This window comes from Aristolochia californica, unplaced genomic scaffold (genome assembly GCF_029961685.1).
Source record: "Aristolochia californica isolate CCGP_79_NKW_82.1479 unplaced genomic scaffold, dmAriCali1.0.hap1 SCAF_1, whole genome shotgun sequence".
Classification (NCBI taxonomy): domain Eukaryota; kingdom Viridiplantae; phylum Streptophyta; class Magnoliopsida; order Piperales; family Aristolochiaceae; genus Aristolochia; species Aristolochia californica.
In genome coordinates, this window is record NW_027181770.1 from 54,397,107 (window position 1) to 54,541,285 (window position 144,179).

General features: G+C 39.6%; 7 protein-coding genes and 1 pseudogene across 7 annotated transcripts in view; 4 read left to right on the forward strand and 4 right to left on the reverse strand.

The window, feature by feature from the left end:
• Window positions 1–3,607: 3,607 nt before the first annotated feature.
• Window positions 3,608–56,896, forward strand: LOC137951327 (probable serine/threonine-protein kinase SIS8; annotated as a pseudogene).
• On the reverse strand, window positions 56,739–59,210 carry LOC137951307 (F-box/LRR-repeat MAX2 homolog A). Its single transcript, XM_068797893.1, has one exon. It carries the CDS (start codon window positions 59,056–59,058, stop codon window positions 56,953–56,955), a length of 2,106 nt encoding a protein of 701 aa, XP_068653994.1. The 5' UTR covers window positions 59,059–59,210; the 3' UTR covers window positions 56,739–56,952.
• A 3,774-nt stretch (window positions 59,211–62,984) lies between these two features.
• Window positions 62,985–68,863, reverse strand: LOC137960932 (tRNA dimethylallyltransferase 9). Its single transcript, XM_068808323.1, has 11 exons — window positions 68,541–68,863; window positions 68,369–68,422; window positions 68,192–68,234; window positions 66,689–66,797; window positions 66,261–66,459; window positions 65,402–65,735; window positions 65,153–65,247; window positions 64,886–64,980; window positions 64,358–64,433; window positions 63,745–63,884; window positions 62,985–63,649 (listed from the first exon to the last, which is right to left on the reverse strand). Exons 1-11 carry the CDS (start codon window positions 68,802–68,804, stop codon window positions 63,586–63,588), a joined length of 1,473 nt encoding a protein of 490 aa, XP_068664424.1. The 5' UTR covers window positions 68,805–68,863; the 3' UTR covers window positions 62,985–63,585.
• A 1,843-nt stretch (window positions 68,864–70,706) lies between these two features.
• On the forward strand, window positions 70,707–72,111 carry LOC137948902 (late embryogenesis abundant protein ECP63-like). Its single transcript, XM_068795118.1, has 2 exons — window positions 70,707–71,672; window positions 71,842–72,111. Exons 1-2 carry the CDS (start codon window positions 70,707–70,709, stop codon window positions 72,109–72,111), a joined length of 1,236 nt encoding a protein of 411 aa, XP_068651219.1.
• LOC137951333 (protein INCREASED PETAL GROWTH ANISOTROPY 1-like) lies at window positions 72,109–75,468 on the reverse strand. The gene is made up of 6 exons (XM_068797926.1): window positions 73,980–75,468; window positions 73,359–73,490; window positions 73,053–73,234; window positions 72,852–72,963; window positions 72,524–72,658; window positions 72,109–72,436 (listed from the first exon to the last, which is right to left on the reverse strand). The coding sequence occupies exons 1-6, from the start codon at window positions 75,291–75,293 to the stop codon at window positions 72,305–72,307; spliced, it is 2,007 nt and encodes a 668-aa protein (XP_068654027.1). The 5' UTR covers window positions 75,294–75,468; the 3' UTR covers window positions 72,109–72,304.
• A 7,494-nt stretch (window positions 75,469–82,962) lies between these two features.
• LOC137951343 (malate dehydrogenase, mitochondrial) lies at window positions 82,963–90,631 on the reverse strand. The gene is made up of 7 exons (XM_068797938.1): window positions 90,256–90,631; window positions 89,980–90,153; window positions 89,706–89,874; window positions 89,549–89,610; window positions 89,222–89,343; window positions 87,652–87,769; window positions 82,963–83,251 (listed from the first exon to the last, which is right to left on the reverse strand). Exons 1-7 carry the CDS (start codon window positions 90,511–90,513, stop codon window positions 83,111–83,113), a joined length of 1,044 nt encoding a protein of 347 aa, XP_068654039.1. The 5' UTR covers window positions 90,514–90,631; the 3' UTR covers window positions 82,963–83,110.
• Window positions 90,632–91,092: 461 nt separating this feature from the next.
• LOC137951350 (SCY1-like protein 2 A) lies at window positions 91,093–131,311 on the forward strand. Its single transcript, XM_068797951.1, has 14 exons — window positions 91,093–91,804; window positions 92,231–92,335; window positions 103,589–103,699; window positions 103,826–104,008; window positions 104,942–105,068; window positions 116,071–116,132; window positions 116,836–116,922; window positions 121,819–121,905; window positions 122,489–122,602; window positions 122,763–122,891; window positions 128,059–128,121; window positions 128,243–128,404; window positions 129,699–129,817; window positions 129,917–131,311. Exons 1-14 carry the CDS (start codon window positions 91,313–91,315, stop codon window positions 130,836–130,838), a joined length of 2,763 nt encoding a protein of 920 aa, XP_068654052.1. The 5' UTR covers window positions 91,093–91,312; the 3' UTR covers window positions 130,839–131,311.
• A 12,261-nt stretch (window positions 131,312–143,572) lies between these two features.
• Window positions 143,573–144,179, forward strand: part of LOC137951356 (TPR repeat-containing thioredoxin TTL1-like) — a 4,554-nt gene continuing 3,947 nt past the window's right edge. Inside the window, exon 1 of the mRNA XM_068797964.1 lies at window positions 143,573–144,179. This exon is cut by the window's right edge and continues 688 nt beyond it. Within this exon, the coding sequence (XP_068654065.1) occupies window positions 144,002–144,179 (178 nt within the window). The 5' untranslated portion in view covers window positions 143,573–144,001.

The following is a 144,179-nucleotide window of genomic DNA, read 5'->3' on the forward strand; positions in this document are numbered from 1 at the left end:
GCTCAACTCGGTTCCTGCTTGATTCGATTCGATTTAACTGGATCTTGAACTAAGTTCGAAATCTAGATAAGGCTCATTTGTGTTAACGAGCCGAGCTCGATCGAACCATGGTTCAGTTCGAAAAGCTTGTGAGCTGGCTCGTTAACGGGCTGAGTCGGGACCACCTTTGTTGTCGTCAATTCGATTTCTTCCTCCCCTCTTCTGCCTTTGCCTCTGTTTCTGTCGCCGCCGTCATCCCCGACAACAGGTCCTCGCCGACGCCGCTAACCCCCACCCCCCGCTCGAAGATGATTTCGCGCGCGTGACTTTTGCTTGTGTGAGATCATAAAGTGAAAAAAAAAATTCTTTATTAAACTCCAATTGTCCCTTCCTCATGGCTAGGGGTGGCTTAGAATCGAGCCGACTCGCAAACAGCTCAAGCTCAGCTTGGTTAGATTCGATATCCTTGGATTTCGATCCGAGTTTGAGATCCAGGATCTGCTCGTTTAAATTAATGAGCTGAGCACGACCGAATCCAAGTTAAGCTCGATGGCTCACTAGCTAGCTCGTTAACGGGCCGAATCAGAATCGGGAGCGGGAGCGAGAGCGAGGGGGGGGGGGGGGGGGGATTCTTCCTCCCCTCGTTACCGTTGAGCCCCTCCCGTTTGTTGTTGTCGTCGACCGCCTCTGTAGCCATCCGTTCGATTTCTTCCTCCCCTCACCTTCACCTCTGTTTCCGTTGTCGCAGTCATCATCCTTGACGACAAGTCCTGGCCGACACCGTATCCCCCTTCCCTCCGCGTCGTCTCAGCGGAAAACCAGAACTAAGGGAGAACTATCCTTCTCCCCCCCCCCCCCCCCCCCCCTGGCGAAGATAATTTCACACGTGCAAGATCATAAAGTGAAAAAAAAATTCCTTAAACTCTCCTTCCTCATGGCTCTTGAAGAAATTGAAAATACATTTTAGTAGAAATAAGTTTATAGGGACTATTAGAAACTCATGTTTTTTTGTAAATATTTTTCTAATTGAAAATTCTTATTAAAAAATCATATTATTTTCTAAGTAAGATTTTTCTGACAAAATGAGCTAGAAAACCATATAGAAATATTTTGAATAAGTATTTGACAATTGATGCTGTAATACTTTTAGCATGAGGCAATTTTTATTGCAATTTGGTGTTTGACATTTTATTTGATTAAAAATTTATCGATAAGTATAGTAATATATTAGATTGATTATTAATTTTTATTTATTTCCCTAGAGGTTCATTTAACTTTCCTAAGAAAATAAGTGGTCTATTTAACTTTCCTAAGAAGAGGCAATAAGAGGTCCATTTAACTTTCCTAAGAAAATTTTAAAATATTTCTTGTAATTTTCTAATAAGTCACTAATAGTAATAGGATTTTATTTAAAGATTTTTTTTTAAATATGTATCATAAGAAAAACATTTCTTGTTTTTCCTAGAATTTATGGCCAGATTCAAAAATTACAAAACAAGCTAGGCAACATTTGGAGTAAAAAAGATTAATATTGATGCGTTTTAATCCATTATTGAAATTCAATCCTGAACCTCCCCTATCATTCTTTTTTTTTAAAATGTATGCATAATTTTATATATAATTTATTTGACATATGTTTTATATAGAGTATTAAATGTAGGTTAAGCTTGAACTTAGCTAGAGCTTGAACTTGAACTCAGTGAAAATTATTAGGCTCACGTTCGATTACAATTTTAAGTTCGAGGTTAGGGTCGGCTCGAGCTCGAGTTCGAAATATTTAAATCAAGTTTGGCTTGAACAAGGTTCAGACTCAGCTGGATTCGATGCCACCCTTATGCCTAATTTAAGTAGAGGTCATTCCTAATTTTATGTAAAATGTATGTATAATTTTATATACAATTTAATTGACATGTATTTTTAAAAAAATTTAAATGTATGTTGGAGCACAAACTCGAGACATGTATTTTTTGAAAAGTTTTAAATGAATGTTGAAGCTCGAGCTTGGTTAAAATTATTAGGCTTGAGCTCGATACCAATTTTAGGCTCTAGCCTAGGCACGACTCGAGCTAGAGTTCGAAATATTTAAATCAAGCTCGGCTCGAACATAGGCAGGTTCGGGCTCGGCTCGGCTCAATGCCACCCCTACTCATGGCTCTTGAAGAAATTGAAAATACATTTTAGTAGAAATACGATTCTAGGGACTATTAGTGCCTCATGTTTTTTTTAAACATTTTTTCTAATTGAAAATTCTTATTAAAAAACCATATAAATTTCTAAGTAAGATTTTTCTGCCAAGATGAGCTAGAAAACCGTATAGAAAATTTTTGAATAAGTATTTGACAGTTGGTGCTTTAATACTTTTAGAATGAGGCAATTTTCATAGAAATTTTGTGTTTGACATTTTATTTGATTAAAAATTTATCGATAAGTATAGTAATATATTAGATTTATTATTAATTTTTTTTCCCTAGAAGAGGCAATAAGAGGTCCATTTAACTTTCCTAAGAATATTTGAAAATATTTCTTGTAATTTTCTAATAAGTCACTAATAGTAATAGGATTTTATTTAAAGGTTTTTTTTTTGGAAATATGTGACATAGGGAAAACATTTCTAGTTTTTCCTAGAATATAAATTTTCAACTAGGGGCACCAAGGAGGCCATAGTAAATTTATGGCCATTTTCAAAAATTAAAAAATAAGCTAGACAACATTTGGGGTAAAAAAGATTAATATTAGTGCATTCTAATCCATTTTCGAAATTCAGTCCCGAACCTCCCCTATCATTCTTTTTTTTTAAATGTATGCGTAATTTATATATAATTTATTTGACATATATTTTATGTAGAGTATTAAATGTACGTTAAACTCAAATTCGGCTAGAGCTCGAACTCGGTTAAAATTATTAGGTTCGAGCTCGATTATAATTTTAGGCTCGAGGCTAGGATCGGCTCGAGTTTGAGTTCGAAATATTTAAATCAAGCTCGACATGAACAAGGGTCGGACTCAGCTGGATTTGATTCCACCCTTTTGCCCAATTTTAAATAGAGGTCATTCCCAATTTTATGTAAAATGTATGCATAATTTTATATATAATTTATTTGATATGTATTTTTTGAAAAGTTTTAAATATATGTTGGAGCTCGAACTCGAGATATGTATTTTTTGAAAAGTTTTAAATGAATATTGAAGCTCGAGTTTAGCTCGAATTTAAGCTAGCTTGCCTCAAACTCGAGTTCATAATATTTAAATCAAGTTCAGCTCAAATATAGGCAGGTTTGGGCTCGGTTGTGCTCGATGTTACCCTTAATGGTAGGAACAGAGGGGAGTGGGGGAAAAGATAGGGATGGGTTTAGGGTTTTTTATGTTTTTAGGTGCTTTCTCCGTATTTTTCCAAACAATCGTGACACTTATAAGGCCCATAATTGAAAATTCAACATTCAAGATTTTAAAGTTGCTTCAGCATTCTCTCCTATTTTAACTTATCTTGGTAATTGGTACGTTAAGGCGCTGCAATCTCTTGAGCGCGTGTTTTTTTCACCCTCGGTAAAGAAACGAGGAACTCAGCTGGCTTATTAGCTTCTCATTTTGGACAACTCTCAAGAGTATTTTATGCGGATTACTTGTTGAATTTCACGACATTTCTTTTTCAGGGATCTAAAATGGAAAATTGAGATCAAGAATGATGAAATAGAGAAATGCAGGAAAATAGAGGAAAGATCGTCTTCTCCAGTTCTTCTATAAACAATACCTGAAATTGCCACCGTCTTTTCTCTTCTCACTGTTTCATTTTATCAGTTCTCGTACTCTCTCTTCTCCGTTCCTGGGCGCCCCACTTTTACTCCTGCCCGCTAATTTGATCTCGGTTGAGTTCTTCGGATTCCAAACGGGAGACCCAAATGCTCGGATCTAGAGGTGACTATTTGGCTTCTGTTTTTGGTCATCTTTCGGATGATTTTATCGTATGTCATTGCAGATTTTCAGTTTTTTTTTTAATTTTTATTTATGACTTTGTTTCACAAGTTAGCGAGTTCCGGTAACTTATCGTTACTTGAATGCTGCACTGAAGGATTGGATACGCAGTGGTTTTATTTGTTCCTCTGTTAATTAAATCTTACGAAGTGGGAATTTATTCTTCCTCGCGTCTTAGAGAGCAGTTGTTTATGTTCGGTTGAAAGTTAGGCTCTAAGACTTTGAGCTTTACAGGATTAGGGAGTCGTGGTTGTATGGATTTTTGTCAAAAAAGATTCTTAACTTGTGACCAATTCCAAAGATCTTCAAATAGGAGATTGCCTCTTATGGAGATTACATTTGAATCTCAATTTTGACTCCTGCTTTTTAAAAACTTGGGAAATAGATGGTCAGATGGTGCTAAGGAGGGGACAGTCTTTCTTGTCCTATTCTTTTTCGATTTTCTTGTTTTTTTTTGTTTTTTGTAATTCTGTTTGTTGAAAAATCAAAATTAGTATAATGCTCTCTTGTAAGTGTTATTCTTGAAATGGGGGGTTGAGCTTCTATTTACCACAATCTCTTTCTGTACTTTTTCTAATCTAATTGAACGTGGCAGTCTTTTGGATCCTTTAAATTGTTGCAGAACAACTACTGTTTATAACTGCACTTGTGTGCATGTTCTAATTTAATGGAACACGAGAACCTTGGACTTTACATTTCCTTGTACTTAAATGAGAGTATTGGCTTTCTAGTGACTAATTGTTGGTGGTTAAAATAAAATTGTGCTACTTGGGACTAAACAGGTCATTGTTGAATATGAAGATGTTTTTAGCTTCAAGGCCTTGTTAGAAGTTTGATTCTATGTTATTGCTGTTTCTTGTTGGCAACAACTCCTTGGGGGATCCTTTTGTGCCATATTGGTAGTGGCAGGAATCCTATGTGATAAAACTTTGATGAAAGGATTCAAAAGACTGTGTGTTTATTTCTTTGACATAGCAAAGGACTTGAAGGATGGGGACAAAAAATCAAGTGACACATATTTGGATATCGGATGAGAAGTACAAAATCGTTTACCTTTTCGTAGACTAATAGGCAGGTCAAAATCAGAGACAACAGAATCTGCAGGCAATGAGGAAGTTGGTTGATCATGAGAAGAGAGCTCTGTAGAGGTAACTGCTAGAGGCATTGCAAGAGTATGAGAGCGACGACTGTAAACACGAAGAGGCAATGAAGAACTCGATGACGCTGGTACATCCAAAACTACAACAGGAGCAGGACTATCTAAAGGAGATTCAGGTGATATAGGAAGTTCAGTAGATGATGAAAAATATGGAGTATGTTCAAAGAAGGTCACATTGGTTGACACATATGTTTTCTGTCGAATAGGATCATAACATTTGTACCCTTTTTGTCAAAGAGAATATCCCAAAAAAACATACTTGACAGACCGAGGTGACAACTTATCGACCGAAGTTCCAAGCATATGAACAAAACAGATACATCAAAAAATACGAGGAACCACACCAAACAATTTACAATTGGGTTTTAGAACCTGAAGAGGAACTTGACCACTCAAAATAGATGAGGGCATACGATTAACCAAGTAGCATGAAGTTAAAACTGCATCTCCCTAAAAAGATTTAGGAACATCCATATGCAGTAATAGTGTCCTTGTATCCTCAAGGAGATGCAGTAATAGTGTGCTGGAATCAGCCATTAAATATCACCAAACACGACAATTCAGTACACTAGAGCATCAATTAACCAAAGGGAAACACTTTTCCCAAATTTCAATATTTGCGTAGTCATGTGGGCCCCACACCGAATTCAATTAGGGCAATGTAGCACCCAATTCATTCAATTTAGAACCAATAGTGATCAATTCCTGCAATTGAGACCATAAATCAATGAAAGAATGACCTAATTGCAATAAATCAAGATGGCATAGGCTATATGGATGATGACGCAGGTAGATTTGAGAAATTTCTTCAATTTGGATCATCAGACACTTCTAAATCCCAATATTCAGTCAAATAGAAGCAGTAATCATTAGTCAATAGGCTAAGATATGTTGAAAAAGGAAAAAAATGAAACTTTTACCCTACACTCCAGAAATTTGGGAAAAAATTTCAAGGAGATTGCTGAAAATGGATAGAAGAACTACAAAATCCAAAGAAACTTGTCCAAGACTTGCGTTACTGCTTTGGTACCATGAAAAATAGGTGATTTGGGGAGAAAACAGAAGAGAAAAAGGATTTATGGAAGATGGGCAGCTTTGCTGCCTTGGAATCCGAGCCAGAAAGATCCTTCCTGCTTCTTTATAATCAGGGTTTAAGTAAAAATTGACGAAAGAACAAAAATGCCCCTCAATACTCAAAATTACATATCTCTTAAAATACATGTCTAAATTGAATGAAAATTTAACTAGAGATAAAATAAAACATTTTTTATCTAAAAGCCATCCCAAAAGAGAAAAATGTAATATTGAAAATATAAGAAATGATCAAAATACCCCTAAACTTGTATTTTAACAAATACCATGGATCGACATCTCGAATACTGAACTAGTTTTACAGTGTTGATGAGTGAGAGGTCAGAACAGTTTTTAATTTTTATTTTATTTTTAATGAAATTGGGTCTGCAGATGTTTAGAGCTATTTCTGTTTGACACTACTTGTTTGTGACTTCTTTCTTTTCTATTCTAGTTTTTAACAAATTCTACTTATTTAATTTTTGTGTTCCTATATACTGGTTTTATTTTGGAAGGCATGTTATGCAATCAAAACTTAATACACAACCTTGTCAAGTACCGCTGCCGTGCTTGATACTTCTCAGTCCTTCATACCATTACATAAACATATTAGTGATGTACCCACCGGTGTACATGTCTTCAATTTCATCGATGGGAGTGAAATATGTACTTTTTGGCATTGAACTTTGTTAAGAAATAGTCCCACATGGATTAGTGAATACAAAGATCTTGAATTTATTAGTTGGGAAAGAGGTTTCCTAAGTTGGTTAGTCATTTAGGGATAGGGCCTCGAACCCAATTTAATATGGTATCAGAGCAGGTACTCATATGTGGGCCTGCACCTAAAAACTATCTACTTGTAGAGCCACAAAATAGGGCCTACATCTAAACTACCTACTCCTAAATTATCCACTTGTAGAGCCACAAAAGAGGGTCTACACATGAGGGGGAGTATTAAGAAATAGTCCCACATGGATTAGTGAATACAAAGATATTGAGTTTATTAGTTGGGAAAGAGGTTTCCTAAGTTGGCTAGTCATTTTAGGATAGGGCCTTGGACCCAATTTAGCAAACTTGATACCTGGTAATCATATTTTTAAAATGAAAAAAAGACTAGGATTTCTGAAAGGAGCAATGATCTCCAAAAATGTAACCATACAAAATTACAATAGCATGGGAAAGACAGAAGCAGAAGATATCAATAGGAAGTCATACTCTACTTGGTTGACTTGTAAAATAACAAATATTAAAGAAAACAAAAGATTTTGGCCCAACACTTAGCTTAGCAATGTGATTCCTGCTGATGCCTTTTTCTTGCATTCTGCCTTGCCAAGAATTCCCTTGTAACTACGAGAGATTCCTTCCCCTTTATGGATGGAGGATTTATTAGAACCTCAATCTCTCTGGTTTCTTTGCATTATTGGTATCTTGGACTTTTGTTGGTTATTGGTTGTTGGTGAGGGTCTCCACCATTCGTGGGTGTGGTGAAAAAGAGCTTGCATAAACTAGATGTCTCTATTGATTACTTGATATCTCCGTGCTATGTCTCTATTGTATTACTTGACGTTGCTTCTTCACATGGAGGGTAAAACCAATGCAAGTTTGGCTTAGCTGCTACTTCCTTGGATTTTTCATAAATTGTCTTACCACTCCTACAACAAAAGCTATATCTGGTTTGGTCACTTTGACATACAAAGCTCTCCAAATAACTTTCTATGCTCTTTTTTCTTTTCTTGAAAGAGTGATGATTTTATTGCAAGAAACAAGAAATTACATCAAGGGAGACCTTCCCTTTCAACAAGAGACTGTAGGGTGGGACCCAATGTAGCACAAGAGTCAGTAACTGAATTTGCTAATATGGGGATGTGAGACTAAGTACAAGGAATAGTAGATATAAGATCCAAAATGTCCAAGAATATAGGTTAATGTCGCCAGGGGGGAATGTAGAAGATGACCACCAAACCAATAACCACCTTGGAGTCACCTTCCACAATGAGTGGGCCATTGAAATGCTCATGAAAGATGTGGAGGCCATGGAGAAGACTAGAGAGCTCAGCAGTAGTAGAGTTTACAATACCAAGTGGCTTGGAGTAGGAGAGGAGGGGGTTGCCCTTAGAGTCATAGAGCACACCACCGAATCCCGCGACCCCAGGATTTCCAAAGGCGCTTTCATCAAAGTTGAGTTTGAGATGGCCAGCCTCCAGGAGGGGGGAGTGCATGAGCGGACATTTGGGCGATTATTCTCTAGTTGGTGTGAAGGGAAACATTCATCAAGCAGTCGAATTCCTTCCTGGTGTGCATCCAACCCGAGATGAGGCTAGTGGCATAGTAAGAAACTTCATTAGCCATCTAGAAACACAATTAAACCTCCGAGAATTCCTTTCCTTCCAAAAGCACCAAGGGATGTGGGCCATACAAGTAGAGAGGAGAAGCTTGCCCAATTTGGGGAGACGAGCCCCAAAGGGGAAGCGACTCATATCGCCAAGATCATAAGGAAGACAAAATTGAATGCCCAAATTACTGAGGAGAGAAGTCCAGACCCGCCAAGCGAAAGAGCTGAAGAGGGAGATGATTAACAGTTTCTTCTTCCAAACCATAAAAGGGGCAAATAGGATCCAAAGATGAGTTGCCACGTCGAAGGAGGTTATCAGCAGTGAGAATTATGTTGAGGCAAGCACTCTAGAGGAAGAATTTCACCTTATGAGGTGCCATGAGACGCCATGCGGTAGCAGCGAGGTGAGTGTGAGAGGCCTGAGTCCAGTCCATGAGAAACTGGTACGCCGAGGAGACTGTGAACTGCCCGCTGTCTTTGGGGAGCCAAATCATTCAGTCAGTCACATGACCCTGAATCTTAATAGAACTGAGACCATCAACCAAGTTACAAACAGTGAGAGCTTACTCATCAGTGAAGCCACGTCTCAAATGAAGATCCCAAGAGCCGTTAACCCAAGCGTCAGCGATAGATAGATCACGGCGGGTAGTGAGCTGCAAAAGCAGTTGGAAGGAGTTGATGAGGGGGCCATCTCCACTCCACTAGTCTATAAAAAAATTCAGGCTGGAGGCATCACCCGCAAAATAGTGAATAGCAAAGTGGAAAACCGGGAATAAGTGGAACATAGATCTCTAGATGGGAGAGACGTGGCACTGGCTGCCATCAGTAATCCATCTAGCACCATGTTGATGAAGTTTTGCATCACCATCGGCTTCCAAAAAGCAACTGAAACGGAATTGAGCTTCCAAAGCCACTTGAGAAGAAGAGCCAACTCCATTTCCTTAGTGTGTCTAACCCCCAATCCTCTCAATAGTTTTGGTTTACAAACATCATCCCAATTGACCAAATGGTATTTAAACTCATTGTTGGCGCCATGCCATAAGAACCGCCTTTTGTTCGAGTCAATGTGCCGGCAAATGGAGACAGGACAAGGCAAAAACAAGAGGAAGTAATTTGGGATCTCAACAATGCAAGAAAGAACCCTACCCATCCAAGTGGAGAGATGCCACTCAAGTCTCTCGATGACAGGGGCCCAGAGGCCCTTCCTTGGGCTGCAATATGTGAGGGGGAGGCCAAGATAGGTGACGGGGAGAGACATGATCGGGCACCCAAAATGTTTGCCATGCACTGGAGAAGGTCCAGATGTAGATGAAGTCCTAGTATAGCGGTTTTCCTCCAGTTAATCTTTTGGCCCGATGTAATCTCAAATATGCCAAGGAGAGCCTTGGGCTTGTGAATCTGATCAAGTGTATTGACCCCAAAGCAAATAGTATCATTAGCAAACTGGAGCAAAGGAATATCAAATTCATTCTGGTCAGACACCACACCAAGCCACTCAAGTCCTCTAGCAGAGTAGAACATAGAAGACAAAGTACTCAGAAACGAGGTTGAAGAGCAGTAGGGAGAGGGGGTCCCCTTTTTCGAGTGCCCTTGAAAAAGCCACAGACTATGCCGTTGAGGAGGAGAGAGTAGGAGGTTGATGAGATGCAATTACGAATCCAAAATCTCTATCAGTCCCTGAAGCCCATGTGCTTTATAATGTCCTCAAGGAGTGCCCAGTTAACATGACCAAAGGCTTTTTCGAGGTCTAGCTTGAGGACAAATTGGGGAAGACCAGATCTGGAAAGGTGATCAATTACTTCATGAGCTGCCATAGCGGAGTCTAGAATGTCCCCTCCACGAATAAACCACGAATAAAAGTGCTTTGTTCTCTATGGATGACAGCAAGGAGGGTAGCCTTGAGTCTGCGGGCCAGAATGCGAGCAATGATTTTGTAAGAGCTAGAGGCAAGACTAATCGGTCTGAAGTCACCTGAGTGCTACACACTGACTTTCTTTGGAATTAGCGAAATGAGAGCCCTGACAATTTTGAAGGTAATGCCATGATAAAAAAAAATGTGAACAATAGAGAGAATGTTCATCTTCAAGGTAGGCTGACAATGCTTGTAGAAATCTCCATTATATTCATCGGGATTGGGGGTCCTATCACAAGGGAGGCCCAGAACGACATCTTCAATCTCAAGGTTGGAAAAAGGAAGCTCAATAAAAGTGGTCAGAGCGGGCGAGATTGAGGAGAACTGGAGATGAGAGAGTCGTGGTCAGACGTAACATTCTTCTCTATAGAGATCTGTGAAAAAACTAATTAAAGCGTTAGTAATAGAGGTCCTATTTGAGGTGACTTCATTATCAATAGACAAAGAATGAAAGAATTTTGTGTTGGCATCCCTCTTGGCCAGCCACTTGAAGCGGGCCTGTTGCTTCCACTACACACGCTCAATGTATACAAGAGACTGAAATTTATTTTGAAGAGGAATGCGATGAGAGGATTCAGCAGAAGAAAGACACCTTTGCTCTTCAATCAAATCAAGGTCGGCAATGGGATTGGAGAGAGGACTTTTCGGCAATGGCGGAGGGGTGACATTTCGAGAGCCCGGATTTAAGCTTGCCTTTTAAGTGTTTCAGCATACGTGGAAAATTCCATCCATCATAGTTTGTGTGCCCGAGTTCCGACCACCAGGTATCAATCCGGTTGACAAATTGCTTATCAAGCCACCAAACATTATCAAATCGAATAGGAGCGGGGCCCCATTTATTGAACTTAGTATTAATCTAGATAGGCCAGTGGTTAGAACCCGCTTGGTTCAAAACCGTCCCACTAGCATTAGGATACAACCTCAGCCAATCGGCAGTAGCAAAAAAATGGTCAAGTTTGGATAGGATGGGTGGCCGCTGTCTATTTGACCAGGAATAGGTCTTGCCAGAGAGGCAAATTTCCTCCAACTCAAAGCTCCCAATGAATTCAGCAAAGCATCGCATAGTGGAATTGATTCTGGTGGTGGAAGGAGATTTATCACTACAGTATCGGGTAGCGTTGAAGTCACCAACAATGAGCCACAGGATATGCAAGTGAGGAAGGAGATCAAAAAGTTTGCACCAGAAGGAGCTATGCTTGCGATAGTGAGTGGGTCCATAGACAACCGCAAGACCCTAGATGAAACCAGTGTGCTTATCATGCAATTTTTTATTAAGTACCAATGACATAATCTAGCAGTCAACAATAGTAGTGTTCCAAAGGAGGAGAATTCCCCCTGAATGAACCTTTGGTTCGTAGATGACACCATTTGTTTCTGTGTGGGCACTATGGATCAGATAAGTAAGATGACACCTTCAAATATTATCTTGTCAGTTGGAAGGAGGTTTGTCTCCCTTGGTTTAGGGGTGGTTTGGGCATTCAGCCTACTAAAGACATGAAGTATGCCCTCCTCCTTAAATGAAGATGGAATCTCAATTCCGAGCATAGCGGTTTGTGGAAGAATATGGTGAGATTCTCTCTTCAGCTCATTGGTCATTGGTGGAGAGAGGGAGGTGCTCCTCGCTTTCTGTCCCCGATATGGAAATCTGTATACAAGCTCCTCCCTACATTCAAGGCCGTGAAATCCTTCTATCCTGGGCATGGGATGACTCTCCTCTTCTAGACTGATGAGTGGTATGGCCCTCACCCCCTCATTGAGGATTACCTTGGGCTATCTAGGATTGCTATGGATTTGTCTTGCTCGGTGGCTGAAAGGTGGAACAACCAGTTGGAGCCATATCTTTCATTGGGGTTTGAATAATGAGGAAGCCATTGCCTTCTGCTCTTATCCAGCCTCAACAGTGTCATCATTCGGGATCGAATACACGATAAGTTGATTTGGAAGCCAAGTGTTAAAGGTATTTTCTTGGTTGCCTCAGCTATTCCCACATCAAGGAAGATGACCCCAACGTGCCAGAAGACAAGGCCAATTTTGCCTGGAGACTCTCAACCCCAAACAAGATAAAGTTCTTTTTATGGACTACCATTAGAGAGCAAATCCTTTTTTCTGAAATGTTGATAATTTTATTTCAAAGAAAGAGAAGATACATCAAGGGAGACTTCCCCTAACAACAAGAGATTGAAGAGGGGGGGGGGGCGCTAATTTAGCGCACAAATCAGTAGCCGAATTGGCTGATCTAAGTACATGAGACCAAGTACAAGAAATGGTGGATACAATGTCCAAAATATCAAGAAAAATCTGCCAATGTCGCTATGGGGGGAAGGATGAGGTGGAGCACCATCCGATGACAATCTTGGAGTCTCCCTCAATCTTGGAGCAACCTGGAAAGCACTGTCTTTTGCACTATGGGTATGATCACTAGTTGGCTGTACACCAGGAAGAGTTTGCCCCCTAGGCGGGTATTTCTCTTCGTTGGAATTGGAGTCTTGTGGCTCATATGGTGGGTCCCCAAAGGGTGCCTACCATGGCTGAATGGGTACATCCTAGTGATTGCATCAAGCTGAATTTTGAGGAGAGTGCTTTGGGGTGCTCGGGGTCGGCAGGTGTGGGGGGAGTTTTTAGAAATCACAGAGGAGAGATCATTCTATTTTATGCGGGGTCAGTTGGTATTGCAGACTCCAACACCGCTGAAGTGACTGCCCTTCTCCATGGAGTAAAAATTTTCAATGACCTTATGCGTGGAAAATTGCTCATTGAAGGGGATCCCAAAGTTGTTATCAATTGGTGCTCTAGCTCGGCTTCTCCCCCTTGGCATCATTGGCCCACCCTTTCTTCTATTTTTGACATTGTATCTACCATTTTTTGTACTTGGAATCATATTCCTAGATCAGCCAATTCCTCGGCTGATAGATTAGCTAAATTTGGAACCTCTCTGCAATCTCTCATTGTATGGTACGGTCCCCCTACCTAGTAATTATGCTCTTTGAAGCTTTTTAATATAACTCAGCACCCATATGGCTGGCCTCTGCAGAACTCCGAGTATGGCCATCTGGGATCCTTCCCCTTGCGACTGCATTAAACTCAATTTTGATGGAAATGCTATTGGCTGTTTTGGGTCGGCTGGAGCAGGCGGTGTCTTCAGAGGTCACAATGGAGGCCCTATTCTTTCTTATGCTGGTCCGGTGGTCATTGTTGATGCTAATACTATTGAAGTTAGTGCTCTTCTGTTCGGCCTCCAAATCATCAGGGATCGTCTCCATGGCAAGTTAATCATTGAAGGCGACTCGAAGACTGTCATTAGTTGGTGTTCCAAAGACAACTCCCCCCCTTGGCGCCACTGGCACATCACTGATTGTATTGTTGTCATTGTATCTTCTATTCATTGTAATTGGAATCTCATTCCTAGATCAGCCAACTCTTTGGCTAATAAATTGTCAAAATTTGGAACTTCCCAACAATCTCTCATTGTTTGGGAAGGCTTCCCTCCTTTGTAATTTGCTCTTGTGAGTTTTTGTCTTAATAAAAATCAGCATCATTTAAAAAAAAAAAAAAAAAAAAAGATTACAACAACCCCAAAGGTCATGGAGAATAGAGTCAGTCAAGCATTGACACTTGGTCTCTTGTAAAATTACAACCGAGGATTGGCATTTGGCATGAAATTGAAAATTGTAGCTCTCTTTCGGGCATATCCAATTCCGCACACGTTCCATGACGTGACGATCATTTTCAACCATTTTTGTTGACTTTGGAGTTGGGCAAGTCTCTCGGTAAACAGCCTTGATAGGTCACGCCCATTTTTTTAGCAAGATCCATCATGCGACTCCTTGTATCTTCATCATATTTGCTTCGCTCCATCTGCAAAGCCTTGATCAATTCATGCGCACTGTCATTCGACTGGGGGAAGGAGATCCCTCTAGTCATAGGGTCAGTTGGAAGAGGAAGTTGATTATTGGATTCTCCCAGGTGGATGGTCCTGGGTGGGTTTCGTCGGTGACGTTGGTAAGTGGTCAGCAGCGGTGGAGAGGAGAAGTTGCGGGGTCATGTTGAGGTTCATCTGGTGGGAGGTACCTAGGATGGCTGGTAACAGACGATGAAGACTTGTCATCCGAGTGCTCAATTGGAGGGGAGGTGGGGCGGGATAGAGGTTGAGTAATAGAAGAAAGTGGGGGATCCATTGGAGCCAGGTGAGATGTGTTGTCGATGGTGCGTGTGGTTGCTGCTGTGGGGTGAAGTAGGCAAACTTCTGGTCAAGGAGAGATGGATGCGGGTCTAGGGCTTGAAGTGGTGAATGCTAGTTGTAGAAAGAGAATTCATCCGCTTCTGAGTGCTGCTGGGATGAGTCCAGGTGCGGGTTATGTAAGGGTGGGGGGGATGGTGGAGACGGTTGGGAGGCATTATGAGTGGAGTTAAAGTGGGGCAGTAGGGGGAAGGTGGGTGGTGAGGTGGCGGGGTTTTCAGTTGAGAGGGGCTCCACATGTGAGAAATAGGAGCCAGGTGCTAGGGGGAGGGTCTTGGTATTATTTCGAGGTCTCTCTGCTAGCCAGGCCTGGCAGGAGACAAATGGTCTCAGGGTGGCAGGTCTGAAGTTGGGGGCTTTCCAAATGTGGGGGATTAAAGTTTGAATTTGAAATGAGGGGGGCTTGTTGCAGGATCAAATGGGATGGTAGAAAGGTGTTGAAACAATCTTCAACATCATTGAAGTGTGGGCAATTTAGTGGGTTGGGCGGGAATCGGGCCTGGTTGGCTGGGTCTGTTATGGTCCTGGGTTAAGTACCTATGTGCTGGGTCACCCCGGGTTGACTGAGTGGGCTGAGTTTCCTCCCTGGCTAGTTCGCCCGCGGTCATCCAGGAGTCACAGAAGAAGTCGTCGAAGACGATGCTGATCCAGTAGGCAGAGCTTTCCACTGTGAGTTTCATGACGGTAAGCCCAGAGAGGAGGCTGTTGGGATTGACTAAAATTCGGGCCGAATCGTGCCTTCTCCTGCTTGCTGTGTGGTCATCCAGTCTGACCAGAGAGCTGAAGGAGTTGGCGATGAGTTGGAAAACACTTTCGTCCCATAGCTCAGGTGGAAGACCAGAAATTTGGAGCCATTGGCCGAGAAATCGGCAGTGGGAGGCAGGACTTCAATCACGAACACAAGTCACAAAGGCGGTAACGGGAAGCCTGGTAGCCAGCCATCGGTCACCAATGGACCGAAAGATGACGGGCCATTCGCTGGGTCGTAGGTAAGAGCATTGCAGTTAGTAATCCAGTTGCAGTTGGTGGCCGAACAAGACTGACCCCTCCTCCCCATCAATTAACATGCATAAAAAATGGCAATGGCTGCAAAAGCCAACTTTTCCAATCTGCTGCGAAGCAGGTGAGGGGGTAGTTTAACAGTTGGTTGTATCAGGGGGTATTTGTGGTTGGCTAATAGGGGGGCGGTTGTTTGAGATAGGCGAGGTGGTAGGAGTGGCACTGGGTGCTGTAGGCAGCTTCGCAGGCATTGAAGAAAACGAATACAACCAAAGGAGATGCTGGTGGCTTCGAGGATGGCAATATGCCGTCTGAGCAAAACTAACTAATGGAGATTCCTTAATGTCATTTTCTTGCTGTTTCCGTACCTTGCTGTGATTTTACATTTCTACCCATTGGCCCTGCAATGTATCTGGGCCATAGGACTCTAGAGGATATCTTCTTTTCTTGTATGCATGTCTTTGCTGGATTTGATGATAGTATCGTCTTCGTCCATGGGCGTCAAGACCATTAAGGCTACAATTATCATCATGCTTGCAAATAGTCGTGTTTCAATTGTTAAGTGTACATTCTACCTTTTTTTATTGGTGCTATATGTTGAACATGGAAATGTTACTTGTGGTATATACATCGGTTGGTAGGCTGCTTTTCTAAGGTTAGTCTTGTAATGATCTTGTTTTCCTCCTGCCATGTGCGTGCGGACGTCATTTTTTGGCTTAGTGATTGATTCATAAGACATTGCGATTATTATCATATTTTAACCTCCACAATTATTTCAGAAATAAAAAGAAAGACTACTGTATATTTTCTTGACTCCCTGAAAGCTAAAATATACAAATCATAAACTCTGTACCTTTTTTGTCTTGAACCCTTGGATTATTGTTGTAGACTTCTGTACGTTTGATTTTATGTTACTTGGTAGCAATGTTTTGATTGTAGGCTACTGGTGTCTTCCAAGTGTTTCGTAGTTGGTTGACATTTTACTCTCTTGTACAGATCATATGATCTTTGGGATCCTATCACCATAGGACATGCGCTTCATACTGCTGCTGCCATTTCTTGGGATCAAATTGTTCATTTTAAATCCAAAGTGTTCTTGATGGGGTAAGCACTGGGACGAAATGGTTTTATATTTCAAAGCTTTGAGGAGATGGACATACAAGGAGATGCAGTGCCATCAGAACCTGGGCCTTCAAATGTCAGTTGGTGTCCTTCAGGATTCATGGAGAAATTGCAATCTGTTTCTCTGAGTTCCCAAGAGGAATCCTTAAACATCAAACAGCCTGTGAGTGTCTTTGAACAGGATGAATTGTCATTTCAAAGTCCCTCACAGATTTTGTGGGTCACAGGAAATTTTTCTGGAGTGGTACCAAATGGTTTTTATTCTGTTGTGCCGGTGAGTTACCATTTCTGCCAATATCTCCAAGTGTGCACTGTTTTTATTTTGTTTGGAAATTTTTTATTACACCATGTTCTTATCAATCTCTGGCAGCTGAACTCATAAGAACTCAGTGCTGGAGGTTTAGCAAGATTGATTCTTCTCAGGAACACATGCTCTGACACACACTTAAGAACATGAAAGTGCTAAGAAGTTACTGGAACTATTTAAAAAAAAAAAAAGTTACTGGAACATCAAATTTTTGCCAAAGGAATTGAAAGTGCCCGTGAGTGCCTGTGAGTGAGCTTGCAATTGAGAATTTGATCTTAAAGATCATATAATGACATTGTAAGTTGATAGGAACAGTTATTTAGTAAGATTTGAATGCTCACTGTACTTTTTTTTTTTGTTTTTCAAAAATATGTATTTATATTAACAAGAGAATATTTACAAAGGATAAGGGAGCAGATCCCTTACAACAAGAGATTGCAGAGAAGCTCCCTGCTTGGCAAGTACATTAGCTGCCGAATTTGCAGATCTCGGAATGTGAGAGCAAATACAAGAAAATGATGATGCAATATCTAAAATCTCCTAAAATATGTCCCAATGCCTCCATGGCGGAGGGGAATTACGTTGGCACCAACCAATCACTACCTTGGAGTCCCCTTCAATGTGAATAGGCCCACAGCAGTTGTCTTTGAACACACGGAGCCCATTAAGAAGGCCATGTAACTCCACCGACGTAGAGTCTGAGATGCCTAACGGACCAGCAAAAGAGAAACACTGATTTCCAAATGAATCTGAAATCACACCCCCAAAACCAGCGATCCCCGAATTGCCAAGAGAAGAGCCATCAAAATTCAATTTTAAGTAACCAACCTCCGGGGGAGTCCACTCCTTCATTACTTGAACCTTGGTCCCAATGTGCATCCTTGCCAGATTGCTCTAGTTATCTCGAATGGAGGTGTCCTTAAAAGAGCAAAAAAACTTTTTAGTCAGAAGCCAGGTGGATATTTGCCCTGTCACTCTTTCAGCTACTCTTGCCTCAAATTCACTTTTAGCATCAAACCTCCTTCTATTCCGTTCATTCCAAAGCCCCCATTGAACGAAACTAGCGCAGGCTGAAATTATCAATTTACCGAGACCAGGAAGGGGATAGCCAAGATCCACTTGCAACAACCGATCAGATCAGTAGATATACAGAGTTGCATCCCCAACTTGCATAAAACAGAGGTCCACACATTCCATGAGAATTGACATAGGAGTAGAGTATGGCTGGCGGATTCGGCTTCATTGTTGCAAAAATGACATAGTGGGTCTATAGATGGGTGACCTCTTCTTCAGAGCACATCAGCCGTAAGAATTTTACTTTGGCAAGCGCCCCACATGAAGAATTTTATCTTTGGAGGGGCACATAGATGCCAAATGAAGTAAATATCATGCTCACTTTGCGTCGGATCCCAACCATTAATGTATCTGTATGCCGATGAAACTGAGAATTTTCCGCTTTTGTTAGGCCACCAAATGAGCTTGTCTGCATTGGAAGGCCTTATTCTAACATGATTCAAAGAATCCAATAAACTGCTTGCTTCCATAACCCCCGTATCAGATAGACCCCTTCGGGGATGTAGGTTCATACCAATGCTCTCTGTACTGTTAACCTGATTGTGCCTTGGGCTTTATATTTTAGAGAAAGAAAGAGAAACCATGAGAGAAAAGTTTGTGCAGAAGATGGAGAAGAGAAATGAGGGTAATTAAATGTGCTTCCATAACCCCCGTATCAGATAGACCCCTTCGGGGATGTAGGTTCATACCAATGCTCTCTGTACTATTAACCTGATTGTGCCTTGGGCTTTATATTTTAGAGAAAGAAAGAGAAACCATGAGAGAAAAGTTTGTGCAGAAGAGGGAGAAGAGAAATGAGGGTAATCAAATGTAAGGAGAAAAGGCTGAGAAGAGTAAGAAAGAGATTGAGTGACTGAAAGAGAGAAGGTCGGCTGTTAAGTTTCTTTTACTTAAGTCCTGTTTTCTATCTTTAAAATAATGCCCCCGACACTATACATAATGAACTGGGGAAAGCTGGAAATATGAAAACTTGGACCTCTTTATCTATTCTCAAACAAAGATTTATTACAGTTACAAAAGAAGGGAGGAAAATCTTTACAAAAGAATTGTATGATTAGTTGTATTGATTGGACAAGATATACATTTACATTTCAAGAAAAAAGATGTACATTTGGCTTTTATACAAGTGTTTGCATACTTATAGGTTTTAAATACTGAGCATCTCTTTTCTACTTCCTATGTGGCAGTAAGAGTTCCCACGCCTATTAACATGTGCATCCAACAAACTCCAAGATACATTGTATGCAGATCACTTCTTGACTGTTTTTTCCTACAATTAAAACACTGCTTACATGAAAAGATACTTGTTAAAAATAAAACTCACGTAGGAGTAGACCTGCCTTATTCTTCCTCCACAATTAGCTTTCTGCCGCTAAGTCAGTGGTTCATAACAACTCCCCCAGCACTTGACTTGAATCTTGTCCTCATGGTTCAACTGAATGGTTGCCTTTGTCTTCTTCTGTTATCTTGTGTTGGCCTTCCAAAATCTCTTGATTGGCAGGTCTTGATCTCTTTCGCCTTCATTACACTTGTCAGAATCATCTTTGAATTCTTTCAAGTCTTCTTTGCACAGTAGTTCATCATCTGAAATCTCGTGTCTTGCATTCTGCTCAAGTACCGGTCACCTTCAGACATCTTCACTTTATTTACACACGGCCATTATCATTCAGGAGCATACTACCTCATGTGAAGTTCCAGATAATGCAGCCAAATTGCTCAAGCAATTGGACACGCAGTATTGTCTCATGATCCAAGCTTAGCACTAGTTAGAAATTGTCTTAAAAAATAGTTTATGAATGCTGGCCATGGTTTGGTGGAACCAAAGAGGACGTGACATGTGTCATCTGCTGGGAGTCCATCATACTCCCATCAGCAATTTGTACTCCCTAGTTGAGGCACCTTTTGGACTGGCAATTATGCATGTGGTGAGACTGCACTCATGAAGTTGCAGTTACTGCAAGTATCTATAAGGAAGGTGTGTGGCTGGTGTTTGATCAGGCCATTGACCCAAAAAGGTATGAGGCGAGCTAAACTTGGTGGGTCCATTACTTCCATGTGAAAGAGATCAGCCTGTGGCTGAACTTTCGCTTCTTCTATTACCTCTGGATTCTCCATGTTTATGATTCATCTTTTCCTAGTTTCAGCATGAATAATTTCTGCCTCTTGCTCGTGTCCCAAAATCATTACAGTTGTAGCACAACCTTTTCTCACTTCATATTAACATCTCTGGCTCTGTCAGATTTTTGTTGGGCACTTTCAGTGGAGCACCTTGGTTGGCTTTCCTTCTGACTCATGTGATTGGTGTTGTGCTAACATGACTTGAATTTCTTAGTGAGAAAGGTCTTCCACTTTTTCTAGCCTTCTTCTGGTTTTCCTTTTGCTTTCTGGTTAGGTCGATGGCTTGCAAAAAATTTGTACTGGAAACATTTGAATCTCTAATGCAATCTCCTCCTATAGGTTGCTCATGGAATAACCAAGGCATTCTCTAGCCACTGCTGCACTCGGGTGGCTACCTTTCAAATTCTACCTAATGTTGTGTCATTGATCTAATCTGCTTCAAATTGCTAAGAGCCACATCAAAGTTTTCATATTCAATTGGATCAAACTAAACATGAAGAGCTTTATTCAGTCCTTCCCATAAGAGGTTGCTATGCAAACCCTTCCAATACTTGAACCAATGTCCAACATCACCATCAAAGTGAAACGAATACAAGAGTTACACTATGGTCTTCCTCTTTATTCTGGTAGTGGAAGAGCTTCTCTTTTCTGTAGATCCAACTATTTGGGTCTTCATCTACCATGCTTTTGACCTGTGGAAAATCAACCTCAAGTGGTTTGAGCTTGAACTCTCGGTACGATGCTCTCGCTCGTCTTTGAGGTGACAGGTGAAAAAACTGATGCCCCGGAAGCCTCTGTGTCACTACTTTGGTTGTTGACATGGCACTTGACCCTAAAGCCTCTTGTGTCATTGGTAGTGCCTTTTGTGAGGCAGGTGGAGGAACCTCTAGCACCTTACAGTAACTCCTAGAGGGGTTTGTTGGGCTCGTACCTTTGCCAATTTTGGCTGAACTAATTTTTTATCATCTCTGTGAGTTGGTGGTGGTTCCGTTAACTGTCTTTGTTAAGGAATAGTCCTCATGGATTAGTGAGTACAAAGATCTCGAGTTTATTAGTTGGGAAAGAGGTTTCCTAAGTTGGCTAGTCATTTTGGGATGGGCCTTGGACCCAATACCATTGGACCCAATATCAAATGGTATCAAAGCAGGTACTCATATGTGGGCTTACACCTAAAAATTATCCACTTGTAGAACCACAAAAGAGGGCCTACACCTAAACTATCCACTTGTAGAGCCAAAAAAGAGGGTCTACACCTAAAATTATCCACTTGTAGAGCCACAAAAGAGTGCCTATACCTAAATTATCCATTTGTAGAGCCACAAAATAGGGCCTATACCTAAATCATCCACTTGTAGAGCCACAAAAGAGGGCCTACACGTGAGAGGGAGTGTTAAGGAATAGTCCCACATGGATTGGTGAGTACAAAGATCTTGTGTTTATTAGTTGGGAAAGAGACTTCCTAAGTTGGCTAGTTATTTTGGGATGAGCCTTGGACCCAACTTCACAGTCTTCATGCATCTTCCTTACAATCTTTAGTTGGCCTTTGAACTCACTGCCATGCTCGTCTATGTTTTGGTTGAATGGACCCAAATCCTCCTCAAAATTGGCCTTAAGCTCATTAAGAGCATTTGCTTTGGTTGGGTTGAAGAAGCCACCTTAGTGTCATTGGGCTTGTTATTTTGAAACCTCGGATCTTGCCAGATCTAAGGTTGCACTTGGAGTCATGTTCCTTGTTAAGGAATAGTCCTACATGGATTAGTGAGTACAAAGATCTTGAGTTTATTAGTTGGGAAAGATGTTTCCTAAGTTGACTAGTCATTTTGGGATGGGCCTTGGACCTAACTTTACATGGTATCAGAGCAAGTACTCATATGTGGGCCTACACCTAAACTATCCACTTGTAGAGCCACAAAAGAGGGCTTACACCTAAACTGCCTACTCCTAAATTATCCACTTGTAGAGCCACAAAAAAAAGGTCTACACGTGAGGGGGAGTGTTAAGGAATAATCCCACATGGATTAGTGAGTACAAAGATTTTGAGTTTATTAGTTGGGAAAGAGGTTTCCTAAGTTAGCTAGTCATTTTGGGATGGGCCTTGGACCCAACTTTACATTCCTAAAGTGGCTAATGGTTTTACTGACCCTCTGGTTTTTTTGTTTTTTGAAAGGCGTTAGCTTATTGAGAGGTGTTAAGCCACAATTTGTTGGAGTTTGAAGACAATTGTTGGCTAATTCTTCTTTACAAACATTTGAACATACATGCTAGTCTCCAGAGAGTAGAATCTTCAAGGTCACCTCCCATTGATTCTTTAGTAAAGAATGATAGTCTGGCTGCCTTAAATGTCTACAATAATCAAATTAGGCAAAGGGTGTGGTGAAGGCCAACGAGGTTGAGGTGAAAGAGTACCTAACATCCACAGTAGGACGAATCACATGTCTGAGAAGTGTAGAGACAAATTTGGCAAAGCAGAGAGGGCAAACCAAGTGACACATGATAGTGGAAGCTCCAATCAAGAGTCAGATTGATCACAATAAGTAAAGATGACTTGAATTTTGACGGGAGTGCTTTCGGCTGCCTGGGGCCGGTGGGTGCGGATGGAGTCTTCAGACCAGAGAGGAGAGACCGTTCTTTCCTATGTGGGGCCGGTTGGTATTGCTGACTCCAACTCCGCTGAAGTGACTACCTTTCTCCATGGGTTAAAATTTTTTAAGGACCGTCTTCATGGAAAGCTCCTTATTGAAAGGGCTTCCAGAGTTGTTATTAGTTGGGTGCTCTAGCATAGCCTCCCCCCCTTGGCGTCACTGGGACACCATTTCTTCCATTTCGGACATTGATTTTTTTTTCAACAAGAGATTGAAGGGTTGCTCCATGTTTGGCAAACACATTTGTTGCCGAATTTGCAGATCTCGGAATGTGAGACCAAATACAAGAGAAGAGTGAAGTAATTTTTAGAATCTCCCGAAAAATGTCCCAATGGCACCACAGAGGAGAGGATGCACACTCGCACCAACCAATAACCACCTTCGAGTCCCCTTTAATGTGGAACGGGCCACTACAGTTGTCTCTAAAAACATGAAGTCTATTAAGGAGGCCATGGAGCTCAGCCGACATTGAGTTAGAAATGCCTAATGGGCCAACATATGAGAAATACTAATTACCGGATGGATTCGAAATAATTCCCCCGAAGCTAGCAGTCTCGGGATTACCGAGAGAAGAACCATCAAAATTCAACTTTAGGAAACCAGATTGTGGAGGAGTCCATTCTTGCATAACTTGGACCTTGGTTCCAATCCACATCTTAGCCATGATGCTCCAATTATCCTAGATGGAGGAGCCCACAAAGGAGAAAAAAGGGCTTATTAGTAAGGAGCCAAGCAGAAATTTGTTCCGGCACACGGTCAACGACTCTTACTGCTGATTCACATTTAGCATCAAAACACCTGTGGTTGCGTTCATTCCAAAGCCCCCTTGGAATAAAACCAACACAGGCCGAGATCATCAGCTTCCCAAGACCAGGAAGGGGAATACCAATGAGCGACTTGCTGAAGGAGATCAGATCGCCGACATACAAAATTGCGAATGGAAGTCCACACATTCCACGAAAAAGAACACTGTAGCAGGATGTGACTGGTGGTTTCGGCTTCTGCGTTACAAAGAGAGCAGAAGGGGTCGATTGATGGGTGACCTCTTCGTCTAAGCACATCTGCCGTGAGAATCTTACTGACTCTCTTGCTAGAGGGGGTTTCCCTTCAATCTTTCTTTGTTAGGAGTCCCCTTCATTTGTTGTAATATGACCTTGGGACTTTCGAATAAAAAATTGCCTTTCTCCAAAAAAATAAATAAATAAATAAATTGAAGAAGAAAAATATTGGCTGTTTCTGTCGGCAGGTGTTGCTTCCCGGAGGTAACAATGGTAATCTCAAGATGTTTGGGGGGCACACCTACTAATTGGCGTGGGGTGTTTGGGATATGGTGGTGGTGAAGGGGTAGAGAGTAATAGGGTAGATAGGGAGGAAATAATGTTTTGGGTAGGTATCTGGTAGTTGGTGAAACAACGTTTTTGCCGCCTTCCATGCTCACCACACCAAAATTGTTACTTTCCTATTTGAATGCTAAAGTTCATGAGGTTAGATTAGTATCTTGGCTACCTATTGGACATATTGCATATGGTGGAATTTTTATTTGAAACTATGGTTGGGAAGAGAGACAAGGTGCATAGGGACAAAATTAGTGTTTCTGAAGTTTCATGGTTATAGGACAGATTTGGGAGTTAGGTCAGGGAAAAGGAGAGTGCAGTTTGGTAGTTTAGGTTGTTAGATCCTAATTTATGGTGTTAGGGATCTACACCCTATATCAAGTGTTTTTGGGATAAGGACTTGGGATGGTTTGCGATTGAAAAGAAATTAGGTTTTGGATTTTATAGGTTTAAGGGATGCGGAGTGAGGGTTTAAATTGACTGGTGAGACTCTTAGGATGTGGGAGGACACTTCTAGAGAGATAGGGAATTCTCTAGGAATACTATTTTTTTTTTTTTTTTGAAAAGGTGTGTGTAGACTATTAAAAGAAAGAGAGAAGTAAAAATCAAACCTAGGAGAGAGGGCCTTCCTCCACAACAAGGTGTTGGAATGTAATGCCCGCCTTAGCCTGAAAGTCTGCCAAATGATTGGCAGAACAAGGAATGTGCTTCCAAGTACAATTCAAAAGGGAAAGTAAATTACAAATTTCTGAGTACATGTCCTAGTGACACCACGAAGGTCTGATGGAGTTTGCACACTAGTTAATGACGACCTTTGAGTCTCCTTCGATGCAGAGTGGGCCAGTGAGCCGGCTAGAAAAAAATTGAATTCCGTTAAGCAATCCCAAAAGTTCTGCTGTTGTGGAGTCAGAGATACCAAGAGGGCCCGTGAAAGAGAAGAGGAGATCACCGTTAGCATCATGGATAACTCCTCCATATCCCCAGGGCCAGGGCAACCAAGAGCGCTCCCATTGAATTTAAGCTTGAAGTGGCTCCCAACAACCAGCTGCTAATTTCCTCTAAAGTTTGAGCTGCTGAAGTTTCTGAATTCTTTTTGATTTAGAAGCTAGATAGATACTTGGCCCGTAATGTAATCAGTCAGAATTTCAGTGGGGGGAAGATTTGAATTTGAATTTCCTCCTATTTCTTTCTTTCCATAGTCCCCGTAGGATATGCCCAATGCAACACGAGAGAATCATCTTTCCTAGCTTTGGGAGTCTAGTGTCAATGAGTGAGAGGATAGTGGATGACAAATTTGATGCAACGTAGTACTGGAGCCCGATTTTGTTTAAAAGAGAGATCCAAATAGAGTGGGCATAATGGCAAGATAGGAGAATGTGATTTGGTTGTTTCTAGGGGGTCCGGGATTGAGGTATCTCGTCGGATTAAAGAGTCAGAGGTGATGATTTTATTCCTGCAGGCAGTCTAGATGAATTTTTTTGCACGTGGTGGGGCAAGGAGGTTCCAAGGAGTGGCCGGAGAGTGATTTGATTGGGCTGAGCATGTGTTACAGAGGAAGTTGTATGTTGAAGCAGTGGAGAAAGACCCTTTTGTACAAGATGCCCAGATCAAAGTATCTTGTTTGTCAGTGGGTTTGACTTAGGGTAGGCTTGATAGGAGATTGAAAGCCAGAATGGCTTTAGAATCCGAAAGATGTCTTCTGAGGTTTAAATTCTATTCCCGGATTTCATACCACATCTTTGAGATAGAGGCATCAGTATTTCTGGCAAGGATAGAGATAGATTCATGGCTGATTTTGAGGTTGGAATGGCCAGTCCACCAATCGGACCAAAATTTTGTTGAGGTTCCATTGTCGACATAGCATTTGACTGCTTTCTTGAAATCAGGGAGAAGTAGGATGATATTTTTCCAAGCAGGGGAGAGACAAGAATACCTTCCCTCTTCCGTCCACCAACCCGATTGCTTGTTAGCTTTTGCAACTACTAAAACTCTCTAGATTAGGTCAGGGTAGAGGTTGAATTTCTAAATCCATTTAAGGACAAGAGCAGAATTAGTAGTGACAGTATCAGGAATACCCAATCCTCCAAGGAATTTTGGTTTGCAGACCTCTTCCCATTTTACTAAGTGATATTTTTTTTTCACTATTTGGCCCTCCCCACAGAAATTATCTTTTAAGTAGCTCGATTTTGTCTTTGATAGAAGCAGGACATCGAAACATGGGCAGATAGTAGTTGGGTATTCCATGGAGGCAGGATTTAATTAAAACCAGTTTTCCAGCTTTGGAAAGGAATTTCCCTCTCCAGGAAGCCAAGCGCCCTTCCAATCTCTCAATGACTGGGTGTCAAGAAGATTTGAATGGAAATCCAGGGGTTAGGGGGAGCCCCAGATAGGTGCATGCAGACATCTCAATTTTGCATCCAAGATAGCTTGCCATGGAGCTTTACAGATTTGGTTCAATGTTAAATCCAGTAATAGATGATTTTGCCAACTCACTTTCTGGCTGGATGAGATTTCAAATAGGTTAAGCAGGGCTTTAATGTTGTGAATTTGTTTTAAAGAGCCTTCACATAAGAAGATGGTGTCGTCCGCATATTGAAGGAGGGCAATGTCTTGTGCAGGATCAGGGGTGATGGGGCTGAGCCATCCTAACCTTTTAGTCAGTCGAACCATGGCAGACAAGTGCTCCCCAATAAGGGTGAAGATGAAAGGAGAGAGCGGGTCTCCTTGCCTGATACCCCTTGTACCTTTGAAGTACCCACATGGCTTACCATTGACAAGAACAAAATATGAAGCATTAGAAATGCAACTTCTCATCCAGAATCTCTAGTGGGTGGTGAAGCCCATTTCACCGAAGAGGTGGTCAATCAGCTTCCAGTTGATCCGGTCAAAGGCTTTCTCGAAATCTAGTTTGATGACAACTCTTGCTTGATTGGATTTTTTGAAAAGAGTGAAGTAGTTCATGAGCTGCCATTACTGAGTCCAGAATATTGCGGCCTCGGATAAAGGCACTTTGACAGGGCTAATAACACGGGTGGGAATGGCCCATAGACGGTTGGAAAGAATTCAGCCTAAAATTTTGTATGAGTTGGTGGTTAGGCTGATAGGTCTGAAGTCTTGAGGGAGGGTTGAGTTGGTTTTTTTTTTTTTTTTTGGATTAGGGCAATGAAAAAGGCTCCAATGAATTTGTGAGTGATGCTTACTTGATGTAAGTTGTTTACAAAGGCATGGACATCATTTCTGATTACTCCCCAAAATTTTTGGTAAAATTCTTCTTTGAATCCATCTAGGCCAGGGGCTCGATCCTTTGGCAGACCATGTGCAGCCGCATCAATTTCCTTTGGAGAGAAAGGGCGCTCCAGAAGAGTAGCTTCTGAGGCAGAGATACGTTTGAACTCGATCTGATCAAGAGTAGGACGGTTGAAACACTCTGTATAGAGATCTGAAAAAAACTTTACAAGGACATTAGCAATGGAGATGTTATCTATAATCTCCTCATCTTCATGTTGAATAGAGGATATACGGTTAGCTCTCCGACGAGCTAAGGCAACGGCATGGAAGAACTTTGTATTTCCATCCTCGTCGGTCAGCCAGTGGAATCTGGCCCGTTGCTTCCAGTGAGTGGTTTCATTCTTAAGAAGATTTGAAGAATTTAAATGGTTTCAAAGAATGAGTTCAGAGGAAGAGAGTGACCTTTGCTCTTTGAGGAGATCAAGCTAAGAGAGACGGTGCAGGATAGAATCTTTCCCAGATGCAGCAGCAGCAGAGAGGCATCGAACCCAGGGCCGGATTTTTAGCTTTTGAGCTTTGATCTTCAGGGGGAATGACCATCCAGGGTTTGGATGGTGACTGAACTTCTGTTGGAGGACTCTCCATTGGTATCCACTAGAGGTTTGCTAGAGTTGGTGATCCATTGAAGCCAAGGGTGTTGGGCAAAGGATGATGGACTGTTTGTGTGTGTGTGTGTGTGTGTGGGGGGGGGGGGGGGGGGGGGGGGGGGGGGCGAGATTATAAGATTTGGAAGCTCTAGGGGAGGGGTTGAGGATCCTCGGGAACTAACAGATAGACCATCATTTTGGGGTGGTGGGCTCGAGGTGGAGGGGTTGAAAGGACAGATGATTTGTTGAAGGTTTTCCGGAGATCTCAGTCTCAGTGGGGACTAGGTCTAGATTGAGAGGGACAGGTGAGGGAGTTGAAGGTTTGAGATCTATCAGAGGGGTTGGGGTAAAGATGATTGTTTTCGGTGATTTGGGAGTGTGTGTTTGGGGTTCAAAGGGGATAGAGGAATCATGGGGATTGGAGTCGGAGTATTTGAGGAGAGAGATTAGTTCAGATGGATCCCTTTTCGAGGAAACAAAAGATTGAGTCCTTGGGATTGGTTCGTTGATGGTTTGGTGGGGGGTTGGATTTAGGGGAGGGGTGGATAAAGAGGCGATTGGTGTCAGAGAGGAGACGTGTGGAGTGGGGCTGGGTTGTTGAGTGCTGAGAGGGGCAGAGAGAGTCTCGAGGTGGATATTTTTCGGGGTTTGGGTATCGATCAGCGAAAGGCCTAGGGTCCGTCAAGGAGAGATGAGTGGGTCCGTGTCAGTCGGGGAGACAGTCATGTTAGGGTTGGTTTCTGGCGGCGAAAGGACAGGTGCGGGGAGATTTTGGCTGATGCGTGTTAGGGGAAATGAATGGGAGGAAGGAATGTTTTGACATAGAGATGGGATGGGCGGAAAAGGGGCGCGTGGCATGAAGATGGCCGAGGTGACTTGTCAGGTGCGGGGCTCCAGGTATGAAGGGCTTGAAAAGATATCGGGGAGGGAGGTATCATGATGAGCAATGTTTGAAATTTGGGCAGAAATCAATGAAAAGCCAGGTGTCGGGCAAAAGGAAGGTATTCTGCGCGAGGCAAGACGAAGCATTTCAGTAAAGGGATTTGGAGATAGGCGGTGAGGGGGTTTGGGGGAAGATTTTTCTGAAGTTCAGGTTTTTCAAATTTCGAATTTATTTTCGGGAAGGTACCCTGTGGGGGTTCCGAGGAGACCGTGTGCTGTTGAGTTGGGTTGACTCTCTCCTTCCTTAAGTCAGAGTTGGCTCGGTCCCTATTTGCCTCAACACTCTTTGGGTCTGAGCTAAGTTGAGTTAGACTCAGTATAGGATCTTGCGAGTTGAGAGCCATGGAGGGGAGAACGATCATCTCCTTGAACTCCAAGATGATCTAGGCAGAAAAGTCTCTGAAAATAAGCTCAATGAGATGAGAACCACTTACCGGGGATTTAGGCTTGAGGAAGAATCTTTGCCAGAGCAGGTCCGTCGGTTTCTCTTCAGCCCAGGTGAGCTCGCCAGGCTTTCCAAGGTATGGTGACATTGGAGCTCAGCAGGGATGCCACGAGCATTCACCCAGTGGCGAGTAATTGTGAGGCTAGGGACCCAATTTTCCATGCACAAAATTGGGGAGTCAGCTTCATTTCTAAGACATTGCAGAGCATCTCGACCATATTGTCATTTGAAGATAATGAGCCATTGTCTATCCTGGATGTGAGTGATGTCCATTGGCCAGAGGGCTTTGGCGTTTTTCCAGATCCAGTCTCAGATCTGCTTAGCTGAGTTATAATCGGGGTGGACTAAAATGATTGCGGCCATCGATAAGCGCTTGGTTCCTTCACTTAGGGCTTGGTCTAGGAGAATCAATAAGATGTAGCTCATGTGATGGTTAATTTTTTATGTGGGCAAGGGCGGGAGTTTGAAGTTTGGCTCTGGGTTCTGTGGTGAGGTAGGGAGCAGAAGTTGAGGCACGGCTTTTTCCTAGGGGGAAATGGTAGGAGGTGGGGCGCGGTGTTTTCCTGGGGGAGATGTTGGGTGGTGGAGGCTAGGTCTTTTTTTGGTACGGGGCAGTGATGTTGGCTTCTAGGGGGGGCTTTCTGAATCACTTGTGAGAGCGAGAGGTGGAATTTCTTCCATCCCAGACCAGAGGTGGGCGTAGAGGGAGAAATAACATACCCATGATTTTTTTTCCCGCCGCTGCATGATGGAACACTCGAGTTTCCCTCCATGGTACTGCATGTGTATTTGTAATTCCAGGTCTCCAATGAAGTGCAACCTTCCAGAGCTTCTTCCCGTCTTGCCGACCAAGACCTTGTCAAGGATGACGCCGAATGCTTCTGCTGCTATGATAGGGATTGAGATGAAATATTTTTTGCTCCAGATCGGGAGAGGATTCGGACGGTTTCTCCATTTTTGTCCTTTGCTCGCCGAAAGGAGATGGAGGCGCTTCCATTTTGGAAATGAAGCGTTATGAGATCCTCTACCCTAATTCTTCGTCTCGATGTGCGGCCGATGATAGTTTGCCATCCTGGGTCATCTTTTGGTAGCTTTGTACTGGATTCCTCTACTAGTGATCCATGTCACTTCGGCAGTTGCTGCTGCTGCGTGGTTCCCGTTTCTTTTTCTGAGACTTGAAAGAGTTTGAAAAGGAAATAAGCTCTCCTAGAAGCCGTGCCAATTAAGCGACCAGATTTGGTAAGTGAAGACTTGCGTGGACAAGGGGAGATTTGGGGAGGAAGAATAGGACTCTTTTGCATATGTGGGACTCTTGTTTGGGTAAGGGAGGATGTGAGGGACTCTAGACAAAATTAGGAAGGAGAGTCATAGTTGGAAAGTACTAGAGAGAGTAGGTTGCCAATCTCCTCACCAGAGTAACTTACCTAATTTATACTAAACTCGTTGCTTAGACTTAGAGTTGGGCTAGGATACTTTAGGGTGGACTTGTGATTGATCTCTAGAGTAGAGAAGATTCGTGGGGACTGACTTGGATAGGTGGGATCTGACAAAACTAAGATACACTCAATAAGCGATGACTCCCAAGGTATCTTGTGGACTTGTGTGGATAACCAAAGGAAGAATAGACTCTATATAATACTAGGGGACTTGTGTGATTTAATGTATGTAGGCTAAGCTTGTCAAACTACTAGACACAAAGACTAAAGGAGTAAGATACTGACTCTGACATTGGCAATGGACTCGAGACATTGGTTGGGGCTATAGATGCCTACTAGACTTCGGGCTATAGTAACAGGAAAGGGATGATTTGGATTAAATGGGGAACTAAGTTAACAAGGGAATGGAATAGATGGAATAGGAGTCAAAAACTCTTATCTTTGCCTGGGACAATTCTCTTTGTGGGAATGGCTGAGCTGATGAGAATCCTTACACTGATAGACACCCTATTGATTAGGGGCTAGCCGCCTAGAGACCTTTAAATTGTCGGTCAAGATGTCTTGCGTTTGCCAAAGTTAGATAAATGAGAAGTTGTATTCGATTGAATTCTTAAAGACTCCACAAGCTTACATATTTATAGTGTTCGACTATTGAGTATCTCTCTTCGACTTCCTATGTGGGATTAAGAGTTCCCATGCCTAACTTGTGCATCAAGCAAACTCCTAAAAATATTGTATATAATCTAGTTGTATGCTTATCTACTCGCGCGACTTTACTGATAGGAGAACTCCTCTTTGAGCATTACAATTGCTTTTTTCCTGCTGCAATTACAGCGCTGCATACATTAAAAGATACTTGTTTAAATAGAAATTTTCTACTTGATTTACTCTGCTCATAACAGTGTGAACTTGTCTTATTCTACCAGTCATCCTCCACAGTTAGCTTAAGCTCTCTAGGACCGAGTCAGTGGTTTCTGAACATGTTCCGAATTGGAGTTTGGATCCTTTGAGATTTTTTACTGAGGTTACAAGTATGTGTTGGCCTCTTCTATCCCTACTATTAGTTTTCAGTGCTCTTGTGTTTGGAAGTGGAAAAACATCCATAAGGTAAATTCATTTTCTCTGGACAGATTTTCATGGCAAGATTTTAACTGCAATGAATTGGCTAGAAGGGGTCAATTGATTGTGGACGATTTATGTAAATTTTGTTGGCGTGTGGAGGAACCTCTTCTCAACTTTTTCTTCACTGCCCATTTATTAAGAAGGTGTGAAGCTTCGTTTTTCATAAACTATGCATAGTGTTTTGCTTCCCTTCCTATGTTGCAGATTTTGCTGTCCAATACAGCACGTCCTTCTTCTAAAAATGCTAGAAGTTTTGGCAATTTTTTTTATTTTTTTATTTTTGGTGGTTTTCTAGAATCTTTGTACAGAACACCATGTAGGACCTTCAAGGGTACCAGCTATTTGGTGGAAGGTGCGATAGAGAAGGTTATTCATTCTATTATGTTCTGAGTCCATACATTTAACTTTTCTCTTCCTACCTAGTGCTGCAGTGCAAGGAAATTGGTCAGAGAGTATTCATTTTTATGTCCGTCCTCCATTTCACTGGTTTGCTGGAATCCTCCTCCATACTGCCCCCCTAAGCTTAATTTTAATGGGAGTTGATTTGGTGAACCTTGTCAGATGGGTATTGCAGGTGTTATTCGTGATCATGATGGTGTTGTTAAGTTTGCTTTCTCGGGACCTATTGGCCTGGCAGATGGAATGGAGGCTGAAATTCATGCACTTTTGAAGGGAGTTCAGATTTATTTTGTATTTTAATACCCCTTTGATTGCTAAAGGTGGTTCTTCGACCGTCATATCGTGGTGCAACGGCTCCTGTATACCATTCATAGCTCCAATAAAAGTGAAGGTTTTTCTGTGTGAATTTCTCAAGGGTAGGCTCCCAACTTGTGGCCTGCTTAATAGAAGAGGTTTCCATCCCCAGTCCCTCATCTATGTGTTATATCAAAGCGCTCAAGAATCCATAGACAATGTATTGCATGATTGTCCTTTCTTGGAGGTAATTCTGGCTCTCATACATCAGATGATTTGGAATTTTGATTTGTCTGCCTTCTTACTTAAATGACTTACTAACTGAAATTGTTTCCTTCCCCCTCCCTGTCGTTGGAAATTGTGTACAGAAGATCGTGGGAGCTGTGGGCAAATGGAGTATATGGCCTGAGGGGAATAGCAGAGTTCTCAAATCAGATCTCCTCTTTAGGCACAGTAATTGAGAGATATATACACCTTGTTTTCGCTTGGAGGAAACTCACTCCGTTCTTCTCTGATTACTCTGGTGTTGCTTTGAGATTAAACTGGGGAAGCATTGCTATTTCCAGCTTCCAAAAGAAGGCAAAAAACATGGCTTGGTTTGGGCTTTCTGAAGTTAAAACTTTGATGGGAGTTCCAGGGTAATCCTGGTTTGGGGGGATTGGAGTGATATGAAATCATGAGGGTCGCACCCTCCTTAATTATTCTTGTCCTCTTGGGGCAGGTGACTCTACTGAGGCAGAGGTGCAAGCAACTCTGCAGTGGTTCATCCTCTACTTCCAATTATTTTCCCAGCCTCTTATAATTGAAGGAGATTCAGTGGTGGTTACTACATGGGGGTTGGTAAGGAAGGCACCCTTAGTTCTTTGATAGACTCTTCCTTCAGATCGTTGATATTTCTTCCTTGCATCTGTTTGTTTGAAGCATACTCTCCATTCAGAAAATGCTGTAGCTGACTCCCTAGCCAAAAAGGGACCTCTTTTCCAACACCTTGTTATTAATATGGACCATTTTTGTTAATCTTGTAGTTTTTATTTTATTTTTTATCTGTTTCTCTTTTCTTTTGTTGTTGATCATGGGATTTTTGCCCTTTAATAAAGTTTTTCGTCTTTTGTTTTCTCTCTTTTTTTTTTTAATTGATTCCTCTGTAGCACTCTTGGCGTCTTTGATATTATTTTGAGGAGATCATTCATCCTTGTAAAGCTTTGGCTATTAACTGGGTTTATGTTGTAAGAAGATCAACAAATTCTATTGCTGAGGAATTGCTCAAAGATGGAGTTTCCAGATCTGATTTTATAGGGGACTCTCTTCTCCTTGGTGTTTGAGCTATTTATTTAAGAAATTACCATTTTTCAAAAAGAAAAAAATGTACAAAATGTCAGAGCGGTAAGAGTTAGATATTGGAGTGCACCAACTAAACTTCTATTGTGGGTTGGATCAGAAAAGGGCTGACTAATAACATTGGATTTGGTATTGGAAGTGAGAGGAGTAGAGAAAGAAATATACTTGCTCATGGCAGCTCTTTCCAAATTGTGAAGGAGGTGTTTCTTTTGGTTTTATAACAGGCTAGTGGAAGCATAGGACACTTGAACTCCAAGAAAGCATTCTAGGGGACCTAAAGTTTTGACTAAATATTCTTGATCAAGTATGTGAGCAAAATGTCCAAGCAAGGAAGATATGAGATATAGTTGTCCTTGAGAAGAACTGAAGCAAAATAAAGAGGCATCGATGTTGCTTGAAGTAAATTTTAAGTGCAAAGGAACTAAATTGCTTGTTTAAGTTGAGGAGGGGGACTTTTTTAAGCAGCACAAAAAGTTGGGTTTAGATGGATCCTCAAAACCAGGGTGTTGTTGCATATATACCTGTTCTTTGGGATATCCCTGAAGAAAAGCATTGTTAATATCAAATTGATGCAGCAGCCAGTTGTGATATAAAGCTAGGGTAAGAACAATTCGAATAGTCTGAGAACAAACAATGGGATTAACATTTTTGTCAAAATCTATGTCAGGAAGCTCCCGATGTTCTTGAGCTATTAACTTAGTCTTAAATTAATCAAGGGTCCCATCAGAATGGTACTTTGTTCGGAAGACCCACCTTGAGCTCACATTATGCATTCTTTCTTGGGGTACTAATTCCCTTCTGTGTTGTTAAGAAGAGCATGAAACTGATGATTCATAGCAGAATGGAGAGAATATTTTAAGCTTGTTTATAGGACTTGGGTACAGAATATAGGGATGTGTTAAGGGCAAGTTCCACAGCTCTACCGTTGGACATAGCGATCATAGGGTGATGGTTAGTTTGTTGAATTGAAGAGGGAAGGAGCTGATGGCTAGGAGGAAATGGTAGAGGCAACATCATTATTTACATAATGGTTGGTGAGGATGTTTGGGTGGGCATATTTGAAGGGCCAGCATTTAGAGGAGAAGAGGGGGGCATACGAAGAATTCATTTAGATGGGGATAAAAGAGAATTGGGAACAAGGAGAGATAGTATGGTAGAGGTGATGAGGTGAGTGATTAGGAGTAGTCATCATCAGATGTTATGGTGAGAAATTTACCTATTTGAACAGCATCAAACTGAGGACAAGAGGTATAGAAAAAAATTTCAGTGACATATGGGAACTTAGTTTCATCAAACACCACGTATCTCGAAATAAAGCACTTTTCTAAACCTGGGTTAAAGCATTAAAAACTTTTTTATGTGTCAGTTAATCCTAAAAATATGCAAGGCAAAGATATGGAAAAAAGGAGAACCAAATAATCTGATGTGATCATAAACAATTTAACACAGCATTCATATCATGTAACAGAAAATATGGGAATTTACCTGGTGTATTATCAGAGGATAGGTGATTGATTAAGTACACAGCTGTTTCAAATGCATCAATCCAAAAAACATTGGGTACCTTACTATGAAAAAGTAACGACACCATGTGCTTATGCTTCCTATCTGCTACCCTGTTTCATTCTGGGGTATAGGGGCAGGAATCATGACGTGTAATACCATGAGCATTCAAAAATTCAGAAAATGTGGATGATAAAAATTCAACACCTCCATCGGTCTGTAAAGTTCTTGTGTTAGAGTCATATTGATTTTCAACCATGAATTTAAATCTGATAAAGGTAGTAAGAACATCTTTCTTAAAAAAAAAAGGTAATAAGAACATCAACCTTAGACTTTAGAGCAAATAACCAAATGACTAAATCCATCTACAAACAAAACATACTAGCAAAAAACTGAAGTGGACATGATAAAATCAGGCTGTCAAACATCAGTATGAACAAATTCTAGTGGTCTAGTAGCCTCATTTTTTATTTTTTATTTTTTTTGTGAAAGTGACAATTTCATTAAAACAAAATGTTAAGGAATAGTCCCACATGGATTAGTGAGTACAAAGATCTTGAGTTTATTAGTTGGGAAAGAGGCTTCATAAGGTGGCTAGTCATTTTGGGATGGGCCTTGGACCCAACTTAACACAAAACAAAACAAGATTAGGCAAGCCTCCTCCTTACAAGAGGAGCATGGAGGGAGGTCCCCCTGCTTAGCATAACTGTGTTAAGCACCTAGCCAATATTACCCAAAAGACCGGCATGGTAGGTAGTGGAAAGCCAAGCACTTAACCCAGGTGCATAACATCACACACCCCTTGGAGAAAGAGTTTGCCCTCAAACTCTTACGAGCTGACGTCTACGGTGGCCCACTCTATCGACATCACTAGGTCGCCCCCTCCGGGATTCGAACTCACAACGTAAGTAGTGGCTTCTGATACCAATTGTTAATCACCTAGCCAATACTATCCAAAAGCTCAGCCTGGTGGGTAGCTGAAAGCCAAGCACTTAACCCAGAACTATAACAAACCGTCTGCAACAAAATTTGAAAAACGGAGAACATGGGACCAAATACAGGTAATAAAGGGGAGAACGTCCAAAATGGAATAGCAAACATCCCAGTGATGCCATGGCGGGGGAGAGGGAGAGAAGAACCATGCGATGATCACCGTTGAGTCTCCCTCAATGTGAAGCGGCCTAGAGAAATGCTCACGAAAGATGAAGAGGCCTCTGAGGAGGGCCTGAAGTTCAGCAACTATAGAGTCCGCTATGCCCATAGGATCAAAATAGGACAAAAGCTGGGTACCAGCCGAGTCATGGAAGGCCCCACCATAGCCAACCAAACCAGGGTTGCCGAGGGAGCTACCATCAAAATTCATCTTGATGTAGCCCAGATCAGGGGGACGCCATTCCTGCAATTTTGGAAGCTTTGACGGAACTCTTAATTAGGCAAGGGTGCTCCAATTTTCCTTGAGCGAGAGCCCAGAGAGAGCCGAGAACTCCTTCCCGGAGTGGAGTCAAGCAGAGATGTGGCCTGTAAAGGAGATAACTTGGTCACAAGGGAGATGCTTGGCATTAAAACGCTTGTTGTTGCGCTCAATCCAGATGCCCCAAGGGATGAAAGCAACGCATGTAGAGATGATCAGTCTCCCCAATTCAGGGAGGGGAATCCCAAGGAGCAACCACCCAATCGCAAGAATGTCCTCTGGCAGGCAAAGCTGGACACAGAACCGGCTAAGGATGCTCATCCAAATAGACCAAGAATACGGGCAGGTGGCAAACAAGTGCCGAGAGGTCTCCTCCTCCAAGCCACAAAGGGGGCAAGAGGTGCAAATAGTGAGATTGCCATGGCGATGAAGGTTGAAATCTGGTCTACGAACAAAAGGAAATCTTGTCTGCTTTGCCTTGCTGCAACTAACAGTTCATAAGAGAGAGAAAATGTAGGAATTAACTAGGATCTAGTCAGATATCAGAGTACTATATTGTTTTTTTTTTTTTTTTTTGAAATGATGCTGAGTTATATTAATAGGCTCGGAAGAGCAAGATTACAGGAAGGGGAAACTGTCCCAAACAATGAAAGATTGCTGGGAGGTTCCAAATTTAGCTAACCTATCAGCCAAGGAGTTGGTTGATCTAGAATGTACCCCATTGTTTGATGCCATTAAGTCCCAATGGCAGAAGAGATTTTCTGTAGCCAAAGCTATTGTGATGGGGGAAGTGATATGGACCATTAAGTATGGTCCCTTTGGCTTGAATGCTTCCACACTGCATGTCCTTCACTGTAAAAGAGTTAGGGGCAAATTCTAGTACACAGTTGTTATCTTTTGGGAAATGGGAAACAAAAAGTTCTTTTTAATGTGAGGGACTAATAAGGCTCTTTTAATATTAAAACTACTACTTTATTAGACAAAGTAACATTACCTTTAGCTGATAGGGAGGAGCATATCATCCTTACCCACACCTTGTTAATTGAGAGAGATGAGAACATACCTGGTTCGCTGGTCATTTGCAGTGTGGCTCCCATGTCAGCGTACCATTTATCATCCTTCAATTCAGACATGGCGAGGGCAGCAAAGGCAGCAAGGGCAGTGGGCACATTATCAGCTTGACAGCTGTGATTAAATCTACGCTAGCAAACCTTAGCAATGTGAGTTGGCTTTGTGACTGATTTCTCACTGAAGCTGAGGATCATGGTGCTTTGTGTGGATTCATTGGATTGAGATTGCTGAGTATTTGGAGCAGATCTTCTCTAAGGACGTACCGGGTGATTGAGAAGAGTCAGAGCGGCGATCAGGAGAAGATTTGTTGTTCTTATTGTGCTTGAACTGACTTTTATCTTGAGCAACCATTGCATGAACAAAGTTAGAAATGAGTCCATACACATATCATGGCTATGAAGGATCGTGATGACATTCCTGTTGGAAGGGAGAGGTGACTTTGCAAGAATTGCTAACAAGATACTCGGTACATATATCGAAGTCCATGAAGGAGCCAAAGAACTTTATTGGCATCCTCATCCGATGATTGTATGGCTGCTAATGAGTCACAAATCCCCATGGATTTGGTAATTTACTCAGGGAGATTGAGGCCGTCACCTTTAAGAAGGCTTTGAAGTTGTCTCCTAAAGTGCATCTCATGGATTCTGGATTGGCTGGCAAAAATGGCTTGGAATTTTTGCCAAACTTCTCTAGCTGTTTGGAGTCTGAATACATAACACAAGGCTTCCTTGGCCATGGTGGTCTTCAGCCAACTGATGAGGAGCTGATTTTCTGCTCCCAATCTTCATTATCTGGGTTAGGAAGAGATTCTTTGTCCGAGTTGGTAGAATTATACCTGGCTGGAGCTGTGAGAGCTCCATCCATGAAACCTGATCAATTTTTGTGAGTTAAGGACTGGTAGCCATTGATTTCTCCATATAACATAGGTAATGGGATTGAGTTTAACCGATACTAACATTTAAAAAAAAAAAGAAAAAAAAGAAGAAGAGCTTAATCGATACTAAAGTGGTAATGGAAGCAACAGACATAGAGGACGAGTTAAAAGAGTAGTTTTGGGTGTCCATGGTTGAAACTTATGGGATCTACTTGCTGCAAAAATGGTCACATTGAGAAGGAGAAAGAATAAATATGTTTTCTCACAAGGTCATACCATGGGCTATCTGATACTATCAGAGAAGGGAAGAGGATACAAACTCTTTCCAGAAGAATTGTGTCAGTGTTATATTGGTTGAACTAGACTTATGGCTTTTATCCAACTCTTTGGTGCCAATGTTCATTTTTGTGATTTTTGGCTCTTTCCTTACTGCAACATTATGTTTCCTACATTATATCCTTGATTCTTGTTGGCAAAATCTTCATCAGCTGAGACTATCTCCACGACCACCTCATTGCTGAAGGAGATTCTAGTGTTATTATTCATTGGTGCTCCGCTGCTTCCACACCCCCCCACCCCCCTTGGAGACACTGGCCTATTTATCATCATGTTTTGGATATTTTTGCCAACCTTTCTTGTACTTGGTCTCAGATTCCCCGTTCCGCTAATTCCTTGGCCGACGGGCTTGCTAAACATGGGACCTCCCTTCCTGCAATGGTTGTAAGGGGAGGCCCCCTTAGTTTGTAATTTGTTTTTCTCTGTTAATATGTTATAACTTTTATCAAAAAATAAATAAATAAATTCATGAGCTGCAATATTGTAGGACGCAGTATTTCAATATCTTGAGCTTGCCCCAACGCGAGAGATTCTTGTGTTCAGCATATTCATGTGTTGATTCCAAATTTGATTTAGTGACTTCTTTTTGAGGTGAGTTACTTCATTGCTTGGCTTTGAACTTTGTCTGGGCTGTGTGGCAACTTTTTCTTGTGGGAAGCATTGGTTGGCTTGCATTGCTTTTTGAGTGCTCAAAGGTTATGTGCATGCACATGTGATGTTCTATCTGGTAATATCTATGAACAAGAACAAGGTAAGAGTTTGCATATTTGCTTAATTATTGTCGTGAATGCTTAGTCTAGACTAGTGAATAGTATCTGGCTGCTAATTCATTTTTTTTAATTTCTTGAGTAGATAAATAGGTGACAAGAGTACAATCAAGAAACAATAAGAGAGGAGATTCCAACCATGAGAGAGATAGAGAAAGAGAGAGAGTCTGGTAACTCTATTAGCTGGAACATAATATACATTGTTTGCAGCCCTATTGTGTTCCAAGGATTCAATTAAAGAATCACAAGTGTCTTTGATGTCCTCATAGATGAAGCCAAAACACCAGGGAGGGGAGCTTCTTTTCATCACAACTGATTTTTGTGGCAGTGTCTCCTTCTATTATCACCAGGAGAAAGAAATTCTGTTTATATGGTTTTAGCACATGAAGCAAAGCCTTAATGTCAGCTTTGCAGATTCTTGCCTTCCCTAGGGTTTCAAAAGGTAGAAGAATTGAACCCTCATAATCCCTTCCCACTTATCTGTTTACACGAGTTGTCACATTTTGGTGCTATTACTGATAATTATATCATACATTAGTGTTATTACTGATAATTATTTCAAATTGTGTGATTATCATTTCTTACATGAACACAAAGTTCGACAAATTATATATACTTTTCATATCCATATTATAAAAATACTTTTGTTATGTATGTCATTAATCAATTGAAGTGTCCTTGAACATTCTTCAGTGGCTGAGGTGTGAACATTAGACATTCTCTTATGAAGTTACAAGGGCAAAATTTTCCATGGATGCAACTATTTTATTGCATGTTTCTGTTCTAGAAAATCTTCATTCTATTCTACCCAAAAAGAGAGAAAAAATGTTCACACTCTAGGCCCTCTTCTAAAACAAGTAATAGGACCACTGCTGATATGCATGGAACTGACTGCATGCAGGAAAGGAGACTTAAGAAACTTTTTAGTCATGTTCCATCTCTGGATGAGCTTTGCTCGTTGGGCATGGAGGGACTTAAAGCAGATGTAATTCTTGTAGATGCTGAGAAGGATAAGAAGCTGTCTATGCTAAAGCAGCTTGCTGTAGCTTTGGTGAAAGGATTGAACTCAAATCCAGCTTCAATCATTAAAAAGATAGCAGGATTGGTTAGTGCCTCTGCGGATAACCTGATAAGCAATTATTTTGCAATGACACTCAACCATGACATATATGCTGCTTCAGAAATGGGTTTTTTGGTTTTGGGTGCTGCATCCTTGTTTGCATTGTGTTCGTAAGTATGTCACATGTTCTTAGGATTGTATTCCACTGTGTAATTTAATGAGGGAAGACTGCTTTAGTGATTTTTGCTGATGCATGGTTTTTGTTGTTATGTTCCCATTGATTACTCTTGTCAGAGAGGTGGGCCTTCAAAATTTGCCACTTTCTTAACTGCCATGGATACTTAGTTCATAGTCTCAGTGAGTACCATGTATCAATGCAACAAAGCTGGCATAGGTGTAGGAGATTGAAGTATTGTTGGTTTTTTGTTTGTCTACATATTGACGTAGACAGTTGGAATATTATTGGTTAGTTTTCAAAGAAACATATTGAAATAGGTAACTCGAAATCAGGTTTTTGATTTCTATCGTTGCCCAAATTCTGACCTAAGTCCAGCAAAAGCTTCACTGGAGGATATAAATCACTTATCAGACAGTCGAAGTGTGCAACTTTTGGGTCAAATACGACATGCTTCATGCCGGCCTCGAGCAATTCTCTTCAAGGTTCTTGCTGATACCATTGGTATTGAGAGCAAGCTTTTGGCGGTAAGATAATTCTTGTTTCCTCAAGAACTAATTGCTCAGATTCTTTCCTGTTAGTCTTCTCTTATCTTGATTTGAGTCAAGATTTTCTTTTATTGTTGACTTCTCTTTTTGGATTTTCTTTTGTTTTTTTACCACATCAGGGTATACCAAGTGACAGGTCAATTGAATGCACAGACTCTGATAAGCACATGTCTGTGGTAGCTGTCTTAAATTCCGTGGAACTGCTTGTTGATCTTATGCGGTTTCCAGGCCAGTTAATTCCTTTTTCAACCAAAGCTGTCTACCTCTCCCATATCTCTGCTGCTGGAGAAAGTGATTCTGCGGAGAATGACTCTTGTGATTCACCTCTTGAACCAAACAGTCCTTTATATGGACTTTCAGAGAAACCAGATGGGGAAGGGTAAGCAGACAAGATTGTGTCCCTTGAGATTATAGATTTTTGGTGGGAATTGGTGTATTGGTTTTTCATGCATTTCTTCTATATATGTTCTAATCCTACCAAGTCCTCTATATTTAACAGCCCAGAGCATGATGATAACGTCCTCTCATTATGCCAACGGAGAATTGAAACATCAGGAAATGTGTCAGGTCCATCAATGAGAAATGTAATGTTGCAGCCTAAAGCTTCTCTGGAAGGGAGGTTAAGGTAGTTCTCTTTGTTATTTTAATGAGTTCGTTTCATTCTTGCAATGATTTCTAGATGTTTTTTTTTCTGTTTTTCCTCTTTGCATTCCTTCCTCTTATTTTTCTTCTCTTTCTTCCCTTATTCTTTTTTTCGCCATTGGATCAGTTTGTCACATAGTGAACCCAATATTGCAAATGCATTTTGGCGACAAAGCTGGAGGAAAGCTGTTGCTGAACAAAGGACAGCGAGTTCAAGGTCTCATTATTTACCTACTTGTACACAAGATCTTTTCAATTTACACATTGAATGAGCTGTTGAGTTTGATGTTTTCTGCAGTATTGGATTCTTGTATTTGTTTTTTGTTCTTTCATTGTGGTAATCAGATAAGTTTTCACAGAGAATGTTTTGACTATGGTGTTGAAATGGCTGAAAACCTTGACACTAAGGCTGTCTTTGGAACACAGAAAGTAGAGAGAACTTCCTGGCTTTTACATTTCGGGCATGCTTGGTAATTTTGGTTTTCTTATGTTATTGGTAATTGAGATGCTGTAGTAGAGTGCGAAATTGATAGCTATGCCTTCACATATAGGTACTCTAATCATTCCATTACAGTATTCAGACATCAGTCATTGGGTCGTTGTCATCAAGAGAATGTAGCCGCTGCAAGTGTTTGCTGCTTGAGTCACTTGGATGATTTATTTTATATCAGTTACTTTTTTTATTTTCTATATTTTATTAGCACAAAACAATTCTATTATAGGGGCTATAGGATTCGCTATATGGGAGTTTTCCTAACACGAGTTCTTGTGTTCAACTCTCATAAGGTGCTTGGGGTATTACATATGTGGTTTGTTCAATATTTAAATACAGACACAGGGGTATTCTGGTCATTTGGCAGTGTCATATAGGTGCCATATTTGACATTGCCACATTTCCTGATATGTATAGAGAGAGTTACAGGGATTATCGTTATTAAGGGCATGTCTATCCTTTTAACCCCAATCACTTAAGTGATGTATTTAAGAGAATCGGTCTCAATTATCGAGACTGATTGACACAGCCTCCACATTGTTGCTGTCTCTATTCCTTCTTTTCTTCAATTTCTCCTTTATTCTCTCTTATTTTCTCTTAACACTGCATGTTTATCATGGTATCAGAGCCAGGTTTGATCCTGGGACTTGTGGGTTATGGGCCCACCACGCTTCCGTCATCCCATTCTGATTACAGGCCAAATTAGGCTGGTTGAAGAAAGCCATTTATGGACTTAATCGAAGTCCTAGAGTGTGGTTTGAAAATTTTATTAGTGTGGTGATGCAATTTGGTTTCTATAGAAGCCACTGTGATCACTTTGTTTTTATACTAAAGAGGAAAGCAAGCATTGTCATTTTAGTTTTGTGTCATGGTGATATTTCAAATGACCAAAATACCTGTGTTTGTATTTCAAGACAAGAAAGAAAAAGAATCTACCATATAGGAAAGTAATAGGGCTTTCGGTTTGGATTGTCTATGGCTTTTGCTAATGTGCCCCTCTCATATATTAAGTTTTGATATATTTTTTTCCTACGGTGCACAAAAGTATTGCTGTTCCTGCCTTACTTGTTGAAATCGTTACATAATGCCAAGTATTCAACTTAGTTCTTAATTTTATTTGCTGACAATATTTTCCTTATGCAGTCCAGAACATCCATTGTTCAAGGCACGTGAGAGGTCCATGCTTAGTGGTGATAGGCAGTCATTGCAAGAATATGCAGAAGGAATGAGTACCTCAAGGTCCTTATCTGGACTAAATCTTTGTTTCCAGTACAATTATCTATACAAGTCTCTAGAGAATCTTTAGCTTTTTTTCTATTTTGGAAAGAGGAGGAAGTAACTCAAGAAGACCTTGTCTTGTGCATCCTTGTAGGAAGTTAAGATCTTTTCAATAGCTGACATTGTATTTTTAGAAGTACCTTGGTTTCTGTTTAAGTTTTCGCAGTATACACTCATGGTTCATAATGTGCTTTGTGTGCAATTTATTTTTGATACCATTCCTGTAGGTCGGATGGTGCATCTTCACCAGACTCTCGCAGGATAAGAAGGTGAAGCATTAGCATTACTCCAGAAATTGGTGATGATATTGTGAGGTTGATCCTTAGCATGTTTAGTAAATTACTCTTAGCTGTGGTTTAAACACATGATTTTTTTTTTTTACATTTTTACTCATTTTGATATATTTAGAAATTTGTTAGTTTTGTTCTATTGTTTGCATTTAAGCTTTTCCTGTCATGTTATATTCATCTTGTTGGTAGTTGTAACTATGAAAAGAATTATCTCTCATTGTATGGGAAGGTTTCCCCTCTTGTAATCTGTTCGTTTGAGCTCTCAAAATAAAATTCAGCATTGTTTCAAAAAAAAAAAAAAAAACTTTGAAATGAATTACAAAAAAAATGAAATAAAATAAAATTTTAAAAATAATAAAAATCTTATTGTGTGGTGGCATGAAATTATTTGATTAACTTTACTCTTACGGATTCTTTAATGAGAGAAAGCATGAATTCCCATTACTATTGTGAAATTTGCATAAAAGTGTTGGAGAGATTAGGTTTTAAAATCCCTTCTCCCCTATCTATTTTCTATAGGAAAATGTTTTTTCCTCAAAAATAAAGTGAATTAAATTAACCTAAAATTATAACTTTTGACACCCCCCTCCTCTAGTTAGAGCTTTTGTATTTAGTATATTGAAACCCTTGACCCTGGTGTAACTTGAAGTGATGACATCATACTAGCATGTGACAATAGAGGCAAGGGCCCAATTCTCAAGCTGGAGCATATAACTTTAGCTTATCATAAAATATGCCTCACATTGCTTCCTATTCTAAGCATAGGAAAAAAAATACTAACCAAATGGTTTTTTTTTTTTTTAATGATGCTGATTTTTATTAAGGCAAAAGCTCAAGAGAGCATATTACAAGGGAGGGAAACCTTCCCAAACAATGAGAGATTGTTGAGAAGTTCCGAATTTTGCCAATTTATCAGCCAAAGAGTTGGCTGATCTAGGAATGAGATTCCAATTACAATGAGTAGAAGATACAATGTTAGCAATACTATCAGTGATGGGCCAGTGGCGCCAAGGGGGAGGCTATCCTTAGAACACCAACTAATAACCATCTTCGAGTCGCCATCTTTATGAGATGACTCTCTATTTACCATCATGCCACCCTTGTGAGGGCTTGTGGGCTTGAGCCATCTTCCAGACACTTGGACTTGTGGGCCTTCCTTGGTTTTGTGGGTTTGGGCCCATCTTCCAACACTCCCCCTCAAGCTGGGGGTGAGAGAACATCATAAATGCCCAACTTGCTGCAGATGGTATTTGGGATATTCTTCCTATATAAAATAGCAGTCCACCATATCTTCCAATACTTCCCCTCAAGCTGGTGTCTCTTTTTCCAAGAGACCCAGCTTGCATAATATATAAGAGTAAAATCACTCCTAGTCGTAAGATATCGCTCCATACTCCAGTCAAATGGTCATAGTCAAAAATATTTTTTGTTCAATTTCACACGTGGAAAGCCCTAATGTGGGGCACAGAGTCTACCCACTTCCTCAGGGTAGCTCAAAAAAACACCTCTTGGATGAATAATAGACTTTGACTCACGCTGAATGTTGGACACACTCCTATCCTCTGTAGGTAATGGGTCTATAGGCATTACTCAGAAGTGCAGTAATAATCTCCTCCATCACGGTGTCCCTCCACTGGGCACCGACTCTCAAATGGTAGAAGTAAAAATGGCAAATAAGGGGGTATAGGGTAATCATTTGAAGATAATATTTTGGGGCCACCATATGCTTTCTTCTTCATCAGAATAACCAATGCTGACAACTATCAGCAATCGAGAAGTCTTTCAATAATAATATCTCAATCAGAGAGACAATAGCAGTAGCTGAAATGGGCCTAGGCCCAAATAACACGTACAAAACAATGAAAATCCTTAAAAAGGACCAATAAAATAATCTGCAGATAGTCCATCACTAAATAAAGAAGTTGCACCAAATAATATGTTGGAACCAGGTAATAAGCTACCAATACTTCAAGAAAATAATCCAACTGGAAACTAGGACCGAGTTGAGCCGAGTTAAGTATTAGACCAATATAGCCGAGTCGCGGAAGAAATAGGAATAGAACTAGGGACCCAGACCGTATAACAGAGGCAATAAACCAGTGGGCCAAGTCAAATTGATGCGGTCGAGTTGACTCCGTCCGAGTTGACCCTACCTGCTGGGTTAACCTGAGCGGAACAAAGTCAATCTGGTCACCCACTCGCTGGGTTAACCCGGGTGAAATAGAATAGACTCGGTCCGGGTTGCTCGGCGGATTAAAACAACTTACTTAGGTTGGCGGATTAAATCCAGAAACAATGTCTTCTTCCCTGGACAGCGCAAGACAACAGAGTTGTCCAAATACGGCTCGAAATTTGAAGCTTTCTACTGTTGCACGAAACTTTTCTATTGTTTTACCTTTGCTACTTCAGATGTCGATTTCTCTTTCTAGAAAAATCTGATGTCAAAGATTCTTTATGAGTTGGAAACTTGACTTAAATATCTTTCCAACGGTATATAATTTTCTATATGAAAAATACGGCTAGAGAGTGAAACATCCAATGAAATATAAAAATTTGAGAAATAAGACTTAAGGAAAAACGAGAAACTCCTATTTTTTCTTTTTCTTTTTCTTCTTCTTCTGCCTCCCTTTCTTCTCCATATTTTTCTCCTTTTACATCTCAAATCATTGCCCGCTCTGATACTATGTTGAAACTTAGGATTCCATGATGTATAATCACAGTAGAAGAGGATTAAGGGGTGAGAAGAAGAAGAAGAGTTGTGGAGAGAAGGTTTTAGGAGGAGAAGAGGAAGAGTAACGAATTTGGAGAAAAGAGGAGGAAGAATAGGGTAATGGACTTGTCCAGACCCTCCCACTTAAATTATATTTATAGATATTAAAAGTACTAATATTACAAGAATACCCTTCACCCTAGTAAGAGTGAATAAGAGACACAAACCATAAAATAATTACAGCAGTGTCATCTTTGTGAGATGACTCTTTATTTACCATCATGCCACCACTGTGTGGGCCTTCTACTTGGTTTGTGGGCTTGAGCCCATCTTCCACACGCTTGGACGTGTGGGCTTAGGCCCATCTTCCAACACTTACACAAAGCAACAAAGCAGATGAAGAAGTACAATAATCAAAAGAGAGGCCCCTTGGAGTTCAAGGTTAGGGACCTTATGCTTGTGAATATTTGCTTTAAGTAGTTCCGTTTCCTCCGGACGAGAAACAAAGGCTTGATAAAAAAATATGAAGGACTATTTCCTATCATCCGAAGGGTAGGAAATGTCGCTTATCGGTTGCAATTACCAGCCCATTTGCGCATCCATAATGTGTTTCACGCAAGTAACTTGAAACCTTATAATGCGGACCCTTCATGCACTATCAGACTGTGAACTCCCATAGATGTGTCCACTACATTTCCTCACAAGGTGGACTACATCATTGTTGATTGGGAGGTGCGACGTAGGGGCATGCCACATTATAAGGAATACTTGGTGAAATAGCGAGGCTTATTGAAGTGCGGAGCTACATGGCAAGTGGATACTGAACTTGGGCAATTTGAAGAGGAGATTGCGGCCTACCTACGGAGCAATGTGACGAGGACGTCCATGTTATGGTTGTGGGAGCATGATATACGGTCGATAGTGCCACAAACGAAGTTGAATGCAGTGGAACCAAATAGGATTGCACTGGAAACACCACCAAAAAGAGCTTTCTAAAGTGATATGGCAACCCTAAGTCTTCAAAAAGTCCACCCGGGGCATCAGCACCTTCAAAGTGCTCAAAAATGCAAATCTGGCGAAAAGCGGTCCTAGCTACCACAGCTGGGGTCAGGGGTGCACGCGGCCAGCTATTGTTGCAGTCCCGCGTGTGGATGAGCAGCAACGCACATGCAGGCGCAGGCGATGTGTGCAGTAGGGCATGGGACACATGCAGCACAACACAGCGCACGCACACAGCCAGCTCAGGTGTGCACGCGGCCAACAGCCCAGCTGCTGGCTGGTAGGCTGGCTGTCTGGCTGTTTCCTTTGAAATTCGAAATTTGAAGTTTCTACCTATCCATAGGGATTGGGATAGGGTTGTTTGAGACAAATAAGGGCACATGGGATATTGCTCATTTGAATTTGAATAAAAAGGGGATCTGCCTTACTTATGTGGCGAATTCTCATAGTGTAATGTATAAAATGGGGAGAAGGGATGCTTATCCTCAATTTTTCTATAAATAGGCCTTGTAAACTTGATGTAATCATTTCAATTTAGTGAAAAGAACATCCCGTTACTGTCAAGACTCAGTTCTCTTCATTTTGGCTTAATTTCTTCTTGACAGAAAGACTCATAGCCTAATTTTCACCGAAAGTAAGCTAGGCTACCCACTGAGGGATTAGGATCGAATCCTTGCTCAATCTAGCGCCGTAACAACTAGACACTGAATTTGGGGATGAATGGGATGGGAATAGAAACTTCAAGTATTGTCTTTAGAGAACCTAGACTAAATAAACCACTCTAGTAATAATTGGTGATGACAGCATCATTTCAAAAAAAATAAAAAATAAAAAAAATAATTGATGATGTCTATTTGGACATTCTAGTTTTCACCTGCTGCTTTATTGAATTTGGTATTACTTATTGAGGCAGCACTCCACATTCTCTGATGGTCCAACTTTTGATGAAAACGGTCATAGATGCCATGTTGGTGATCACATGACAGACCTTAATAATAACTTAGGAAAACTAGAATTTAAGAAAGAAAACATTAACTATGTAGCAGAATAGGGCATACGCATATCAGACAACCATGGAACAACATTATCTCTGTGAATTGATAAATTAACCCACAGACCCTAAATGACTTGCTTTGAAACCATGTCAATTTTTGAGAGCAAGTATTGGAGAGACTAGGGTTTAGAGATCTCTTGTATTGATAACGTAAAGAATATTGAAAATTATAATCATGTCCTTGTTTCCCTTAAACCCTAAGAATGTAGCTTCTACAGAATAATACTTTTCTACAATATAAAGTAACTAAAAAAAATTATAACCTAAATTTGGCGTGTTTGACTCAATGGTTTGCAGACGAGATCTGAAATGCCTATACTACTGATGCCGATCTTCTTTGTATCATTGAGAAAATCTTCATGGATCCATTCAGCCATCCTCATTATTCAATGGTGCAGGACTTGTTATAAATGTTGATTGTTTGTGCCTAATAACACTTTTCTGTGCCAAAAAATCCTCAAAGAATTCCATGCTTCTGTTTATTTGGGGCATGAGGGGGCATTGCTAACATATGAGACTTTTGGCCTACTTTTATTGACTGCACTTGATGAAGGACATCAAGGTTTTTGTGGCTTCTTGTGAAGTATGAAACCACCTCGCATGTGGGCCTCTTACAATAATTACCTATTCGGGACCAGGTATGCAAAGATTTTATATTTGGATTTCATTGACGAATAACTACTTTCATAGGGTTACTTGGTCTCACCAAGTATGCCCCCTTTTTTGGCATTAAAGCACTCGTACTTTTGTCAAACAGCTTCATAAATTACTTTTTAAGGAAAAGTTCGTTTGCATGGTATTCCACCCACAATTTATGGGTGTGTGTGTTTGTAGAGGGGGAGGGGGTTTCCCAGTTGTGGCCATGGGCTTGGCTAGAGAGGACATTTGAGCAATTGCCTGCCAGTTTTCTCGAAGAGGGTGACCATGAAGATGATGGCATGTCTTCCTGGTGTGAATCCTTGTGGTGACCAGACCAGAAATGCAAATTGTAATTCTTCCACTATTGCAGTGTTGAAGATCTCTTACTGAATCTACGGTTATTTTTTTCAGTCAGACCCCAAGGAGTGTAGCAATGTGTGCCGAAAGAGACTCTCTGCCGAGACTAGGGATTTGGGTACCTTTGCTCATTTGACTAGCTGTAGAAAGGTCGTTGGAATGCAGAATTTGTTGAGCAAGTTAGTCCAAACCTTCCAAGCGAATTGACAGTGTAATAATAGGTGATCAACCGATTATTCCTCTTTTTTTTTTTTGAAATATTGATAATTTTATTTCAAAGTGAAGGAGGATACTTAACTGATTCTTCCTCTAGATTACAAAAGGGGCAGAAGATATCCGGATTGGTATTCCCTCTACATCTAAGATTTGTGGCAGTGAGGATCTTCTTGAGGAGGGCTCTCCACATAAAGAAGTGAATCTTAGGGGGACCAAAAAGCTTCCAAGAAATAGCAGCAGTGTGAGTTTCAGCCATGGAGCTCCATCCTTTAAGATAGTTGTTAGCTGAAGACACAGTAAACTTACCACTATCATGGCAAGTCCATACTATTTGATCAGTAGCTCTATTTGACCCTCTTGGAACACAAGGAGGTGAGTAGCTTGCTGGCAGCAATAGCCTCGATATCGTTCAAACCCTGATGTAAAGATAGGCCCCAATTACCGCTGGCCCTCCATGATTCGGCAACAATAATGGAGGGATTGGTGACAAGCGAAGATAGGTGTCCTTTAGGGGCCCACAGTCAAGCCAATGGTCATTCCAAAATTCAAACTTCACACCATTACCAATGTAATATCTAGTTGCAGCACAAAACTTTTTTTTTTTTTTTGAGAAAGTAATGAATTTATTAAACCAGATGCAAAACAAACAAGATTAGGCAGGTCTCCCCCTTCAAGAGGAGCATGGAGAGAGGCCCCATGTTTAGCACAACCGTCTGCAACAGAATTTGCAGATTTAGCACATGGGACCAAATACAAGTAAGATGGGGAAGAATGTCCATAATGGAATAATATCCCAATGACGCCACGGCAGTGAAGAGGGAGAGGAGAATCATCCAAAAATCACCGCAGAGTCTCCCTCAATGTGGAGTGGTCTGGAGAAATGCTCATGGAAGGTGATGAGGCCTCTAAGAAAGGTTTGAAGCTCAGCACCAGTAGAGTCAGAAATGCCCATAGATCCAGAATAGGACATGAGTTGATTACCATCCGAATCATGAAAGACACCACCATAGCCCGCCAAGGGAGCTGCCATCAAAATTTATCTTAATGTAGCCCGAATCAGGGGGTTGCCATTCCTGCATTGCTGGAGGCTTCGACAGGGCCCCCATCTAAGTAATGGTGCTCCAGTGCCCCCTGAACGAGAGCCCAGAGAGAGCAGAAAACTCCTTCCTGGAGTGGAGCCAAGTGGAGATGAGGCCAGTAATAGAGGAGATGACCCGGTCACGGGGAAGATGCTTGGTGTTGAAGCGCCTATTATTGTGTTCCGTCCAGATTCTCCAGGGGATGAAAGCATCAAACATTGTTCATTTCATTATTATCATAGCTTATCAAACTCCAGTCCTTTTTTGCACATAAGGATGTAAAAATGATTTCTTTATTATTATGGATATAAGATGGAACTGAATGCAATTATTTTCATTAAAGAATTCAGCATGTCAAGCCACAATGGCAGAATGAGTTTTACCCCAATTCTGCTCGTTAGAAAATAGGAGAGGGTGCTTCTTTTGAGAAGGCACAATAATCCCTCACTTTTCCTTCACTCACTATTATTCTTTTGTATAATTCCTCCAAATTCGTTCCTGAATAATTATTTTCGTATCATATGATGAATTGCTAGTGACTGGTCAAGGATAAGACCTTGCGATTGAGTGTTCTTGAATAATTCTTTTAATTCATCTATGTTTGAATTTTTCAAATGGAAAACGTTTTATTTATCTACACTGAAATTGTGAAACTGTGAACAAAAAAGGAACAAGAGTGGAGGAAATGAATCACCTATTTATTAGTAATTATTACAATAAATATAATTATTCCCCTTAAACCCTAGGAATCACTACAGGAAAAAGCTTTTCTGCAAAAATTAAGTGAACTAAATAAACTAAAGTTTATAATTTGCAACAATCAGTATTAACATTTTGAATTATTCAATTCTGTCTGAATCCAATTCCATCCTAGATGTTGTATGAGTTTTGTCTGATGTAAATTTTGTTTAGCTGTTTCCCTTGTTGATCCACTCATATGGTGGCCTCACTTGATGCTCATTCAACTGTGTTCAGAGCTGTGCGGGCAATGAACGAAACACTGTAACAAAATCGTCTTCTGAAGGGACAAGCTGATGAAGGCTTGACTCCTTTTGCTATGAATGAAAAAACCAGTGTACGTTCATTTCTGCCACAGGTCTGGTTTCTGTGAGTTTGTTTTCTATTTTGACTTCAGAGGGTGTGTACCTGTCAATTTTGTTCTTATGTATTATCATTTCTGCTCCATTATATTGTTGTAACTAGGTAAATCCTTAATTTTAGTTTCAGCCCTTTCTAACTGAGATGGTGTTGTCTTTTATCAATATACACACTCTTCAAAAAAAAAAAAAAAAAACTGGGATGGTGTTGTCATCTTCTTTTCTATTTAATGTGTTCCATTAATATTGTTGATATAATCCTAAAGAGCTATCTGGTCCTCTGCTTTAGGCATCGAGTTTTTGCTTTGATGGTCATGGGGAAGCATCTGCAGAGAGATTGGCTTCCTTTGATCTTTTGAGGGAGATGGATTCAACTCTGAAGACTGTATCGTTATCTTCATCTCCTAATGAAGTTAGGGGCCAGACTTCCGAAAGAAGTGGTACATCAAACTTTCTTGGTAATTCTGATATGGTCTCAACATGGAACAGAGTGCTAGAGTCATCATCCATCCTAAACAGGCCCTTGTTACCTTTTGAAGAATGGAACATTGACTTCTCAGAACTAACTGTCGGCACTCGTGTTGGGATTGGTGAGAACAATCTGCATTCTTAAATTTGTTTCTCATATGAAATTAATCATTTCCATGATAAGTCTTTCTCTAATTACTTATCTGGTTTTTTATTTCATTGACATGGATGCTGTGAAACATGCAATTTCCACATGTTATCTATGTAATCTGATAGAATGTGCAATAAACTTACCAAAAGGTTCTCTTACTCTTGTCTCACTTTGTTAAATTTTAAAGTCCCATGATGGTAATGGTGTTAGATGGAAAGGGACAGACGTGAGAACTGAGAAGTTTGGAATGGAGAAGAATTAAAAGAGGAGAGGAAGCGGAAGAAGAGTGGTTGAATATGCTTTTCTTTACCTTCCGCTGTATCCATGATCTTATCTTACCCAAGGTATCCCATTCTCCTTGTTTGAGTGGGATTCTACTTAGTTATAGAATATTCATTTAATCCTATAAAACTTAATTCCGTCATTTGAAGTTCACTCTAACTTCTTGCTGTACTTGAACTGAGTTTATTCTCATTTGTTTAATTCTGTTAGGCAAACTATTCTTTTACCTTTTAATTCTGTTAGTGATTGGCTAATAAGTGTAGTTTCTCTGTTTGCTAAGATATGTTCAGAGAACTAAAATGTGCTCTGCTGTGGATGAATTAAGAGAGGTCATGCAAACATTCCTCATTTGGCTAGAATGACCTGAAAGAAGAACATCTTTAAATGCTTTTGTTATTCTTCCTTTCTCAGGATTCTTCGGTGAAGTTTTCCGTGGCATATGGAATGGGACAGACGTTGCAATCAAAATTTTTCTGGAGCAGGATCTGACAGCTGAGAATATGGAAGATTTCTGCAATGAAATATCTATTCTAAGGTCCTTAATTTTGTTGATCTATTGAATAGCTCAGTAGTTCCTCTGCATTGTCCCTACTTCAGTAACTTTGCTCTGACTTTTTCTTTTTCTTCTTTGCAGCCACCTTCGGCATCCAAATGGTAACAATCTGTACCTAGAGTAGTGCAATTGAGTTCTGTTTCTGCATGGATTCTGTTAGTCTTGTGGAGCCAACCCACTCATATCCCAGGTTGGGCCCCACAGGACCATAACAAATTCAGTTATGATTTGTTGCATAGTGTTTGTTTTCTTTTATGTAGATCCTTACTTTTATGGATAGTACACAATCAGTGTTTATTTCAATAGAATATCTGTAGTAATTGCATTTTACTGTGCAGTGATTTTATTCCTAGGCGCATGTACAAAGCCACCCCACCTCTCCATGGTTACCGAGTACATGGAGATGGGATCTTTGTATTATCTCATCCATATGAGTGGTCAGAAAAGGAAGCTTAGTTGGCGAAGGAGACTGAAGATGCTCCGTGATATATACAGGTTTCTTCAATCTGTGCAACTCTTGTTTGGATTATATTATGCATTGGCTTCCTTCTCTGGATTCAACCGTACGGCCTTGTCTTATTATTATTTGTTGAGTTTTTATTTACCTTCTTGGAATATCTGCATGGGGATGAAAATAATGCTTACTTCTTGTGCTCCCCATTTTTTTGTGTTGGTAGGATATTTACGAGGTCTATGAAGACGGCTTATCTAGAAATATTTTTGTGGACTTCTGTATTAAACTTGGTTCCTTTTTTTCTTTTTTGAACGGGAAATGATAATAGAGTTTGTTTTGGACTACATTGTTGTATTCCTCACTTTGGGCTTTTAGTCCTACAGCCGTCTTATTTTTATTTGTTGAGTTCTTATTTATCTTTTTGGAGCAACATCTGTGTGGAGATGAAAATATTGCTTATTTCTTGTGGTCCCACTTTTTTTTTTTTTTTGGGTGCTAGTGGGTTGTATAAAATGTCTTTTGAAGTCACCTTCTGAACAATATTTTGCATAGACTCAGTTCCTATATCTCTTTTGGGAACAACATTTGCATAGAGATGTGCTCCCCACTTGTTTTTTTCTTTTTTTTTCTTTTTTTTTCTTTTGGTATCAATGTGATTTAAAGAAGCCAGCATGTTTTAAACATCTTGTATAAACCATTTTTGCTTGTTTTCACTGTGTAGTGATTTTGTCAACTACAATAACGAAAAATTAAGATAAATAACCGTTTAACAGTTATATGATTGAGTCAGATTGGACTGTAAAACAGAAAGCAGTTGAGCCACACTTTATTAGATTTCTCATTGGAGTTTTTTTTTTCTTCGCCGAAAGTCAATTTGTTATATATCTCCTCCAAATGGTTTTTCTTGCGGCAGAATGATATGGTTTAGCTGGGATTGGTATACTTTAGCCAAAATACTTAAAACATTAGTGTAGTGCATTAGATGCACTAATTTACTGCAATCTTGCCGTACATTGGGATTATGATGAATATATTTTCATGGATGGTAATGGAACTGGTGGAAGTTTAAAAGACTCGGAAATCTGATTGGTTTTCTGCTTGTATATTTTTTTTAGGGGGTTAATGTGCACACACCGGATGAAAGTTGTTCACCGAAACCTGAAGAGTGCAAACTGTCTCGTGAACAAGCATTGGACTGTCAAGATCTGTGATTTCGGGCTTTCACGAGTAATGACAGATGTTCCAATGAGAGATTCCTCATCAGCAGGAACTCCAGAGTGGATGGCTCCTGAATTAATACGCAATGAACCCTTTACTGAAACATGTGATGTGCTCAGTCTTGGTGTAATAATGTAGGAGCTCTGCACTCTAAATAGACCGTGGGAAGGTGTACCTGCAGTACAGGTAAGAGAAGTTCTCGTAGTGTGTTACTTTGTTTTCAAGTTCATGATTGAATGCAGTTATAAAAACTAGTTACAAGGAGAGTTTCTTTTAGACAGAGAAGATATAACCTATTGAATACCGAAAATCATGTGATGGTTTGCTGGCTGCTCAATGAATGATAACGCTACAATGAAAGGCTGCACAATCTGCAAACTTTGACATGTGGTTTTCTTTGACATATATTGTGAATTTGGGTGATTTATCAAACTTTTATATCTTGACAGCAGACTAAACTTTCTAAGACATGTTTAGTATCTACTGGATGAATGGAAGCGGTTGTGTTCTTCAGCTTGAATGAACTGTCAAAATAAACAGGGTTGGCATGCTAGGAGTCTTGTAGCAACCATAGGGTCAACAAGTACGAGGGGATAATGTCGTTTGAAGGAATTCTATTTTTCCTCGGGTTGTTTATACAGTCGCCAATGAAGGATCCCGTCTGGAGATACCTGAAGGACCCCTGGGCAAGTTAATTTCAGGTCTAGTAGAACTTCAGTTTGGTCAATATCCACATTTAGTTTGTTTAAGATGTTTATATATAAACAATAACCATTTTTCTCTGATTGCAGATTGCTGGGCGGAGCCAGAGGAGAGACCAAGCTGCGAGGAAATTCTCACTCGCTTGCTTGATTGCGAATATACTTTCTGCTGATCTGATTGTTTGTATAGATAGTAATGGGTGTTTTTTGCATTGACGTAACAGATTTCATTAAGCAATATTAAAGTGTTTCTCCACATCCATCCACCAAGATTGTGACGAGTCTGTAACGCTTCAAAAGAGGAAAACTAGAAAATTACAGGGTCCAAAATGTTCACTCCAGAAATTTTATAACAACATTTACCTGGAAGGGCAAAAAAAAAAAAAAAAAAACGTACCTGGGGAGGTAGGTAAATCCAGTTTAATCATTAATGTTGCGCCTGTTCAGCGCATCCTCAAACCTAGTGCACGAATCGACTCTCATTTCTGTACTCATATCGTTTTCTGGAGCTGGATAGTAATCCTCCCTGAGTTGCACGTCCCGGAGATTTGAGTTGCGGTCATTGAGCAGTAGGGTCAGAAAGTGTTCGTGGGTGGTACCGTGGATGAAGAGCTTCCTCAGAGTGGAGCACTGAGCCAGTAATCCAGCAGCTGGAAGAGAGAGACTCCTCTGGTTGACGTCCCTGTCATGTGGCGGCCAGTAATCAAGCTCGGTCAGGTTGAGATCTCCTATCCCAGTTAGAAAAAATCTTTCCCAAAGGCTCAGGTCCATGTGACCTGACGGAGCTGTTAATACGTAACCAATAACATCTCCACAGTCGAGCCGCAACTTCAATAGTCGGGAGTAACGCGAGAGGGCAGCAAGGTCAAATGCTTGAACTGTTGGCTTTGGCCGTCTCCGGCAGTCTCCTTCCACTTTTATCCGAATTTCTTCCAACTCCGGGCAGCTGTCAAGGCCCGCCGCCAGCAGTGGTGTAAGCAGTCCTCCAACTGGCACCCAGAGAGAGAGGTATGACAGCCGCCACCACGTCCTGCACGAGTTCTGGTTGTTGTAACCCCCGTTGCTGCTGCCGCCGAACCTGGAACAATTACCGGCTTCGTTAGTATACCGGCTTTTCTTCCCCTTGGGCGGCAGGACCGGTTGATTGGAATCAAGTTCATTGAGGTCGAAATCATGGATAATCCCGTTCGACGAGGTCCCCTGTTCCTTCCAAACGCAGTCGATGTGGAGCCGCTGGATGCGATGCCTGATAGGTTCCAGTGCCAGAAGCGACGCCGTGCCATCAAGATTCTTACAGGCGGAGATACCCACGTCGACTAGGCTGTGGCTAAGAATGCTGGCGAATTTCCTGAATCCCATGTCGGTAACCATCTTGCAGCCCTGGATGTGAAACTTGGTTAGCTTGGGGCAACCTTGGGCGATGGCGATCAAGCCGTAGTCATCAAGATCGGCGCAGTTTTTCACGGACAATGACTCCAGCCCTCTGCAGAGGGCAATCCCGTCCAATTGGGGGCCAACAGCTTTGCAGACACCGTGGAATCGGCCGAGTATCAACGCCCTCAGGCTGGGGCATTTGGTATGCAGGGCTTCCAGAGAACGGCCCGTGTCCCGCACGTTTTGACAGACATCAAGAGCTAGTTCTTCAAGAAGAGGAAGCAGTGCAAAAACATTATCCAGTGCCGCGCATGAAATTCTGGCGTCGTCCGCTGTGTATCCGTCGCTTTCGGGATCAGGTCTCGCACCGGAGAGGGCAGAAGCATCAGCAAGATGGAGGAGGCGGAGGCGGGGACAATTGGAAGCCAGAGCGACAAGCGTCTCATCTCCGACGAAGTCCATGTAGCGAGGATCGAAAGTGCAGGTGGCGAGAAATTGTGCAAGATTTGGACAGGCAGAGGAGATTGCAAGTAGCTCGTTAGACTTGAACCCTTCGGAGCAAGAGATGGAGAGTAGATTGAGACAGGTGATGGAAGCAGCAGTAGAAGGATAAGCCTGGAGTGCCGGGGGCAGATCCTCGGTCCAGCAGTAGAAATGAGAAAGATCGAGAGAAGAAAGAGAAGAGCAGCTGTGGAAGAGAGAACTGAAGTCGGAGCCGAGAGGGGATTGTGCCCGCTGGTGCCATCGAACGAGCTTGACGTGGACTAGCCGAGGGAAGCGGGGGGCAAGGAGGGCGAGGGTCTCGGGGGTGCGAGCGTAGAGAGTTAGGGAGGTGAGGGAAGGGAAGGCGTGGGCCAAGCGGAGGGCGAGGGTGGGGTCAGAGGGGGAGGAATGGAGGGGTGGTTGTCCCCATGGGGAGAGGAGGGAAAGGTCGAGGTGGGTGACTGCTCTGAAACAGATGGGCACGAGGAAGAGATTACGGACGTTGCCGCGGAGGGAGAGAGATGTCCGGGTGGCGCGCTCCAAGTCGTGCCATTTCCGGCAGACGAGAGATAAGCAGTTGCGGGTGCGGGTATCGGTGATTAGGGCGAAGATGTTGCCGAGGATCTCTTCGGGGATATCACGCATACTGGCACTAGTTCCGCCAACCATCGCCGGTTCTCTATCGTCTTCCTCTACGCACAGTTCACATACAGTCGCTTTCCTTTTCTCCGCAGTCAAGCTTCTTTTGAGATGGATAGAAAAGCAAACAAGGGGGGATTTTCAGGCAAGGCGGCAGGCTAGAAGGCCCGAGGAGACGAATGACCTGGCTCGGATAAAGATGACGACAGGCACGGGAACGGGTGGGTTTTGTCCACATATGCAAGCATCTGTATGTGTGATCGTGATCCTTCTCTTTACCTTTTTCACTTCCTACTTTTTCCACTCTCTTCACCCTCGGTGTCACACCTAAGTTACGAGTTAATAAATCTCACAAAAAATTGTTATTACAACCTAATTTATCAAAATTAGAATCCGGATTGATGATCTAGATTATCGATATTGATCAACATTCAAAATTGAAGGAAATTGATTGTTAGTTGTTTGATGGTCGAAGTCCAAGTTCTCTATGGTCAAAACATAGAGGTGATCAGGGCCGTTTATTGAGATCAAAACCTAATTGTCGGTTATGATAAAGCCAATTCCATGGACTAGTCGAAGGTAAAGAAAGAAGAAAATGGAGAGAAAAAATTAGGGTGGTTGAACCATCCCCACCACCTTATAAATTAAAATTTTGAAGAACTTTTTTTTAAGAGAAAAACCATTTGGGAGAGGATAATTAATGAAGAATTTTGATACATCCAGACTTTGTTTGCGAAAAAAAAAAAAAAATTCTAGTTGCACTCACAAAACCTCAAATCCCAAATCAAACTAAATCCACATTGTGCTACTTTGTTACTATCTTGGAGTGGCTACACACAATATGGAATCAAATTGTTTGGTCAAGATCTAAAATTGAGGGTAGTCAACCAAGGAAATTCATGTATGTCCATCAAATTAAGCAATGCTCGAATCAAGTTTATGTGTGGAGATCGAATCACTAGACTCTTTAGAGATCAGACGTCACATCACCTGAAACATTGTAACTTTCTTTAGTACTATACTTTGTATGTCGATGTTATTGGCATACCAAATAGGACCATCTCTACCTCTCATCTCCTTCTCCACTTTCTCATTCTAAATTGATTGACATCTTTAGCAAAGGTGAAAGAAGGAAGTTAAAGCCAGCAGCTCTACTCCTACTCATCCAAGCATGAGGCCCTACAATCCATTTGCTACCTACCCATATTTAAGAGCTACTTTCTCTCAAATGACAGCACCCATCAGTGCTTCTTCAAAAGTTCATGTTGGTTCAATCACCGGTTTGATGTCAAATAATCTTTCCACCAACCAACAATTTTTTTGGAGAGGGGACAAATAACCAAAACAACGTATTCTCACTAAAAAAAAGATTCAAGAGCAATGGAATTTTTCAAGTCTAGTAACAACATCAACAACACAGTCCTCTTGCCACCCATCAAAGGTATAGTTTTACTCCTTGAGCTCAATTCTAGTATTTGAATGATCAGATATTTACTGCAATGATACTTCTCTAATCAGTGGATCGAACATTTCACTTCCCTCAAAGAATATTTCACCTAATGTCTCACCATTAATCAAACTTATTGTGATGATGATCAAGTAAAAACACTTGAAGAGTAGATTGTTGAACTACAACAGACGATGAAGGAATGGGACAAACAGATATTGGTCAGAGATTGTTGGCCCATGTGGCTTCTCAAGAGGGGGGTGAATTGAGATAATCAAACTAAAAGTGAGTTGTGTGCTTAACTAGCCATAATCAAATAACTTAAAATTTATTTGGCTTACTTCAAACCGAGCCGGCACACTCAGCTAACTTGGCTTATATGGTTCATATTGACTCGGACGATGGTAAGGACAAATAAGAGAGAGAGAGAGATGGATATGTTGAGGAGAGAAGAAGAGGGGAGAATAAGGGTTATGGAAGATATCCATCCCTCCCCCTTAGCCTTTATTTAAAGATGTTGAGAATACATAAATTATAAGTATACCCTTCACCCAAGCTTGTCTATGTCTTTCAACACTCTCCCTCAAACTTATGGTAAAAAATCATCATATATCCCCTAGCTTCGTACATGCTGTGGAGAGAATTTTGGAACTGACTGACTTAGGGAACATATCAACTAGTTGTCTATGAGTTGATACATGTTTAATACTTATGATTCCTACTTGCAACTTTTCTCCCACAAAGTGGGAATCCACCTCGATGTACTTAGTTCTCTCATAGAAAACTGGGTTGGAGGCAATGTGGATTGCTGCTTGATTATTACAATAGAGTTCTATAGGGTCTTCTTTGTGGAATCCCAATTTAGCTAGAAGACATTTAATTCATAGAAGTTCACTTACCGCATGTGTCATGGTTTTGTATTCTACTTTTGCACTACACCTTGCAACCAAATTTTATTTTTTACTCCTCCATGTAACAAGGTTGCCTCCCACTAGAGTACAATATCCTAAAACTATTTTTTATCATTTGGTGATCCAGCCCAATCCGCATTAGCAAAGCTTTCAATATTAAGATGACTATGACACTTATATAAGAGCCCTTGTCCTGGTGCCTTTTTCAAGTACCTGAGAATCCTCTCAATGTCTGCCAATGAGACATCTGAGGTTTATGCATATATTGACTTATCGCACTAACTGCAACATAAATATCTGGTCTAGTCACAATAAGATAGATAAATTTGCCAACTAACCTCTGGTACTGGCCAACATCAACTTCTTCTCCTGAACCAGCACATAGTTTTATATTTGTCTCTATAGGGGTGTTAGCAGGACGACATCCCGTCATTCTTGTTTCTTCAAGCAAGTCAATAACATATTTCCTCTGTGATAAGATAATATCATATTTGGACTGAAGAACCTCAATACCGATAAAATACTTGAGTCCCAAGTCTTTCATCTTGAATCCATTACATATCTTGTTTTTCACTTGACTAATACTATCGGTATCACTACCCATCAAGATAATATCATCCACATATATAGCAAGTAGTACGACCCCTTTCTTAGTGTGTTTGACAAATACAGAATGGTCCACGCCCGCAAAGATTGATTCTGACCATATAATGATTTTTGAAGGCGGCACACCAACCCCCTCAACCACATATCCATGTGGTTGTTGTATATAAATTTTCTCCTTAATATTGTCATTGAGAAAGGCATTATTTACATCGAATTGAAAAATATAACATCGAGAATTAGCAGCGAGAGATAATAAAAGACACACCGAGTTGAGTTTGGCGACTAGAGAAAAAGTTTTCTCATAATCAATCTCATAACATTGGGTATTGCCTTTAGCCATAAGGGGGGCTTTAAGGCAAGTTACTATATATCATTCACATTTTGTTTGACAGTGAAGACCCATTTACAGCCCACCAGATTTTTTTTCCAGATAGTAGGGAAACAAGGTATCACGTTTGATTCTCATATAGAGGTGTCATTTCTTCGTCCATGGCTGTTTTCCATCATGGATTATGTAGGGCCTCCTAATAAGATTGAGGAATAGTAACAGAAGATATATAAGCAAATGGGGACCACATGATTTTATCATGGGTCTAACAAATTCTACCATTGTCAAAGGTAAACCAAATTGGTCTCCTAACCTGACTTTCATCTTTATTTTAGCTTTAATAGGTTCACATGTGGCAAGTGTTATTCATTAAGTAAGGCTTATCTTTACTAATTAATATTTTAGCATTCCTCCCATGTCTGTTTATCATCAAAACCCAATAAAAAGAGTCTCTTCTTATTCCTTAAGAGTCCCACCAATCCTAATCCCATGTCCCCACTCGAACCTAATGTTATCCAATCGAGTGAGAGTCCCATCCAAGGTACCTTAATTTCCCATTCAAAGCCAAAGTTAAAGATCCCTTACCTATATTTATAGCCTCGGGAGATATACCTAGCAAATAATTGTTGGCTTCTCACCCATTTCCACATAGCCATTTTAAACGAGACCCAAAGAGATTCTCTCAAGATAATAGAGATGATGCATAAGAGTTACAAGGAAGGATTGATGACAAAGTATAGTAATACAAAAGTAATGAAAATAAGAGAGAAACTATGACAAACCCATTATTTCTGTAAGTTGATAACGTCTAACTCACAAGCCCTGTTGTGCTACCTTGTCAAAATTCTCAGTGAAAAAATTGTGAGAAGGTTTAAGGTTTACAAGCTCTACTTCTGACCACCTTTCATTCAATTTGAACTTTTGAGGCTTAGTAAGAACTAACTTTAAGCTCTCATAATTCATCAGCCTAAAGCATAAAACAATCACCTCCTTGAAGTGGTCTTAGGTGCAATCCTCTTGAAGTGATGGTCTTTAGGTATGGCAGAACCAATATTGGGTTCTGCAATCCTCCAATCCGATTGTCCTTTTCAAATTTAATACCGCTTTTATAAGTTGCCTCAACTTCTAATCAAATGACAATGCCCTCTCTACCCTAATCCTAACTCACTCCCCCCTTTGCTATTGCCATATTTCCACCATTACCCGACAATTTTACACGGCTCATCCCATCTGTCCCGTGTCTTGACCTTGCTGAAGATATCTATCTACCTCTGTGTCCTCCGTACCCAATCCAAGATATGAGAGCAATCTTCTGGCTGAACGAAAACCCTACAGAAGTGATCGTTTTATTGTAAATAATCTTGCCTTAAAAGATGTCATTAGTTATTAGCTCTATACCTGAAAAATGGAATTGTGGCTAATACCTATTGCTTGTACGGTAAGTCTTCAGGTCAAAGATTTCCTTCCGGCTTGAAACACCTCTGTCCATTTTAATCACTGAGGGTACCACCAGTCCCCTAGTTTGATCATGGTATGCATCAAGGATGTAGTTAAGCACTGTTTCCTGCAAAAGAATGTCCAGTATTTTATATGTTGCCATCATATCGTAATCCTCTTCACATTGTTTCATCAGATTCTCACATAATGCACTTCGTTCTCGTCTTCTACAAACTAGCAGCTATCAATTTGATCTATAAAGTTCGGCATAATCAAAATTATATAAAATAATCTGTGAGGATTGCTGATCTATGTTCAACCCCCAGGTCTAATTGGCCTAAAATGTGAGTGTCTATGAACCATATGAGGCATCAGTTTATGAACAACCCCAGTCCAAGTTACTCAGGAAAGCCCAGTTAATCTTTTGGTCCTAAAGTTAACTTTTTAATTATAAGCCATCAACCAGTACGCCTGAAGTTTAACTCAGTTCTACTGATGCAGATGTTTAATAAGCAACAGGATTCTAATATAGAGCTTACATGCACTTGCTGACATGTACAGTATATGCCAAAAATACAACAAAAGTGAAAAGGAACTCACAAGAGGTTGTGAAGCATCCAACCATTGATAAATAAGCTCACTACGGAACCATGTCATCTGCCTTTTTGCAAAATTTCTGTAGAAGAAAATAACGAATAGATCAATCATTATGTCGTTCACCGAGTTCTTCAGGTGAGAGGAGGATATAGTTATCATTTTCTCTTTTTCTAAAAATGTTTACAAAATAAATAAAAAAATACACTACAAGACAATAAGTGGCAAAAAAATGTGGGGCAGTTCTTGTCCAAAAGTTAACCAATGAAACCCAACAAGGCTGCAGTAAAATATGTTGGTCAGTCCAAAACCATACCTTTAGGATGACAACAATGACTTAGATGGGCTTATATAATGAATTAGCACAAAACTGTGGCACACAATTATTATTTTGACTGCAACAGATTGCAGCCCCAGCAATAGTATTCACACCAGTTTCCCATGCTAAGCAAGGTATTTAAAGGAATTTTTATCACTGTAGAGTTGACTTTGTTCAGGGGCTAATGTTCATTAAGAACTTTATTGACTATTTACCTGGATGCTTTCTGAAAATCAGATAAAAACCGAAAGAAATCTCTAGGGGAACTCTGACCCCCATTTTTTCTGCAAAATGAAAGATATTCCATAGCCTGTAAAAGAGATAAAATAAAAAATAATAATAGCTCAATAAGACATGCTGTCTCACATTGATGCAAAAGTTCTGAGGTGGAGAACTAAGACCTACTCATACAAAAACATAATAACACCACATGTAAAAGGCACGACAAATTGTACTCCATTTCAGTGGAAACTAAAATATACCTGTCTATACCCAATTGCCCGAGTAGCAGAGTTCATATTTGGAAGTAGACCCGATTCAAGGAGCCATGTCGCTTCTGATAGAAGTCCCTGAGTTTCTTCAACAGATGTTTTATATAGATTAGGCTAAGCATCCTATTAGTCAAGAATAATACAATACTAATGACCAGTCAAAAACTACTAACATTGCAAATAAAGTGAAATAAAAAGTGTCAGGAATATTACATGTACAAATCTCATGCAGTGGAATACCTGTAAGCATCTCCTCACATCGCAAATCAATACGTCTATAGAGTTCTACCCTTTGGCTTGAAAGGAAGAAACAGAGGAAGTCATAATCAAGATCCTTGGCAAGGTTTTCTTCACTATGATTAGGAGGCATATAGTCACCATGACGATCCTTGGCAAGGTTTTCATCACTATGATTAAGAGGCATATAGTCACCATGACGATCCTTGGCAAGGTTTTCTTCACTATGATTAGGAGGTGTATAGTCACCAGGACAGGACAGTGATGCACTTGAATACAAGTGTCTCATAAATGAATCATATGGTATGTGAAAAGCAGATGGAGGGGATCCTGTAGCCTATCATGGATGGAAGAAATGAGGAGCAAAAAGTAAGTCTAATAGATAATGAAATTTATAGGCAACGTTTAAATTCAACTCATGCATATCAAAGAGTAAAATGAAGATGAATAGTACATGCCTTGTACTTTAAGAAATAATATTATGCAAATTGTTCAACCATGTTACCATAGTATAAAGATGGTGGAGCATGCATGTCATCAACAAGACAATTCCTTAACAAGAACATGCCACATAATATGTCCATTTCACTGCTGCAACCAAATAGTAGGTCACCCAAAGAGGCATGGTTGACATCATGCACACAGTCGTTTAACAGTGACCAGTCATATTTGACCTACCAGTTGGACATTTAAACAAGCAATTAGTACATCTTCCTCCACCATACAACCATATTAACAATTTGAACTATATCAATCCCCCAACTATTTTGTAATTCATAGACTTGAGCACAAAAACTAACCAACAAACAGGCTATTATGACATGAAATCTTTAACTATACCTAACAACATCATGAGTCTCACCTTTATAATCTCTAGACTACGTTGTAACCGATACCAATCATTGCGAGCTAAAGATTTAGCTCTTGGATCACCTGCTTTTTCCAGTAACTCCACAGCTACATCCCAATCTCCATTTTGTTGCAAGAGATTGAGCTCAGAGCAAACTTCAGAACCAATCTCCAAGGACACTTTTGGAACTTCAGGCTTACCATATATATACCTTCCAGCAGAAAAGTAGTTGGTCAGCAATAACTTAACAAGAAAAACAGAAAAAGATTATAATGTCTACCATAAGATGATTAAAAAAGATATTAGATGATCAAACATAAGCTCTTACAAGAAAATGATCAAAGAAAATCTCTCAAACTATAATTTTGACAATAAGTACACTATGATCAAGGTAATTTAAGCTTGACTTGGACAACCACATAAATCATATTTTTACTTACCAACGTAAGTATAATCCTGTTCCACCAGTAACAATTGGTACACATCCATGATCAAAAATATCTTTTGTTGCATGCCTTGCATCCTCAAAAAACTGACCTGCAGAATATTCTGAGAATTGAATTCCTAATACCATTAGTATCCAATCATGAACTAGACAAAATCAAAAATCAATTTGCAGGAGACATGCTACCCAATAGAAAGGCAAGTATGATATTGTCGATCATGACAAAGTTAAAAGACAAAATCAAAAATCAATTTGCAGGAGACATGCTAACCAATAGAAAGGCAAGTATGATATTGTTGATCATGACAAAGTTAAGAACAAAAAAATACGAACAGCTTCTTTCTGAGTTCAAGGAATATAACCACCTGAAAGCACACAAAACATGACACTTTTTGCGATGAAATGGTAATGGTCATCCACTTGAATGTACATGAAGATGCATCGCCAAGTAGAATTTTATTTAAAGTGTATTGACTTCATTGAATAATAATAGCCATGTCACTTGTTCATCTGCAGGACTTCAAACCACAACAAAACAAGAAAATTTTCCGCAGGAGGAAAAACTACAAATCAAATAAAATAAAATCACATATCCTTCCAAGTTAAGCATGTTTTTGTCTCCATGATATTTAGAACCTTCCTTAAGTTAAGGCTAGGAACAAGTAATCACTTAAGGATATGCTTCTCTCTATTCAAATGATGACCTTTACACAGAAATAACCAATCACTAAACGAGAACATGTAAGAAAAGAAAGGATCAGTTATCTAATTACCCCTAGAATATGAAAAACAGAACTCACACCCTTGCAAACCCACTTCACCTAAATCATGTCATAAAAAGGAAAAAAATTGAATTCATCACACAAACGATATTATGACTAGTACATGGTATCGGTTAAATCCTTCATGTCAGCACCACATTGAGTAAAAAATTAGTGAAACACATCATAAAAAGCATTATAGTATCATTCTTTTAGGAATATTTTTTTTTCTTTCACTTGCCATGGTCAAGATTTAACTAATGATGTAAGGACAAGGGTATGGATACAACATGGACAATTCTCATGGGTTATGTAGTCGTTATGCAATATTCCAACGAAAAAGTATCTCAACAAAATTCTTATTCGTACTAACACTGTAAATTTATATCTATTACAAAAATGGTCCAAAAGACAGGAGCTTCATAGTTTGATTTCATTTAACAGAAGACATATTATATGTGCAGTTGCACCAAATTCGCTAAGATTCGTGCAGATTTCCTATGTCAAATACTGGAGATAAAGAAGATAAGCGGCAACTGTTTTACACTCAAGTGGATGCAATCCTGAATTTGCATCTGCAGCTACAAATAGACTGACTAAAACAGCGGAGCTTCTCAAATGATTTCATTTCACAGGTAACGTACTAATTATGAGGTCCAACCAGATATTGTATGATTTGAACAAAATTCCTTCAGTGAAATACAAGAGGTAAAGCAGAATGACGGAAACTTTCTTACCTTCAGATGGATGTAGTATATCAATGAGGTGGTGGGGCACTTCCTTGGAGCAACCAAAAAAACAGAACGAGTCAGTGGCTATTTTGCTAATTGAGCAAATAAGTGAAACACAGCAGTGAATCTAGCTAAAGGCAATCAGCCAAAACAAAAGGATACACAACAGAATACCAAATGTACCTTTCTGTCACTTGGTAAAGGTTTCGCTGACCCAACATCGAGACCTCGATAAACCTGTGACAGAAGAAAAATAGGAACTTACCCACGCATACGGGTAAATACCAAATAGTCGACATTCCAAATAAGGAAGAGGAAAATTTTTAAGATGAACTGAAGCGAAACGAGTGAGGACCTGGACAGAGTCTGCACTGATTATTTCTCCGTTAAGTCTCTTTGCCAGCTCCAGAGCAAGTTTGCTTTTACCGGCGCCAGTGGGGCCGGAGATTACGATGACTTTTTTCTTCTTTTTATCATTACCGAGAGTGGTAGTTGAGCAAGACGTTCTCAGAGACCGACGAGAAGGAGAAAAATGAGCAGCAATATTTCTAGGAAGATGGAGAGGTGTCCGTATCAACCTAAGGCTCCACATGCGAACACCGACCCCGGAGCTACCCATTCGAGCAGAGCGAAAAATGGGCGAAAAATGGGCGCGCCCAACCTTCCCCGCTGGGTCTGTCTACCTCTCCTGCGCACGAAAAAAAATTCAGATATTTGGATTCTCCGGCTCCATTAAGGCAAACTCGTAGGGGTGGGAATTGTCTCACGGATAGGGTCGGTCCAAACGGTACATAAACATATCGGAAAAAAAGTTGTTCACATATATCGGCATATTTATATGGAATAAATTATCTTATATATTATTTGTTTATTTATTAAACGGGTAAAAAATAATTAAATAAAATAATAAATAATAAGTAATAATTTTAAATTTTATCGAATTACTCATAGTAATTTGGTAATTGGTTAATTAGATATGGAATAACCCTTAATAAACAGTAGAGAATAATTGAGTAAATACATGAATATATAATCGGTTTAAATTTTATTTTTATTTTTATACTATTTAATAAATAAAAATAAAAAAATCAGTAAACAAGTAAAATTGTTACCACGACTCACAACTTAGGGCATGTTAGTGTGCCTGTAGGTCAAGTAAAAGTGAATTAGATTACACTGTCACTTAACCAGTTCAAGTAGATGAACAGGTTTATCCACTTAAACTCGCCTATGAGTAAAGTGGGTGAATCAGGATTTCCACCGAAATCCCGGTTTATCCACTTGAACTCACATGTTGGCTTGTGAAAGTGGATATCGCTCTCCTCTCGGCGCTCTCGCTCTTGCTCATTATTAATTCGGTTCATTATCAAGTATTTTGGTTTAATTATTTTATTTGATATAATTAATTAAAGCTAATGATTTTTAATTTTTAGGAAATATATTATTAATTTATACTACATAAAAATCTGTCATATGTTATTAAACAAATATTTTATTTATTTATTTATTATTATTTTTTTATCACTATATTAAATTATTGATTTAAGAGTGGTAATTAAAATATTGTTAAAGTAAGCAATTGATAGAGTATTTTTGTTCAATTATTCTATTTTTATCATTAATTACACTAATAATTTTTAATTTTTTGGAAATATTATTAATTTATACTACTAAATTTTTTGTCTTATGCTATTAAACAAATATTTTATTTATTTATTATATTTATTAATATATTAAATTATCGATTTAAGAGTGGTAATTAAAATAGTTTTAAAGTAAGCAATTGATCAAGTATTTTTGTTTAATTATTCTATTTTTATCATTAATTAAACTAATAATTTAATTTTGTGGAAATATTATTAATTTATACTACTAAAAAGTTATCTTATGTTATTAAACAAATATTTTATTGATTTATTTATTATATTCATTATGTTATTACAATATTAAATTATTGATTTAAGAGTTGTAATAAAAATATTGTTAAAGTAAGCAATTGAACGAGTATTTTTGTTTAATTATTCTATTTTTATCATTAATTAAATTAATAAATTTTAATTTTGTGGAAATATTATTAATTTATATTACTAAAAATCTATCTCTATGTTATTAATAAAATATTTTATTTATTTATTATTTATTACTATATTAAAAAGAGTGGTAATTAAAATATTATTAAAGTAAGCAATTGATTTGTGTAATGACTATATCTTGAGCTCTTGATTGACCAAGACATTGATCAATTACATTTTCAACTTTTGAAAAGTATCTGTATTAGGTATCTCGTATCGTTTACAGTGGATCGTCATCAGAGTCATCAAAGAGGTTGAGTTTTGGACCTTTGGTTTCTATCCATTTTTAACTGCTTAGTCACCACTCGGCTGCCACATACCCGTCACGTCTTCTAAACAACCTCGACACGTGTTTGCGCCTCGAAACTACCCCATTTTAACCCCTCTTTAAATACCTCAAGCGTTTATCAACTTTGTTCCTCAGCAACAACGCCTTCGAATTTCCATCCATGGCTTCGCATCAAATCAACAGGGAGCACACCACAAGCGAGAAGGAACGAGACACCGCGAATGGCAATCGGGCGGAGGAGTCGCCCCTCACCGGCAAAGAATCGGAAACGGACAAAGCAAAGGCATCACCGAAAGAGCTCACCGAGTACCGGCAAATGGCACAACAGAACTCGGTTGAGGCCATCCGAGCTGCGGAGGAAAGATATGCTAAGTCTAAGGAGTATGCTGGGGGGGCCCTCGCCGAGGCCAAAGAAGCCGCCGTTCACGGTCTGGGTGCTGCCGCACACTATGCCACCGGGAAAGGTATCCAGGCCAAAGACGCTACCGCACAGGGGATCCATGTTACATCTAATTATGCAGCTGACCAGGCTGCTGCTCTAAAGGAGACGACTTTGGAGAAGGGTCACCGAGGGTGTGAGTACGCTGCGGAAAAGGGTAAGGAGGCCTATCACGTCGCCAAGGAGACGGCTGTAAGCGCCGGCCAGAAGACCGCCGATTATACTCAGCAAGCGGCCGGACAGACGAAAGAATACCTTCTTGAGAAGGCTGTGGAAGCCAAGGACGTCACGCTGGGCATGGGCCGGACTGCGATAGATTTTACCAGCCAGAAAGCTGTGGAGACCAAGGACGTAGCCTCCGACGTTGGTCAGAAAACACTGGGCTACCTGGAACAGAAAGCAGTTGAAGTGAAGGATACCGGAAAGAGTGCAGCAAGTTACGTGGGCGAGAAAGCCGTGGGAGCTAAAGACGCAGCCGTTAGTACAGGCCAGAGTATGAAGACGACGAGCACGGATTCGACGTCTCATGCAGGCGAAGGCAAGGACAGTGCTGTCGAATACGCTAAAGAGAAAGCAGGAGAAGTCAAGGAAAGGGCTACAGAGACTGGTTCTAGAACCGTAGAATATGCTAAAGAGAGAGCCGGAGAGGTCAAAGCTGCCGCTGTAGCTGCAGGCACTGAAGTGAAGGTAAGGAAAACGGCTCGGTTATAGATTAATGCCCTTCAGTTTGTACCAGCCAGAGAGAGTTGCAGTAATCCCTCGAAAAATTATGCACCAATGTTATTGTTCTACAGAGTAGGTGTAGAATTTGTTTTTCTGTTCTTGTGGCCTTTATGATTAATCTACTATTGACCAGGATGCGCAGGGAGAGCAAACCCAACAAGCGAAAGAACAATTTGGCAAGCTGAAACTTCAGGAGGAAAAGGGTTCAGGCACTGCCTCTTCCGTGGAAGTCAAAAATCAGAAGAATATGGGTAAAGATGAGCTCGAGACAGAGGAAGGGGATGAAGCTAAATCGGCAGAAAAAGAAAGGGGCGTTGTCGAAGCCGTGGGCGAGGCCGTGATTGGAATAGCCCGTGAAGCTACGGCCCTGCTAGGCCGCCAAGATCCAGATAAACCAGAATAACAAGAATAAAATGCTTGATGCTTGCGTTGCGTGTGTTGCCTCATATGGCCTGTAGAAGAACAGAGATTTTGTACAGAAAGGAGATAATGCTTCTATGCAGAGTCTCGCCTAATAAAAAAGGGCCCCTTCATTTTCATTGTTTTCGTCTGTACAAAGTACAGTTCAAGGCAGCGGTGGAAGCGTTTTGGCGAGGTTAGCAAGATGCAGACCTGCAATTCAGCTTCTGTTGCTGCTGGTTGTTGTGGCACTTCACCTGACACCCACGGGCTTTGTTTCGCAGCTCCCCAAAGGTGCGCATGGTCTCCCCATCGAATCCTCCGGCGAACTGCCCCCAAACCTCAAACCTTGTTAGACATTTATATTCACCGTCAAGAACAAATTGAGCATTATCTATAGCAGAGGGAGGACGAACCTGATGGACCCTAAAGGCAAATCTCACGCCTTGCACCATTAACTCTTCTTCTTCTGGGCCACTGCCGACAGTTTCCAGCTCTGCAGACACTCTCTTCATATACTTCATCGCTAATTTCACAGAAGCCAACTTGATCTGCACGGATTCAAAGTACAGAGTAATTAGTTATATACAATGAAGGTTTCTAATCAATAATAAGCGTTACAGGCAATTCGAGCATTACTCCCATGAATGATGATAAGGGTGGGAGTGATGCCGGATTTTCCTTTCCCTGCAACAATGATGGAAACAGAAACAAACCTCGTATAAAGGGCGAAGATAAACGAACCTGGCTAACGATACCAGTTTCTAGCATCCACTGTGTCGGAATCTGTAATTCTTTATATCTCTTAATCGCGGATTCTCGAGTGCGGGAGAGATTAAATACCCCATGCTCTAGCCTGCAAAAGAAAAATGAGACGAGCTGTGAAATTTTAAGATCGTTTGTAAAGCAAGTATTCTGGTAGGGAAGGAGCTTTTTTCTATTTACTTTTCCAACAAAGTGCGCATTTTCTTCAAAGAAGGAGCCCAGGCCTGGCGAGGATCATCGGAGAAGGTACATGCCTCGGATTCAAGTTTCTTCACATCGCAGTAGCCAAAAGCCGCTTCTCGCATCGCATCCGCCTTCTGCTCTGGCCAGTCGAAGTGTTTTAGTACAGCTCTCTCATCCACCTGCAGATTATTTTTCTTTTCTAGGATCAGTTGGGTGAATGTAGAGATCAAAAACTCCATAGCGTCAGTTAAATTGGGGAGAAAAAAAAAAAAAAAACCAAATCTGTTTTTTAATGAAGTTTACCAAAAAGGAGAGTTCATCATCAAGCCACTTGACGAAGGCCACTACGTCTTCAATGTCCGTGAACGCAGCACCTTGCACTTCCTTTATCAAGAAGCGAATAAAATCACCCTGAGTTTCCACGTCCGTTTTGATCTGTACAAATAGAAACGCAGTTAACAAGCCAATTTTTTCAGACTTTCCATGACTACCTCTTCTCTGTTTGACGACAATGGAGCAAAAACAACTTTGAAACCAGGAAGAGTAGAAACCTTTCAACTTTCAGTTTCAGGAGAAAAAGTTGTGACCACATTTCTGAAACTTGATAGTATAATTAATGGGAACGACGATCAATCACAGTATAAACTACATATATGGGCATTAATTAAACCTAAAGACCGACAAATTTGGCACTTTTAGCGAGATTCGCAGCAGAAAAAAAACAGAGGAAGTCGACAGGCGGCACGCAACTATGCTACATGCTCGGATTACCGTTGCCTTACTGCCGGCTCTGCTGATTGCTTACAGAAATTTAATGATCCAAGTTATTTCGAAATAAATCTTACCAGTTGTTCGGATTGACAAAGCGAGTAAACTACTAGCATTGTCGAATGGCAAAATCGGAAATCTGAGCAAGTAACTTACAGCGTGTAGATGCGAAGAGCGATTCTCGATTTCGCCGATCATGTTTCTGGTACTTGCGGCTGACGGAGCGTCTGGAACGCCTCCACTGGAATCCCTTTTCGAATCCCTTCTCATTAAAGAATGATAGAACTCTACGACTTCCGGTACTCGCCGCACCTTCGCCGCTCCAGAGGTCGTTGCCCTCATTGGAGGAGGGGGTGGCGGCGGCGGCGGCATACCTTTGCCTGATAATGTGGGAGGCGGAGGTGGCGGTGGAAATGATGAGAGTGCCGGTAGTTTTGTTTTCTCCGTACTGATCCTGCTCTTGGTTACTGCATTCGCCTCAGGTGAAGAAGATAAAGACGACGGTGCGGATGAGGGCTTTGGAGGGGGTTTTGGAACTCGCGGCCCTCGAGCTCTTTCTGGAAACACGGCCCGTTCGGGAACTTCTGCATTGCCGGGAATCTGATGATTCCGCTCGTCATCGGTATGAGCTGACTTGGGATTTGTAGACCCTTGTTTGTGATTCTCATTTTCACTTTTTGGACTTGTCATGCGCGAACTCTGGCTCTCCTGGTTCGAAATTTCCAACGGTTTCGGAGATTCTTTCGTATCGTTAACTAGATTCGGCCTAAAAGAAACGTCCGTCAGCCCCTGAAATCTGTTGGACGGGGAGCTTCTGTAATTCACCCCATTTTCGACTTTCGAACCTCCTCCGTTCGCCTCTTCCAACGCTCTCTTGAGCTCCTCAATCTCATTCTCCATTTCTTTCATCTTCTTACCAGTCTCGTCAAGTTTCGTTGACATCTGCTGCTTGAAAGTGTGGGCCTCTTGCTTCAGCCTCTCGTTCTCAGCAATCACATCTTCCACTAGTCCTTGTCCTTGAGCCTTTCTACCAGTTTCACTCTCTTGCATTAGCATTTTCTCTTTGAGACTTTCTACCTCCTGCCTCAGACTCTCGTTCGCGGCCTCTAAGCATTCGATCTTCTTCAGTGAAGCTTCAACCTCCGCAAGCTTGGACGAAATCTCCTCTTCCAAAATAGGAACAATGGAGACAGATTCTTTATAAATTTTGTGCTGGAGAAGCTCCGTCTGAAGACGCGACTCTCTCTCTTGCAGCTCCTCGACGAGGCGAACGAGCTCAATAACGTCGGGCGGCCGAGGCTGAACCTGCGATGAGCGAGGAAAATAGACGCTAAATGAGCGAGAAAAGACGGTCTTGCTCGGAGCTTTTTGCTGCGCGCTGGGAGAACATGGATGCTTAGGCGTCTCCGGTTTGGGCGTCGAAGGGCTTTTTTGCAAGCCCATTGCCGCTTTGACCTTACCTACAACCATGGCGGATACCCCGTACAAAAAAATCCCCTATTCTAACCTAAAACGGGGGGGAAACTGGTAGAAGAAATACATCGTTTCCGACTCGCGAGTCGAAGAGGAGAGTGTTTTGATGGCCTCCGTCCACCGCTTCAACCAAGAGGAAGGAATATGAGAGGGAGGGAGAGAGAAGGTGCAGATGAAACAGGAACTACGTTAAATCAGCACAAGAGAAATATACGGAGCGGCACGGAAGTCGAGGAACGGTCATGTTTCCTTCTTGGATCCTGTTTGAAACACGAGAAAAAACAAAAGGCCAAAAGAACAAAATTAATAAAACGGACAAATATTACAAAAAAGCCAGAGAGGGAAAGCGTAGAGTAAAAATGAGCCTCTAAGTTGAATCCTTCCCCCCAAATCACAATACAAAAACAAAACCACTTTGTTTGCCTTTTTAAATGCTACAAAGAGTGATGCCTTGTGAAGTTGGGTCGAAGGCTTACTCTTTTTTAATAAACTTAAGATTTTTGTACTCACTAATCGATATGAGACTAATTCTTAATGCTCCCCATCTTAAATAAGTTCTCTTTTGTGGTTCTACAATTGGATAATTTGGGTGGATGCCCATATATAAGTGAGTACCTGTTCAAATACCATGTGAAGTTGGGTCCAAGACTTATCCCAAAAAGACTAGCCAACTTAGAAATTTTTTTTTCTAGCTAATAAACTAGAGATCTTTATACCCACTAATCTATGTGCGACTATTCCTTAACATAGCTCTCAACACACTCCTTTTTAAACTTTTCCTCTTCTCTTTGTCGCTACAATATTTAATCGCCTGGCACTGTTGTGTTAGTAGACAATTCCCATCAATTACCATGTGAGATAGAAGCAAAAAAAGAGACGGGCAAGGAGTGCTCACAAGATAAGTTGGTTTGGTTTTCATCAATGAGGTAGGGACGCAATTCGTTTTCATAAAAGCTTTTAGCTTGGGCGACAAGGGAATGAATTGAGGCAGCTGTGGATGGACGAGGAAGAAAGGAACAGGAGACCCTCGGTCCTTAATATTTGTCTCTATTTGGTCCCCAAGGGCTTCTTCAACATTGCCGTCCATGATGAGAATCAGCTGCCATTATACCTGAGAAAAAAAAGTAGCTTCAAAGGCAGCCATTAGAAAGACTATTTGTATCTACAAACAAAGCCATTTTGAACGATTTTCTCCTTCAGTAAGCTTCAAGTAAACTAACTGTAGAACAAGAAAAGAATCGGTAACTGTTTCTGGTGTAGACATAGCTGACAACTTTACGTTGTTCGTTTCAGAAATGGGACGAAAGTAGCAAACAAGACAAGCTATGAGCAGGAAGAAGAAGCTTTATGGGTCTTCATCACCATTTGCTTCATCGTGGGTGGGGCAGAGGCTCTTTAGGGTCACATGACGAGCTGATAGGCTTGCAGGGTCACTCCAATGAGAGTGATATGGGGTGGGTGCTGCTGTATCCTTTGGCTGCTTCTGGGTTGATTCAAGTTGAGAGATTTGGAGCATCAGAATTCAGAAGCCTTTGGCTTTTTCCTCTTCCAGACAGCTTTGTCTGTTTGAATTACTATTGACAGCCAAAGCTACAGTTCAATCGGAGAATGAGATTCAACTGAACATTGGCCACCATTAATGGTTTCTAACTAGATTCTAACTTGAGACGTTACTCGATATTTGTTGGCAAACTCTGAAGCAAATAAATGTACCAGCTCGACCAACTTTCTCTGTGATAAATCGTAGTAATGAGAGACATTCGTGGTCCCCCGAGAATTGCTATATCATTTAAAAATTGTTGGATTTACTCATCTGACGGAAGGATGATAATGTTTGACCCTCCATTTCTCTCTCTTTATGTCTGGGTGGCTCTCTAAATTATCATCAATTTGACACAAATGTACCAAGCTACCCGTGAAGGGTACAAATTATAATTTAATGGAAGAGAATAAGAAGAGAAAAAAAATAGAAAGAGAAGGCACCACAATATAGAAAGAGCCACTTTCAAGAAACATGGGGCATGGAGGGGGAAAAGGGAAAATGCCCATTGGTTGTGGAGCATGAGGGCGGAAGGGGGATAATGCCCCCTCTTCTTGATAAGATAAGATCTTAATTTATTAGATTTATCTTTAATTGATGTAATCTTTTAATTATTAGAATCTCTCGTAGATTAATATAGTCTTTTCAATTTTCTAGAATTTCTCCTCAAGTTTTGTAATCCTAGTTGTTTAAAGAGTTTCTCAAATAAGGGGGTGTTCGCCCCAAATTATCCATGTGCCTACACGTGAGAGGAAGTGTTAATAATAGTCCCACATACATTAGTGAGTACAAAGAACTTGCGTTTATTAGTTAACAAAAAAAAGTTTCTTAAGTGGCTAGTCATTTTGGGATAGGTCATTTGACCCAATTTAACAGGTATCAAACAAATCCTTCTTTGGGACATTCTCCATATCAAATGTTAATCGAATAGAAGATTAATTCCACAAGATTGCAGAATGATGATTTATTAGATTATATGCTTCACATCAAGTGTACTTTATTTGTCAATATTATGCTTAAATGAGAAATATTAAAGTCTAGTTTAGAAAGAAAAAAAGGTTTCATGTCAATTTGATCTCTCTATAGTGAGATATCCCCATCGGAGTCGACTAGGGGTCTACAATAGAACAAAACCAATCATACAATAGTAAATGATTCAAAGTGAGAACTTTATACCAAATTAAATATCACCAAGTCTATTTTCTAGAGCAACAAGTTGTTTGATATTCGGAGCTACATTCTATGAGATATCACCATTAGAAGTCATAAAGGTTAGTCCAATTGAAAGTTTCTGTTTTCTTCTTTGAGCCCATTCAACCTAACCCTCCATTTTCCTTCTCCCATTATCTAAAAACCTTAAAAATTATTCTTTTACCACATTCTATTTGTTTTACTTCATGCTAGAGTCTTATTAAGTATACAATTAAACTACCTTTGTCCTAATTACACCCCAACTTGAACACTTAAAGATAGGTCTTATCATAATTAAATAACCCAATATAAATAGAACACTAACATGACTAAAACACCTTAAAACTGAAACTCTTCTGTGAGACTTCCTTCCATAATAATTGTGGCTCTATAAGACTTCTTATTATGTAAGACTTATAATGCTACCTCACGTGATCATGGTGGGTCCCACCAGCTCGTGTGATCATGGTGGGTTCATATCTTATGGGTTTGGGCCCATCTTCCAACATTTTTCCTCAAGTTGGGGGTGAGAAAACATCATGAACTCCCAACTTACTGCAAATTATATTTATGATCTTCTCATAAAAAAATGTCAGTCCTCCATATCTTCCAACACCCACTCACGCTGGTGCTCTCTTCCACGAAGCCTCGTTGGCATAAGATAAGTGAGAGTAAAATCACTCCAAACCGTATGACATTGCTCCATACTCCAGTCATAACCCATGTTGGATGTAGGGCACACTCCTATCTTTCACAAGTAGTGAATCTATATGTTGTGCTCAGAAGTGTAGTAAAAACTCCTCCATCACTATGTCCCTCCATAGGACAACGACTCTCAAGTGGTAGGAGTAATAAATGGTAATTAAGGGGAGTAACATATATGTAGTAATAAACTCCTCCATCATGGTGTCCCAACCTAGGCATCGACTCCCACAGGTAGAAATGGGTGATAAATATCTGTCTTTCACAAGATGACTATAAAAGACGTGATACGTGATAAATGTCTATCGTTCACAAAACGACAATAAAAGAAGTGATAAGTGGGTAACGCCTGTCATTCACAAGATGGAGATTAAAGACCCACGGGTATATATATATATAAGTCCCAATGGACTTAAAACACCCAACCATGATGGACTTAAACTCCCAACCAAAACAACACGCAAGAGGTTGGCCCGAAGAAGTATGTGAGAGTCAAATAAAGGATGGTAGGAGTAAGGTTGTCAAATAACCAATAGGTAATAGGTAATAGGTAAAGAGTAATATAGGATGCTGAGGCCACCACTTATTCAATAATAACGTCTCATCCAAAGAGACACAATAACTGCAGCTGAAATGGGCCTAGGCCCATATAACACAAACCAAAATAGTAAAATCCTTGTAAAAGGACGCATGAAATAATTCAATGCGAGTATTTGCACCAAATAATATGTTGACCAAGGAATATGTTGTGAATACCTCAAAATAATAATCCAGCCAGAGAAATAGAATAAAGTCGAGCCAAGTCAGGTATCACCAATAATTACCACAATTATTACTGTGAGTCAGGATTCTTGATCTTCAATTTTCTTTGCTGCAAAAAATTTCTTCTTAGATGCAAAAGATTCATCTTTTGTGCTCCACCTTTCTTGAATATTTTGGTCACATAAAACTTACCACAACATATGGAATAAAATACTTCTTTCTTGTACTTCTTCTATTTCTCCCCCTCAAGCTGAGAGGTAATGGCAATGTTCCCAGCTTGAACCAAATAGCATAGATGTAATAACCGAAAAAGGGGTAAGTGAGATATTTTCCTGATATAGTTGATCAATAATAGCAACTCAAAAAGTGACGCAAAACAATCGGTTTAAATTCAGATTTTTCAATGCAACAGGATACCAGTATGACCTATGATTCTTTCAATGGGAATATATCCTGAAATATTGATCAAATTAATATAAAATTTTCTCCTTATGAACTAGACTTAAATACTTTTCATCCAAGTATAACTTCTCTTCATAAAATATACTTTTATTGAGATATATAATCTGATAGATTTTGGTCACTATAATTTGGCCGAACTAAGTATTCTTTCCCCTTTTGCTAGCATAACCATTGACTCTTGCAAGATCAATATCTCTATATAAAAACTCAGATCGAGAATTGGTTGAATATGTAAGAAAATAGACTTACAGATCTTTCTTTGGATATATAATTCTCCATATAAAGTTTCGTTATTGATAGCATAAAATGGCTTGAAAGTTGAATCCTTCTGATGTTGCTCGAACCTCTCTTGCAATCTGACTTTTGTTGCTTCAAATATTGATTTCTCTTTGTAGAAAACTTCGATTGCCAAAATTCTTTTTTCGTTGGAAAGTAGACTCGAATATCTTTCATTCAATATATAATATATAATATGAAAAGCTCAGTATAGATGTGAAAACATAAAGACAATAACTGGTATAGAGACTAAAAAAAAAAGAAAAATACAAACCTAAACTGTTAGAGATAATAAATAAAAAATGATCACATTACCTTTGTGGATTGACCGAGTCAACTCACAAAACTTGCTTTGATACTATGTTAAATTTATGGAAAAGAGAAATACTTCATTGACTTATTATAATCAGAGTACATGAACCTCTATTTATAATAGAAGAAAGTAATAGAGTCCAACTATACTTAAACTACCTTAGTCCCAATTACACCCAAACTATAAAGATAAATCCTAGCATAATTAAATAACCCAATATAAATAAAAGACTAACATGACTAAAACACTTTTAAACTGAAACTCTTTTGTGAGACTTCATTCCATAATAATTGTAGCTCTATAAGACTTTTTATTGTGTAAGACTTCTTATTGTGTAAGACTTCTTATTATATAAGACTCATAATGCCACCTATCATGGTGGGTCCCACCAGCTTGTGTGATCACGGTGGGTCCATATCTTATGGGCTTGGGCCCATCTTGCAATACTCTTGAATATGTGGTCCTTCCTTGGTTGTGTGGCCTTGGGCCCATCTTCCAACATAATAATTTTTAGTAAAGGTAAGGTTGATCTTTCAAGAGGAGTGGAATGATAAAATCCTAATTTATGTAAAAACACAATTGTACCAAGCTAGGGGAGGGGTGAAAATTGTATTTCGAGGGGTTTTTAAAAAAGTCTAAGGGACACCACCTTAATGGCAATTGCCTTCTTTCAATTCCTAGAATATTTCAATCACTCAAGCATTCATTGCATTCAAGCTCTAGTATATCATTTCTTATTCCTCGAAGGATTGGATTATGGAAATCTTTAGGAGAAAGTTGTCTTTCAATATCAAAATGGTGTAAATTTTTATTTTTGTTTGTATTTTTCAATATTCTTTGAGAGGTGTTCTAGGACTTAGAATCTAGAAGGGAAGAGCTATAATCTACTTGTATAATCTCTGAGAGAGATTATATGGTATAATCAAGCATTACAGTAGTCTTAAAGAAAGCCAAAACCTCTTTTAAGTGTATAAATTTCATTTAATAAAGCTTATTAGTAATTTTTTCTTGAGCAAGTGTTGGAAGGTGGGCTGAAGCACACACGACAAAGGATGTCCCACATGTTCAAGTGTGTTAGAAGATGAATTCAAACTCATAAGACCAAGGAATACCCACAACCAAGAGAGGTGGACGGTGGACTCAAGCCCACAAACCAAGCAAAGCCCACACAGTGGTGGCATGATTTTCTTTGGTGCTCAACGGAAGACAATCTACCTCGTCCTCCTGAGACGTTCTCAAGTTAGATTTTCTTCTGGTGCTCAACGGAAGACAATGTAGCTCACTCTCTGATATCTTCTTCACGCATTTCTTCTCCCTGACTCTTTACCGGCCCCTCGTTAAGTCAGACAACCACATCCCAGGAAAATAAAACTGGTGATCACCGAGCCTGCTGTTTCGCATAACGGAAAAGTTAGTTTGATTTGAAGCTGGTTTTTCCACCCCCGAGACTCCTCGTCGGTGTAGTTTGATCACTTGCCTCGCCTGAACCGACGACTCATCTCATCAACAACTCGAATCTACCACCGGAATCTGTTCCAGCTTCACGACTGGTGCACTGAACAAGAAAAAATGCTTGTCGTCGTCTTTTAAACAAAATGAGAGGGCCTTCTCGTCGAGACGAGATGGGATGGGACTTGCCAGAAGTCAGGTTCCAGTGACAAGACGAGATTTCCGAAAGCTTGCTGAGACGGGATTGATTTATTACTGGAAATCCTGCACTGGCCTTTCCATATCGAGTTGGGCGACATTATCTCACGACTCTCTTATTGTTGCTCCGCTACAGAAACAGGAGGTGTTGTTCCAAACAGAGCCCTGATATCACTACCCTCCGAGAGATCTACTCATTGCTATCTTTCCAGCCAAAACCAATCATTGTTTCCACAACAGCTAGCTGATTGATCTCTCTTTCTGCAAATAACTTCAACAACAAACTTGCCACCGTTGTCATCACCGAGTATTCAGACATTAACAGCCGATGTCTCTGGTACGAAAATCATGTGTTATCTCTGCCAGTATTAATTCTTGCAGCAATCTCATTTTTTCCTGTTGACGGAGATTTTCTTTGGCGGAAAGTTTCCCTTGCCCACTCGTTTAATCAACCGAGAGACCATGGTGAATAATTCAATTTGTCGAGTCAAACCAACGAACAAGGCTGACCATTCTGTTCTATTCTGTTCCGCCTGGGTTAACCCCACGTTAGAGATATGGGGTTCTATCAAACTGTTAAAAGACACCCGTGAGTGTAAAGGTGGCATGGCGAGGAATTAGAATGCACATAAGCCAAGGAAAACTTAACGAGAAAATTAGCAATCCTATTCCCCCACCCCAAATTAACAATAGAAACACTGTAAAACATGCTTTCCCACCAACTGACAAGTACACCTCAACTGCCCAGAGAGAAACCAACAGAACAGGTAATATCGATCCGGAATAAAAAAAATTGTTTATTTACCTCTCAGTTGTTGGACTTATTGAGCAAATCTAAAGTTAAGAAGTGTAATTGTTAAAATTCTAAAATGAGAAGTCGCAGCCTTCTACTCTCAGTGTAAATGCAAAATTGGTTCCAACTTAATTCTCATTTGCAAACTTGATTCCCTTCTCGATGGAGGCCTTGAGTTCCGGCTTGAGCTTTTCTAGTCCTTCTTTCTCATAGTCAGAGAGAGAGCCCAACCCAAGTACTTCTTCTACTCCATTCTTACCGAGTCTTACCTGCAAAGTGGACAGATTTTCCATGTAGGTACATGGAAACAAGATCAGTTAAATGATACCAACCAAAGTTTCACAAAGCTACTCTTGCGGGGTGCCAAAAACATGATCTTCTCTTGGGGGCTAACACATGAACCTAAAACAGAAACTTGAGTTTTATCTATATGATCAACTAAGTCGCCAGAGAAATTAGATGCAAAAGCAGGCCATAGACAACCTTGGTAACCTTATCAGACCTCAAAAAAGTGTCAAGATTGTTTCTTTGTAACGTTTTTCATAAAAAAAAAAAAATGTAGAATATTAATTTTATAGAAACATACGCAAAGATTCTGATTTACTTGAAATCAATAGATTCATGAGCTAATCAATCCTCTTTAAGCCCAACATTCTTCAGATATTTGCCAACAACTTGTCTTCAGGGGAGCAATACAAATCTGAAGAATTAAAAGCAGCTAACCGTACATCAATCAAGCACTAGTTTTTTTTACTTTCTTTGGTAGCCTTGACTTTGAATTCTTTGGGGGTCATAACATAGAAGGCAAAGGCATGTCAAGTATGAGCACCGCAAGTAGATAACGGCCTCCATAAACAGATGTTTGATGTGTCAATTTATTAGTGGCGGAACAGACTTATTTTCACTAGTTCGCCTAGATTGTCAAAATGTAACATGAGATTCGGTGCTTGCATGCTGTAAACTTTTATCAACTTATGCTATACCAGAAACAACAATGACTATACAGATAAAAGTAAAACTGCACAGTACAAGTAGTAGGAAATTTAAATTTAGAAGAAAAGAATCCCCAAACAGTTGCAATAGTGCTCGTCCAAAAACATTAGCCAGCTTGTCTCACAAAATACATCCTAATGATAATCTAGGAACGAAAGCAATATTGACCTCAAAATGCAAACTCTGGTTAGTAAAATGAGCAAAAAATATTAAAACCAGCTTTAACAAAAAAAAAAAAAAAAAAAATGAAGGTAAGGAGCTAGTTACAGAAACCCAAACTCCACTTATATATCTACAAGCAAAACTTGTAACTTAGATGATGTATCAGCCTGTAAAAAGTGTAGAGAAAACTAGTGTCAAAATTTTTTAAGCAAAGTTTTCTCTCAGCAGGTTTGCTTCATTTACCGCATATTTTTCTTTATTTCCACTCCCTTGATGCAGCATCCAACTACCAAAATTTGACACCCCATGCAGGTAAAATATACTATTTGCGGGGGTGCAAGTGAAAGTTATGAATGCTCATACAAACTCTTAGCTCAACTCCACTAAAAAATAGAACAAGGTACTACATCCAAACTTTTTTCTTATGGAAGGTACTCCATCTAGTCATAACTGAGAGCATGGAAAATGGACTCAAATCCATTCAATGGTTGGCTGAACCCACACGTTACACTCTAAGAAACTTTAGTATTTATAACTTATTCTTAATTATATCTACAACAGTGGCATTATAACCACTTACGATTTAATATTTCAGAAAAAATAACCTTAAAACGATATCAAGCAGAGAGGTGATCACATAGAAAAAAGTGTAGAGAAAGAAATGATACTTAAGCTGTCACATTTGAATATAGTAGCTAAATTAGAAAACAAATGCACCCAAGTTGCATGGATTTGAGTCAGTAATCTTTTTCATCTATCTAATTTAACAATGACATCAAATCACGAGTGATATTCAAACAACAATAGGAAAAAAAAAGTTAATTGCATGAGTTGTATTCTTATCTCTAGAAAATTGGCTTTGTTAGAAGATGTATTTGTGAAGAAGAAAATAAGTTGTGTTTCTCGTTGATGTTTTTCTGTCCCAACACTTTTTTCCCCCCCGCCAGTGAGTCTTCTTATTCCTTTGGGTACAAGTCCCTTTAGTTTCTCTGCCCTTACTTCCTTTCAAAGTTTTTCTTCCAACAAGAATTCAGAGAGTAGTTAGTTCGCTGTTTATTTTCTCATGCTGCATGTTCTTCAGCCACATGGTCCTGAGGTCCAACTACATTACTTGTTTTTAGGAGCAGTCTCCTATTTTTTATCTGTTTCTGTTCAGCATGAGATGCTGAAGACGAGAAGACTTGTGTAAGAGTTCCACTTCGGCAGGACTCCTAAAAGGATAAAATTTAGCAAACTTTCTTAACAGCCTGGTAGATGTCCAACCTCTTAGGATCCTATTTTTTCTCCTAGTTACAACGTTGGACATGCTTAGATCCAGTTTCCTTCTTGGTTGCAACAACTTCAAGAAACTAAACTCAACAATGAGTTTTATTCCTTGTCTAAAAGAGACTTGAAAGTTAGTTTCTGTTTTAAAAACTTCTCTACTACTTTTAAGAGCAGCAACTCCTATTTTTTAGGCAACTCTGACTTGTTCAAAAGTTCTCTACGTTCTTGAGAAATAAGTCCTAATGTTTAAGCAACTTTCTTGTTGTCTTCTATCTAAAATGCCCTTCCAACTCTTGTTCCTTATCCATTTTAAACAACTTCAAGAACTTTAATCAAATTAGAGTTGTGTTCATGCCTTAAATTCCTCTCACGTTCTTGTGTAGCAAGTTTTCTATTTCTTTTTAGAAAGATTTCTAAAAATGTGAAAGAATCCTAATCTTGAGTTTCCTCTTAGACATGTGCTTTGAAACGGGTAACAAATTAGAGTTTTTTTCTCCTTTTAGAATTCTTCTTTTCAAAAGAGTATTGCCTATGGTGCATGGAATTCAGAATCCAGCTTATTGCAACTTTCTAAATTTTGGTTCTCCTATCCTAATTATTATTTAAATGCATGTCATGTTTGAGTCTCTAGCCTCAGTGTCAAAATTAGTCTCTTATTTGTTCTTACCTTCTCCACGCAGTAGGATGAGTGATCTAAGTTAGAATCTGTGTCACAGAAGAGCACTAAGTTTCTGTTAAAGAACAGCCTGTGAAAACTCTATAGGACTTCCTCTATTGGCTTTTTTTTTTATCACTTTGCAATGCCCACCCATTATCCGTGGCAGCCTTATGACATACCTTCTTTGAAGAATTGAAAGGTGTACACACGTTTTTTTGCTGTTGTAGGAGTAAATCTATCTAGAGTCAATAAGCATGACCTTCTTCCTTGTCTTTGGTTTTTGTCACCACAAAAGGTGTGGCAAGTTAAGAAATCAGCAAGGCATTGAGTCTTTGTATCACTGCTTGGTAGATGTTGATCCACTTGTTTGTTGGAGTATGAGATTTGTTGTCTGGCTAGGAATAATCTTACTTTTCTCCCATATGTTATTGGCTAGTCGAGTCTCTTAGTGTCATAGATCCCCAGCTTGAGGGGAAGAAGTAGGAGTATAGAGAAAGGAGGTATTTTGAAGAGCCTACTATGAAGAATTCCACGAGAGGTAGTGAATTTTTCATTAGAGTTGGTGACAAAAGACAAGTTTTTAAAGACATTCAAGAAAGGAAGAAAATGGAAGATGAAGAACCAATGTGAAGGATCGACTGCATAACAAGTTGAGGTAGAATGAGCTAAACCTGACGAGTGTGAGCCGTTGGAAGACTCAATGGGACACTCCAGCTTGATGGGCAGTGTTAGAAGATATAATTTGTGTTTAAATAGGTATTTAGGAAGTGTTTTCTTACAAACAAATTATTTCTAAGGGTGAAAAGGCAGTAGGGGTATTAGTGTCTTTTATCAATGTTTTATGCTATAATAGGTGAAAAGAGGGAACCCTAATGATTCTTGCTTCCACAATTTAACATGAAGTAAATTCTTCTCCAACTCTCTCCCACATTCTCCCTTCCCCTCTCTTATAAGTTCATAAATTTTCACAGGTTTAAAACTTGACATTTCTCTACAACATCAACAAAGTATCACAAGCTCCAAATAATTTGATAATTCATTCTTCAAAAAAAAAGTTTTGAGAATTCAATGTAAGTGTTAGGCAAATACAAGAACTTTTGATTCAACAAGTGTTGTAAGAAGAGCTAAACCAAGAGGCTGGCCAACAAAATTGGCTCAAATGCAACCAAATCCAATCTGATTTAAAAATGGTACAGACCCTTTTTCCTTTTTTTTTTTTTTTAAGAAAGGATGTTTTACATATCTTTTTCCTTGGAACCAGACGACTGACATGGAAGCCATGTTGGCTAGAAAACCAACCCAGTCAAAAAATCCAGGTTCAATTTCTCTTCAATTTGGATTGAAGATTTTGAACCATGTAAAAAGAAGAAAAACAAGAACTTAATGTAGGGGTCTCCTTTGGGAGATCAAAATCGTTCACCACCAAACCCATCCCGCATGCTAAGATATAGAATGTAAATGCACAAATCAGAAAAAAAAAATGATGCTTGACCACCAACTTTAAGAGTTCAAGAGCAGCAAAATGTTCGTGTAAGCATTGTACTCAATACCCAAACATTTAGGGCAGTAAATTAGAGGTTATTGAATTACCTTAGAGGCAAAGAAAGGCAGTTCAGTGATGCTCGATTGCACAAAGGAGCATTCCACTACATTTGGGACACCATTAAGACCCTTCAAGCAAGCATCAGCAAAGATTGCTCCAGCATATCTGCGCAAACAGGGGTAGGCTAATCATAGTTAGTTGTGAAGTCTAATTTCTTAGCCAATTTATTAACTGCATTACAATGACATTGAGGCCTCTACTACCACATTCAACACCTATCAAACTAACATTCAATACTTTCCTTGATTGAAAAATAAAGAAGAGGAAAAAGAGAGGTTTATATAAAATGAGAATCCCATAGCAAGAAGTAATAATAAGAGCAAGAAGACTACAAAGTGAAAAAGATAAAAGACACCAGTGAGACTGATGTGACAAATACTCGTGCTGGATAACTAAGATTTAGATAGCATTACGGAAAGTACATAAAGTAAGACAGAAAAGAACATGCATATATGTAAATAACCAACCACACTGTAATCACCTGTGACATTTTCACAGTCCATTGACATGCAAAAAGAACAAAAAGAAAATTGAATGAAAATCGAACCAAACCTTCTAATTGCTCAACTAAAGGTATGTAAAGCAGAAAATATTCACTCATGCCATAATGAGCTGCATCAGATCTCAAATATAGATGGCAAGATAATCATCATTCTTTTGTCAATAAATAAATAAAAAGACTATCATCATTCTTTGAAGTTCAACAGGTACTGGAAAGGTAACAGGGTTCTCAATGACGTAAAAAAAGCAAACAACAGAGAGAGAGAGAGATAAATCTGGAGACTTCTAGACATTTGCGGCCATTGTACATGGTGGTCGTCTTAGAGATCATCCATTCTAGAAGATCTTAATTCACAATGCAGCAAGCATTAACATCATACCACTTCAATCAGTGAAAAGGCTCGGAAAGACCCAGGCAGATCTAAAATCTGACAATGTAATCATATCTGGCTTCAATGACAGCAAGTCCCGAGCAATTAGAGTCATCCCATTATAAAGCATGAAGGAATGTGAAGCTAATTGAAGTCAACTTCACTAGTTAATTTCATAAAATATATTATAATATTCTAATAATAATAATAATAATAATCCCCTCTTACACCAAAATTTCTTAGAATTTTATTAATTTTACCTAACCATAAAGGCTTTGGACCCATTTACATTAAAAACACTTTTAAATAAGCTAATTGATAGATATTCAAATATTTATTTATTTTTTAATTTTCATATTAGATTTTTTTAGAGGACATTTGCTTTTTTGAAAATTTTAGAGCCCATCTTTCACATAGAGCTCTTCACGTTCATCTCTCAGCCAACTTCTGCACTTAAAAAAGACCTCCAATCCAATTATTAATGATTGAAATAAAAATGATGTATAAAACATAGAAATATAATATAGATTTCTCTCCCTTTACTTGGAAAGGTTCCCTTATTATAATCACCAATAAGAACATCAAGAGGCACACAACCAAAATTTGAAATAAAAAACAACACCAGAATTATGCATTCAGATAAAAATTAAACAAATTAGATACACTGGTGAGTCCAAAGTCTTACGCCATGGAAAGGGTAGCAGAGCCTTTTCCAGCCTTAGCTTCAACAACCTCCGTACCCCCATCTTGTGTTCTTTTTGTAAGAGCCTTAATATATTCCTCTGAAAGATTGGCTTTGGGCGTTGCCTGCAATATGGAAAAAACAGAGACAGTGGCATGATTAACAACAGTAACGATGGAGTACAGTAATGATAACAACAGCAAAATTGACTCGATTAACAGCTGTAACAATGGAATACGGCAACGAGAACAACTGAGATATTGGCACGAGTAACAACAGTAACAATGGAATATGGCACAGAGCACAAACAGATAATATTAGAACATCTACCTGAGAAAAGAGTGGGAGAATGGTTATACCAGCATGCCCGCCAACAACAGGGACATTAACCTCTGTGTGCCGGAGACGGTGTAAGTATGTCATCCAACCAGAAAACAACAAAATCACATAAGAAAATAACAAAAACTAGGAGCAAAGCTGAGCATACCAGAAACAGGAACTCTCGCTTTTCCTGCATAGAAGGTCTTTGCTCTAACTACATCTAGAGTAGTTACACCAAAGAGCTTTTTCTCATCGTAAGTTCCCGCCTTCTTGAAAACCTCCGCAGCTATTGGAACAGTGGAGTTTACGGGGTTGCTTATCATGTTAACAAGGGCCTAGTTTGACCATCGTGTTAAAAAAAATAATAATAAAACTTCAAAACCTAAAACAATGCAAGTAAACATATACAAAGAAAAAAAATATTTTGAACTTCCGCTCACATGTGGGCAGTACTTGGCGATGGCAGTGCAGAGGGATTTAACAATGCCGGCGTTAATGTTGAAGAGATCGTCACGCGTCATTCCAGGTTTGCGTGGAACGCCGGCAGGAATGATGATGATATCAGATCCTTCCAAGGCTTTCCCTAGCTGATCTTCACCCATGTATCCTAACACCTGAAACGCAACGGCAGGGGTGATGAAAGAGAACCAAGAGTCTTCATAGATCATAAAGAAATATAAATTAGCACCTCGAGTAGGGTTTATCCAAAATCCTACCTCAGATCTGGTGTTGACGTGGCTAACATCGGCGGCAACACCAGGAGTTCCGGCGATATCATAAAGCGCAAGGTGGGAGACAAGCGGGTTCAGCTTCATAAGAAGGGCGAGAGGCTGCCCGATCCCGCCAGCGGCACCCAAGACGGCGACCTTGCGCTCGGGTGCCGGCTCCACAGAATAGCATCGATGAGATAAATGCGATTTAGCAGAAGAACCTGTCCTGATAGCAGCTAAGGATCTGAACATGGCTTTCCTCATTTTTTGCAGAAGTTACAGACGAGCTCGGGAAGACGAAAGGTAAGTTACAAAGCAGATAAAAAAATGAGGCAAGACCAGCTGAGCCTGCGCCTCAAAGTGACCTTTATTGGGCTTGGATGGGAAGTCGCACCGAAATGGTCGTGACTTGTCAGGATGGGGTCTTAACACTTCTTCGACTTCTCCGCCAGGCCCAGGCGTAGTAATTACGCGATCAGCCACTGGCCCCGTGGCAGGTCAGTAACACTAATAATGATAAATTTTAATAATTTTGAAATAATATTTATATTATTTTTTAAAATGTTTAATTATTAGTATGATTTATTGTTAAATATTTTAAAAATAATAATATTTTATTTTGATTGACGAAGAAGTAAAAAAATAGAAAAAGCGGTGTGGTGTCCCGGGGGATCACCGGAACATGTGGCCTAGCATTCCGATATAGCGGACACAGCACGGTGTGTCGGTAGCAGCCACCTTCCAGCCATTTGTTCTAATTAAAAACGAAATATGACAAAAAAGAAAAATAACAAATCTTTCGTGTGCTGTGACGGGTGTGAGTGAAAACTCGAGCATCGGCCAGTTTCTGTCGTAGGAATTGAGTTAAATTTTGGTACAATTAAATCAGCGCGTCAACAGAGAGAGGAGAAATGCAGGAGGACAGAGAGGGTAGACACTGTTGACGGGTCGACCTTGTCGATCTCTTCTTCCTCTCCTTGAGCGCTTCCCCGACCCAGCGAATTTTGTTTTCCGGTGTGTTTTTATTTTTTTCCTGTGAACGGGCCTCCTTCCTGCTGGAGACATGTCCCTGAATATGAAAACGCTAACACAGGCTCTGGCCAAGACTGCCGCAGTCATCGAGAAGACGGTCCAAACCACTGTCCAAGAGGTCACCGGCCCCAAACCTCTGCAGGACTACGAGCTTCTCGACCAGATCGGATCCGGTGGCCCAGGGCTCGCCTGGAAGCTCTACTCCGCCAAGGCCCGCGCCGGCTCCACATCCACTCAGTATCCCATCGTCTGCGTTTGGATTCTGGATAAGAAGGCCATCTCCGACGCCAGGGCTCGGGCAGGGCTCTCGAAGACCGCTGAGGACGCTTTTTTTGATGTTATCCGCGCGGATGCCTCTCGCCTCGTTAGACTCCGGCATCCTGGTGTTGTGCATGTCGTGCAGGCCTTGGACGAGAGTAAGAACGCTATGGCTATGGTGACGGAACCTCTCTTTGCCTCCATAGCCAATACACTTGGCCTTGTTGATAATATCACGAAATTGCCGAAGGAGCTCAAGGGGATGGTGCGCAAATTCTTATTAATGTTTGGATTGGAATAATCTGTATGATGTGATTGACTTCATTTTGCTGCTAATAGAGTATCGTAAATAGTAATTGAGGAATCTGAGCTTCGAATATCTATTGAGGTCTAATCTTGATTTGTCATAACCGTACCTAGTTGGAATGATGGGAGGACCCTATGGGATCTTTTCAATTTCTCATTGAAGGAGAAGACAATGGAACTTTGTGTTGACCGATTTTAGTTCTTATGCTCAAATGGTTTTCGTTTATTGATCGAGTGTCCGTGTTTCTTGTACTTGTATACTGCCACTTTAATTTGCTAAAGGCTTTGAATTTCTTAGTAGTAGCATCGGATTATCCTAGTTCTTATTTTGCAATAGTAGTTCCACAAATGATCTAATTCTTTTACTCTCTTGTTTATATTGAAGGAAATGGGGTTGCTGGAGGTTAAACATGGGTTGCTCCAGATTGCAGAATCCCTGGATTTTCTTCACAACCATGCACGTCTTATTCATCGGGCTTTATCACCTGAGGTTACATCTTGTTTCATCTACTTGTGTATTGTGTATGTTGTTTTTCATTATAGTGTAGGCTATATTACATTTTGGGAACTTTATATGTGCACACTTATTTAGTAAATTCATTCTCAGTGGGATCTTTGGATGTGGGGTTTCGTTGTGTGATTAATGTTAAAACATAAAAAAGAATAAAAAAAGAAGAGAACAAACAAATCAAGCAAATGCCAATTTTGCTATGCTTAACTACTTCATACATTATCAATTTTGTAAGAAATCTTGACCTTGATTTAATTTTTAATAAAGATGTTTTTTATATGAGAAAATACCAAAATCTGAAAAAAAACATGTTTAAGTGGTTTTGGAGTTTGGGAGCTTTTGTGTGAAATGTCCATGCATGTTGTTTTTATTTCTTATTAGAAAATCTTGCCATTGTCTTGGCAGTTGCTTTTGCACCAATTGGAGCAATTGAAGTTTGAAAGTTGAAGTGGGGTGAGTAGTCTGGTTTATTTTTATTTATTATTATTTTTTTTGATAAAGATGTAATCCATTAAAAAACAAAAAATTACAAAGAGATAGGGAGCAGATCCATAACAACAAGATGTTGAAGAGATGCTCCTTGTTTGGCAAGCACATTTGCTGCCGAATTTGCAGATCTCGGAGTGTGAGACCAAATACAACAAAATAGTGAGGTAATCTCTAAAATCTCCTGAAAAATTTCCCAATGCCTCCATGGCGGAAATGAAGTGCCACGACCCCATCCAATGACTACCTTGGAATCCCCTTCAATGTGAATTGGGCCACTACATTTATCTTTGAAAATCCGGAGCCCGTTGAGAAGACCATGAAGCTCTGCAGACGTTGAGTCGGAGATGCCTAATGGACCCGCATAAGAAAACCACTGATTGCCAAATGAGTCTGAAATCACACCTCCGAAACCTGCGATCCCCGGATTACCGAGAGAAGAACCATCAAAATTCAATTTTAAGTATCCGACCTCTGGGGGCGCCCACTCTTTCATAACTTGATTCTTGGTCCCCAAATGCATCCTTGCTAGATTGCTCCAGTTTTCACGAATAGAAGTGCCCTTGAAAGAACAAAAAGGTTTTTTTGTCAAGAGCCAGGTGGATATTTGGCCCATCACTTTGTCTGCTACATTTTTCTCAGATTCAAATTTAGCCTCGAACCGCCTCCTATTCCATTCATTCCAAATCCCCCATGGCACAAAACTGACACATGCCGATAGCATCATTTTACCGAGCCCAGGAAGGGGATACCCATAGATTGACTTGCTAAAACTAAACAAATCTGCAAAGATACATATTTGCAAATCGAAATTGCAAAAGATAGAGGACCAAACCTTCCAAGAATACAGGCATAATAACAGGGTATGGCTAGCGGATTCTTCTTCAATGTTACAAAGAGGACATAGCAAGTCTATTGAGGGGTGACCCCTTCTTCGAAGCACATCTGCTGTAAGGATCTTATTTTGGCAAGCACTCCACATGAAGAATTTTACCTTTGGAGGGCAACAAAGACGCCACACAAAGTAAATATCAAGCTCACTCTGCGTTGAGTCCCAACCATTAATGTGTCTGTATGCAGATGCAACTGAGAATTTGCCGCTTTTGTCAGGCCACCATATGAGCTTGTCTGCATTAGAAGGCCTCATCCTGACATGGTTCAAAGAATCCAGTAAACGGCTTGCTTCCATTGCTTCTACATCAGAAAGACCCCTTCTGGGATGGAGACTCAAAACACCTCCCTCGAAAGCATCTGCCACTGTTATCTCCCTTTGAGTGGAGATAAGAAATAGACTGCTAAAAGAGCTTCTCAATGGTTCCTGTCCTGTCCACCAATCGTCCCAAAATTTAAGAGACCTGCCGTTACCCACAAAGAATCTACAAACTGAGGAGAAATCTGGAAGAAGTAAATGAAGAGATCTCCAAATTGATGATAGCCTTCTCCGATTTCCCCCTGACATCCACCATAAAGAATTCCAACCCAACTTGGTACGAACCATATCCTTCCAAAGGTTTGATGAATTTGTGTTAAACTTCCATATCCACTTAAGAAGCAAGGCTTTGTTCAGTTCTTTTATTTTCGAATCCCAAGTCCACCTAATTTCTTAGGCAAACAAACTTCATCCCATCTAACCAGGTGATATTTAAAGGAATCACTCGAACCTCTCCAAAGGAATCTTCTTTTCAATTTATCCATGGTTTTGCATACCGATGACGGGCAGGGCATAAAGGATAGCGCATAGTTTGGGATGCCAGCAATACATGACTTGAGGAGTATGAATCTACCTGCTTTGCTGAGGAGCCGCCCCTTCCAAGTTGCTAACCGAGCTTCAATTTTTTCCACCACCGGGTTCCATAAGTTCTGAGAAATTCGCCCATGAAAGAGAGGGAGACCAAGATATTTTGCAGGTAGTGCAGTAGTAGAGCAACCAAATGAACTTGTCATCTCTGCAAGGTTCTCCTGGTCCACATTAAATCCTATGAGAGATGTTTTCCCCCAATTAACTTTCTGCCCAGTTGTTATTTCAAAAAAACCCAATACTGCCTTTATCCTCCTAACACTGTGCATATCTCCGACTCCAAAAATAATAGTATCGTTTGCGTACTGAAGAATCGGAATATTCAAAGCCCGGTGTGGACTTGTTGGAGGTAGCCATCCAAGGTCGACCGCTGAATAGAACATAGCGGACAGGAATTCTGCTACTATGTTGAATAGGAGCGGGGAAAGAGGGTCCCCTTGTCGAATACCCCTGGTTCCTTTAAAGTATCCACATACCGAGCCATTGAGTAGAAGGGAATATGATGCTGAACCCACACAATTCCAAATCCAAAATCGCCATCTTTCACTAAATCCCATTTTTTCCATTATTTCATCAAGCAAGATCCAATTTACTCGATCAAAAGCTTTTTCAAGATCAAGCTTTAGGGCGATTCTTGGGTCCTGATTATGCCTGAAATAATCCATAAGCTCGTGTGCAGCCATTGTGGAATCCAGAATCTCTCTCCCCTTTAGGAAAGCTCCTTGACCTCTGTGAATGACGATGGGCAGCACTGCCTTTAAACGATGTGTTAATATTCTTGCAATGATTTTATATGCACTCATAACCAGACTGATGGGGCGAAAATCCTCAGGTTTTTCAACACTTGCTTTTTTCGGCACCAATGTGATAAATGACGCGCCAATGCTGCTGTATGTGATGCCGTTTCTAAAGAAGCCGTGGATCATAGCACTTATATCTTCCCTCAGACGAGCCCAAAACTTTTTCAGAAAGTCTCCATTAAAACCATCTGGGCCAGGTGCCCTGTCACTCTCCATGCCCAGGACCGCCCGCTCAATTTCAGCCGAAGAAAAAGGAGATTCAATTAGTGCTGCCGCTGCTGGGGAGATGCGAGAAAAGTGAATGTGTGTAAGCTTCGGCCTGCTGGTACACTCCTCTGAGTAGTCTAGTTTATTATAAGTGTCATGAGGGATCTAACTCCATTCATGCATCCATTTTTTTTTTTTTTTTTTTTATAGATGTCTTCTTGATGAAGTAGGCTCTTTCATTGAACTTGCGTTATTTTTTTAGTAGATTTAATCAATAATCATACAATTAGAGGGAGAAAGGTTCAACCCAGGGGGGATGGAATCCCCAAATACAAGACCAGGGTGGGAAAGCTTCATCCTTCACTAATTTATCAGCAGTGCTATTGGTAGCAGGCAATGTGTGTTGCCAAATGATCTGAGCAGAACTACAAACAGCTTTCTTTTCACCTGATAGATATCTGGTCTTCCATGGGGGTGGAATGCTTTTCTGGAACCAGTTTATAATTAATTCTGAGTTCCTTTCTATAACAACTGGATAAGTTCTGTATGTATAATCTGGTTCCTGCTATAAGGAATTTCATATAGTAGGTCTTTAGGATTTGATCTGAAGAGTTTCTTATAACGCCACCAACACTTGTTGGCCTTGGGTTACCGAGAGAACTACAGTTGAAATTCAGCTTCAACCAGCTGTAAGGAGGATGGGACTATTTGACCCTTTTTGTTTTTTGGTGGTGGTGGTGGTGATGTGGTGCTATGGAGGTAGAATGCCAAAGACTTGCTCTTGTGATGAAATGGAGTGAGTATTACCTTCAAGAATCCCACCAATAGATTTTTAATATCCCTGAAAGTTTTGTTATTATACTCTTTTGAAATGTGCTATAATTACCTTCAAGAATCCCTCCAATAGATTTTTATTATCCCCGAAATTTTTGTTATTACACTTTTTTGAAATGTTTTTTGAAAAAGACACTTTTTTGAAATGTGCTAGAAGAATGTTGTTCTAGAGACTTTCTAGAGGTCTTTGCTTGTTTTGGTGAGGGGGCTTGAAAGATTTTCTGTCATCATCTTTGACATTGATTGTGTAAAACATGTGCTCATGTTGAACTTTGTTGAAATATTTGTTAAGAGCTCTTAGCCTTTTCATTATGTACTTTAACCCCTCTTAGGGCTGGGATATGTCCTGTGCAAGTAGAGTTGGATTGGGGCTATTTTTGGAAAGATAGAGTATATTTTTTTGACTGTGTAAAAGATGAGATATAGTATATAAATAGGGAGTTTAGTGACATTTAGTGAAGAGGGGCCTTTTTTGTATTTTTATGTAATATTTTTAGATGAGCAAAAGAAGAGGTTAGGGGTCAAGTTTTGACCCTTGACAAGGCTGCTCCATCTCACATAGCTTTCTCTCTCTCTCTTCTTCTTTTCTTCTACCTGTCTCCTCCATTTCTTCATAATTTCAGATGTTTATATGATATTAGAGCAATGAGATCCTATTGTGGAGGAGTCCTCGACATTCCATCTTCTTCTTTTGAACCTATGACCTCTGCTTAGAGAAATTCTTCACTTCCTCTTATTCATTGACCTTAAAAGTTAGGTTTTTCCTTTTCTTCTTGTGCCCGAACCTTAAGGTTGATGGCCTGTCTTATTAGTAGAGCAATGCTTTTGTGTCCCTAGAGGTTGTTTAAGGTCTTGTCCTAGACCTATGCCTGCGCAGACTGCTCCAAACCTATGCCATTGCTTGTGTTAGCCTTCTATCAGCTGAAAATTGAGTTTCTAACTGGTAATAGTGTTAAAATGTTACGATCCTATGGGGCCCAACCTGGAGTAACCTGGAATATGGGTGCCAGGTTGGGCCAGCCTAGTATAGGATGGGTTTAAGGGCCTAGTTTTCTATGTTCCATCAGTTCTGAAACTTTTGGCATATTGACTTAGGTACCTAACATTTTTTTGGTATCAAAGCAGTCCTTCTCTGTTACCTTCTCTGTCTCAACTGTTAATCGAATAGAAGATCAGTTTGGCCTGACTGCAAATCCGAAGATTTATTAGATTATTTCCTTCACAAGAAGCATATTTTTTGGGGAAATATTATACTTGAATGCTAGAAATTCAAGTATAGTTTTGAAAGCAACAAGTTTCAAGTCAATCCAATCTCTTTGTAAAGAGATATCCTCATCGGAGTCGACTAGGGTCCTGCTGTAGAACAAAGCAAAACCACCAGAAAAGACTCAAGGTGAGAGCTTTCTATATTGAATTTTATCTACTTCAAAGATCCATGAATTCTCTTATTGCTGCCATAATAACTTCATCTCCCAAACTGTTCCCCTACCATCACCTACTCGTCTGAGAACACTGACAAAAACCAGGAAGGCCCACCAGCTATGTCCATTCCCTCCCTTCTCAAACTGCCGCATAGCTTTCAACATCTGTGCTCAGACCCTGAAGAGTCCAATTTCGACCAACAGGACCCCTATAGCAATTCAGTGTCAGGCCATAATGGCGCCTTTATCTCCCTGCCAGTTTATCCGAGAGTTGATGGTACACATCTGGTCATCTACCAATCCTCTGTTGGCCAACTAACCATCTTCTCACACGCCTACCGAGGACCACAAGCTGGGTCACTCGGCCAGCAACACCTCAAACATCTTCCCCACTCTAGGTGAAGCCTCGCTGAACATCTGGCAACCTGCTGTGCCCCTGCAGAAACAGCACTCCCAGACGCTACCCCTTTTAACCCATACACTTTTCAAACCTCCTGCAACAGTCCCTTGTGGCTTCCCATTTCTGGAATGGAAAACCTTCCTCCTTTGCCACCTCATCCCATCTATCTTCTTGATCCTCATACAGACTTAGAATTGACCACTCCCACCACCAACCGAACCTCAAGGCAAACAATAGCGGCGATCACCTACTCGGACTACCCAGAAAATCTATCCCCCCCTCTTGCAATGTATCAAAGGAAAGGAAAATGACCCCAACGAAAGCTCCTCTTGCAACAAAGCCAGCCTCATCTCACAATAGTTCTTCTAATTCTCTCCTCTCTCCTCTTAACTCCTTAGTTACTAGTTTTTCACACCAAGGGGGTCAGTATAGGTTTTGCCCTGAGAATAACTGAAGAGACCAGCATACCCACCCAAAGTTGGGTTGTCATAAGTGCACCCACTAAAATTAACATGGCCTAGTGGAAGGGGAGCTAAAGCTTTAACAGCATAATGTTTGGGGAAGGGGTGCGCAAGGGTTGGGTTTTCAAAAACCCATCCCCGCCCCATGAACCTAACTTGAATCTCATCTCTTAGAAAACCCATCAAGGGTTTGTGAATCCAAACCCATCCCCACCTCATGACTGATTATTATGGGAGAGGTTTTAGGTCAAGTTCACGGGTGGGAATAGAAAAGAATATATTATAAAACTACTCAAAACCTAAAACAATTTGTCAAGCAATCCACATTTAGTAATTTAATTAACCTCTAACAATAGAAACTATAAAAAAAATTCACTTTTTTCTTGCTAAAAAACTTATATATCATCTTTAAGATCCACCATGTAAGTAGTGTTGAGTGCGAAAAAGTCCCATATTGAAAAATGAGAAAAAAAGTTTATGGTTTTGAGCAATAGACCTCCTAAGTGGCTAGTCATTTTGGGATGAAACCAGGCTCAACCCAATGCCTAACAATGGTATCAAAGCAGGTTGTATGTGTGGGCCGAGGTCTAGTTTGTGCTCCCCATGTTATTTATGTGTTGTGGGCTTCATGAGATAGGAATTTGTCGGTTGAAAGCTCCATAAGATAGGAGTATGTCTGTTGTGGGCTCTATGTAGGAATTTGTGTTGAGGCTCTATGAAGTAGCAGTTTGTGTGCCCCGTTTGAGGATTTGTACCCACGTCTCAGTTCCGTTATCTGTAGGACTAGACGCGGGGGAGTGTTGAGTGGGAAAAAGTCCCACATTAAAAAATGAGAGGAAAAGTTAATGGGTGAACAAAGGAGCTTGCTGAGTGTGAGAGTGTGAGGGGATGAAGATGAAGCTCCTGAAAAGTAAGGGACACAAAGCCTGATGTTGAAGAGTTGACACAGATGGCACCAAATTTTGTGAGTGATGGGGCAAAGGATGAGGAGGTGATCTACATTCTCTTCAGCATTGTTGCAAAGCTGCATACCGAGTTTATTATGTGATCCAGGGGTATTAGACAAGGGGACCCTCTTTTCCCACTCCTATTTAACATAGTAGCAAAATTCCTACCTGCTATGTTCTATTCAGTGGTCGATCTTGGATGGCTATCCCCAACAAGCCCCCACCAGGCTTTTAATATTCCGATTCTACAGTACGCGACGATACTATTATCTTTGGAATCGGTGATATGCATAGTGCAAGGAGGATAAAAGCAGTATTGGGGCTTTTTGAAATAACATCTAGGCAGAAAGTTAATTGGGGGAAAACCTCTCTCATAGGATTCAATGTGGATCAGGAGAATCTTGCAGAGATGGCAAATTTATTTGGTTGCTCTACTACTACTCTTCCTGCAAAATATTTTGGCCTTCCTCTCTTCCATGGGCGTATTTCACAGAGTTTATGGAACCTGGTGGTTGAAAAAATTGAATCTCGGTTAGCAACTTGGAAAGGGCGACTCCTCAGCAAAGCAGGTAGACTGATCCTCCTTAAGTCATGTATTGCTAGCATCCCAAACTATGCGCTGTCCTTTATGCCTTGCCCATCTTCGGTATGCAAAGCCATGGATAAAATGAAAAGAAGATACCTTTGGAGAGGTTCAAGTGGCTCCTTTAAATATCACCTGGTTAGATGGGACGAAGTATGTTTGCCTAAGAGATTAGGTGGACTAGGGATTCGTAAATCAAAAGAAATGAACAAAGCTTTGCTCCTTAAGTGGATATGGAAGTTCCGCACAAATTCCTCAAACCTTTGGAAGGATATGGTTCGTACCAAGCTGGGTTGGAATTCTTCATGGTGGATGTCTGGGGGAAATTGGAGAGGGTTATCCTCAATATGAAGATCTCTTTATTTGCTTCTTCAGGATTTCTCCTCAACTTGTAGATTCTTTGTGGGCAGCGGAAGATCTCTTAAATTTTGGGACGATTGGTGGACAGGGCAAGAACCTTTGAGAAACTCTTGTAGAAATCTCTTCCTTCTTTCCACTCAAAGGGAGATAACAGTGGCATATGCTTTTGAGGGGGGTGGTTCGAGCCTTCACCCCCGAAGGAGTCTTTCTGATATGGAGGCTATGGAAGCAAGTTGTTTATTGGATTCTTTGAATCATGTTAGGATGAGGCCTTCTAATGTAGACAAGTTAATTTGGTGGCCTGACAAAAGCGATAAATTCTCACTTTCATCTGCATACAGACACATTAATGGTTGGGACTCAACGCAAAATGAGCATGATATCTACTTTGTTCGGCGTCTCTGTGCCCCTCCAAAGGTAAAATTCTTCATGTGGAGCGCTTGCCAAAGTAAGATCCTTACGGCGGATGTGCTTCAAAGAAGGGGTCACCCTTCTATAGACATACTATGTCATTTTTGCAACATTGAAGCAGAATCCACCAGCCATACCCTGCTATTGTGCCAGTTCTCTTGGAATGTGTGGACCTCTGTCTTATGTAAGTTGGGTTTGCAACTATGTATATCTGCCGATCTGATCTATTTTAGCAAGTCAATCGTTGGCTATCCCCTTCCTGGGCTCGGTAAAATGATGCTCTCAGCATGTGCTAGTTTTGTGCCATGGGGGCTTTGGAACGAACGTAATAGGAGGCGGTTCGAGGCTAAATTTGAAACTGAGGCAAGAGTAGTGGAAAAAGTGACGGGTCAAATTTCCACCTAGCTTCTGACGAAGAAGCCTTTCTGCTTTTTCAAGGGCACCTCCATTCGTGATAACTGGAGCAACCTGGCAAGGATGCATTTGGGGACCAAGGTTCAAGTTATGAAGAAGTGGGCGCCCCTGGAGGTTGGGTACTTAAAATTGAATTTTGATGGCTCTTCTTTTGGCAATCCGGGGATCGCAGGATTTGGAGGTGTGATTTTGAATCCATCTGGCAATCGGTGTATTTCTTATGCAGGTCCATTAGGTATCTCCGATTCAACGTCTGCAGAGCTATATGGTCTTCTCAATGGGCTCCGGGTGTTCAAATATAAATGCAGTGGCCCAATCCACATTGAAGGGGACTCTAAGGTGGTAGTCATTGGTTGGTGCCGGGGCACTTCTTTTCCTCCATGGAGGCATTAGGAAATCTTCCTGGAGATTTTAGAGATTACCTCATTATTTTCTTGTATTTGGTCTCACATTCCGAGATCTACAAATTCGGCAGCAGATGTGCTTGCCAAACAAGGAGTTTCCCTTCAACATCTTGTTGTTTGGGATTTGCTCCCTCTTCCTTTGTAAATTTCTTTTTGTTAATACAATACATTTTTATAAAAAAAAAGAGTTTATTATGTGATCCATCTCTTGTCGAAGTTATCCAAAGTGAGAATTTTGTTTTTCACTGCTCAACTACTGAAGATTGGAGCTTTAGGGCCAAGAAACTTCTGGATCATGGCAAGCAATCTGGACTTGTAAAATGAAACCAAAGAAAATAGACCATCTGTTGTTATCTTCCGGAATTATATGGTCTTCTAAATCTGAACCATCATGTACTTGCATTGTGAAAACTTTGCGTGAGCCCTTATCACATGGGTAGTGGAGCTTGGTGGGGTCACAAAGGTAGTCACCTTTGATAATATTTTCTGAACTAAAATGATCTTACTGGTATCCCAGTATGATAGAGATGGTATTCAGAACTGTAACTCAACAATTCAAATTGAATATGAATCCGGAATCACGTAGGTTTTGGCTTGTGTTGGAGCCTGTGATATTAACAGAAGAATTTTCTTTATATGTGTATACAGCCCCTGTTGACATACACTTCAAAAATGTCGCTGCTTCTTGCTACACTTTTGTGCATACTTCTGTCAATTTGATTCATATTAGCTTAATTGTTTGCTCTTAGTATGTGATGTTGGTTGTGCCATTATTTGGAATTATAGGAAATTAAACATAGTTGTACCATGTGAAATCGAAGTGTCGTAGCCATCAAGCCATCACTTGTCATGGCGCTCTACTAGTTTTCCCCGCTTCATAAGTGATTGTTCATTAGTTATCAGTCTTTCAGACAAGCTTGCCCCATGTTTTGGCAAAGTTGTTGACTGTGTCTTTGGAAAAGAGTTTCCATCGAGTGAGTTAAGTGTCTCAACCTTGGCCCTTCAAGTTTTCTTTTTCTCTACAGGGCCAAAAATGAGTGAACTAGGCTGAATAAATGATTAACTAGGTGAGTGTCCGTCCATTTTTTTTTCCCTTCAAATTTTTATGTACGAGAGTCATCTGTAGCTTGACCCCTCTTGGTGTTTTGTTTATGTCGTGTCCTTGATGTTGCTTTTGTTTGCCAACATTACATGATGGCATTCACTCATGTTGCTCCACTGCTTTATTATTATTAATTTTTTTGAGAATAATGAAAAATTCATTTCAAGGAAGATGAAAGGGTGCAATTACAACTAATGAGAAATTCATTCCAAGGAAGATGAAAGGGTACAATTACAAATGATGAGAAATTCATTGCAAGGAAGAGGAAAGGGTACAAATTACAAATTATGAAGGTCTGAACTGACACTTTCCTGCATGTTTGTGACCCATGCCAAATAGAATTCTACGTTAGATATAATTTGCAAAGGGAAATGTATTCATCTTATTAACAGTTTGTTTTTTTCTGCATAAATTTTAAACATGCCACCTTTGTTTGATCAATGTAAGTTTCATAATTTGGTTTTTATTTTTTGCATTTATTTATTTAATTTTCTCTCAGTAAAATATTCATTCCAAATGAGACAATCAAACTCTAGCTCTTTTCTAGATTATGTAGGCATGCAATTATTAGGGATGCTCTTTTACCAGGCCTTCATTGTTTCAGACAATTTTCATAACTTCGAGTGGAGCCTGGAAGCTTGGTGGGTTCGGCTTTGCTATATCCACAGATCAGGCCTCAGGTGATTCAACTGCCATGCAACCTTTTCACTACCCGGTGGGTAAAATTTGTTGAGAAGAAAAAATTCATCTATTTTCTTGCTTAATACAAGATGAATATATATATTCTGAAGCCAGAGATCTAATTTGTGTTTATATTTGTCGTTACGTGTGAATCTTTTAGGAGTATGATGTGGAGGAGACTATTCTGCCCTTGCAGCCATCTTTAAACTACACAGCACCTGAGTTGGTCCGGGCAAAAACAGTCCTGAACAGGACAGCTGCTGATGTTTTCAGTTTCGCATGTCTTGCCTATCACCTTGTTTCCCACAAACCTCTGTTGGATTGTCATAATAATGTCAAGATGGTATGTTGCTTTAGTGCTTTTAATTTCTGCAAACAGTATCACTCCCTTTCTCCTGTCTTCTTTTTATTCTTTTTGGAAAAAAGATACGATGGATTCCTACTTGCCTATAGGCAAGTTCCTCCATCTCCTTTTACCTGTTGCTTCTTCTCTGTCATATGTCACCAATCTATTATCCTGTAAACTTTTTATCCATTTCGTTTATTAACTTTTCCATTTCCTTTTTTATATTATCTGTTTCATTTCTCTACTTTGATAAAATACTGTGTAACATGTGGATGAAATGTCAAATTTGAATGGTTGATTCTGTTTATTCCCATCGACTAGGGAGTTTTTATAATATTTTTGTGGTTCATGATTTGCTTCTTTTAATGTCTCTAGTTACAGTCATAACTGAATCCTTTCAAAGAATATTGATCTATCAGTTTATTGTTGATTGAGACATGGCTAAATGTAGCACTAAGGTGTTCCTTAAGTGAGATCTTGAGTTCAGGTTCCAGGGGTTTGGAGCATCCACTGTAACCAATTTCAAATATATAAAACTTACCTGTTTTTGGTTTTCTATGTTTAGAATTTTATCTATTGGTAGTGAAAGCTTGGAAAAGGTGTGTATTTGTGCATTTATATGGATAAAGACTGCTAGTTTGTTTTATTCACAGTTTAAAAAAACTGCTAAAATTTTCAATTTTGATCAAGAGAATGAACATTAGGATTGCAAAAATCCAAAACTTCTCAGACATAACGTCCTTAACATCATTTTATAGAGGGACATCTATTGTCTTGACCCCCTGAAATTCTGAGATGTCTTGGCAAGACACCTACCCCTAGGTTATTCTTGGTTTCAGCATTTTTTTTGTTTGTAAATGAAACTTTTTTTCAGTTTAGCTTTGGGTTAATCAATTCTCAGTAATTTTCTGCTTTTGTATGGTGTTGCAGTATATGAACAAATTGACATACTTGTCCCATGAGGCTTTTTCAGGCATCCCATCAGATTTAGTTTCTGATTTGCAACGGATGCTATCCATGGATGAGTCTGCCAGGCTCAGTGCCTTGGATTTTACAGGTAAATATATGGTTCCAGACAATCTAAACTTTGATTTGTGAGATGCAAATTTATTTCCTTTTGTTTTATAAAATTTTGGTAAGTGCATTTTATGTTCTTCTGTGGGGCTTTTCTCCATTGTCTTGATTCCATGTTGTGACACATTGTGGTGGTTTAAATTTGAGGAATAATGCGTTGAAAGCTTCACCTAGAGCTTGGGTAACCTAGAGTGCAACAAACTACTAGAAAACTGCAATCTGAACTTCAGTTTGATGGGCAAATTTTGAAGAGCAGAAAGGAGTTCTTCAGTTACTTAGAAAAATGGCATACAAAGAAAAAAGGGAAAGGATTTATCTAACTGGGAATAAAAAAATAGAATTTCATTAAATGGAAAAAATATTTCTTCTTATATACAGTGCCTTTTACAGCCACATTTATTCAAAGTATAGGAAACTCCTTTACTGTCTTGTTTTAGTTTTCTAGCTTGTAGTCTCTCCTCTTTTAGTCTTTACTAGTTTAGAAACTCTTAACTAAAGCTGGAAGTTCCAACTTTCTAACCGAAAATTTTAACTAAAACTGCAAGTTTGTAATCTTATTTCTTATTCCTCTAAAAAAATAAGCAATTTGATTTCTTACATGAAGCTTTTAATTAAGATTTTGAACTACAGCAAGTTGCTTCTACTTTGGACTTCCTATTCAAAATTTTAAGTTAAAATGGGAAATTGCAACTCATTTGACTCTCTTCAAAATTAGGAGTTTCTATTTTAGAAACTTCAGCTGACGATACACAACTTTCTTGAAATTGAGCCACCTTCCTTCTTTGATAAAGATGAGTGATCAAAGGGTGATATCATGCTGGAAGTTATTCTTCAATTTCTTTGTGTTACTTTATCTTAGTTGCTAAGATTTCCCAGTAAAGAGCCTGTTGAATAGTTTGGATGGCTGCCATTGTAAGCCACACTACTTTTCTGAGCCTGTTGAGGAACAATGTGTGGTAATGCTAATGTGTGTGGTGCTTGGAAACTGGTTTTAAGATTTCTTTTAGGATTCCCAGTCCTTTTATGATTTAATTTTCCTAGGTTGACTAGCCCCAGGTTTTAACCTATTTATGATATTGTTTCCGCTTCTCTTCCTTTTAACAAGAACATATTGGCCCTGGGAAGCCAGAGGATACTCTATGATTTTTGTAAGTGGGGCATATATCACTTGCCTCTAGAATTTACTCTAATTGACGGACTTTAATTTATGATCCCATTGAGAAAAGTAAAGTTAGAGAAGATTCCACTGATGAAAATGAGGATGGAAAGAAAAGGGTAAAAACGAGAGAAATCTCTCTTCTATTTTGTACTTCAATCAAAATTTAAATCGAAAACAAGTGGCACCGGTGGAAGCAAGTTGGTCTGAACGAAAAGGAGAAAAAAAGAGAAATTCTCTTCTATGTATTATTTCAGTCATGGTTGAGATCAGAAATGCTAGCATGGAAATCCATAGATGACATCATCTAACTCTTTCTACTGCTTCACTACGACCAACGCCTTATCCTGGTCAGATGACCAGCTAAACAGTAAGTAATGTGCACTGGTGAACCCCATAAGTCATCTGATCTTGTAGACATTTTTAGTTGTTTAACTTGATCTGATTGTAAAAAAATAAGAGAAATTGGAAAAGTAGAGGAGAAAGGGAGAAGAAAAAAAGAGAGAATAAGTAGTTTCTGAAGTACTGCAGTGTGTGGCACATTTCTCGAGGTCAGAAATTTTACCTCTTTCTTATTAAATGGGGTACTTAAGTAAAAATCTTGTACAATGACATAAATACCCCTCTAATCTAAAAACACTTATATCTCCTAGAATACATAATATATTAACGCCAAATCTTAAGTCTATGTTCACCATAACTAAATAATTTCTATCCTATGCCTAGAGGGAAAATACAGATGTAAAATAATTTCAATACCCTTGATACATATATTTCAACAATGCCCCTCAAGTTAGAGTGTATATATCGAGAAACTCCAATTTGTTATAAAAGTTCTCAAATTCTTTCCCAAAGCTTTAGTAAAAGCATCACTAATTTTTTCAACAGATATGACATAGGGAGTGACTACAACTCTACTTATTAAAGCATCACATGCAAAATGACAATCAACTTCTACATGTTTAGTCTATTCATGAAATACTGTGTTTTTTTTATATAAAAGTGCATATATTGATAAACAAGGGGAGGAAAATACATGAAATACTATGTTACTTGCAATCAATGCAGCCTAGTTATAAAAAAATATTTTTTTTTTAAATGATGCTGATTTTTATTAAGACAAAAGCTCAAAAGAGAAAATTACAAAGGAGGGAATCCTTCCCATACAATGAGAGATTGTTGGGAAGTTCCGAATTTAGCCAATTTATCAGCCAAAGAGTTGGCTGATCTAGGAATGAGATTCCAATTACAATGCAAAGAAGATACAATGTCAACAATACTATCAGTGATGGGCCAGTGGCGCCAAGGGGGGGAGCTGACTTTGGAACACCAACTAATAACCGTCTTCGAGTCGCCTTCAATGATTAACTTGCCATGGAGACGATCTCTTAAGATTTGGAGGCTGAACAGTAGAGCACTAACTTCAGCAGTATTAGAATCGGCAATGCCTACCGGACCAGTATAAGAAAGAATGGGGTCTCCATTGTGACCTCTGAATATACCACCTGCTCCGGTTGGACCAGGACATCCAATAGCACTACCATCAAAATTCAGCTTTATGCAGTCACAAGGGGGAGGATCCCTGAAAGAGTGGCAAAATCCTTCTTTGTATGAAGCCAGCTCGAGATGAGGCTGACGGCATGAGAAGCCGTGTTGTCTGGGGTACTAGCTTTGGAGTTGAATTTTCGGTTATTCCGCTCGAGCCAAATGCACCATGGAACATGCGCAAGACAAGCTGAAAGAATTAACTTACCCAACCGAGGAAGGAGAATCCCTCGAACCATCTCAAAGGTGCCAAAGAGGTCCCGATGTAGCCCCAGTTGGAGCTCGATTTTCTGAAATATCTTCATCCAAACTTGCCACGAAAATCCATAGTGTAAGAGGACATGCTGGATTATCTCTTCACACTCATCGCAAAGGGGACAAGAAAGATCGGGGGCAGTGAAGCCTCTTCTGTGAAGGTTGTCTGAAGTAAGAATTTATTCCTTAATGGCTGACCATATGAAGAACTTGATTTGCTTGTCGCTGAGAGTTTCCAAGCCAGATTTGCCTTGTGCTCATGAGGACTAAAGTCTTGCTTTCTGATATGAGAGTAAGCCGAAGTGACAGTGAATCGGCCATTGTTACTGGGCTTCCAAATCATCTTATCAACCGAGTGCTCCCGAATAATAGTACTGTTGAGTTTAGTAAGGAGAGAACAAAAAGCCAACGACTCCTTATCGTTTAATCCCGACGAAACTGAACTCCACGAATGATCACTCCATGAATCAACCACAGAGCAAGAGAGGTTGTTTGCCACCCTATGCAGCCCCGGAAAGTCCTCTGAGAGAGATCGGGGGCCACACCATTTGTCCGACCAGAAGAGAAAGGTCATTCCGTTGCCCGTGTGAAATGTGGTAGTATCTTTGAATACTGGAAGGAGCTTGAAAACTTATTTCCATATCGGGAATAAGAGGCGAGTAGCGCCACCCTCTCTCCACCATGCACTCGAAAACTGAAGGTAGAATTTCACCATATTCTTCCATAAACTGTTGTGCTTGTTGTTGAAATTCCAAATCCATTTGAGCATAAGAGCTCTGTTCATTTCTTTTGTAGGCTAGATGCCCAATCCTCCCCTATTATGGGGCATGCAAATATCCTTCCAACTGACCAGATGGTATCTAAAGGTATCTTCTGAACCCCTCCACAGAAATCGTCAACGGATGACATCAATTTTGGAGCAAACGGAGGCCGGACAGTGCATGAATGATAACAGATAATTTGGAAGCCTCGCCAGACAAGACTTGAGGAGAGTGAGACGTCCCACTATTGATAAGAGTTTACCTCTCCAAGTGGCTAGCCTCTTTTCAAATTTCTCAATGAGGGGGGACCATAGTGACGCCAAAGGCCATGAATCAAAAAGTGGGAGCCCAAGATACGTAGCTGGCATATTTCCCATAGAGCATCCCAGATAGTCTGCCATATTCCGAAGTCCAGCTGGATCAATATGATAGCCAAGGGGAGTGGTTTTTCCCCAGTTTATGCTCTGACCAGAAGCCAATTCAAATAATCCCAACACGACACGTAATTTTCTGATATGATCCATAGTACCAACCCCGAAGCAAATAGTATCATCTGCAAATTGGAGAATCGGAATATCAAAGGTTGTGCAATCAGTCGTGGGTAGGAGCCATCCCATGTTCTTGGCCGAGTAGATCAAGGAGGATATGTATTCTGCCACCACATTGAAGAGCAGGGGGGAGAGGGGGTCTCCCTGTCTGAATCCTCTGGTTCCCTGAAAATACCCGTAAACTGTGCCATTGAGAAGGACGGAGTAGCTTGCAGAGGAGATGCAGCTTTGGATCCAAAAGCGCCATTTTTCTCTGAATCCCATCTTCCTCAGGAGGGTGTCCAGAAACTTTCAGTTAACTCTGTCAAATGCCTTTTCGAAGTCAAGGTTGAGGATGAATCTGGGGAGCTTTCGGACCTTGAAATGATGACTAAGTTTATGACATGCCATGGCTAAATCAAGAATGTTTCTTCCCTTAATAAAAACACTCTGGCCATGGTGAATGCCTTGAGACGACTAGCAAGGAGGTGCGCAATCACCTTATATGCATTGGTAGTGAGACTGATTGGTTGGAAGTTGGATGGGAGCTCTGCCCCATCTTTTTTAGGGATGAGGGCGATGAAAGAGGCTCCTATACTCCTATATCTGATGCCATGCTGATGAAAGGAGCGGGCCATGCTGGAAATGTCTTCTCTGATGAAGGGCCAACAACGATGATAAAATTCCCCGTTGAATCCATCCGGGCCGGGAGCACGATCCAAAGGAAGACCAAGGGCTGCAATTTTAATTTCTCGCGTAGAGAAGGGGAGCTCGATGAGATTGGCTGCAACTGATGGAATAACTGAAGGTTAACCCTTTGGAAGAAGGGCCGAAATGGCTGGTGATCAAAGTATAAATAAATAAATAAAAAAAAAACATTTTCATAGCTTCAGTATTAGGAAACCTAGCTTTTGTATCAATAATTTCATCCATAGAAGCTCACTAATTGTGTATCTATAGACGATACTCTACTTCTACACCGGAGCGGGATATCACATTTTGTTTCTTGCCTTTTCAACTAATTATGTTTCCACAAAAAAAAAAAAAAAATTGCCCAAAGATAAATTTTCTATTCAATTTACATCCCGCATAGTTGGCATTTGAATGCACACTAATCTGCAAGTGATTATTACACTAACCCATTTTCAGGTGCACCCTTCAAATATCGTAATATCCTGTGTGTGGCTTCCAAATGTATCTTCCTCATGTCAAGGTATTGTAGCATAAATAAGTTTGCCTACCGACCTTTTGTATAGAATATGGTCTTTAAGCTCGACATCATCATCTTCATGGAGACTATGGTTTACCTCCATTGGCGTCTCTGTAGGCCTAGGTCAGTCTATATTCATGAAGCATATCAATAACATATTTTCTGTGTCAGGACAATCCCTAGTTTACCTCTTGCTACCTCGATCCCTAGGAAATACTTAACAAGGGAACCTAAATCCTTGGTTTGGCAATGGTTTGCAAGATGTTGTTTGACAATACTATGTCTTCATCATATATAGTCAACACCACATCTCCAAAAGGTCTTTTCAAAACAAACAACAAGTAATCACAGTGACTTCTTGCAAACCCAAGCGACATAATTACTTAGCTAAAATTTTTGAACCAAGCTCTTGGACTTTGCTTGAGGCCGTAGATAGCTTTATATAGTCTACATACCTTGTCACACCCTAACAAACATATCCAAAAGGTTGATTCATATAAACGTCCCCTACCAGATCACCATACAAGAAGACATTTTTAATATGCAACTGGAGAAATGACCATCCCTTGTTAACAACTACAAAAACCAAAAATTGAACTGCTAATAGGCATACAACTAGTAAAAAAGTTTTGAAGACATCTACTCCATAGGTTTGTGAGTACCATTTGGCAATAAGCTAGGTTTAATATCTTTTGGTAGAACCATCAGCCTTGTACTTTACTGTGTCCAACAACACCCAATTATTGAAGCATCTAGCGGTGGCTGACATTATGTCCATGTTTCACTATTAAATAAAGCTTGTATCGTTGTACCCATGGTTTATTTCAAGGAGGAGAAGACAAAGCTTCCTATAGGGAAGAAGGAATAGAATAGGAATATAAGGGTAATGCAATTTTTTTGAAGGAACTAGATAATGAATAAAAACAAACAAACTTGGGAATAGGGTATCTAGTTGCACGTTGAGTACAATCTCAAGTACCTTTATGATGTAAATCACTTTATGCAGGACTGGTAGTCGAAATAGACTCAAGCTCGGGTGGAGGAGAGGATCCCTATGTGATAGCCTTGGATGGTGTCCTTCATTTATAGACTTGCATGGGTTTGGTAGGAGAATTATCAACTGGCACAATGCTAGGAACATCCTCCACAAGTTGAGGTACACAACCATCTACTTCAAGTGAAGAATCACCAAACTCAGTAGATTGTGAAAAATATGGGGCATCTTAAAAAAGGGTAACATCTATAGACACAAAAGTTTTCTGGTTGTTGGATATTAACATTATAACCTTTTTTAGTATGGGAATAACCCAAGAAGACACACCTGACAGATTGAGGAGATAATTTATCAAAAGGTTGACCTAATATATCGTCATAACACGTAGATTCAAACACACGAGGACTAAGAGAACATAACACACTAGTAGTCTTGAGATTTTGTAAAGGAACCTTACCATCTAGTACAAATGAAGGCATCTTATTAATCAGAAAATAAGCAGTTAGGATTGTATCTCCCCGGTAGGACTGCGGAATCTTCATATGAAAAAGTGTAGAGCGAACAACCTCAACCAAGTGGTGATTTTATGTTTTGCAACTCTGTTCTGCTAAGGAATATAGGCATAGAAAGGCTAATGTACAATGCAATTGGCAGTACAAAATGCTTCAAGTTTATGATTCAGGAAATCCAACCCATTATAAGTACGCAAAATACAAAGTGGAGAACAAAATGGATTCTTTATTTCACCCTAAAACTTCAAAAACGCATAAAAAAAACTTGGGTTTTTCGCATGGAAAATACACCCAAGTAGTCCGACTATAGTCATCAATAAATGAAACAAAGAATTAGGAGACAATTATACTAGGTATCCGACATGGACCCCATACGTCTGAGTTAACAAGTTCAAATAAATTACTACGAGTTGAACTGCGTGGAAAAGATGTTATATGGTGCTTCCCAAGTTGACAAGATTCAACACTAGAAAGAATGAAGTGGAAGGTAGACCTAGAAATAACTGAAGTAGTTTGGCTGGAGAGGGATGCCCTAGCTGCAAGTGTCACTTGAGAGGAGAAACAGCTACATTGAATGTTGAAAAAGATGGTGGTTGTACCAAACCTTCCAAGTGGTAGAGGCCCTCTTTCTCATGCTTGGAACCAATTATTCTCCTCGAATGTAGGTCTTCAAAAATACAATGAGTAGGATAGAAAGTTGACTCACAAATAATAAGACAGGAAACTTGGGTACAAACTGAGCAGAATTTAAGAACAAGGATGGAGTAGGCTGAATTATCCCAAATCCACGTACAAGCCAGATGGAACTATTGGTATGAGTGACTAGTTTGAATGGAGAAGAGTAGGTGAAAGATGAAAATAATGTACACATACTTGACATGTGCATTGATGCACCAGAGTCAATAACCAATGGGGAGATTGAAAATACATATTGTGTAGATGTACCTGACTGTGTCATGGTAGCCGGGAAAGGGGGGGGGGGGGGGGGGGACAACATTCTGGACCATGGAAGAGGAGGAGGATGTAGTGATGTGCCATGCACTGAGCCAATTGTTGAGGTTCGTTTATTGCACCGGGAGCATTACCAACCACACCATCGGTAGATGATTCCTCTTTCTCAGGAAAGGTTGAGATAACCAAAGTTGGTTTACTGAACTTATCCCAGTATTTGTCTGAACAGTAGTCAGTATGCCTACAGTGGATACACTTTCTTTCACCATTCTATGATCTTGGTTTTGCCCACATGTTTCTCTTCCTCATCCTTGTCCATGAGATGTCTCTTAGTGACTCTGAACTGATTGGATAGTGGGGCAGCAACTTCTGTCCCTTTGCTATCCTTGCTACCCTTTGGTACTATAGCTACTTCTGCATGTATTATTCAATTAAAGACCTTCCTGAGTGTAGGAACAGTATCATTGACAAGTATTTGGGCTAGAACTGCGTCATATTTTGACCCCAAATAGACAAGGAATTTGGCAACATGAAGATGCCTTTACTGTGCTCGAAGCTTAGATTCCTTAGTGGTAAAGGGATGATATGTTTCAATTTCTTATTAGAAACTCTGCAACTCACCAAAAAAATCAATAACTGAAGGATCACCCCTCTTCATTCCAAAAAATCTCGAATTTAACTTATAGATTCTAGATAAGTTGCTCTCTTGATCATAAAGAGCATCTAGATGTCAGAGTGGTTCCGTCCACTCTTGTTAGAGGTTGTGGTCTGAGTTAGGGCTTTCCGCACCTTAAACGGCTAGTCTTTCGGGTTGTATTGGCTAGGTATCTGACTCAGAACTCCGAAGTTAAGCGAGCTTGGACAAAAGTAATTCTAGGATGGGTGACCTCCTGGGAAGGACTCTTGCCTAGGACTTTAACATGGTATTAGAGCTAGGCACGCCACGGCCCGCCTTCGTATCCCGTGAGAAGCGGCTCCAGAATGGGCGGGGTGGGTGTCAGAGTGGTTCCGTCCACTCTTGTTAGAGTTTGTGGTCTGAGTTAGGTACTTGGCTTTCCGCACCTTAAACGGCTAGTCTTTTCGGATTGTATTGGCTAGGTATCGACAAGAGTAATTCTAGGATGGGTGACCTCCTGGGAAGTACTCTTGCCTAGGACTTTAACACTAAAGACTTCCAAATTTCTTTGGCTGTCTCACAATTCATCACTTGTTTCCTAAATTTTGACTCCATGCTATGTAGGAGCCAAGTCATTGTTACGAATTAGACGCCCTAATTCCAAACTAACGAGAGCAATAATAATAAACTCGGAAGAAGGGAAAAACAAGCATGAAATAAAGACAATAAGATTTATATAGGTTCGCCTCAAAGTGAGACTACTTCCTGTCTTCCGCCGCTGTAGTAATCCACTATGAAGATGAAATACTTTACAAGAGAAAACGCACACTTACAGGTGTTTCTCTCTAACCTCTCGGGCTGCAAGTCGAGATGCTCCTCGGATTAAAATGATAAAACCCTAATAGCGGCACCCCTCAATTATAAAGAGAAAATTAGGGTAACCGCGTTACAAGAGTAAAATTCCCAAACTGCCCTTAATGAAACAACAGTCAATCTATTGTGGATCCGCCCCCACGCCCCCGGGAGGGGGGCGGCATGGCGACCTGACCACGCAGGTCGATTCGCGACCAACTCAGCGTAGAGCATTTATTAGGCTCCACAACTTAACAGTTGTGACCTGGCTATCCTCTGTCCCTCTGTCATCAATCATCGGTTCAGGAGGATCATCCCTCCATTTCCGATTAACCTTCAGGTAAATCTAGATGATCTAGACCAGCCCAAATGATTTTGTCTATTTAACCTGTTTGTGCTTATCACAATGGTATCCTTATTCTATACATTCCCATACTATTTGGTGGGTGTAATAACTTCTCCCGAACCAGCCATCTTCCACTAAGCACAATCACCTGTATTTTCAAATAGATGCTGGAATTTATGCCCAAGCCAACTAGCACGAACAAAACACGCTGTAAGGGCACTATATATGACTGTGTAGATGAGGTGGGGCCTACACAGAATACCAAATTAGGGCACATAAACTACACTTGGTATGACCACTCTTCCACTATGTAGTAATCTAAAAGAACCAATCGGAAGAGATCAATTAGGGTTGATGTCAGCCCTGAGGATGATGTAGGCAGTATGCAAATCTGGAAGACTTGTGTAGGCACAGGATTGGGATAGGAGATCCCAAACATCCCTTTAGGAGCACAATAATTTCATAAAGTTGTTCAATTGATAGCACAAGCCATCAACCTAGGGTTATGGCAAAAGTAAAAGGAAAAAGGTCTAACCTGTACCTTTAATAAACAACAATTCTATGAAATCCCTCTTCTGGAGAATTTTCAGACTTGAGAAGGAGAAGATTCTTGCTAAAAACCCATAGTAATTACATTGATTGCCCTAATACCATATAGAAAGTAAGAGAAATTGCGAAAATCGAGGAGAGAGAGATAGAGAAGGGAAAAAAAGAGAAAAACAGTTTCTGAAGTGCTACAACCTGGCACTTCTCAAGGTCAGAAATTTGACCTCTCTCTTATTAAATAGGAAAATCTTGTAAGATGATATAAATACCCCTACCTGAAATTCTAACCCAATGTTCACCATAACTAGATAAATACTATCCTAAGCCTAGAGAGGAAGCACACATATGTAAAATGACTAAAATTACCTTGATACATATAGTTCAACAATGGTGATGGACAAATAAATCCCAGCATCATTAAGTGATCTGTTTTGTTTCATTGTTTTGATTTATTAGATCCATTTTTTATGTTGTTTCTTCACAAAACAAAAAATAAAATGTTGGTGAGGGCACCTCCTTCCCCCTTTGCGAATCCACTGCTGCTTGTTGTTTCTTTGGTGTGTTTTTTCCCCTTGTTTTGTTTTGCTTTATTTGAGCATATAGTTGTACTCTCTCCCAGCTTGTACTCCTTGGGAATGTTGTTGATGGATTCCTTTTTCTCATTTTTATAAAGGAAAGAGGTTCTTATTTAAAAAAATCATCTTCAATTTGCAGGTTCACCTTTTTTCCGGAATGATACTAGGTTGCGTGCTCTTCGCTTCCTGGATCACATGCTTGTATGCAGTAATTTTGAGCTCCCTCACCTATTTCTGCCTCTAATGGTCCCTTGGTGGCACTCAGAAATTCCAGAAGAGAGTTTATTTGGCAAATCTTGCAATGGGCTCTTTGAATTTTGAATAAGCATGAATGAATTATCAGTACTTCAAATGCATCCAAAAGAAAAACCATGCTCTTTTGAAAAAATTATACATTTTTATTTTAACTTGTTTGAATTGGTCCAGACCCATCTAAGCGATGCTTAAGGGATGGAATTCATGCTGCAGGACTCTTTGAATCTTTTTTTCATCTCACTGGTTTGTTCATACAAGATGGGCCTTTTCCAAAATTGAAACCTTATGTATTACCATACTACATCTTTGCCTTCTGAGTAGAGAAAAGTGAAGCTTCATTTACGGTTCTCAATATTTTATTTTATTTTTCCCTTCTTTTTTGTGAAAATATATGAAGCTTTACAACTCTGTAATTATCCAGGATTTCATATTTGAACCCATTAGATGGTTGAACCATCAATGAAGTGCTACACTATGCCTTAACCAAGGCAAAAATATTCATTTGCCAGGTTGCTTGCTTTTTTGGAATTTCTGCAAAAGTACAAAGGGAGCCTGTAGATGCTTACATGATTTTTTTTTTTTATTTAGACAATCACAATCTACTAGGCAGTACAATTTTTCTGACTCAAAAAAAAAAAAAAATATGCAGGAACGAGATAATATGCAGAAATCCGAGTTTCTAAAAGCATTAGCGGATATGTGGAAAGATTTTGACTCGCGTGTATTGCGTTACAAGGTTGGAAGAATTTCTTTTCATCTTTTTAATTTTTTCATTTGGTATTACTGATAAATCATTGTTGTAGACCCTTCTTGAGCTTATGCCTGAGTTGTTATTGTTAAAGTTCTACGTGTGGGGGTATTACTCAATTTGCATATTCTGTATAAATCTGTAAGTGTGTTAGCTAGATTGGATTAGTGTTAGAAGTCTATGGTTGAGATCATATGTTATTTGAACCCCTTTTGAATTAGTCCACCTAGTAGCAACGAGAATAAAGATACCAGAGGTTGAGACCTTTATTATCCAGTCAGCACAGAAGCGCTCAGAGGTCAGAGGCAGACGTGGCCAAATATGGTCGAGATAATTCTGGTCGTGGCCAAGGTCGTAGATAGAATCGCATTGACAGGAGGTGTACTCATTGTGGGCGTACCAACTATTATTTAGATAGGTATTGAGACAAATTGGGTAAGCCAGTTGGGCAAGCTCGAGTGCTACAGAAGGTGGCAGTCTGTGCCTACTAGTCCTGGTGGAATATTCTTCTTTATACACTTGATGAGCTGCAATAGTTGGCTCAACGCATAGCTCAATTTTTTGCTTCTTCACCATCAGTGAACCAGATTGTTCCTACTGTCACTTGTTTGTTGTTGCTCGCACAATGATGTTCCAAATGCAAGTTCCAAAACATCATTAGGGAGATGTTGTTTTCATAGCATGTTTCTTGATTAATAAGATGTGATCTCTATACTAGGTAGACATATACCATTACATGTTCTAAATGCTTGATTGTTAGTTAATTCCTATCTGCCCAGTTGTTTAGGTCAGTTTGTTACATTCATGTTTTTGGTTCTTCCATTGATATTGTCCTATAGAGCTGTTAAATGTTTGTTTCTTGGATATTCACATTATAGAATAGAGTATAAATGCTATTGTTCATCTACTAAGAAAACACAATCTCTGCTGATGTTACCTTGTTCTAAAACATCCTTTTTTCTCCTCAATCCATCAAGTCCCTTTCTTTCCTCAATCCATTGAGTCTAATGCACTTCCTATGGATATTGAGGTTGTTGCTCCAGTTTTTGTAAAGGATGCCCTGAGTGTTGTACCAGTTCCTACAGGTGTTCCAGATTCACCTAAGCCATACATAAAAGCGAGAAATGCCTTCCGCGAATGTTTAAATGTTACCTCCTCCTCCATCCATGCCATCGTCTTCCTTGTTCAAGGTTCCTAAGGTAAGTGATTTGAATCTCCCTATTCTCTTCGTAAGGGTGTCTGTGCTTGTACACAAAAAGGTATTATGCATCCTATTTCAAAATTTGCGTCCTTGGATAACCTGTCCGATTCTTTTAGAGCATTTGTGTTGTCCTTGTCCTCTTGCTCTATACCTTCTTCAATGCAGGAAGTGTTGGTGTCACCCCTTTAGAAAAATGCAATGGATGTTGAGATGGAAGCTTTGACTGATAGGGATACATGGACTTTGTGCGAGCCACCACCTGATGCGACCATAGTGGGATGTCGGTGGATATATAAAGTCATATATAAAGTTGATGGCACCAATTGTAGATATAAGGCCAAGGAGAAACTTAAAAGTTTGTCGATTGCATAAAGCTATCTATGACCTCAAGCCAAGTCGCAGAGCTTGGTCTGGAAAATTCAGACGTGTGACGTCCTTGAGATTTCAAAGGAGTCACTATGATCATTCCTTGTTTGTGCTGAAGTGGTCCTCTAGAACTATGGTATTAATAGTGTATATTGTTGAAATAGTGTTATTCAGCAGTGATAAAAAAAAAAAAAAGGATTGATGAGGTAAAAGAACATCTGGCAAATCATTTTCAAACCAAGAACCTAGGGACACTCAAATTCTTCCTTGGGATTGAAGTAGCAAGAAGGCAGGTATAGTTCTGACTCAAAAAATATGTGACTAATATGCTATATGAATATGGGTTGTTATGAGCTAAACTGACAGAAATTCCTATGGAAGTTGGACATAACCTTCATAAGGAGATAATTGATGAGTTCAAGGATAAGACTATGTATAGGGAGCTGGTAGGCAAACTTATTTATGCCACATTGACTAGTATAGCCTTTACAGTGAGTGTGGTCAACCAGTTTTTGGAGCATGCACAAAAAATTCATCAGAAAGCTGCATTGAGAGTATTGAGATTTTTGTTGGGTGCACCTGGGAAAAGGGTCGTTATATGAGGCACATAGACATTCTCAGATTGTGGGATCTTTTGATGCAGAATATGTTGGTTCCAAATTGGATAAAAAATCCACCTCAGAATATTGTGTATTTGTTGGAGGTAATTTAATAAGTTGGAAAAACAAAAAGCAGACTGTTGTTACTCATTCCTGTGTTGAACCTGAATATAGAACAATGCTACATACAGTTAGTAAGCTCCTATAGGTAAAGTCTGTGTTACAAGAATTGGGCTTTCCTGTTGATGTTCCAAAGACAACTTCCCCCCTTGGCGCCACTGGCCCATCATTGATAGTATTGCTGACATTGTATCTTCTACTCATTGGCAAAATTCGGAACTTCCTAGCAATCTCTCATTGTTTGGGAAGGCTTCCCTCCTTTGTAAATTGCTCTTTTGAGCTTTTGCCTTAATAAAAATCAGCATCATTTAAAAAAAAAAAAAGAACTGGGTTTTCCTGTAAAAAAAAAAGAATCGGGCCTTCCTGTCAAAAAAATTAAGACGTCATATTGTGAAAATCAACCTGCCATCGTCATTGTAAGTAATCCTTTATTTTGTAAAAAGGACTAAATACATAGAGGTTTATTTCAATTTTATCATAGATGTTATAAGTGGAACTGTGGTGACCCCCTATAACAAGTCTACTGATCAACCTGCTGATGTATTTACCAAGGCTCTTGGAAACGAGATCATGAGATTTTTTATAACAAGTTGGGGCTTCTAAATATATATGTTCCAGCTTGAGGGGGAATTTTAAAGTTATACGTGTAGGGATATTTCAGTTATTTTGCATGCTTTGTATAAATCTGTAGGAGTGTTAGCTAGATTGGATTAGTGTTGGAAATCTATGGTTTAGATCATATGTTATTAGGGTGTGTGATTTGTGAGTTTATGGTGTTATGAGGCTTAAGAGGTATTTATGTAAAAGTGTTTCAAGTCACTTGAGCGAAATAAAAGGAAGAAGGGACGTGCTGGATCCCTAATTTAGTGCTATCCAAAGCAATCTAAGTTCCCTCATCTAACACTCTTTCTCCTTCTCTCTTCTTTCCTCTCTTATTTTGCATCTTTTTACAGTTATTGTAGATAAACCAAAGATGAAAACGTTTTTTGTGAATTAAATGTAACTAATCTACGGTTCTGCATGCTAGAAGCTAATCTGTAACTTTTTGTGAGACACTTTTTGTGAATTAAATGTAGCTGATCTGTTGTTCTGCTTGCTAGAAGCCAGGCACAATATTTCTTGTTAAGGAATAGTCCCACATGGATTAATGAGTACAAAGATCTTGAGTTTATTAGTTGGAAAAGAGGTTTCTTAAGTTGACTAGTCATTTTGGGATAGGGCATTGGACCTAATTTAACATGGTATCAGAGCAGGTACTCATATGTGGGCTTACAGCTAAAATAAACTATGTACTTGTAGTGCCACAAAAGAGGGCCTACACCTAAAACTATCCACTTGTAGAGCCACAAAAAGAGGGCGTACACCTAAACTGCCTACTCCTAAATTATCCACTTGTAGAGCCACAAAAGATGGTTTGCACTTGAGGGGAAGTGTTAAGGAATAGTCCCACATGGATTAATGAGTACAAAGATCTTGAGTTTATTAGTTGGGAAAGAGGTTTCCTAAGTTGACTAGTCATTTTGGGATAGGGCCTTGGACCCAATTTAACATTACTAATAGTTACAGAAACTGAAATAGCTTCTGACTTTTGGGTTGTTTAGATAATAAAAGATAAATTTATGCAACTCGGCTATCACATGTCGGATAGTTCTCTTAGAGAGGTAATATCTGGTGAAATGGTCTTGGTAATCCTCCTACCTGGTTATTGTGCCATTAACTGCTCTGGTAGAATATATATACTGGCAGTTTTGCTGCATTTTTAGCTCATCCTAACTACAGTTGCCTGGAGTCTCCTCCACACGGACCTCAGAGCTGAGGAGTCCATTTTAATCCTTTTTTCTATATGAATTAACTTAGTTGTTTGAAGGTAGGTGGGTGGTTGAAAGGAAACTGAATTCATCAGTATGATTGCCTATATGGATTAGATTAAGGGCTACCATTAGATATTTTCCTTCTAGCCTTCATTGCCTAGTGAAGTATATTTATGAGAAATTAAGTTTTCACAAAATGTGTGGATCATTGAGTTAGAAGCTTCTCTGTTCCTCATTTCATTTTTTTTTTCTTTTCTCAGTATTTTCTGTGGCTTAATCATATTACAAGCTTATTCAAAAAAAAAAAAAAAAATCATATTACAAGGAGCATGTGTATTTTTCAATATGACTGCCTGTATGGATTAGGTTAAGGGCTAGCATTAGATATTTTACTTCTACCCTTCTTCTCCTAGTGAAATATATTTCTCAGAAAATAAATTCTTACCCAAAGTATGGATCATCGGCCTAGAATTCCTTCTGTTCCTCATTAGTTTATTTCTTATGTCAGTATTTTCTGTGAGTTAATCATATTACAAGGTGCACGGACTGGTCTGATGGCTAGGCCATGGACTCGTGTTTATAACTTGTCTTTCACTTGGGGGCTGTTCTATATTTATGGAATTTGCAGTATAATATGTGAGTCCACGAACTGATTGTCAGGTTTTCTCTCATATAATAGCGTTTTGGTTCTAAAAATGTTAGTGTTTGGATTACTTTTTCATTTTTTACTTAGAAGCACAAAACCACCTACTGAATTTTTATCCATCATAACCCTTTTTCAATGTAGGTACTTCCTCCTCTTTGTGCAGAGCTACGTAATATGGTTATGCAGCCAATGATTCTACCAATGGTTCTCACAATAGCTGAGTCTCAGGTAAGTCACCTAATTTAAAAACTTTAAAAATGTAATCTACTCTCAAAGTGCATATAAGGATACGAAAATTTGACTTTGATGGGGATGCCTGTTTTGGGACTTCACTGCAACACTACTTAGTGTAAATGGGTTTCTGAGGTTCTTCTGAAATTGAATATCTGCCGATGACCTGAGTTGGTTTTCTATTTTGTCCTTATATTTGCTATCTTGCATAGAGGGATGGGCTAGGGCTTCTGCTTATGCTTCCTATGAGCTTGCAAGAAAAATAGTGCTTTTTTGTCATTTGATATCCTTTCAGCTGGCCTTTTTCAAAAAAAATATCCTTTCAGTTGGCTGACTCCAAGGAAGTAAAGAAAAGAAGTTTTGTACTCAATGCCTTAATAATATCTGCAATCTATTTGATTCATTGCATGGGACTCTTTGGGTACATGTGAACTGCTTTTACTTTTCTTTCTGGTATATAAACATGTGATTTTTTAACTATGAAAAGAATTAGCAACGCATGTCAGTACAAATTGTCATCATTGGATTGCTTTGTTAACTGTCATTTGTTTTGATTTCACTATTTTGGTGTTTCCAAAAGGACAAAAATGATTTTGGACTTTCGACATTGCCGGCACTGGTTCCAGTTTTGAGTTCAGCAGCAGGTGAGACACTATTGCTGCTTGTGAAGCATGCAGAGCTTATTATTCACAAGGTAATTACTATCTAACTGTTAACTTTTCTAGGATCTCTCAAGCTGTAGTTTTATGTCTTTATGTAGTTTTACATGTTATCTATGAAGCTAGTCTTGGATTGTTAGGTTTTTTTTTCTTCATTCACTTTCTAAAGATTGATCATGTTTCACCTTATTCCAGGCCAGTCAGGAACACTTGATAGAGCATGTGCTTCCATTGCTTATACGAGCTTATGATGATAATGATGCACGGGTACAGGAAGAAGTTTTGCGGAGAACCTTATCTTTAGCAAAACAACTAGATGTTCAGGTGATTTATGTGGGACCCTTGCATGGATCTGTAATTTTTTTATTATCAATTCATCATTAACTAATTGAAATCCTTGAAGGGTAAGGATATTTTTGCCAAAAGTTAATTCAACATGCTAGAGTTCTGTAAAAAATAAAAAAATTCTTCATCTTTTGTTTTCCTCCTTTCTTGATTTTTGGTCACATAAATACTACCATAACATGTGGAATAAAATATCTCTTTCATGTACTCTTCTTCTACTTCTCCACCTCAAGTTGGTGACAAAAAAAGACATAAAGACCCAGGTTGGACAAAATACAATATGGGAGAAGAAAATCACTCCTAGTCATACGATAAAGTTCTACACACAATTCAAAACAGTCATAGTCTGAAATACACTTCGCGCAATTTTAAAGGCAAAAAAAGACCCAATTTTAGGACAAAACTAAGAGATTACTCACTTTTTAAGGGTAGCTCAAACATAAATCACCTCTTGGGTGAAGAATAAAAGACTTGACTCAAGTTGGATGTTAGGCACACTTTTATACTTTTTAGGTAGTGGGTCTAGGCATTTTTCTTAAGTGATGAAAACAAAAGATGATAAATTGAAGAAGTACTAGAGAAAAACAACTTTAACTAGAAAGAGGTGACTATGCAATACATACTTCCAAACCAACTAGAATGTGACCTTTTTTTATTTGAGAACTAATAGGGGAGATTGTGACGGTGAAACTGTAAAAATAATTTAACAAACCAGTTAACCTTAAAGAAATTTTATGGGAATGAGTATAATTTTTGGCGATGACGATGCAGAAGATACACAACCAAGTAATACGCCAAAAATTGAAAACAACATCCAAGTAGGATATCACATACCTTGAACGAGTTCATCATGGAGTGATTAAGTCAGACCAAAATTCTCTGATTAGAAAATAAATTTGCTTAAAAAACTATGACTCTAGGAGAAAAGGAAGCTCAATTCACTTAAATGCATGGAGATGTAATAGGAGAGAAAATAAGAAAAGGAAAGGTTTTCGGCAGAACCGACCTTTGATACTTCTGGTATTGATATCTCTCAAAGTATAATGTGGAATCACAAAAGGTCTATTTCTCAAGAAACTAGACTTAAAGAGCTTTAATTTGATACCCAATTTGACATAAAAAGCTTTGTTGTTGAATTTGTTATGATTGCTTGATTTGCTTTGTTCTGTAGTTTGACCTTTGCTAACTCCAATGAGAATATCTCCTTATACATAGATTTGATTGATATTAAAGTTACTCCTTCTGAAACTAGACTTTGATATCTTTCATTCAAGTATAATATTTTTTATAAAATATTCTTCTTTTTAGAGAGAATTTGATAGATTTTGGACTATGTAATTGGCCAAACTGAGTACTCTTTCTTCTTTTGCTTGCATGACCATTGAGTCTTCCGATATTGATTCCCTCTAGAAAACTCGGATTGAGAATTCTTTGATAGGTTAGAAAATAGTCTTACAAATCTTTCTTTTGACATATAATTTTCCATATAGTCTCATTTTTTATGGCATAAAACACCTCGAAAGTTAAAGTTTTCGGTTGCTACTCAAACATCTCTTGCAGTTTGACTTTTGCTGCTTCGAATATCAATTTCTCTTAGTCAAAAAATTCTATTGCCAAAATTAGTTTTGCGTTGGAAAATAAACTCAAAGATTTTTTGGTCAATATATAATTCGCAATATGAAATGTTCATTATGGAGGTGCGAACACCAAGGAAGCAACGGGTTTTAAAATAGGAAAGGAAGAATAATATAGAATACGAACCTAAACTACTATAGATGGTAAATAAGAAAAAGATCACATTATCTCTATAGGTTGACCGAGTCAACTCACTGAAACCGCTCTAATACCATAGAAAAAAGATGATTTTATTGCAAGCAAAGAGAGAACAAAATACAACTAAGAGAGCGCTCTCTTTACAATAAGAGCTTGCAAGGAGGCTCCTAATTCAAGACAAGCATCAATAGTCGAGTTGGCTGACCTGAGAACATGAGACCAGATACAATATCAGAAATTTCCAAAAAAACTACCAATGCCTCCATGGAGGACCACCAACTAATGACAACTTTAAAGTCACCTTCAATTATCAGAGGCCTGTGGAAACGGTCTCGAAAGACAAAGTCATGCAAGAGGGTAGAGAGCTCAGCAGTAGTAGAGTCAGCCATACCGAGAGGGCCGCAGTAAGAGATAAGAGTGCACCATTGGTGTCATGAGCCTATGAGTAAGTAGTCGGGCAATAATCTTGTATGAGTTAAAAATCAAGCTGATGGGTCAGAAGTCTCCTGGAAGTTCAGCATTCGTCTTCTTTTGGATTAGGGCAATGAGAGAAGCTCCAATGCTTTTGAAAGTAATGCCTCCATTTTAAAACTCCCCATTATAGCCATCGGGTCTAGGGGTCCGGTCATTGGGGAGGCCGAGGATTGCATCTTGAATTTCCATGTTTGAGAAGGGCAACTCAAGAAAAGCAGCCATTGTAGGGGAGATTGAGGAGAACTGCAAGACAATGAGTCTTGGTCTAGAGTGGCATTCTTTAGCATAAAGCTCTGCATAGAAATTGATCAAAGCATTAGTAATAGAGGCCCTATCCGAAGTTACTTCATTATTAACGAATAAAGAAGTAATTCGGTTAGTCCTCTGCCTAGCCAAAGGAATTGAATGGAAGAATTTGGTGTTTACATCCCCTTCAGCTTGCCATTTAAATCTAGCCCGCTGCTTCCGATGTACCTGCTCTTAATAAACCAGAGATTGAAATTTATTTTGAAGAACAATTTGATTAGAGAATTCGAAGGAAGTGAGACAAGAATTTGAGACAGGAGAGGGAGCTTCTCAGCAATGGTGGAACAACAACAATTCACATACCAGCCATCAATAATTAGTTCCTCCCAATTCAGACCACCAGCCCGCAATGAGGTTATCAAAATCCGTCTTAGTCAGCCACGAATTCTCAAATCGAAAGGGAGCAGGCTCCCACTTACCAAACTTGGTGTCGAGCTGAATGGGCCAATGATCTGATCCAGTCCAATTGAGAACCATCCCACTAACATTTTCATATAGTCCCAGCCAATCACATGTAGCAAAGAAGTGATCTAACTTGGAGAGATTGGTGGCTTCTGTCCATTGGACCAAGTGAAGGATTTATCCAAGAGACCAATCTCTTGAAGTTCACAACTCCCAATAAATTCTGCAAAGTGGCGCATTGTGGAGGCAATACAGTTGGCATGAGGGGATTTTTCATTGCAGAATCTAATAGCATTGAAGTCATTGGCAATTAACCAAGGGAACTGCCAACCCTAGATAAGATTTCCTCTCGTGGTAAAGTTTAGGTCCATATACACCAGCAAGCCCCCAAATAGATCCAAACATTTTGTCCCGAAACTTAATCCCAATAGAGTAGGAACCAGCAGTACAATCGAGCATCTCAATAACAATGGAATTCCAAAGCAACAATATTCCCCCCGTGAGACCAAGGGCATTAACAGCCTTCCATTCAATATTACAACAATGCCATAGATCATGAGCAAGGGAATCGTTCATGCATTGAGATTTTGTTTCTTGAAGAATTACAATAGCAGATTTACAGTTTGACAGAAGGCATCTAATTGTAGCTCACTTCTGGGGGAAAGCAATTCCACGAACGTTCCAGGGTACAATAATCATTTCCTTTAGTTGTTAGGGACTCCTGAATTATCCGTGTCACCCGACATATACCCATGGTACACAACTCCCATTTTCTTCGCCAATTCCATCATGTGGCTCCAAGTGGTGTCGTTGTATTTTTGTCTCTCAGATTGTAGAGCAAAGATCAGACCATGAACTCGGTCATTTGGGGAGGGAAGGAGAGATCCCAACTGTAGGATCAACGGAGGGACATTGGGGTGCACTGGCTTTGCCAAGATTGAGTTCTCTAGCTGGAATTTGGTGGTGTCTCTGGTAAGTAGCTAGTGGAGGGGGTGAGGGATCAACAAGTTGTTCTGTTTGGGCATTACAGGTAAGGTGGGTGTTGCATTGGCTGGTAATAGACGAGGAGGATTCAGAGTTAGTGTTGGTTGTATGAGAGGGCTCGGGGGGGATCCAATGCAAGATGCAAATTGCGGGTGCCAGATGGTAGAAAGGGGCTCTGGATGAATTCTGGTGGGGCCACAGCGGGTCGGCGTGGAAGAATTAAGCTAGGTAGGTTAATGGTTGGTAGCTGAGTGGTTGAAAGTGAAGGAAGGGGTGTCGGATTCAGATGCTGGGCTGCTATCCACGTGCATTGGTTTTGGGCATGTTGCATGGAGGGGTAGAGGATGTGGGTCACGTGAAAGGTTGGTGTTGAGAGAAATACTTCATTGATTTGTTGTAATTTGAGTATAATGAGCTTTTATTTATAAGAGAGGAAACAAATAGAAACCAATTACAATTAAACTACCCTTGTCCTAGTGACACCCAAAGTCTAACACTTAAAAGATAAGTCCTAGCATAATTAAACAATTGAACATAAATAGAAGACTTAAAATAACTAAAACATCTTTTAACAGAAACACTTTTGTGAGACTCCTATAGAACTCTGCCATATTAATTCAGGCTCTGTGAGAGTCATGTAAGACTCCCATTCCTGGTCTTCAACAGTTTTGTCCAGAAAGGATAGACTATCTAATGATAGATAAGATGTTTTTGGGGAGTCGTCAAGAATTGTCTTAGAAAAGATAAAGGCCCCAAGAGGGTGAGTACACAGCTAAGGAGGATTACAAAAAGAAACGAAGAAAAATAAGGAGATATACAAGAAAGTACCAAACACATCAAAATTATTGGGACAGTCTTAATACTAAAATTACGTGCAGCCTAGCCAGTTGTCAGTGAAGTGGATTTTCCTACAACAAGGTGTAGTTAGCTCTCCCTTTTCTGCAAGGATGTCAGCAGAACAACAGCTTTCTGTGGCTGCTGTTATACTCTTTCTTTAGTATGATTTTTGTAGTAGAATTTTTATAAAGATTATGATTTAAATACAGTAAGTTCTACACTTGCCAGTTGTCTTATGGTCAGCATGCTATGTGTGGGCACACATTTTACTTCTTCTATACTAATTAAGGCCATATTTGATGTTTCCATTTTACTGAACTTGAGTAAGTATGGACAAAATGAAAGTGTTGAATCTGTTCTGTCAATGCAGCTAGTGAAACAAACAATTTTACCTCGCGTTCATGGGTTGGCGCTTAAGACTACTGTTGCTGCGGTATGGCAAGGATCTCTTAGTCATGTCTTTTACTGGAAACTTTTTTGTCTAGAGAAGTAAATAAGCGAGGTAGAACCTCTTGTATTATCAGCTGTTTGATCAATTTTCTTGATATTCACAGGTACGAGTGAATGCATTATTGTGCCTCAGTGATTTGGTTCACTCGCTCGACAAACACTCTGTCATGGAAATCTTGCAAACACTTCAACGCTGCACTGCAGTGGATCGTTCTGCACCTACACTTATGTGTACCTTGAGCATTGCAAATTCAATTTTCAAGCAGGTATGTGTTTTAAAGGAAAATTCGGTTAGATAATGAGTTTTGTTATTAATACTATTGTTATGTATTTTTTTTGTTATTATCACTACTGTGTTTTACTCATGGTGCTACAACTCACTGAGTTGACCAGTCACTCGGCCAGGTCAGCCCGGATTTTTGGGCAAGTCAGGTTAGGTAAGGGGTCAGACCCGGCCATTCTACATGGCCCCACTGGCTCCTAGTGACAACTGAGTCTGCCCAAGTCGACCCCTCGGAATTTCAGAGACCCAATCAGGTCCCCATTCTAAGTCGTATCACCATGGTTTGACTAGATTGGGCCTTTGGCTTGATGGCCAAAAAGGGAGACTTGGGTTTACCTGACATCTTGCATTCAAACCACTCTGGGGTCTGGGTGCAGTCTACGTCTAACCAATAATCTGCAAAAGAAAGTAAATTGTCTGGAGAAACTGAACTACTTTTATATATCATAAGTACCCCTGAAGGAAATTGTGGTTTCTGATATATCTAGTAGGCCCAGCCATTCCAACGCACTCTAAACACTGCTTAGTAATCTATTTTATCATTTGATATTAGGTTTGTAAGATGGTCTTGGTCATGAAATAAGTTGGTCAACCTTTTCTTTGATCATTAGACAAACATAGTTTTATTAGCCACATAGGAGAGAGCTTGATCAAACATGCTTAGACCTGTCGAATTTATGGAAAAGAGAAAAACTTCATTGACTTGTTGTAATCAGAGTACATGAACGCCTATTTATAATAGAGGAAAATAGTTGAGTTCAATTACAATTAAACTACCCTTGGCTTAATTACACTCAAATAACACTTTTTTTTCACTTAAAGATAAGTCCTAGCATAATTAAATAACTCAACATAAATAGAAGACTAACATAACTAAAACACCTTTAAACTGAAACTCTTCTGTGAGACCTGCTTCCATAATAATTTTAGCTCTATAAGACTTCTTATTGTGAGAGTCATGTAAGACTATTCCATATTTGCTCTTCAACAAGACCCAATCGGGCTCCATTTGTTTTTACTTTTTGTAGACATTCACTATTCTTATGATTGTTATTTTTATTATGTAAAATTAGAACAAGCACACAAAATAATTAGACATTCACTATTCTTATGATTGTTCTTCTTATGATTGTTATTTTTTCAAGTTTATATAAAAAACCAAACTAAGATTCTGGTGATGGTTACAGTCAATACAAAGTTCTGGTACTGCTTGTTTTTATCATTATTAGTTGATTTCATGAGTTACAACTCACAATTAAATTATTTTACCATTTCAGTATGGCTTAGAGTTCACAGCAGAACATGTCCTTCCTCTTCTCTGTCCACTGCTAATTGTGCAGCAGTTGAATGTTCAGCAATTTGCAAAGTACATGCTTTTCATAAAAGAAATCCTCAGGTACTCGGTGCTGTAGTTGATCTCTCCCTCTCTCTCTCTCTTTCTCTCTCTCTCTCACTCTGCTTTTTCTTAATCAATGAAACTGCCTCTTTTTTACAGAAAGATCGAGGAGAAAAAAGGTGTAACTGTGACAGCCTCTGGAATACCTGAATTGAAATCATCGGTACCTAATGGCCTTAAGTCTAATTCTTTGCAAAGAACCAGTGAGTCTGCGTCTTCATCTGTGAAGAAAAGTGCATCGTGGGATGAAGACTGGGGCCCCCCAGTGAAGGCACAATCCACAACCATTCCTCCTTCGGAATCAATTCCTTCATTCAAGCTACCTATTTCCATTGCACAGCCTACATCAGTTACCTCAACAGAGACTTCTTCTATTTCCTCGTCTGCTGGACAGATTCCATCAACCTGTCCTGCTGCAGATCTGGAGTGGCCCCCTTCAGCCACTTCTTTTGGTTTTGTTCCGCAGGCAGGTGAGAATGATAAACTGAATCAGTTTAATAAAGAGCCCATCAATTCTTCCTTTGATGATCTCGACCCTTTTGCCAATTGGCCCCCTCAGCCAATCAACTCCACTGGGGGCCCAGTGCATATCAACAGTAGCATCGGACTCTCTACCATAGGCAGCAATGGAAGCCCAAGTCTGAGCACAAGTAGCCTAGGGAGCAGTGGTTTAAATTCTCCAATCGGACTCTCCGGTCAAGGAATGTCTTTATACAGTAGCAACTCAAATGGTATTGCTTTCAACACCAATCTTTTGACTGGGCTTTCTAAAGCAAATGCAGCAAGTGGAATGGCAGCTGGAAACAGCTTTGGTTCATCAGCCTTATATACCGATAAAAAACCATCAGATCTTGGGTCTATATTTGCTTCTTCAAAGAGTGAACAGGCAATGCCAAAACTTGCTCCACCCCCGCAAACAGCTGTTGGAAGGGGAAGAGGTAGGTCTAACAGGCCAACCGCTTCAAGGTCTAGTCATTCGAAGACTCCATCTGAGCAGCCACCTCTCCTGGACTTGCTGTAGGAGGGAAGGCTGTTCTCTCATCTATGATCATTTGGATCATCTCCAGTGAAAGGGCAAGCTAGGGGTGGAGTTTGAATACTGTTTGTTGTGTACGGTATACGAAAGCTGGGTGATCGATCATTATGTTCCATACAGGTGCAGTCATTTTGCTTTAAATGCAAATGCAAGTATGATTTATGGACTGTTGAGTTCAGATTGAGGTTGTTCTACCTGCTGGAACTTGGGCTTTTTTGGCTCTGTGCTATGCATTAATTTGTTTTACCCAAATGTGTTGAGCATTGTAGTTTATTCTTTTAGAGCGTCCCAATTCACAGACAGAGAAATAAAGAGAAATGAAAATTGTTAAATGGACTTGTGATGATGTAATTTATTTGTTCATGCGACATACTGAAGCAGTTTTCCATATTGTGCCCATATTGGGAAATCATCAAGAAGCAGCAACTGTGAGGATGATTCCATCTCTTACGCCCAAATGTCATCTTTTCTCAAGAGCCGAGAGGCAGTTTTGTCGTGGCTTCTGCATACGCATAATTGGGAAGCTTTGCCCTGCTTGCGTCCGGTTAGCTGAAGACGGAGGCACCTCGAGTATGACATAGCTTAGTTAAGAGGCAATTTTTCCTTTTCCTTGTTTGTCTTTTGGTATTTTAATTAAGAGTAACAAGAGAGTGGGCTGTGGTTGAATGTCGTTCAACACATTTTCCTAATCGGATCAAGATGGGCAATTTCGACTAGTGCCTTTTTCAAGTTTCAACGCGGCAACTTGGTAATTCACTCCGTTCAAGAAAATTTTCTCGTTTTTTTTCTTTTTTCTTTTCTAGGGTTCCAAACGACCAAAAGAGACGATTCTTTCGGAATCTCTCTGACTCACATACGTGGTGCATTATTTCTCCCTTGGTAGAATTAACAAAAGGATTTTAGTTCGTCGTCCACAAAGGTAGATCCCTGCCCCCCCACTGTATATGCTGATTCAGTGGACAGTAGGGGTAGTCATAGAAACAACAGCACTGATATTTACTGGGTCTCTCGCTAGGACCAACCGTGGGCGGGTGCGTCTCTCCGAGCTCCTCGGCTCTCTTCGTTCTTTCATATCTTTCATTTTTTCAGTTCGTCTGTGCGGACAAGAAGGGTGTCAGAAAAAAGATAAAATAATTAAAAAACGGAATTAAGTTTGCTTTGAGCCAGTGAAGGGTCCCTTCAGTGATGTGGAGAAACGGGTTGTCTTGAAACGGATTTGAAAGCAGCCTTGTTTTCCATAAGGGGGGTTAGTGCACATGACTCAGGACATGATATTCAAGCGCATTACGCAGTTCATGTCCTGATGTCGTTAGTGGACGCCAAAATTTATGTCATGTACATGAATATACATGAACCAAGAGTTCATGTGTAAAGAGTAACGGGCGGAAAGTGCTTTCCGCCCGATTTTGAGAATCATCCACTTGATTCTCTCGCGCGGGCTCTCTCTGGCTCGACCGTCTCTGTTTTTTTTTTTCATTTCGATCGTTTCATTCCCGCACACAGCGACTCTCGTTCCCGCAGCCTCTGTCGTCTCCGTGAAGCCCGAGCTCTCTGCTCGTTCTCTCGTCTCCGCCGTCTCTCTCCGGTCTCCCTCTCTCCGGTCTCCCTCTCTACTACCTCCGTCTCTCGCTGCGAGCGTCCTTCCGACATCCTTCCCCCTCTCTCGCTCGTTCTCCCTCTGAACCTCTCGCTCGTTTCTCCCTCTCTCTTATCCCTCTCGGCCTCCCGCTCTGTCTCTTCTCCCTCTTTTCCCCCTTGCGGCATCTCACGCCCTTCTCCCTCTCGCTCATATCTTTTCCCCCAAAATTCCCTCCGATTTCCTGCGATTTCCCCTAATTCAGTTTTGGTTTTCTTCGATTTTGACATTGGGCTTCGATTTCTAAATTTCCACTTCGATTCAGCATCGATTTTCCCGGTTCGGCTTTGATTTCAGTCGTCGGCTTCGATTTTCCCCAAATTTCAGAAGGTATGACTAAACCCTAATTATTTTTTCTGATTAAATGAGTGTTGTATTTGATTTAATTTTAGTTCCAGTGTCTAATTTGGGGTTATTTGTACATAATTGTGGGATTTAGTGTTACGGATTAGGGTCTAAAATTTTTATTAGGGTTAGGGTTTAGTGTTTTTAGGGTTTGGTGCTTTGTATTTAGGGGTTAAGTTTTTAGGGTTAAGGATTTATGGTATTGTTAGGGTTTAGGTTCTGGAATTAGGGTTTAGGTTTTTTTTTCAATTTTTTTCAGTTAAGGTTTAATGGGTGATAGGGTTTAGGGTTTAGGGTTTGGGGCTTTTAGGGTTGTTAAGATCTAGGGTTTTTTGTTTAACTTCTGGAATTAGGGTTTGGGGTATAGGGTTTAGGAGGTTTTGGAGTTATGGGGTCTAGGGTTAGGCTTTAGTAGGTTTGGGAGGTATGGGGTCTAGGGTTAGGGTTTAGGAGGTTTTGGAGGTATGGGGTTAGGGTTTAGGAGGTTTTGGAGCTATGGGTCTAGGGTTAGGGTTTAGGAGGTTTTGGAGCTATGGGGTCTAGGGTTAGGGTTTAGGAGGTTTTGGAGCTATGGGGTCTAGGGTTAGGGTTTAGGGTTTAGGGTTTTTAAGGTTCTCAATTACGGTTTACGGTGTTTAGTCCAATTCAAACAAGGTTGAGTCGCCTACACGGGCGTCCATTAGCCAACGAAACCCGACCCCCATCACTGACGAGGTACAGTTCGTAGTGACTGTGAAGTCATATGGGGCTCTACCAGGGGTGTTCGGTGAATTTGGACTTGATGTGTGTGTGTGTGTGTGTTTGCATTGTTTTGCATCTCAAGTGGAAATAGTTGATTAGTTTTGGAATGTTTTAGAATGTTGTTTACAAATTTTGAAGTGCTATGGAATGTTTTTGCCATGTGGTGAGGAGATTCGGGTGTTATAAATATCCACCACATGGTATTTTCTTATTTGTGGTTTTTGTTTCGTGACGGGTAATGGTAGTCTGATAAAGTTTTTTCCATGAGGACAATCTCGGATTTAGATTGAAAATGGCTGCAAGAAAACAACCAAGTGGTCGACCATATGACTTTTGGAGCTTTGAAGAAGACAACAAAATGCTCGATCTTTTAGTCGAGCAGGTATATATGGGGAACAAGTTGCCCAATGGTGTTTGGAAGCACGAGGTATATACGGAATGTGTCAGTAAGTTCAATGAAGACGCTGTCAATAAAAAAACTATTGAGCAACTTAAGAATCGAACAAGATCATGGAAGAAAACATACCAAACGGTAACGAGCTGTCTCAACACTAGTGGGTTCGGTTGGGATGCAACCACACAACGAGTTACTGCATGTCATTCTGTATGGCAAGACTACATTAAGGTCAGTAAATCATGATATATTGTAAAACAGTTTGTATTGTTTCGCATTACTAAGAATGATGTTTTATTCTTGTAGGAGCATAAAGAGGCTGAGAAGTATAGACAACAAGGTTGCCCCCTTTACGACAAATTAGCTATTGTAGTCGGAAACACAATAGCCGTAGGGAATGGTAGTACAACTCCTATAGATCTATGTGATGAAATTATCCATGATGAGTCGGCTCCTATCCCGATGGATGAGCTCGACAATGTTGACATAGTTATGGGAACTCCACCGCAATTCAATAGTGGAAATGATTCGACAGCGGATCAATCTTGTGGAACTAAAGGGCCATCTTCACGTCGTCGTAGAAAGAGAAGCGAATTGCCCATTGAAGACAATAGACAATTAATTGATGTAGTTGGCAAGATCGCTGATGCTATGAAATCTGTTATGGAGTATAAGGAACGCGATGTCGAAGAACCTTGGGTCAATGCCCTCATGGAAATTCCGGACCTGTCAGAGGCACTGAAGTATGGCGCTCCTGAATGGATAAATACGCCAGGTAAGAGGACCCTGTTTTTAAAAATGACAGTGGCGGAGCGGGTTAGGTGGCTTAATTATTGTGCAAACAAGTAATTGTAATGCGTTTTAAGTACAATATCTTTTTTGAGAAGATTGTTATGTATTAAAGACGATGTTTGAATTATAACGTTGTTAGACTTATCAGTACGGTTAAAGTTTCTATTTTATATGTTTGTTGTCTTAATATATTATGTGGATAATATGGTGGATGAGTATTGATGTGAATATGATTATTGAGTTTGGATAAATAGGTTATGATTAAAGATTAGCTATTATTTTTGTTTATGACTATTTAGAAGTTTAAATTTGCAGATTCTCATGGATATTATGACAGAAGAAGATATGGATGTAATTATGATTGGATTGGCATGTATGATTGTCGTCATAGTAAAATACTATCTATGCCCTAGTAACAGAGGTGTACCACGTTCTTATGGGATGAATGGTCCGTTGTATTTGCAAAAGGCCTTAGATAAATCTCCTGTTAAATTTCGAAAAGTTTACAGGATGAATCAAACTGTATTTCACAAATTGGCAACAATACTTAATACCAGAGGGTTTTTATCAACGACAAAGACCATCTCAGTGGAAGAACAACTTGCCTATTTCCTCCTAACTGTTGGTCAACAACAAGCCTATAGTGTCACAGCAGAGATGTTTGATAGATCGAATTGGTCCATAAGTAAATATTTCAACAAGGTGTTGGATGCTATCCTCAAACTTCACTCTGATTATATCAAACAGCCTTCAAAACGCACACACTCGAGGATTTTAAACAATTCAATGTTTTATCCATACTTCAAAGTAACATCACTTGCCCTCTATTTAGATTACTATACAAATTTAGTCAATACTAATGGCCCCGCTTATATAATTAGGATTGTATTGGGGCTATTGATGGAACGCATATCAAAGCAAACATCCCGCTTGAAGAACAACCAAGGTTCTGGAACAGAAAGGGTTATCTCTCACAAAATGTGATGGCAGCATGTACATTCGACATGCAATTCACTTATGTACTAGCTGGATGGGAGGGATCAGCAGCTGATTCTCGTGTACTGAAGAACACATTGACTCGCCGAAATAGACTATTTGTACCTGAAGGTAAATAATATATTTTATGCAGTAATATTTTATCTATTTTATCTTTAATCATTTAATGTAGAAAATATTTGGTATTGTAGGTAAATATTATCTAGTTGATGCTGGTTATGCAAATGTACGAGGATTTTTGGCTCCATATCGAGGAACTCGATCTCATTTGCAAGAATTTGGAGATAATATTCCTAAGAATGAAAAAGAATTATTCAATCGAAGACACTCGTCTTTGCGGAATACTATTGAGAGAACTTTTGGTGCTTTAAAAGCTCGATTTCAAATATTGAAAGGTGCTCCTCCATTTTCTTTTAAGGTGCAGACAAAAATTGTCGTTGCTTGTTGCATATTGCACAATTATATACGTACAGAGGATTACAATGATATATTTAATTTGGAAGATGATGATTCGGATGATGAGTTTGGTGGAGGAGGTGATGGGGTTCAATTACGTGCAACGGACGATACAGACAGCGATGATAGCGATGGTCTTGTGGAAGAGGATACCCAAGTAACAAGCTTTCGGAGGCAGTGTGCATTAGAATCCACAAGAGCCGCACAATTTCGAGATGACATAGCGACTTGCATGTGGAATGATAACTGATGAGTGTATCTTTTATTGTATTTGAACATGTGTTGTTCTTATGTACTAAACTTGTAATTTGATGATTTTAATGCTAATCACGAACTGCTTAGTAATAAAGTTGTATATTTATTTATATATTATATTTATTAAATTTTATTACTATATTAAACTAGATATTTAAGCCTGATAAATAAAATATAATTACAATATGTATTTGATCAATTGATTAATTTTAATTTTTTGGAAATATATTATCAATTAATACTACGCATATTTCGTTTTTAATATAATAATTCTTTATTTACTCATTATATTTATTTTTTATTTATTGTATTATATTAGTGATTTAATAGTGGTAATATTACGTACAAATATATAGTTTATTAAAATTATGATTAAATCAATTTTTCCTCTTAAAACATTTATTTTTAGACTATATTATAATTAATCATGTACGTATTTCATTGCTTCACATAATTACTGTATTAATGCACAATAACATATCTAATTCAATTAATAAATATATTAATATATTTTAATTACACATTAAATAAGTTACTCGTGTAGTAATAATGATGGTTTTACCCAATTTAGGGTTCAAGGATTATGTTGTAATTATAAGTGTACTGTACAAGGTTAGGGATTCTCTTATTTTTTATGTTTTTCTAATTGGGCACTATTCACTGGAAACTGTTTTCCTGTACATGAGGCGTCAACACTAACACAAATTCTTACCTGATCTTCATGTACATGACATGACATGATCTTCATGTTGGACATGACTTGATCTTCAAGAATCCAGTTTGGGGCACTAACCCCCCCGTAATGAAATGGTGAACGGAGACGAGAGCGACAGGGAGGGAGAGAGCTTGGCTGTTCACCATTTCGAACTGTTCTGTTCAGCACGTGTCTATGGGTCCCAACCCAAGCAGGTAGAAGACAGAGAAGAGGATAGAAGACGAGTTTTGTTTTTGATATAGCGCATACGAGCTCTGAATTCCTCTCATTCCAGCTCTCACTTCAGTCCTCACTCATCCTCGGAATGGGAATGTTAATAATTTCCCGTTCGTTACGGCAATCTTTTCAGTTGAACCATGGCCCCTCTGCTCTTTCGTGGATACTAGTGAGAATTCAAAGCTTGCAGAAGAATCAGCGGAGAATAGAAAGAGGATAAATAGGCCACCATCGGGAGTCGCTATTTCTTGAGAAGCGACCCCCTTGGATCCTTCTTCGAAGTGACAGAATGCGGAAACATATTGTTTTGGCAATCGACACGATCCAGTGTTCTGTAAGGGAGATAGAAAGAGAAATCAAAGAGAAGAGAAGAAATAAGTTGATGTTTAAACTGTAGCAACGAAATGGAGCTGCAAAAGTCGAGGTTGTCTCTCTTTTAGTCTCGTCTTCGTTCGTCTTCCCTCTAGTGTGGGGCATGTGCAATGTCAGATGAGCTACACATGTTCGTGTTTATTTCACTGAGGGACCATTTTCTTTCCTTCCACATGAAGAGGCGATGAATGAGATTTATTTCTCTGTATACACATGTCTGAACTCTAGTCGAATTATATTTAAAAACAAAAAAAAACAAAATGTTGGGGCTTAGAATAGGCAATCACACTGCATATATCTGGTGAGACGATGCATCTTCCAGGTTAACTAAAGGGTGGAAGTCGACAGAATCTCAGGGTAAAGATTTGCTGAAAAAGGGAAGGTCCACCATCTATAATAGTTTGGTTGTTCTGGACAAGGGAGAAGATTGAAGAGGAGGGGCCATACTTTGGTAGAGTTGACTGTGGATTGCAAGTTGGAAGTGGGGCAGAGAGGGCGGCGAATGGTCCCAGTAGAGAGAATGAGAAGAGAAAAATTGATTAGCCGAAGAGGAAGAAGGAGGAATTGATAACTGAATCACAACTCAGTGTTGTGGATCCATTATTAGTCATGTTGAGTGCACGACAAGTAGAGGAATGATGGGCACATCGTTTTTGCTTAACCAACTCCATGTAAGGTTGCTGGCCTTTTCCCTTTTAAAGACGGGCAAAGGAGATGGAAATAAGAGCAATCCTGGTTGGCATTGACTTTGTCTGGGTATAGAATTGGTATTCAATAAATGTTCATCAATCAATGGATTCAAACTTATGTTTTGGTAAATAATAATAATAATAATTGTAAGATTGTGAATTTTTAGAGTTGATATCACCATTTCTATTCTATTCTAATCTAATCTAATCTATAAGCAGCGTAGTTGTTAAAAATGTTAAAGAAATAGTCATTATTGATTATTGATTATTGCTTAGCATTTAAGGAATTGACATTGGAATGTTTAATGAGTGGAAGTTCCACGGCATAGAAAATGCCATCCAAACCTTGAACTCTCTACCATAGAGTGCTGATGGAGATTATAGAAGTTGAAAATTATCACATATCACACAATATATGTTGTTGGAGTTCTATGAGGAGTCAAATGCAATATAAAATTATTTAAGAAAAAGGCACTTTTTTTTTATGATCAAACTTATTATATTCAGATCTAGTGGCCTGAATTTCTTTTTTTAAATTTTTTATGTTCATGAAATTTGTTTGTTAAATTTATTATATTCAAACCCGTTTGCAAAAGTCGGTGTTTTAATCGATCAATCGAGTGTAATCGCTATTTTTCTGTTAGAATGTAATTTATTGATAGATGGTAGGATTATTCAATATCTTCCTGTTGGGTTTGATATTTTAAATTGATCGATTGATGTCAATGTATGATCGATCAATCAGAATTCCCTCTAGTAGTGCATTGTAAGTACGATCGATCATGTTATATGTCTCTAACTGGCAAAGTTTTGTTTGATCGATCAATCAATATAAAATTCACTTGCTTGAATAGTATTGATTGATTTGTCCAAGGGGGGGATTGATTATGCTTTATAGCACAATTTGGCCATGTTCTGGATGATCGATCAATCTATTTAGGTTAATTGATCATACTTTATAATCTTGGCCTGTACCCTTCTAGATGATCGATCAATCTAATGCTAATTCAACAAATTTGATTTCGAAAGCATGAGAACAAATTATTCTAAGTGCTTCTAACTTATTTGAAAAGTGTACATGATGGATTTAAAACATGTGTGAATACAAAGTATGTCCTAAAGCTTCCAGATTGCTAAGAGGAAATATTACATATTTACATAAAATTTAATAAATATATATAAAATATTACATATTTACTAGGAGGAAAGAGGGTTTGTCTTCATTGCATGTCCTTTACTTAGAGCAAAAATTGGCACCAAGTTCTCTATTATTTGTTTGCTCCCCTTAATGTAGGTTATGTATGTGAGGACCTCAATTTTCATGTAGAGTTTATTTTATGAAATTATGCGACATCCCAATCATCAATTTATAACTAAAAATTGAAATCTCAATTTTTTGGATATAGTAATAAGATGCCCTTAGTTTTCTTGCAAAGAATTTTTACACAAAATCAAAACCATTTCCTTTGAAATAATGGAAAATTTTTGTTCTCTTTGACTAATTTTATCATTTGAAAAAAATCTCTTTGGTCAATTCTCTTTTTTCTAATTGGTGCTAATATAGGAAATAATCGAATTTTTTTTTGCTAGTATTTGATTCTATATAAAAATATTTATAAATAATAAAAAGGTGAGTATGATCAAGAACAAATATAATACTTTTTAGTCTATTTTTCCCATGATTTTCTTTCGAAGTAGTAGGAAACTCATTTTCTTATTTTCTTTAACATTTTTAAAAGGCAAGAAGAATCTAGTGAGTCGAGCGGAAAAATTTTAGTCCTTGAAAACTGTCAGAAATACCAAAAAATTCGGTCATGTCGAAACTTTTTTACAAGTTTTTCTTAATGGTTTCTTATTTGGTACAATAAACACCCCCCAAAACCTTATTAGTGCCTTTGACTGGAAATGTGTATCATAGGAAAAGCAAGAAATGTTTTCCTAGGATAAAGTGTCATGGAAATGTTTAGTTTAAAATCATTAAATTTCGTAGAAATTTAATAAAATTTTCTGTGTGAAATTATAAAAAATTATACCATGTACATCACAAATTGACTCGATTTTGGACCTTCTAAAGAACGTTGATGTACCTAAGCTTTGACTAGGTCAGAGACAAGTTTTGAGAAATCTATTCCAACAAACCACATATCTCTCACTTCTATTTCTTTTTTCAAGCCATGTGCTTCCCTTATCCTCTCATAAACCCCATCTCATATCTACAATTTTATAAATAATGTATTTAAAATACTTACTTGAGTTAACTATTAGATTTATTTTGCATATCATTAAAACTCATATATATTAAACATTATTTTCAAAAAATTGACGATGAAATAAATATCTATAATTTTATAACACATTTTTTTTTATATATTATGTAAATAAAATATAAAATAAAAATATATAATGCTATATTTAAAAATAATTAATATAATAATACTAAAGCAAATAAAACCAACCTCGGGAAAGTCTCTCCCTCGTTTGAGTGGTAGGGGAGAGAGTGCTAGCTCCTCCCCAATCTTTTTGCTTGGGTGAGGGAGAGACCCACAACCTATTAGATAGAGGTAGAGAGAGAGTCAATGCCTCTTTTGCCTATCGCCACCGCTTGTTGATCGAGTGTTGACTTTTTTCTTGATTTTGATGATAACAAAACTTATTTGAGCTAAAAATTACAATTCAAGTATTTCAGATGCATTTCCTTCAAGAGACACAAAGGTTTAAACAATGAATCAACACAAGTTTCTCAATGACCTCGAACTTCATGGAATGTCAAAGTGTTATTGAAATAAGTACCCTCACAAATATGCAAAAAATTGAAGACTAGAGTTTAGGAAGTCTTGAAAAATGTTAAGACTTAGTTTATGTAAGAAACAACCCCAATCCTTCCAAAACTTGAGGTACAATGTAAATTTTGGAGCTTTATGACATATTTGTATTCAAACGTATTTTTACCAAAGTATACATATATTTCATACTTGTTAAAATCACTAAGGATCACAAATTTTCATGTTTTAAAAATTCACATAGTGAACTGGCACTAGATTGATCGATCAACTAAAAGTGCACAAGCCAAAAATATAAAACATGATCGATTAACCAAGGTTGACTAATCGATAAACCAGAATAGGGACAAACTATGTTATAAAGCATTATTGATCAACCCAAGTGGACTGATTGATCAATACTGTCTAGGCAATGTGAATTCATGTTGATTAATCAATCAACCTCCTAAGACTGATCCATCATACAAAACTTTGCCAACAAGGGACATAAAGTATGATCGATCATAGTAATATCTTTGATCAAATATACTTGTTATGCATTGCTAGTAGGAATTATAACTGATCGATCATACCATGTACATTGATCTATTAACTTAAATTGTCATACCCAACATGAAGATATTGATCGATCATACCCTCAATCAATACGTCATTTTTTGACAAAAATATAGTATTTATACATTTTTTATCGATTAATCACTTTACACTTGATTGATCAATGTGAATTCAAGTTTTTGCAAACAACAAAAATGACTAGTTTAGCTTGGGGGAACTTATAAATATCTCACCAAACCTTCCGTTGAGAAGTTAATGAGTTTTATTGGCATACATACTAAAATTCATAAACATTCTCTTGAAATTTCTTCCTAAGTTCTATTTTGAGAAAGAGAGAGTCTACTTTGCATATCTCTTCTATTCATTTTTCAATTCCAACTCCTTGAATACATTTTAGTCAAACTCTTGTCTACTCCATTGTGCATCAAATGTTGGAAACTTAAAACTCTTAAGGAGAAGGTTATCTCTCCACGATATAAAAGGTGTAAGTTTTACCTTTTTTTGTAACTTTTTTATTTCTTGATAGGATCATCTAGAACTTTGTTAAATTTAGATAGAAAGACCTGTTAGAGCTAGAATCTAGTCAATTTCTTAGAGAGATTGATTTGTAATCATGATTTTAATAAAGACTAAGTTTTAGACTTAGTTCAACTAGTTTGATTTTATAACTATATCCCAACCTAAAAAAAAAAAGTCTTGTTAAAACTTAAAAGAAGGAATGAAGAGCCAAAAGAACAAAATCCTAGAATAAGCAAATAAAAGCCTAAACAACTCACTCCTTGCTCTCATTTACAAATTGGAGTAAATTTTCATTCTCTCTCTTGTTGGTTAGTGAGATAATCAGGTTTGTTTTAACCTGCTTTAATCATATTTGAGTGGAGAGCCCCCTCTCCTCCCCTTGTTTAAGTGTTAGTGGAAAGAAGCTGACAAAGTGGCAGATTTTGCCAAAATAGAGAGGGAGGGAGCAGCGTCTTCTGGTATCAGCAAGCGGTGCACACGAGGAAGAGCAACCAGGTTCATCGATCCAGCAAGCGTTGTTTAACGGAAATTTAAGAAGAGGAAGGGAGGGAGCAGCGTTACAGCTTTTGTTCACTCCAGCAGTAGCCTGTATAGCCTGAATAGCCTGCACCCTCTGCGGCCTTTCTCTCTGTGTCAACATCACAACCCCGTTCCGTTTTCCCCCATCCTCCTCTTTTTGCCAGCAGAATCTTCGTCGGAATATTTAGGAATCTCATAACGCCGTTACGTCCTTGTTATCTGCTTAGCTGGACGCCGCTGGATTGCTTAGGGTTTCCTGAATGGGCCAGCTGTCACAGCATCCTGCACATGGCCAGCTGCCCCTGTCTTCTGCTTCCTCCTTTTTACTATCTTACCCCCTTCCTCTTTTCCAAATGACACCCTTCCCTTCTGTTGGGGCATTTTCGTAATTTACTAGTGGAGGGCATTTAAAACCCTTGCCTTTTGAGGAAGGGGAAAATCTGGAAAGCGAGTACGGATTTAAAACCGAAAAAAAATCTTTTTAGACTCGCATCAAAGAAGCCTTAAGCTTGCTCATTAAAGTTTTAATTAAAATAAAAAAAATTAATTATGGTTTTAAGAAGGAGGAGGAGGAGGCCTTTCTCTAACATCCGCCCCTCCTCTTAACCTGCGCATTCTTCCAAGGCAAAGAAGAAAACAGAAAGGGAAAGAAATCGAGAGAGGAAAAACAAAAAAAAAAACGGAAAATGGAAGAGATAAGCGAGAGGAAGTCGTAGAATGAGGAAGGCTGTGAGGAAATAATAATTAAAGATGGTGAATGGGAGGAGAAGAAGAGAGAGAGGGCGAGGGGGTGTCTCGTGAAGCAGCAGTTGAAAGAAAGAAATAAAAAAAAAAAAAAAAAAAAAAAAAGCTTCTTCGCTCTTTTTTTCTTTCTTTCTCTCCTCTATTCTCTCCCCCCTTCTCTCTTTCTCGTCTCTCACTAAACTTTTCTAATCACCCACATTCATTCCTTGCTTCCTCCTTTCCAATCACGAGATCCCCATCTCTTCTACATGTCTTCTTCTTCTTCTTCTTCTTCCTCCTCCTTCCCGTCTTCCTCTTTCCAATCTTTCTCTCCCCTGTCGCCTCCTTCACCTCCTCGGTGTCGATACAGAGACTGATTGCAGACCCTACTCTTTGCGCACTAACAGAAACTTGACCCTGCAAAGTCCTGATTTTTTTTTCCAAAATGTCGCATTCTGAAGGGAACCCCAAGAAGCCCTCTCAACAACTTGGACTCGATGCCCTTGCCGACCGTTTCAACTCCTCTTTAAGCTGCGAGACTAACAAACCTGACTTCAAAGAACTCGATCTGGGCTCTCCCGTCTCTCCACTCAGAACCCACGTCTCCAAAGCTGCCAGCTCCA

Bases quoted from the DNA above. Each gene is read 5' to 3' on its own strand.
- LOC137951307 (XM_068797893.1), bottom strand. From the start codon at position 59,058: ATGGTTGGCGGAACTAGTGCCAGTATGCGTGATATCCCCGAAGAGATC.
- LOC137960932 (XM_068808323.1), bottom strand. From the start codon at position 68,804: ATGGGTAGCTCCGGGGTCGGTGTTCGCATGTGGAGCCTTAGGTTGATA. The intron at 68,423-68,540 runs GTCCTCACTCGT...CTTCTGTCACAG, and splicing joins TCAGTGCAGACTCTGTCCAG to GTTTATCGAGGTCTCGATGT. The intron at 64,434-64,885 runs GTAAATAGTCAA...TTTCTTCTACAG, and splicing joins GATTTTCAGAAAGCATCCAG to AAATTTTGCAAAAAGGCAGA.
- LOC137948902 (XM_068795118.1), top strand. From the start codon at position 70,707: ATGGCTTCGCATCAAATCAACAGGGAGCACACCACAAGCGAGAAGGAA. The intron at 71,673-71,841 runs GTAAGGAAAACG...ACTATTGACCAG, and splicing joins CTGCAGGCACTGAAGTGAAG to GATGCGCAGGGAGAGCAAAC.
- LOC137951333 (XM_068797926.1), bottom strand. From the start codon at position 75,293: ATGGTTGTAGGTAAGGTCAAAGCGGCAATGGGCTTGCAAAAAAGCCCT. The intron at 72,964-73,052 runs GTAAATAGAAAA...TTTCTTTTGCAG, and splicing joins ATGCGCACTTTGTTGGAAAA to GCTAGAGCATGGGGTATTTA. The intron at 72,437-72,523 runs GTTCGTCCTCCC...GTTTGGGGGCAG, and splicing joins TTGCCTTTAGGGTCCATCAG to TTCGCCGGAGGATTCGATGG.
- LOC137951343 (XM_068797938.1), bottom strand. From the start codon at position 90,513: ATGAGGAAAGCCATGTTCAGATCCTTAGCTGCTATCAGGACAGGTTCT. The intron at 90,154-90,255 runs GTAGGATTTTGG...GTTGCGTTTCAG, and splicing joins ACGTCAACACCAGATCTGAG to GTGTTAGGATACATGGGTGA. The intron at 87,770-89,221 runs GTAAGACTTTGG...CTGTTTGCGCAG, and splicing joins TCTGCTACCCTTTCCATGGC to ATATGCTGGAGCAATCTTTG.
- LOC137951350 (XM_068797951.1), top strand. From the start codon at position 91,313: ATGTCCCTGAATATGAAAACGCTAACACAGGCTCTGGCCAAGACTGCC. The intron at 92,336-103,588 runs GTTACATCTTGT...TCATTGTTTCAG, and splicing joins ATCGGGCTTTATCACCTGAG to ACAATTTTCATAACTTCGAG. The intron at 121,906-122,488 runs GTAAGTCACCTA...TGTTTCCAAAAG, and splicing joins TCACAATAGCTGAGTCTCAG to GACAAAAATGATTTTGGACT.